The sequence below is a fragment of the Notothenia rossii genome (assembly GCF_949606895.1).
Source record: "Notothenia rossii genome assembly, chromosome: 9".
In the NCBI taxonomy this organism is placed as follows: Eukaryota; Metazoa; Chordata; class Actinopteri; order Perciformes; family Nototheniidae; genus Notothenia; species Notothenia rossii.
In genome coordinates this window covers 25,305,240-25,449,418 of record NC_136907.1, presented here as the reverse complement: position 1 = coordinate 25,449,418, position 144,179 = coordinate 25,305,240, and the positions used below count along the sequence as shown (strand labels likewise).

Below are 144,179 nucleotides of genomic sequence, written 5' to 3'. Positions count from 1 at the left end.
CTTTGAGCATCAGATCTGACGACGCTGATAGGCTGAAATTATGTTTCGGCGGCATAGTTTACACAGAGCCCTACAGAGACATCTCTCTATGACTCTGAGTTTACAGATAGCAACAGTCAGCTTGTTGGATGCTGCTGCTCTGGCTGAGGGCTCCTTTCTACCGCCCGGACGAGAGACGGTAATGATACACGCTGCGGCCAGGCAGGAAACATGTGACTTATCAGTAACTTTAGACATCGTAAAACAACGAGATTTTATTGTAGATTATACATTTTACTGATACCAACTATATAATATTTAGGTTGTTCTTTAAAAAAATAATAATAATGTTTTGAAATGTATTTTTTAATTTTTTTAATTTATTTAAATTTTGTAATGACAATCAAATATGTGGGAAGAGGGGGGCGGCGCCCCTATGGGCCTGCCGCCACTGATTAAATGTCTTGGAGCAATGTGCCCATTCTTTAGAATAACCAGGAAAAGGGTTAGGGTTATAATTTTACATTAAAGAATATGTATTAGTTATTATCTGGTAAAATATTTTATTAATAAAAGGCTAATGATCTCATTTGTTCACTACTGGAAGAATGACACAGTTTTTTATTTATAATTGGCACTAAATTATCCAGTTCCGAATTGTAATTTGTATATGTACATTTACCATTTATTTTGAAATATCATATATTCTTCCTAATTCTTTGCTCTGTTTTTGGTCTCCACCAATTTTGAGAGCAAATCTTCTTAATGCGTTATTATGATCCTCTGCTATCCACTCACTTTGTGTCCTTTTGAGTGTTTCATCAGAAGGCTCAACCGTTTTAGTTTTTTTTAAACCTACAGACAAAAATTATGCTACGAGTGCAGAAAGCAAAAAAAACTAAAAGCAAAGAAAATAATGTCTCCTTGTAATTTGCATAAGGTTAATTCCCCTGTTAGATCACACATAATTGAATCTGTTGTTTTTATGAAGATATTGACATTTATACCGTATTTTATTTCAAACCAGAGCCTTCTGAAATCTATACTGAATTGGTCTCTACACCCCCTATCAGTGAACTATCACAGAGCCACTGAGCCGGAGTGTCTTCCTCACTAGGGATTCTCTCTCAAATTGAGTCTAAATTGTTTCGAAGGAGCCCAATAGAAAGTGGTTAATGATTATAGAGTGAATGAATATTGTTCTTATCTCCATTGGAAACCGTTTTGGAATTTTTATGTGCTGAACCAATCGTTATCTGTAAATGAAACATTGAAATTTCCCCCCATAGTGATTTTAAAGCAGTATGTTTAATAAACCTGCCCACTAGAAGAGCAATATCTAGGTACAAGTTGATCAATATTTCTTTTCTTATGCTGGCGCAACACTCACCCCAAATGTATTTTCGAGGAGACTGCCAATTAGGAGAAACCTCCATCACTGATTAAGCAGTAGTTTGTATTCTTGGCAGAGTTTCAGAAAAGGCCTCAAGTTATTGCTGTCATATAGATTTCATATTTTTTTCACCAGAGACATCAACCAAATCTCGGGTCAATATGTAAGCTACTACTTACTTTTCTCTCTGCATTTACAAAGCTGACTCATCTTGCTACGACTCCACTCAGATCCCCTGGCTCCATTCAATATAGTGCATGAGGGTGTCTCTCACTCAACCTCATTTAAGACACACAACTAATTCACTGCAATAACACTTTTCTATATATATATTACTTTTCTAGATCTATTTTACAGTCTCTTCTGCGCAGGTAGTTCAAAGGTCTCTTTTGAGGGAGTACATAGACAGGCACAAACGGACTAGAATATCACCAAAATACATAGTACCAACATAGTTAGTGATTGTATCTTTCATACTTTGTGAAGTATTTGATTTTGTGGAATTTTCCCCACATTCAAATAAATACCATACCCACGGCGGTCAGCTTTTTAATTTAGAATTCACTCTTTTTTTTCATGAAAATATAGAAAGAATTGCCTTCTCTATAAACAATGCAACTATTTAAGTAAACAGACCTTGGCCCTGATCACACTGAGATGTGATGTGACGAAAGCATCTCCAGCAAAAACATTGTTTTAGAAGTGTGCATTTTTGGTTTAAAGGTAATATTTCCTGACCTTGAACCAATCTTTAATTGGCACTCTTGGACCAGACAGCCAATCAAATCAAGCACGTTGTTTGTGGTTGATGCTGGTCGATGTGCTAGGGTTAGCTAGGGGCTAGCTGGTCAGCTGTAAGAGAGCTACAATGTATGTGAGAGGAAAGAAAGAATGAAAAATAACATATTTTCGCAGATCTGTTTTTCCAAATGTTGTGACTCCCCAAAGACATATTCTACAGAAGCATGTTCAGCTCTCAACCACATTCCAAACAAAGGGGATAAGAGTAACAGTCTTTGAATAATAAGCTGGATTTTTTTAATAGTGCCTTTCTCCGTTAAATGAACAGTCTGACCCAGGAGTTACTCAGCACTTACCATCACCATGGAAACCTTTAATTGCAGTGGGAACAAACAGCTGATTGAGATTGTCTAATTAGACTGCCTCTGATCTCTGTGGCAATTACCAGTCACTCAACAACACAGTTACAGTCCAAACATTTTGTACTGGCACTATTATTTCAACTCATTTTAAACAATGCGTGTCATGTTAATCTCTATTGTATGACTGCAGTTATTGGATTCATTACTGACGTCACACACACGGACAAAGATACAAAAATCGGATCTTCCGATCAAAAGAGGTACTTCCATTTTCTTTGCCTAACCCTAACCCTAACCCTAGTACACACACGCACACACGCACGCACGCACGCACACACACACACACACACACACACAAAATCGACTTTCCAAACATATATGAAAGTGACATTTTTCTTTAAAGCGTCCTATGATATTTTTTGGGGGTTTTCCCTTTCCTGTAATGTGTTCTGCTTCGTTTACTTCCACAACATTATTACTCAACACCCGCGCTTCTATTAGCTAGCGCTCCAATACATTTAACTTAATAGGCTAAGGGGAGCGACATCAGAGCAGACTGGGCTCTGGTTTCAGACACAGGGTGAAAAGAAGTGCTGCAGCACAGGCAGTATGAGAAAAATCTAGACCTTTTTGAACATTGAAGAATAACCTGGTGGTGGTCTAATGGATAGTGAGGTGGGGTGAAGATTGGAAGGTTGTGAGTTCCAATCCACTTAGCCCTTAGTTACTCCACGGAGAATGTCCCTGTAATTGGTAATTGTAAGTCGCTTTGGATAAAAGCGTCAGCTAAATGAAATGTAATGTAATGTAAACATATCACAGCAGAGGCACAACATATCTTTATGAACCTGATAATGTGCATAGCGGGGCCTCTTTTAACAGTTACAGTAACCCTAACCATGTACACACAAAGACAACTTATCTAAAATAAACAGCTGTGCTTATAGACCTCATCCTTTCCAACTAGACTTTTATGACAACATGTTCTCTATTCCTTTAAGCCTATACAAGTCCTTCCACTATAGGTCTTATTACATCACCTTTCCTTCACAGAAAATGAAGCAAGCAATGTACTGTTGTTCAGCTCCTATACATTTTTCAAACAATGCTGTCCAGCTCCCAGCTATACATGAAGCAATAACCCAGCTTCTAGCTTTCTAAACAATGCTGCAATTTCCTCAGAAAGGGCATTCTATTGTCTCTCTATCCCTCCAGGATATATGACCAAAACACAATCTTTCCAGCACATTAAATAAGTGAGAAGCTAATTAATAAAATCAAGCAGAAAGTGGCTGCAGCCCTGCCCATCTATCGCAATGTCCTTGAAACCAGTCGTACAGCACTGACTGCAGCACCAGAAATACATTCCTGATCATAAGACCAGAAGTAAACAGTTGCCTACACAAGTGGAAACAAACAAGCAGCAATGAGACCAGAAATAAATGACTGACCCACGGAGCTGGAACTAAACTGGTGATCACAGGAGAGTAGATAGATGACCAATTATCAAGCGGTGAACAGGCAAAACTCCAAGGGTTTGACATCCGTGAGCCGCACTGGTATCCCCCTCAGCAAGCCGGTGCCCTTTTGGCTGCCTCTTAAAAGACTTGTTCGCTGTGAATTTGGTGTCTGTCTACACTGACTCTCCCTGAGGACATGGGCCAGTTCCTCCTAAAGGTTACATTCTGTCACTTCAGGGGAGATGGTCAGCCTTTTGTGAGGATTACATCCCACTAGTGATTACTGTGGAGTATAGGTGTGCTTGTGTGTGGGGATAGTGACAGTCAAATAAAAGGTTTTGATAGGGAGCAAAGTGGGAACAATAACAATGCATGTAACACGCGTAATGATTTGGAAATAACATCAATATGTTTCTGGTGCTGCGCTTTAGGGAGAAAGTGTACTGTAATAAAGAAGCAAATCACATCTTAAAGGTTCTGAATAAATTGATGATGTACACTTTGCTACTATTTAATATTGATCCCCGCTGAAAGCGCATCTCAGCAAAGATAGCACTTGTCGATAAATGTTGAACTGGATGAATGTTCAATAAGTGTTGAATGAAGAGGCTCTTGGAAATGTCATCCAGCTTAAAACAACAGTATTTAAATTAAATGTTAACATGTAGCACTTCCACAACATCACATGATTATGAGCAGTGTTTAAGTTATGAAACCGGTAAGCACTTGCAAATGTATCTCTGCAATAAAGGCCCTGTTGGAATAAAAGTTTGCTGCAACCAAATAACGTAAAGGCTCACAGAGATAATGTGGCGTTAAGGCCCAGATACACCGGCCAGTCACCTGAGAAGTCGCCGACGGCGACACCGACTGTTGCGTCGCCGGACTCTCCTGCGTATTTGCCGACTTCGCGCACTGGAACACACCGCAAATCCGAGCCGAGCACGTATGAACTGCGCATGCGTGAGTGGCAATAACTCTCCTTACCAGCAGGCGGCGGTAGTGTGTATTCATCATTCAAAAGAGGCAACAACCGGAACAACCGGAAGACAGAGAAGAAGAACAGACTCCGTGATGTAAACAAACAACAAATAGCGTTTTTCTTTCCATTTTCACTCTCGTCCATTGAAAACATGAACGAACAGGAGCTCTATAAACCGATGAGGTGAAATAGCCGTCCGTGTTTGTTCCATCTTCCATTTTAAATAATTTGTTTACCTCCCTCACTTCCGTTAACGCTTCTCATGCACTGATTCGCTAGCTGAACAGCCAATCAGTGTTATCCCTTTGTCCGACTTCCGGTGGTGTTCCCGACACCGATTCAACATGTTGAATCGGCAAGAAAAGGCGTCAGGTCGGCAGAAAAGACCTGACGGTGCGGCGCACACCACTCCGAATAGGGCGTGCCCACGCTCATGTTCGGCCCGACTCCCATTTACTGCCGATTTCGGGCCGGTGTATCTGGGCCTTTAGGATAATGAGCCAATCAATTACTTGGATCTGCTCAAGTGACAGTTGGCTCTGAACCATTCAGCAAAGTCAGCCTGTTAAAATGTCTCCGGGTGTTTCTATTTTGCTCGAGATTCCGCAGCCACCTTTAACTAAATAACCTCAGAGAGAAGAAGACACATAAAACAAAAAAAAAGGGAAGTACAACAGCTCCCTCCCGGAAGAAAGTGAACCAGAACCAATTATTCTCTCACCTAGAGGCCCTCTATAAAAGGTTGACGGATTGTATAAGACAGGTGATTAGTTTTGAGTGTCAGATGATTGGGCTGTGAACTCTGCACTTAAATAACTATTACAAGGACTAATGGAAGGAAAGCTAATATTCCACCGAAAAACTCCCTAACAAGCTTTCTTACTCTTCCGTTAAACACAATGAAAGAACCTCAAATGTTGAAACAGCTACCTCTGTCAAATACCTCCGAGCGCTTCTTCATTGGAGCCAACTTTAAACCAATACAGTATTTTATTTAAAAAATAAATATGAGATTTGTTACATTGTATCAATAAAACATGCGTTTCAAGGAAAGGTTGATCTCATGCTATTTGAAACTCACCAAAAAAGATTCCGCTAATTAGACATAATATTTCATTACAAATCACGGCCCGTAAATTATACAGTAATAGGCCAAGACTATCTTACAACAACGGCGTGTAATGCCCTCAAGCAATACAGTGTTCTACACATAGCTCTTGTTTAACATTTCATTTGCTCTGAGATTTATTCTGTTCTTACGGATGACTTTGGATGTGTCATGTCATTTCACTTGATGGTAAATCCTGAATGTTAATGAGTGAACACGCTCCGATACTGTGACCTATTTATGTTCTTTCTTTTGTCCTGCTTTTTTTTGAGCGATGAGCAATAACTCTTTGAAATCTATAGCATATTTTATGGATAGTATTTATTTATTTACCTATGTTGTTTTTATTTGTATCTTGTTTGTATCTTTTTTTATATCTCTTCTACCTCAGGACAGACATGCATATTTCATAGCCCCTGTCTACCCTTGTCTTCGTTCACCCACTGCTTTTGTGAGCAGCTTTTCTCTGGAGCCTGTTTTTGTGGTCCTTTACAGCCGCTCGTATTACTGAGAGGAATAAGTGCCACACACCTCTTCCAATCCATCCTCCAATCATTGACGTTTTCTCTCCATTCCAATCTCTACCTGGTTCAAACTGGGTAACATCAGTCTCAAAAATGTTTGTTTTTTTCTCTCCTGTAATTGCACTTGACAAACAACCCACTGGCCCAAGTAACTGCTTATTGACTTGTCTCTCTATGGAGGGCTGCTGCTTCTCATGGTGCAGAGCCACTGTAGCCGTTTGAGAGGCATAAGGTGCCAGCATGCACCCTCCCCCACCCAGGTGCTACAGTGTGAAAATGTAGTGATCGATTTCAATGTTTTGGGAAAGTTGCAGGGAATGCTGGTGGTCACACAAACTGTCGCATAACTGAATAATCCAAAAGTATCTCCCTGTAGCTTTTAAAAGGGCAATATACAATTTACTCTGTCATATCTCACATCGTTTATGTCTGAGCAGGAGTTTAGACAATACCTAAAAAAGGGTATTTGTGTTTGCAACCAGTACAATATGTACTCTTCTGTTAGATTAGTCCAAAATCATGTTATTTATATGCCTATTATTGTTTTTTGGATGGACTTCACTTAAGCTTAAATGGGAAAAATCAGGTCCTAATGGAACCCCATGCATTTAAAAAAAAAACATGTGTGTGTGTTTGTAATGGAGTTGCCTCGAGTTTTAAGAGTATATCTAACTAAAATTCAAGTGGGCACTTGAGAGAAATAGAAAAATCCCATTATGACCTCCAATGTCGAGAGCCTTTATTAGTTATTGCACGGAGAAGTAGATTTTGAACATGCACGGCTTAAGCTGTTAATGGAAATGAGTATGAGAGGGAAGGCAGAAACTGCTAATGTACTTTAGACATCTGAAGACATCTATGTATATGCTGAATGCATCTTAGGCGGATGCTAACTGTGTTAATTCCATTTGGACCTGTAGTGGTGGTTTATTAGATTACTGCTTAAATGTCATGTTTGTCTGGTTTAGAGATGTAAATGGGAAGTATTAAATGTATCCTTTAAGACTACAAAGAGGTACTGAGTGAGCTCTTCCTGGCTAGCAGAGTTTTGAAGAGAATTGCGGCTGATTTAATCTAATACACATCGCTACTGGCCCACATGCCTTTGAGTGTGTAGGTGGTTTACATTAAACTAAGTAAATATTGGCGCTACAGCCAGCGTAGAAATGATTTGGACAATGAAATAATGTTTGATATTGTGGCTTCACATATTCAACGAGATGATGCTAATGAGGTTAGTTGGTTTTAATTTCAGAGTATCTTCAGATTCAAATTAATATTCAATGAAAGGCTCATTCTCTTTTTTTATAATGCTATTATGTGTGTGTGGTGCCTGGAGATACAAGTGCCTCTCCATGAACAAGAGGCTTGTTGTGAATAGAGGCCAGCAGCATGGAAGCCCCGCTCACCTGTTCAGCCTGACAGCCAGATTTTGCCCTGCCAAGCTACACTACAAGCAGCTGGTGGCAATTTTCAATTACAACACCTGATCCGCATTACCTCGTCAGCCGCGACCCTGAAAGCCAGCAGGTGCATGGGGGAGAGTTGCTGGCTGGTATACCTGTGGACAAGGCTTGGCTCGTGTCAAAGAAAATATAAGTTGTTTTGTTAATTAACTGCAGTGTGGCTTTTGTTACCTTTATGTGGTGAAATGTGCAGATTTCTTGTGAGCAATTGAACTAAACCTACAGTTGAATGACTGAATAAAGGATACAACATAATTGAGCTTTGGCCATCATTACAGCCTGAAAAAAGGTTCTGAGAGTAACCACTAAGCGTTCCAAAATGCTATTGTTGTAGTTGAATAGACCCAATGGATAATTTTCCTAAGATCTACCAAAAATGCAGCATACACTGTATTTCATTCCAAAGTGGAGACATTGATAGCATATTATCTGTAACAAGAGGATAAATATACAACACTCTTAGCAACATGGCTACCGCTAGCAAAAGCATTACCGTCCAAAGCAAAGACTCCCAAAGAATCCCAACCAACTTGAAACCGTGATCTTAGAGATATGACACGATCTGTATTATAAGGAGGCTGGATTTGTTATTTAACAACCCGGCCTCACCCTTCCTTTTGTTTTTTTTGCCCAATCGGTCAACAGGGCTTTTTTACCAAGTAGTTGTCATAGTTCGCATTACTGCAGTTTTTCCACTACCTGAGGATACTCTTAACAGTTTTGTTGAATTGCCTATTAACAAACGATCTCTGGTAAGCATTATGTAGGATGTATGTCCATAAGGTTTTACTGTAAAAGGGAGATTGCAACCCCAAGGCAGATAAAAGGACACTGTAAAAGTGAGGCTTACAAACCAGGGGTCATTATTCTACAGCCATTACATTGGCCATCATTTACTTCATAATGAGGTTAATATTATCTATTGCCACGTTAAAGAAAGCCGTGTTCTTTGGTGCAGAAGAAACTGTTGATATTGCAGCAAGTCTGTCATTTTGCACTATTTGGTTTCTGACAGGACAAGAGACAATTTTCTTTGATGGCTCTCAAGACAGGCCTATTTGAAACACAAAAATAAATATATAACTCAACATGAAGTCTCCAACGCCCCCATTTTTAAGGATGTGGTTTAGCAAAAGGTTTTTTACTGCTTAGATGTAACAGGTTTGATTTAGCAAAGGGAATTCCAGAAACCATTTAACTGAATGTGTGGAAGCCGTTTTTTCAGATTAGTCAGTAAAACCAAGTTTTATAACTCATAATCCTTGCTGCAATGTTATATCTTTACTCTTTATTGTACCTTATCATTTTTTTTTTATTGAACTTTAATTTTTTTTTACGTTTACGTAGAAAATGGCGTCTCCTCTTTTGACAATATTGTAGTCATCAGGCAGTTTTGGGACTGTTCTTGGTATTGCTAGAAATGTATTACCATTATTTATTTTTAATTGTTTTGTATAATGGTAATGGACGATGTGTGTATTTTGTCGGTGATGATGTTTAATTTCCCACTACACCTTTCATATAATCGAATATTGCAAGCTATGTAATAATAATTTGGTATTCCACTTTAGAATAAGACTACCCTAATAAAGGATTCATAAAGGGTTTATAATGAGGTTATGAATGAGGTTGTAAACACTTTATTTATTTATTATGTATCATAAACCAGCTCTAACATAGTTTTCATACATCAATGCAGGGTCACTATTTGGCAAGAGGACTAAGCCTTATATTGGCTACCTAGCTTACTTTGTCTTCTTCATCAGCCAGCATCCTTGGTATCTGTTGTTCACTGAAATGATTCCCCCCCTTCCATCTTGATGTTTCTTGGCATCTCTTTATGACCATTTATCTATGAGTTACTAACATTTATAACTGCCAGAAGGGAGCCTTGTAAAGTGTAAAACACATTCTCATTTATTAATGAGTTACAACCATGCATACTTTTTATTGTAAAGCAGGGGTATTCAACAAAAATTCAACGAGGTCTAGTTAGAGAAAATCTCCCCATGCAAAGGTCCGGAACATCAAAATGTCTAAGTTGCTTCATGAATTAGTGTGTATATATTGAAGTAGCCTGTAGCTTTATCAACGTCTGCATGTAATCAACAGCTGACTGCCATTCAAATAAAGAAAGTACAATTCATAAACAACAATATTTATTGTCAATTAACATTGAACTATACTGATATACAGTAAAATACTGTGGATATGTGTAATGTTCCTCTCGGGCTGCATTTAAAAATAAAATAGAGAAAATAAATAAAATAGCTTTTGAAAATATGTGCATCTCCGTCAAAAGTGCTTAAATTTAGATAAATAAAATAAAGCGGAGCAGCAGCTTGAGTTCCCCTTTTTCTTTGTTAACCGTTTCACATCATGACTTAACAGTTTCAGCCGATTATAGTTTACAGTTTTAAAGTTTCTCTTTCTTTCCATCTTATATTGCAGTCCCTCACTCACTTTGTTCTGTTCAGTGCGAGAATTGCGCTCGAGCTTGTCCTGCCAGGAGTTTATATCTGGGCTGAAATGGTGTCAGGGCAATTCTCATACACAAATGCAGTGCCAGGTGCTCATTGGTTAGCCTCGGTTAGCCTGCCCTGGAAAGATATTTAGTTTTAATGTTGATCCTGGTGGACTGATCATATTGGGCTCTGAGACTGCTTATTTTTTGTGACCTCAGTTCTGACTTGAGAGGGAATGTTTGGTCAAACACTTTGTGTTTAGTCTCACAGTGGCGTTATGGCACTTTTAATGAGCGCCACGGTCTCTGAATGAGACACACTGGTTCTGTGCTCCCAGTGGGCAGGATGAACATGAATGAGTCCACTCAGGGTTAAAAGCTCTGTTCTCACTGTCCACTTTCCTCTTCTTGGAGAGCACCATGTGTAATTATTTGTCTCTCCCTGTCTGCCGCTAACACGCCTGTTCACCTTCCTCTCCGCTTCTCTCCCTGTATCGCTAACTATTCTCTTCACTTACTTTCCTCTCCGCTTCTCTCTGCCGCCGCGCTCTCGTCTCTTCTTCTGTGTGTCTCTACCTGTATCGCGCTCTCGTCTCTTATTCTGTGTTTCTCTTCTTCTGTGTTTCTCTCCCTGTATCGCTCACTCGTCTCTTTCGCCCCCTGTCGGTGGCGGTTAAAATAGAATCGCCCCGTCAAAATTGAAATCCCCCATTAATATATTGATTATAGGTAAGGGTCCGTATAGGTCGGCGTCTGGGTCCGGATCCGGACCGCGGTCCGCCTGTTGCCGACCCCTGTTGTAAAGTGTTAAACAAATCACCATTTATTAAGGAGTTACTACCATTTATAATTTGTTTAAGTTATATGAATCCTTAAAGTTATGCATAAATTAGGGCGTGGTCACATTGAGTGACAGGCCATTACAGTTACTGCTGTTGTTAGCTTCCTGTCTCTCTGCTAGCAGCACCGTGATGCTTCAGGGACTCAGCCTGCTCAACTTATCCGGGGAACATTACTTGAACTCGGCCGTGTTTGTTGTGCTTGTGCCTTGTGGACTATACTCTAGGGCTGTGCGATTAGGGCAAAAATCCCCCAAAAGCGCGCCGGCAGCCTCCAGGAATGCTTCTTTCACAACTTCGCCGTCTTTGAAAGACTTCATGGTTTTCGCAAGAACGTGACTGACACGATAAGATGCTCTGGTAGCAGCCTTGCTCTTGTTGTTGGGCCTGGTGAAAATGTACTCTTGTGCATTTAGCTGTCCTTTCAGGTCCCTCCCCTTTTGGGAGCGTAGGGCAGAATTAGGAGGGAATTCCGTCTCGTAGCGTTTGTGCACTGTTTTGAAATGCCACTCCTAAATTGCCCTTCTTCGATAAAGCCACACTCGCATTGCAGATGACACAGATGGACTTTGAGTTGGAATAGATACAAACAAATAATCATCCTCCCACTCTGAGTGAAAATTATATATTTTGGGATTTTTTGCTTCTGCCATAATTGCGGTCTTGTGTGTGTGCGGACTGTCACTCCTGTTGCCACGGACAATGTCAGCGAACTAGTGCCCATTGCCCACCAGCCATGCCCCGACACATGGGGTCACGCCGGCCAATCGCAAAGCTTTGATGCGTTCAAGTGCATTATTCTGGCACAAGAAGATTATGTTACAGTAAATTAACGATAAAACAGAATATTTTTGCTCTATTTTTAGACACATCTCGGGATCGACTGGGAATCTCCCCGTGACCCTTCTTTTTAACGAGTTGCTCCTCTTGTTCTGACATCTTCGCTCGCGCTGAACACTCACAACAAATGTCACTCCCACGTGGCCGAGTGGGCTTTCAGGGAGGGGCGAAAGCGCACCCAGCAAAATAATCGTATTTTGTCAATTATGCTGTTTTCATAATCGTCGCAAGCCATAATCGTAATCGCGATTAAAATATGATTAATTGCACAGCCCTTCTATACTCCATGCTATATTGTACTATTGTGACTCACTCTGCATTTAAAACAGACGGTGCATGAATGCAGTTTTACGGTAAGTGAAATTCGATTACTTTATTTATGTATTGCTTATGTTTTTAGTCAGCTAACGTTAATGAATGTTAAGGCTTGGGTTAGCATGTAAGCAAGTGGTACAGTAGCTACATCTGTGCTATTGATGCTAATCGTAGCCTCCAAGTTAAGACGTAATAGAGAAGTGTTAAGCATTAAGTGGGATAATACTGTAGAATAACTGGCTTCTGTTTGAGGTTGGTAAAATAAGGTCATCTTTGTAAGTTAGAGAGATATTTTATTTGGTAGGTAACTTGATGCATTGATAAGGTTAATTTAAAGGTGACCTATTATGCAAAATGCACTTTTGTACGTCTTGTATACATGAATATGTGTCCCCGGTGTTCCAGGGAACTCACCAAGTGTCAGAAAACACAACCCTCTCTGTTTTCCTCCATACCCAAATCTCTTAAAAGGGGGCTGCAACGGATCTGATACAGACTGATCCAGATTTGAACAACTCTGTCACGTCACAGAACGGGCGCTACGGCTATTGGGCCAACTCCACCAATCAGGAGGAGACAGCCACGGACATTGCCGTTCGAAAGCGCTGGAGACGCTGTAGTACATATGCCAGGCCTGTAGATGGTGCTATTCTCACAGAATCAGCCCATGCAAAGACAGTGTTAAATTGAGCGAAATGAGGAATGGCTAAAATGCATGGTCTGTTTGGTATTTTGAAAAATAAAAAGTATAAATATACCTTATATAGGTATGGTCCTACACTATATTATTCAAATATAGCATGATAGGTCCACTTTAAATTTGCTATACTTGAGTATGTAGACAAGCTAATGTCAAAGTAGTGTTGAAGAGCGGCATAGAGTATGTGAAATTAACCTCACAATAAGATGTGTGTATATTACAATTATTAATGTCATATTTCAAGATGAATACTTAGATATTACAATATGGTTGGTTGAGCTGCAGTTCATTATTGAGCTTACACGTTAACGTCACAGTCATATCTAAAGAACAAACCCAAACCTTGTTCTTTTTATTCATTGTGTTGCCAAATTGCTATCTAATAAATAGTAAACATTGGTAACACCAATGCTGATAAAGTAAACTATTTTATTTGAGTATTTGTGTCTGGGAGAAGGTACTGTACCCAGTTCCTATGTTCGGCAGTTATAAACTGGGCATTCTTGTACAAGAGAATAAAAAAGTATATCAATATGGACCATTACTGTATAATTATCCTTAAATTATGTTATACAATGCACCTAATAAACAAGTATGGCATTTTGAAACATGATGTGCAACAATTGTTACTTTAATTTGTGTGCATTTTGTTGTTAACTAAGATGATGTTATGATTTATTTTTTGTTAGTATGCACGTGGACGCTTTGAACATACCTGGAGAAGGAAGAAATAGGTCTTCAGAATGATGGGACTTAAAGACAAAAGGTGGAGACTAGTGTTGAAACTAGTGGAGAAACGATCAAGATGCCACCTTGTCCCTCTGATTAGAAGGCGTGTTAAGTCAGGAAGTAGCATTATTAGTGATGAGTGAACTCAGTGAACAACAGATACCAAGAATGCTGGCTGATGAAGAAGACAAAGTAAGCTAAGTAGCCAATATAAGGCTTAGCAGTAGAGATAAATGTGGGCTCACTATTTGGCAAGCAACCGGTCACAGGTGCCCTGTTTATCTCATGTCTTATAAAAGCTTTTTAATGATTTATAAAGTGCTCACAACCTAATTAATAAATGAATTACAAACTATTCGTAAACCTTTTATAAGGGTAGTCTTATTGTAAAGTGGTAACAACAATTCTAACATAATACAGTCCCCATTACTGTAAAATATGTTACAATCATATACATAACATCTTTCCTCCAGTAACACATATCACATTATTAGAGTTTATGTATACAATATACTGTATATAGCAATAGGAGTACATTAAAAGGTTGACAGTTCTTTATGCAACAAAAATAAATTATGTTTTAAAAACAAACAATTGCAAACCTCTCCTACATTATTTATTTGATTTCAAATTAAAACGGTTTATGTTATCTGAAAGCATCAGCCCCGTGGGAAGTTTTCATGTTTCTTTTATGTCTCTAATGTTGACAGGATTACTGTGTAAGGAGAAAATCTTCCACATGAGCAGCCACATATTACATTCCACCTTCAAGTAACAGAGCAAAAGTCAAATATGAATTCCCATTAGAGTTCTTAGAAAAGCAACACGCTTGGGGTTTCACAGCCCAGTAATTGCACAAGCAGATTTCTGGCTTGTTATCTGACCAATTACTTTTGACATAATTAAATGTAGCCACTATGCACACTAAAGAGACGTTATTTTCTTTTATCATATTGATACTTTTGATTAAAGTAAACCTTGTGTCCTTTCACCTCACAGTCATTCTGTCTCTTCCTCGTGCAACAAATCGTTAAAGCAAACTAAAATTCAATCTCACTCAGTGCCGTCGCTTCACAACAAGCTCTTGATCTTGGTGGCGGTGTGACTCATTGTTTGAATTAATTTGGAAACACTCTCAGCCACTGTCTCTATTTAGACATATAATTACTCAAGTCAAGCTATTAGCTCTGAGATTTGTTTTTTGGGTATTTTCATAAAATAACAAATAGTCAATCAAATGTGAGGACCTTGAAATGGTTTATAGGGGTGTATATGGCATGAAATACATCTGTACTCTAGGTAATGATAGCCCACTTGAGGCACAACATAGATATATAAACATGAAAATCAGCGTAATATGGCCTCTTTAAACTATTGTTGGGTTAGGGTTAGGGTTATTAGTGTAGTTGGTCAAAGTCAACATAAGTTTAACAAAAGATGGATTGAAATAATTATCTTTTAAATTGACGTTGTGATACTGTTGATTGTATCATCAATTTCGGTGACCTCATGTGCCTTAAATTGTTAAATCAGCAGTCACGTTTCATTTTACCGTTCGAGGGCTTGTCGTTGATTACAAAAGGTCTGTCAATGCAAATGGATAGCTTGTAGGTAATTCAGTAATGACTGAGAGCGTGCTCAGGTGGGAGGTAATAGAGTGTTAAATGAGTGATGCAAAGCTTCACAGACTCAGCTGAGTAGGAAGAGGTTGCTCTGACTGCTTTTCGGTGCCTGCTGTTAAACATACAGTACGTCCTCTTTTCCCACTTTTTAGTATGTGTGAGAGCAACTGACAGGCAAGATTAAATTAATGATGATGTTGCATACGAAACATACCAAGTGCACTCCTCAAGAGTACTTATTCACTTAACGCAAACGTCCTGTAATGATGATTCACTTAAATTTACTTCATCAATTTTAATGCTGTAATAACATCGTCAGTTAATCAAAGTAAAAATGCCAAGCAGTAATATAAATGGGAGTGATACGGCTTAAAGACTTGTAGCCGTCATTCATTCCACTTTATATTTCTGATATCAATCATTTATATAGAAATGGCCTTGAATGGATGAGCAAAAAAGTGTGTGTTTCTCTCTCCAGTACTTGAAATTGTAGTGCACACACAAGGATGCAGATTTGGATTGATCACTCAGGCATTTTCCTCCTCCTGTGAAATAACCGTGACAATGGCTGGAACATTGTTTTGCCTTTTTGAGCGCAGTGCAAGCTTCAGAGTAACAAGGCAATGTCTGATCCTTGTTACATTTGGTACTAAAAGACATGTATTTTGCAGTCAATCATTTGCATGGTAACCATAGTGCAGGCTTTTAGAAGCATGGCTCCCAGGTGCATGGTTTATTATATAGAGAACAGATGTAGTTTGAAGAAACATTGCTATTTCAAAGTGTTTAATTGGAGACTGCATTTCCAGACAGGCAACCCTGCCGCTGGTTTTATTCTAATTGCCAGCAGCAGCGCACTTAATGAAGCGAGTGGTGAAGAGTGTGGGTAAAAGAGTGAGAGTGACCAGGTTTCCACGGCAACAGCAGCGGTAGCCGAGTAGTGTTTTCATCTTGATGAAAAGGCTACAGGAGAGCAGTGTTTCCCTGCAGTGCTTCCTGCAGCTCTATAATGAACATATATACGGTAATGGATATATCCGTGGAAATGTTGCAGGGCTGGAAAATGTATGCAAACCTGTAAGAGTAAGGCCTCTGCAATCCACCACAGGAAACAATTGTTCTCCAATCCTCAGGATTAGACATGTGTAGGCCAAATCTGAAGCACAATAGTGCAGTATCTTAAAAGTGAATCTGCAGCTGTTAAAGCTTTCTTCCTTAAGATCTGAACAAATAATTGTGCTAGTCATTTTTGCCCTGCTTGTCGTCCAGATTTATATCATGGCAAGTTCTTTGGAATCCAGAGGGTTTTCATTTGCACAACTTTGACCACAGTTACCCTCAATGGATCCTCATTAAAGCTGCAGTACAGTTCTGCAAATTAACCCGATGGCCCCATGAAGGTATCGGGTCTGGGGTTTTTAATTGCCCGCCAGCCTCATGTTGCGTTCAGGTTTGGTTATTTTCAACTATATAACTAAATTCTTCCCTCTTTCTTTTTGACAATGCATCTATGTGTATCATGAGTTCCAAGTAGGACACACTATGCCCAGCAGGAAAAGAGAAAGAGAGGCAGAGCGTAGCCAATGTGTTGCATTAGCCTAACGGTCAGTAATGGATGAAACAAAGCAACAACTTGCTAAAGGGTGAGTCTCAAAATCCCCAATGATTAATGGAAGGATTCTTCACTGTAGGAATGTGATGACCTTGGATGATCCGAGATAATGACTATGAAGAGAACTGCCGAGACTGGCTGGTAAAGACGCTCAAAGTTTATCCAAGAATCTAGACAAAATTGGGGGAAAGCAATATCTACTAGACCAGGGGTCTGCAACCTTTTTGACCAAAAGAGCAATTTTGCCCCCTTTTCCACCAATTGTTTTTGTCTGGAGCCGCAAAACATATTTGACAGCTTGATAGCCTATAAAGTTGTATATATTGTTACATCATAGACAAAAATGACAGTTTTTTTGCATTTATTATTTATTACATTATAGAAAACTGTTTACCTCTAATAATAAACAAATAACTGTTATAAGGAGAATTAAAAACATACACAGGCCTACTTTAAAATAAATCAACAAAGCACTTGGAGAGTCCTCGTCACATTTGAAGAAAATTAATATAATTCAAATGGGCCCACTTTGAAATAAATAAAACATATAGCTGCACCCTAAAAAGAGTTAACTTATTGAACTATGACTGAATATCATCAGCTGTCTTCCACTTCCGTGTTGTTCCTCGATACGTAAAGCTACAGCACCTTTAACAACTTCTCTCCACATATCAAACATACCGGTAAGCCAGCATTGTTTGCTGTGGAAGCAGATAACTCTAACCACGCAGAATTAAACCCTCTGTGTTCCTCCGATACTTTTAATTTCTCTGATTTATCCATAGTTCGCTCATCAAGCCGGGGGTCAGGTACACACCTGCAGGAAAAGGCGCTGGCGTGGGACCGTAGCAGGATGTGACGCATATTTTAGTTGACATAATTAAAACCGTTTAGTTTTTTATTTATGTGTCACAGTATCACCTCAAAATACAAGATACGAAACATTTTCAACCGTGCAACAACATTTAAATAGTCCTACAAATACTTTTATTTTATTTCCTTCTTATTTTTCTCCAAGCTCAAGGGAGCCAGAGCAGATGGCTTAAAGGGCCGCATGCGGCTCGAGAGCCGCGGGTTGCCGACCCCTGTACTAGACGGTTAGGGTTAGGAAGATGGAGTTCTTAAACCTGCCTCATAATTGGTCTATTTGTTCAAAATTAAAGCTCGGAGAATTATGATACAGCTACAGTATATTACAAGCGCATCACTCATTCACCAATGGGTAATGTTTAGATGGATTTTAGGAACTTCCCTTCCATTCTATTGGCTCTAACGGTTAAAAAGAGATGTCAATCATCACAATCGAACGAGGGGGGCCAGAAATATGGAAAATCCACCCAAATGACCCCAGAAGTGGTTTTTTTTTTCTAAATATCTCTAAAAAGGTCAACATTTCACTTGTTTTGCATCAATCTTGATACAGGCTACTTATTATATATTATAGTTTGAATTCCTAATGCGTTTAGTCTACCATCCCATCATTCAAGGGTGGTTTTCACTATAAGTAATTTTCTTTTTTTGGATTATTAATTATTATTAATTAAAAAATTTTTACTATGTTCAATCTGAATTTACTTTAAAATAAAAAAAACACCTACATCCAACTCACAGGTTTATCATTGCTTTGAGACAAAATATTATTAATTTACCCCTTTTAGAAGTGAAGTTATTGTCACTTGTTCTGGGAAAGTCATTTTTGAGCCTGAGACCTGAAAAACAGGCTCAGGGCTTAACAGGTTAAGTTGACAAAAAGATCAAGTACACACTTTTTGCAGATGTTAGCCTAATATTCCATACATCTGTTGACAAAATGTGACTGAGATTAGGGGGCTGGTTGTAAATGGTAGTGCAACAGGCAAGTGGCTTTCAACTTGTGAATACATTATTCCACTGATGCATGCAGGTAATTAAACAAGAGCATTAATCAAGTATTTAGGGCCATTCAAACAGTAATTAGTTAACTTGTTAATGTGTCAATCTTTCGCAATATATTTAAGTTTGAATTCACACCAAACAATTATTTTCATTGTTATTGAGTTGTTTTTTCCCCCGAAAATGACGCTCTGTACTTGTTTGCTTTTAAAACTTTCTCTATGCTTATGCCAACTATTGCTGCATACTGAGTCCACCATGCACTGGTGGTTTCAGGTTTCTCTGAATTAATTAGCATATTAGATAGTGATTGGCTTTCAAATTTCTGACCAACTGCTCGGGATACATTTGAATCACAGATCACATCTGCCGCTTTGAATGTGAAAACACCCCTTTAGTGACAGTCTTTGCACAGGTACTGTATGAATCAGTTTGGTCAAGGTCAGACAATTTAATGTACATAAACATAAGAAAAACACATTTCTGAGTGGAGGCAATCTTTAGGGTTTAGGGGATGATGAATGAAACCATTTGTACACTTAACCACCGCCCTGACATCTAGATCAGCACTTTTCTCTGTGTTACAAGCAGAGCTTCTTCCTGCTTTTCCATAGAACATAAACATTTGCCCTTAGTGGAGCTTAGATAAGGCATATTGTTGTTATAATGATATACCACACTTTAATGTGCTGTCATGTTTCCCAGCTGACTGCTATATGTGTTACGTTCACTATACCTTACATTTTACAAATCGTTTTTTTACTATATAAAACACTTCCTGCATATTTAACGTCTCAAATTTGGTTGGTAGATATATTGAAATGCCTCAATTTGATATTCCCCCTCACAGTTACTTACTCGACTGTAGGAGGAATATTATCTGTAAAAGTGAATTATAAGTCAAGCTGCTCATGAGATATGTATAGAGTTATTGATTCGATTTAGCATCTTCAATTTATCCTCTTCCTCGCCTCTTCTTTTATGCGTTGTCAATTACCACATGGTCTCAGGTCTCTCTCACCCAATTCCAGGTGACTCCCCTGAATAGCAAAACACTTCCATGAGTCAAAAAGCAGATAATAACCATAATACTGAGACAGCACATCCCTCAAGTAAGAGGGTCTCCAGCAGAACATAGACACATTAATAATTGATAGATATAGAGCCAGCCCTACATGGCAATTCTGAGAAGCCCTGCGCCTGCCACAGGAGAAATTTCCAGCAGCAAATAGGTCTTGAAGGTGCCAGTTATGTCATCTTTCACTACAACAGGGAAGTGAAATGCGGAGCAAATCTAATAAATTAGAAAATACAGCCCCTTAACTTGAGTATAAATTCAGTTGAGAGTAAAAATCCTGTTATTCCTGAGTAACAATTTAACAAATGATACTGAAATTACAAAATATCTGTGAATAATAATAAAAGAAAACTTCCCTTCTGAAAAAAAGTCTCTAAAACATGTGGCAGTTAAGAATTCAGTCCAACAAATACGAGCATACTAGAGTACTTTTATCTTTACCTCTTGTCACTTCAACACTGTGTACACCGGGGGTTTGTATTAAATATAGAACAGCATCCGCAGTTTACCAGTCACTGTGCTGTAGTTCAGCATGCAGTCTCTATCACTGGAGTAAATGATGCTCTATGCACAGCAAGCTAGTAGCCACATGTCCAGCGTTAAGGTTTTGTGCTATTGATGATATTGGCTTTCTCTCATTCCCCAGGAAGCACGGTAGGCTAAAATTAGCCGCGAGTTAAGCATGGCATCAGAGCTGATAAACTCAGCAAAGCTACTCATGCAAGTTGCATAGAGCACATTAAAAGAGGTTAGAGAGACAAATGTGTTCCTTCGAGCCCTTGACACTCTTGCACCTCAACTCAGCTGCTATGAGTGTGAGAGAAAGAAAATATATATTTTTTTATTTTCTTTATAATAAGACGTAGAAAGAGTCTAGACTATTGTAATCAATTTAAAGTGCAGTAACTTTAACATATAATGCTAATTTGCAAGTTCATATTTGTATTGTGTTCCTCTACTGTGGCATGTCTCCATGCAAAGCTCTTTATTTTTCTCATACTGCCTGTGCTGCAGCACCTCTTTTCACCCTCTGTCTGAAACCAGAGCCCAGTCTGCTCTGATTGGTTAGCTGGCTGGCTCTGTTGTGATTGGACAAACGTTTACAGATGTCCAGCCCCTAAGCCTATCACGTACAATGTATTGGAGCGCTAATCCAATAGAAGCGCCAGTGTTACATAGTGATGCCACTATGTTACGGAAGTAAACAATCACGTACATTCGAGGTGTTTCAGGCTGGGGGGAGTGTGTGAGAGAGAACATTTCTCATGAGGGAACTTTGGAATTTAGCCTTTGTAGGCCATTTAAATGCACACAAACCTATTTAACACACTACAGGAAAGGGAAAACCCCAAAAGCAAAATCAGGTCACAGTCAAACAGAACGAGCAAAGTTCTCCATACAACACCACAGTGGGTGCAACAGTCCTTATTGTGCCACTTACATTAAATAGCCTGACTCTTAAAGAAGGTATATAATCTACTGGAAATCAACCTGAGCAATAACAGTTTATGGCGAGTACGGCAAATGAAAGTTGTAACAAGCAGTAGCTAGTTCTAGTAGTGACTATAACGCAACCTTATTAACACACACTTATTGAAAAAAACACACTTTATAAAGTCAGGCAACACTAACCAGGCTTAGTGTGATTCTGTTTATTTGTAACTTGCTTTGACCACCTGTTCGCTGTCATTGATCATTGTGGAGAGCAGACAGACGTTTTGTTTTGTATTATTATAAAATGTGTCGGCTTATGCCACAATGGGATAGCAACAAGTAGTCAAGATAGTCAGTTTAGCTTCGGTTGCTATGCTAACATCACCCATTTTATACCAAGGCAAGGCAAGTTTATTTATATAGCACCTTTCAACACAAGGCAATTCAAGGTGCTTTACAAAAATGAAAGACATTCAAACAAAGGTATTTAAAAACAGTAATTAAAAAGAAAAGATAATAAAAGAAACATTAAAAGACTGTCAAAGTTTTCCCCAAAACTGAGAAAATACCCATAGTCGTAACTAGTAACCCACTATAAAATAGTCGTACCTTGTATCCTACTATAAAGCTCACAATAGTTTTAGTAAAACTAAGAAAAATTATCATATAGTCCACCCTCGAATTATAAGATCCTTTATTTTTTTCCGAAACTAATAAAACTGGCCTCTAGTTTGACCCACAAACCATTTAAAAGTACTTTAGCTAACCTGTTTCTAGGACTTTTTTGGTATCCTTCTGCGAACCAGGGGTTTGAAACTAAAACGGTGCCTGTGTGACAGACAAGAATAGTCAATTCTGAGAGATAGATGTATCCTGCTGTATGGGTTGATTGTGCGTTAATCTGTTGCTAATGCCTTGGAGTTCCAGTGGGAGGGATCACTGCGCTCTTTCTCGCTCGATTCAGACGAGTGAAGGCGGGAGCTGCGTATTTGTATTTCTTCACTTTTCTCAGTCAGTATTTCCCTTTTTAAGGTAATTTCAGTAAACAAAGCACTATAAATATATCAACCCATGTTATATATAATCTGTATTACATCACCGTGGTTCGTTGTGAGAGGAAAGTGTGTATTTTGTAATTTGTTGTATTATTTGAAGGTTCTTGCTAATTCTGGCTAACTTTGTGGGCATTGAAGCTAGCTGCTGTATACTTCGTGGTGCCGCTGAATCTGACCGTTTGTCATGTTGTCAGCAGCTAAGCTAGGCACTGTTACATTCACATTCCCATACAGATGTTGTGTTATCACTGTTAAAGAGCTAAGGATAAAGGAGAATTTAGTCATTATTATTAGTCCTGAAACTTGAGTGTATTCATTGTAAATATACAAGCTTCATTATAAAGATGGCTCGATTCAGACGAGTGAAGGCGGGAGCTGCGTAGTTGTATTTCTTCACATTTCTCATTCATTATTTCCCTTTTTAAGGGTACAACATTTGGAGGTGCTGCTGGGAGAAAGTGAACATGGCGTACACCGATGAAAAAGAGAGACAGGACAAAAATAAACTTGCTGCCCCATCACGAGTAACACATGTGAATACAGTCAAGTCCACTGAAGTTCCGGTGGAAATGGAAAGCACCAGCAAGCAAAACACTGTTACTCTGCCCCCTGATCTGCTGTCAGAAATCAAAGGAATGCGCTCTGACATGGTGCTGTTGCAAGCCCTGGGAGCTGAGGTCTCACAAATCAGAGAAACGATCCAAACGGCCACATCTGCACCCCCACAGCATCCCTCACCAAGCAGAGAACCAGCTGATATGTCCGCCCCTTATCCTGTGTTTTCACCCCAACAACCCTCTCCCTATAGGGCTGAATTCAATGCCAACGACGTGTACCACCAGCAGCCACCAGCAGCAGTGCAGGAGTACTGACCGGCATTCCACCCTGCACGAGTGAGAGAAACGGCTCAGTTCCAACAAGGGTATGCACCGCAGCGATACTACCCAGCACCAAGCCCCCGACCTAGGTGTGTTTCCTGTACTCATGCAGGTGAAGAGTAATGTCAGCATTGCTTTAGGTGTGGAAGCAGTGAACATTTCAAAGTAGGTTGAGCCCTTTAAACTTGGAGGGGTTGCTCCCAGGGGACATGCAGCAACCGGCCACACAGATAAGTCCCAATCTTGTGCAAATTGTAATGAAGAGAAAAAGAGTGAGGAACTACAATACTGTTCAACTTGCAAAATAACACTGTATTGTTCTAAAGAATGTCAGGAGAACCATTGGCCTGCACACAAAAGGCATTGTAAGACATACACATGTTCAGGTATTAAAGGCCATGTAATGCATCTAACACAGGTGTTTTTTAACATGTAGTTTAGATATCACCAGAATAAAAATAAATAAAAATGTTTAAAGTTTCGTCATAATTAAATGACATATACGTTAAAAACCGATGTTGGTTCCGAAGTTTGCCGAGTACGCCCCCGATCACTCCCGAACGAGCGGTGACGTCACACGTGGCAAACATTGCCATTTGATCAAATCAGTCCAAATGGCAAGCAACGCGATAACTTCAGACAGTGACAGCGACAGCGATCATTCAAGCTCAGATTCGGTGGGTTATCTGGATTCAGTCACAGAAGTAGAGAGTGAACCAGCTAGCCTTTCACTTCAAGGCATCTTGCCTTATAAGTACGAGCCTCCTGCCCAGCAATCGAACAACGAGGCAGAAACTTTTGAAAGAGAAGCGGATTCCGCAGCCGGCGAGACTCGAGTCGGCAATACTGAATGGTAAATTCTGTTTTATTTAATTTGACCTGCACTAAATGTCGATCTTAATTTGTCATCTGTTCCTCACACGTCCGGCAGATATTGTTTTGTTTTTTAATGTTATGTACAATATTCAGGTGTACATGTCAATGCTGTGAAAGCATGCCCACTGCAGATGAATGTGTATGCTGCAGAGAGATCTGGCAGGTGATGGAACAAATAGACAGTTTGCAACCTACTGACCAGATAGCAGAGTCCTGCATCGGGTCGGGTATCCGCGGGTACCCGACGGGTGACCCGCAAAAAAGGTGATTTGCGGGTGGTATTTTTTCAAACGCTTTTTTCCGGGTTCGCTTCTGGGTAAAACAAAGATGATGCGGGTCCGGTTGCGGGTGTTGCATAATAAATATATTTAAACAATAATAATTTAGTTTAATGTTTAAATCCTCAGACCTCTCCTCCGCGGTACCGAGCATAATCATAACCTCTGCAGTGCATCTATCTGCTGCTGAGCGCACCACATTCTGAATGGCTGAGGTGAAGCTCTCTATAGCGGAGAATACAGCATTTTCAATAACTCTTCCTCAAGAGCGAAATCCAACGTCTGGGAGGCTTTTGGTGTCATCCTAGATGGAGAAAATAACCAACATCCCAGGCTTTTTGAGCCAAATATGCAACTGCGTGTGTTAATAATTGCACGTTGTCACTGCTTATATATGCGGGTTCGGGTCGGGTTGCGGATCATGTGCCGGCGGGTCGGGTCGGGTTGCGGAACTAATTGGCAATATGTGCGGGTAGCGGGGCGGGTTCGGTACTGCACGTCACGAGTGCGGGGTGGGAGCGGGTCTTGAAAATCAGACCCGTGCAGGACTCTGCCAGATAGAAGACACCGACGAGAACCCAAGGTGCATTATTAGCCACCCAGGCTTTAGAGAAGGCTGTCTCAGTGTTTGGACACTGAAAATAGCGTATCTTCAATACAAACAACAACGCAGAGCAGTTGATGGCCCACTACACCAGTAAGTAAATATTGATTGACCCAACTGCCTATTGCAGCTTTGCTTTCATATAATACTTTTAGTCGCTACAGATATGGTACACTTTTAAAGATACCATTAAACTCTTTCAAGCAGTCAAAAACAGCTTGGCTTTTATTTTTTCTGTGTATGCAAGTTCAATGTATGCTTGGGAAAAGAAACAACTACACATGTGAGGAAATATATAAGAGGTCTATGATTCTGTCAAGCAGTCATGTATAACCTCATATTTATTTTGTACAAGTAAAATACAAATATCATGTTATAAGCCAATTTGTAACCATTGCTACATAATAGTACTACATAACATTTTATTTTTCTCCAAATATATTTATAATCTGTATACTTTTTTTTCATTAGGAAGTATCGATATACAGCTTATCGACAGTTTGTACGTTGGTGCTGGGGTGTACTCGGCCCAAAAATCAGAGTCCCGCTGCCTGCATGTGCTGTAACCGAGATACGGAAGACTTTCCCTGAACCGGGAGGCCGCTATAATGGATTTCAATGGCCAAATCTGTAATTTGACATAAGTCATGCAGCTGAACTGGTTAAAATGGTTTCGCATGATGTAAATAATTTACAAAGTACATCATTTACAATATTATTTTTCCAAAGAAACATGTAAATATAACAACATTTTCCAAATCGCAAATTTGTAAGATTGTATTAATTTACTGTTTGATAAATAAAAAAGGGTTCTTTTGTTAATTTTTCACTTGTAACATTTTATCTTTATTGCAGTGTACATTAGTCTATTTTGGTATATGTGCGAGCCCACAAATAATTAAAAGTGGTACAAATAATAAAGATATTCAGACGTAATTCATTTTTGGCCTTACTTATTTCACTTCAACTTTTATATATTTCAGTCACTAGGCAAGTTCACTGTACTCTGGTGACATTTAGCTCAAGCTGGCATAACACCTGTAGTAACTTAATTCTGACCCGAGTTTTGTGCACAATCTTCCAGCACCCATGATCAATGTTTATAGCAATCAGGAAACATTCACAGCTCACAACTACACATCGCTTCCCCATCATGAATTGTTAGATAAAAAAAGTTTAGCGAGGTCCGGTTACACATATGTTGAGCGAAAATAGCGGAAGGATACAAAACAAACAATCCAGACGAGGCTGGTGTTTGCCACGTGTGACGTCACACAGCTGGGTTAATGGCTGGCAAGCTTTTCGCTACCGGAGCGGAATAACACGGGAAAGTGGCACACATTTCATGTTATTTGGGGGGTATTTATGGAAAGAATCATTGATGTTGATATGTCAAATGAAACAGTGGAAAGTGATGAAGCGATTTATTAACACAGAATAACATTTATTTTGGACATTACATGGACTTTAAGAAAGCGACACAGTCACATGACAAATCCAAGCACAAACAAAATAATGCTAAAGAAAAAACTAGGGATGTCCTGATCACCTTTTTTTGCTCCTGATCCGATTCCGATCATTTGATTTTGGCAATTTGCCGATACAGATTTTTCCCGATCCGATCTTTATGCAATGCATTAAGAGGAAAAAAAGCATTCAAGTTGTCCCTTAAGGTTATTTTTTTATTTAAATTGGATATTCTATCCAACATAGATATAGCTTCTTTTTTTCACAGCAGCATTGGATCAGTTCAGTTGTGCAGAATTGGATCAAAACAAAATAAAGCTTATCAGTACTTGTTAGCTTACTGCTACTATTAGACACTACGCCCTGCCCACTCTGTTGCCAGATTTGAGAGAAATAAGCAACCAGGTCTATGAAAACAAGCCCCAAAGAAGCAACACATACATGATGTTGTGTAATTTGAAACCAAAACTAAGGCCTCAGGATGACTTTAAGACTTGAACATGGTCATTTTTGTTTGGTAACATTGACATTTAAAAAAAAAAAAGTATTTAAAAAAAAAATAAAATAAAAAAAAAGATCCCGATCCCCGATTTTTTTCTCCCGATTCCGATCTTTTGAAAATCACGTGATCGGCTCCGATCCCCGATCACGTGATCGGATCGGGACATCTCTAGAAAAAACAGCTACTGTGAGGGAGTTAGTAGGAAAAAAGTGCCTCATCAGGTGTTTCCTACACGAACAGAAAACTCAGGCCCTCTGGGATACAGGCTCACAAATTTGTGCTATAGATGAGGTATGGAAAGAAAGCCATTTAACTGATGTACCGCTAAGAGATGTAGCAGAGCTAATTGACCCTATAGACTCTTTACAAATTGAAGCGCCCAATGGCATAGAAATGCCATGTGTTGGTTGGCTTGAAGTGTCCTTTAAACTTACTGCAAGTGATACTGAGTTGCTAATACCCATGCTAGTGCTAAAAGGTAACCAACAGCAGTGTCCCATTATTGGCTTTAATGTCATTGAGCACCTTGTTATAGCCAGTCAGCCAGGCCAGGAAAGACATGGGGATAAAGAGAAGCTTGTGCAGGCAGTAAAAATTGCCTTTCCTCATCTTCAAAAAAACAAAGCAAAAGCCTTTATTAATGCCGTGAGTGTAAGACAGACATGTGACTATAACGTAATAACAGCAAATGAGAGAGTTAGTGTGCCTAAACGTAGCTCCATTCAACTTGAGTGTCGAGTACAGGCTCCACTCTTCAAAGAGGATAAAACTCTGGTTTTTGAGCCAAATGAGAACCCACAATGGCCTGAAGGATTCAAGTTTTGTGATACTTTTGTGTCCGTGAAGGCAGATACAGTCCCAATAATTATTGTTAGTGTGCAAAACACTACAAGTCATGACATTACGATGGCAGCAAGAACTATTATTGGAACTGTACAGTCAGTCAGATCAGTATATCCTGCAAACATATTTAAAACAGTCCAAAAACCTGCTGCATCCATCCACCATGTCAACGCCCAGATCTCCAGTGAAAGCCCCCCTGTGCATGAGCAGTGGGATCCCCCTGTGGATTTGACTCACCTTGATGAACACCAGAGACAAATAGTCAGTCAGATGCTAAGAGAAGAATCAGAGTCATTTTCCAAGGCTGATGACGACATAGGCTGTGTGGAAAACTTGCAAATGAAGATTTCACTACAGGATGCTGAGCCAGTGTCAAGAGCCTCCCACTCTGTTCCAAAACCCTTATACAAAGAGATGAAAGATTACTTGCTGGACTTGATAACGCAAGGGTGGGTTGAAAAGTCCATGTCTTCCTACTCCTCTCCAATCGTCTGCGTAAGAAAAAAGGACGGAACTCTACGTTTATGTATTGACTACAGGGAGCTCAACAGGAAAACCCACTCAGATCACCATCCCATCCCCAGAGTACAGGACATTATGGATAACCTGGGAGGATACACACTCTTTTCACTGCTGGACCAGGGTAAGGCATACCACCAGGGTTTCATGGCCAAAGACAGTAGACACCTAACAGCCTTTGTGACCCCCTGGGGCCTTTATGAGTGGGTACGAATCCCGTTTGGCCTCATGAATGCCCCTGCAGCATTCCAGCGCTGCATGGAAGAGTGCTTGGAGGGCTTAAGGGATGAAATATGTGTGCCATATCTTGATGATGTGCTTGTGTTTAGCAGGTCATTTGAGGATCATATCAATGCTGTCAGAAGGGTGCTACAACGGCTGAGGGAGCATGGGATAAAACTAAAGCCCAGAAAGTGTGACCTGTTTAAAAAAACACAAGTACGTTACCTTGGAAGAATTGTGTCTGCTGAGGGAAGTAGAGTGGACCCTGCCGATACTGTTGCAGTAACGGCCCTGAGAAACAAGCACCCAGGAACTGTCGGTGAGTTAAGAGCAATAATGTGACTATTAAGTTATTACAAGCAGTATATCAAAGATTTTTCACGTATTGCCTGTCCCTTGTATGACCGGCTTAAAGCACCTACAGAAACTGAAACGCTGAAAAACTAAAATAAGTGGAAAACAAAAAGAAACAGGAGAGGAGTTTCATCCAACGCACCCATCAAGTGGACTGACATGCATCAGTTAATATTGGAACAGTTGATAGACTGTCTCTCGCAGCCTCCTGTTCTAGGTTTCCCAGAGTTTTCACAGCCATTTGTCCTCCATACCGATGCATCCAACCAGGGATTGGGGGCAGTATTGTACCAAAAGCAAAATGGAAAGCTTCGTGTGATTGCTTATGGTTCCCGTACTTTAACTACAGCAGAGAAAAATTACAATCTACACTCAGGCAAATTACAGTTTCTTGCCCTCAAATGGGCAATCACAGAAAAATTCCATGATTACCTATATTATGCACCATTCTCCACCGTCTACAGTGACAATAACCCACTTACATATGTACTGTCCACTGCCAAACTGAATGCAACAGGTTGTCGATGGGTAGCAGAACTAGCAGACTTCCATTTCACAATTAAATACCGTCCTGGTAAGGAAAACATTGATGCCGACAGTCTGTCCAGAATGCCTTTGGACGTGGAAGTATTCATGGATGAGTGTACAGAGGAAATGTCATATGATGTGATTGGAGCAGCTAAACAAGCAGTGGAGAACCAGGATGAATCCAGTGTGTCATAGTCCATGGGTGTCTCATTAAGTTGTGCAGCAATATCTGTAGACGCCTCCATCATTCCATTAACAATAGGACAGATCAAACATGACCAAAGAAATGATCCCAATGTTGGAGCAGTGATTCAGTACAAGCTGGCAGAAAATAAGCCATCAGGCCCAGAACTCAAACAACTCAGTTCACAAATCTTATGTCTGCTAAGAGAGTGGGACAAGTTGGAGATTAATGAGAGTGGAGTGTTGTACAGGAAAACTGCAAACAGAACACAGCTTGTGCTTCCAGAAAAGCACAAAAGTACAGTATTAAAGGGGGTCCACGATGAAATGGGCCATCAAGGTGCAGACAGGACTACATCTTTGGTACGGGACCAGTTTTACTGGCCCTACATGCAACGAGAAATCGAAGATTATGTCATGAGGAGATGTGTGTGCCTCAAGCACAAGAAGCCAAGCCGTCAGACAAGAGTGCCACTGACGAACATTGTCACCACTCAACCGTTTGAGCTTGTCTCAATTGATTTCTTGCACCTTGACAAATGTAAGGGTGGTTATGAATATATTCTTGTAATTGTTGACCACTTTACACGTTTTGCCCAGGCCTACGCCACGACTTCCAAATCAGGAAAAACAGTTGCAGAAAAAAATCTTTAACGACTATGTGCTGAGATTTGGCTTTCCGACAAGAATACACCATGATCAGGGTGGTGAATTTGAAAGCCAATTTTTCACACAATTGAGAAAGTACTGTGGAGTTGCTGGGTTGAGAACCACTCCCTACCACCCACAAGGAAATGGACAGGTCGAGCGGTTTAACCGAACATTACTCCAGATGTTAAAGACCCTCACAGAGAGACAAAAGACTAACTGGAAAGACTCACTAAATAAACTGATTTACTCCTACAACTGTACTCGTAGTGATGTAACAGGTTTCTCACCCTTCAACCTGTTGTACGGACGCTCTCCACGGTTGCCAGTTGATATGCTGTTCGACTTAACCATAGAGCAAGGGGATAGTAATCATCATCGTTACATGGAAAAGTGGAAGCAGGGCATGGAGGAGGCATACGAGATCACAAGAGAAAATGCTCACAAAGCTGCTATGAGAAGCAAGAGGCATTATGACAGTAAGGTGAGAAGCCTAGTATTACAGCCTGGTGATCGTGTATTAATCAGGAACATGACACCTCGCGGTGGTCCTGGCAAACTGAGAAATCACTGGGAAGATGCTGTTCACACAGTTGTGTGTCAAGTGGGTCAAGATATCCCTGTTTATGAACTCAGACCTGAGAGAGGGACAGGGAGATCAAGGGTTTTACATCGTAATCTTCTCCTCCCATGTGACAACCTGCCGCTGGAAACTCAAGTACAGCCACGTGCAAAGAGAAAGAGTGTGGAGAGAAATGAGGAAGCGGAGCAAACAGGGGAGGAGGAAGAGGATGATGAGTATTATCTAGCACCACTTAAGCAGCAATCAAATCCATGCCCACCTGAGACAGTGAATCCTGCGTGCACTAGTACACCTGTGGAGCTCGAATGCATACACTCTGAGGAAAACCTGTCAGCTGAGCCAGAGAAAGAACAAGAAATGGCACACGAAGTTGGGTACTTGCCGGAGGGAGAGGACAACTACGTTGAGAACAGCTACGTTGAGGACAGCTACGTTGAGGATCTACCTGTGGGGAATGCTGTCCCATCACCTGCTCAAAGTGACACCAGTAGTAAGGAGCTTCAGGGGCATGGACGACAATGCAGACGGCCAAAGGTCTTCACATATGATAGGCTTGGCTCCCCAGCCTACAACATAGGCTACAACAGCTACAACATAAAAGCACCACCTCTGCATACAAACTTAAAGGTGCCATGGACACACACTGTACCGCCATACCACTTTCAGCAGTACTATGGATATGAGGGTAGTGACATTGCACACCATTGAACTGAGTAAATGCACATACATTACACTCAAAGAACACATAAAAAGGAAAATGGACGGCAGAGTTCACATTAAAAGTGACTGTTGACATGAGATACATTTATGGGCTGTGTTTTCACACAATAATACCATTTACATGACACTGTTGCAGTCAATCATATCTCACTCAACTGTTTTAAAGGAGTGTAGTTCACTTGGACATGCTGCACAAGCAGAACTGTTAACAAGGTAGCAACGGACTATGTTGAAACTATATGTGATAAAGTAGCTATATGTGATAAAGTAGGTCAAAACATATGTATGAAAAGAGTTCCAGACTGTAACATTGCACTTTACAGGTAAATGTAGCAAAAATGTTTAGCCTGAAATAATACATATTATGTTTATTGATGGTATACAGTTTAACCTTTAATTGCACTAAAGGCCGCTAGAGGTAAACGTTTTAGGATGTTAGGGACAACATCTATTTTGAAGGGGAGTATGTGACAGACAAGAATAGTCAATTCTGAGAGATAGATGTATCCTGCTGTATGGGTTGATTGTGAGTTAATCTGTTGCTAATGCCTTGGGGTTCCAGTGGGAGGGATCACTGCGCTCTTCCTCGCTCGATTCAGACGAGTGAAGGCGGGACCTGCGTAGTTGTATTTCTTCACTTTTGACATTCATTATTTCCCTTTTTAAGGTAATTACAGTAAACAAAGCACTATAAATGTATCAACCCATGTTATATATAATCTGTATTACATTACCGTGGTTCGTTGTGAGAGGAAAGTGTGTATTTTTTAATTTGTTGTATAGTTTGAAGGTTCTTGCTAATTCTGGCTAACTTTGTGGGCATTGAAGCTAGCTGCTGTATACTTCGTGGTGCCGCTGAATCTGACCGTTTGTCATGTTGTCAGCAGCTAAGCTAGGCACTGTTACATTCACATTCCCATACAGATGTTGTGTTATCACTGTTAAAGAGCTAAGGATAAAGGAGAATTTAGTCATTATTATTAGTCCTGAAACTTGAGTGTATTCATTGTAAATGTACAAGCTTCGTTATAAAGATGGCTCGATTCAGACGAGTGAAGGCGGGAGCTGCGTAGTTTTATTTATTCACTTTTCTCATTCATTATTTCCCTTTTTAAGGGTACAACACCTGTATTGACATTCTCTCCTGTGTCGGTGAAATATCACTTGACACCAGGTTGAGAATCAATGATCAGGTAATAAAAAGTACATGAATAAAAAAAGTACATGAATAAAAATGTACAGTGCAGTTTAAGATATGAATAGTTCATTCAGAAACACAACGGCTCAGTTTCAATTAAAAGCAGCGACAAAAAGATAAGTCTTCAGCCTGGATTTAAAATTAGCAAGAATTGCAGCAGACCTGCAGGTTTCTGGGAGTTTATTCCAGATATTTGGAGCATAATAACTGAACGCTGCTTTACCATGTTTAGTTCTAACTCTGGGGACAGAAAGTTGACCAGTCCCTGAAGACCTGAGAGATCTGGATGGTTCATCATTTAGCAGGAGGTCAGAAATGCATTTTGGGCCTAAACCATTCGGTGCTTTGTAAACCAGCAGCAGTATTTTCAAATATATTCTTTGAAACACAGGAAGCCAGTGTAAAATCTTCAGAACAGGAGTGATGTGATCCACTTTCTTAGTGTCCGTGAGGACCTGAGCAGCGGCGTTCTGAATCAGCTGCAGCTTTCTAATAGATTTTTTAGTGAGACCTGTTCAGACGCCGTTACAGTAGTCCAGTCTACTGAAGATAAAAAAATGGAAAAGTTTTTCCAAAACTGCTGTGACATTAGTCTTTTAATCCTAGATATGTTCTTTAAGTGATAGTAGGCTGATTTAGTAACTGTTTTAATGTGACTGTTGAAACTCAGGTCAGAGTCCATGACTACACCTAGATTTCTGGCTTTATCTGTTGTTTTGAACATTGTAGGCTGAAGCTCAGCGCTAACTTTTATACATTCTACCTTGGCTCCAAAAACCATTACCTCAGTTTTATCTTTGTTTAATTGGAGAAAGTTCTGACACATCCAGTCATTGATTTGTTCAATGCACTTACTCAGTGTTTGAATTGGAGCATAGTCTCCTGGTGAAATTGTTAGGTAAATTTGTGTGTCATCTGCATAGCTATGGTAACTTATTTTGTTGTTCTTCATTATCTGAGCCAGTGGTAGTATGTAGACGTTAAAGAGAAGAGGCCCCAAGATGGAGCCTTGAAGTACCCAACATGTCATATTTGTCAACTCAGATGTGTACCTATAGAAACAAAGTTGTTTCTGTCCTTTAAGTAGGATTCAAACCAATTTAGAACTGTTTCCGAAAGTCCCACCCAGTTTTCTAGTCGGTCTAGTAATATGTTGTGGTCAACAGTGTCAAACGCAGCACTGAGATCTAATAATACTAACACTGAAGTTCTGCCACTGTCTGTGTTTAAGTGGATGTCATTGAAGACCTTTACAAGAGCAGTCTCAGTGCTGTGGTTTGTACGAAAGCCTGACTGGAATACATCGAAACAGTTATTTAAATGCAAGAAGTTACTCAACTGTTGAAAAACTACTTTTTCAATGACTACCTAGAAATGGGAGGTTTGTTATGGGCCTGTAATTGTTCATTACTGAAGCATCTAGAGTGTTTTTTTAAGTGCGGTTTAATGACTGCCGTTTTTAGGGCCTTTGGAAAAATACCTGAGTGAAGAGATTTGTTTACTATATGAAGTAGATCTGAGGCCATGCAAGGAAATACATCTTTGAAAAATCCTGTTGGAATAATATCAAGGCAGCAGGAGGAGGATTTCAGAAGTTGAATAATGTCCCCAAGGTTTTTATCATTAATTTGATGGAATTGTGTCATTATGTCTGAATTGATATTAGGTGGACATAGGGACAACACATTTGCTGTACCTGATACAGAGGCACTGACTGCTTGTCTGATTTTCTGAATTCTGTCAGTGAAGAAGGAGGCAAAATCATTGCACGCCCTGGTGGATAGAAATTCAGAGGCTACTGACACTGTGGGGGCTAGTTAGTCTATTGACGGTAGCAAACAAGGCATGTGTATTGTTTTTGTTTTTGGTAATGATGTCAGAGAAGAAAGACTGTCGTGCCTTTTTCAATTCCAAATTATAAAGGCCAAGTCTCTCTATAGATTTCAAAGTGAACCTTGAGATTTGCTTTTCGACATTCTCTTTTTTCTGTTTTCACGATCATGGCCTTTCTGGATATATTTTCTTGCCAGACACTTCCTTTACCTTAGTTGGAGCAATGGCATCTATAACATTTTTTATTTTTGAATTAAAATGATCTACTAGCTCATTTACTAAGATGTTAGCAGGGGCAAGTGTGGAAGAAAAATTCTGAGTAAACATTTCCCTAGTATTTTCAGTTAAATATCGCTTTGTGGTTACCTCTTTTTGAACATTTTTGTGAACAGAAATAGAGCTCTCAAAGAAAACACAGGAATGATCAGAGAGTGCAACATCAGTCACCACAACCTTAGAGATATTCAGACCTTTTGAAATGATTAAGTCCAGAGTGTGCCCCTTATTGTGCATGGGCTCGATCACATGCTGAGTCAGTCCATACCAGAGGAACTTTCATAACAGCGTTGTGATGCCAAACAGCGGGTAGCACTGAAGCGGTCGGTAAATGCCGCTGAACCACATTAATAAACAATTAACCATGGCACTCTGGAGAAAAGTACAAGGGTTGAGAAGTAGTTATTTTATTTAATCTGGCTTCGTATGATTAAAAGCAACACGATCATCGACCCGACGCCGTTGGGGAGAAAATCAGCGACGTAAACGGTGACGTCATGACGCAGCAGCGGCATCACCAGTCGGGCTCTGGGCGGCGTGAACAAAACGGGGGCTGAAAATAAAAACCGGTTCCGAACCAGAAAAGCTCTAGCACGGAGCTAGAACGGGAACTGCGTTGGTGTGAAAGGTGCATCAGACAGTCATGCAGTGAAATGAAAGGCCAACTTCATCACTAAGGACCCTTCAAACCCCCTTCGTCACTCCTTTCAACTACTCCCATCAGACAACCGCTTTAGAACACCCAGGAAAATAACTAACAAAAACTCTTTCATTCCCACTCCACTTCATTTCAAACAAGGCCAAATAGACTTTTACTACTTTTTAATTCAGCTTTGAATCTCTGCTTTTATATATTTTAGGGGCCATTTTGTTGTCATTGTAATATAAAGTGGTTCTTTTATGGGTATTTTGATTCTGTGATATAACTCCTAAGTTAGGAACATTTGTATTATGTGATATAATAACATTTTCTGAATCTTTAATCTTCCACCCAAGCATTTTACTTTGATCATTTTGAAAATTGGGATGATGTGTTTCGCCAAAAACTCTAAGTCTGCAGTGAGTCTTTCAACTCTTGCTGATATAGTGTTCTCTCTTTGCTTTTGTTCATCTGTTTTGTCTTTTTTTTATTTCAGTCAATTTTGATTTATATCACCTTAGTTTAGCTTTTCCTTTATGGGAGTTTTTGCGCAAGTACTTTTTGGCTGTTGATCTATTTTTCCTGTTCTAGGTTCATATTATTTTTTTACTTCTTGTGAGATTTTTCTGAGATTATTTTCCCCCTACATTGCTGTTTTTCAGAGCAATGTTGGTGAGCTGTTAGAGGATGTTATTTGTGTTGATGAAGGATGCCCGCTCTCCTGAAGAAATTGTCAGACTAGATCTCTGAGGAGTGAAATATTAAAGCACCATATGGCTGTTAGTAAAACTGCTTACAGTGGAGAACTTAGAAGATATGGGCATGGTCACTTAATACAATCAAAGGGATTGATGTATCAGTAATGTCTTGTATAACTGAGTTACGAGTGAGGGAAAAGTCAATGCTGGAGTATGTGTGAAATGGCAGTGAAAAGTATGAATATTCATTCACTGTTGCATTATTTATACACCAACTGCTACATCCTAACTCCTCCATTTATTGCTTTATTGTCTCAGTGATTGCCATTTCCTGCCACTTATTGTTGATTGGTCTATTGTTGGGTGTTATATTATCCCTTCCAATATTGGTTTAAGAATATGTGAAACCATTTAAGGCAAATACGTGAGAAAAATGTGATATAAATATTAACAATTATAAAATCTATGTTGTTATTTGCTGTTATTGATGAGGAATCTACCTTCTGGGTCAGTAATGTTTGATGAGTTAATGGGACCTTCTTGTGAATTAGTATGGAAAGTCCTATTTGCAATATTTGCAGTGAGCAAAGACAATTGACTGAATACTGATGACTGTAATGTTGAAGCTTATGAATTTAGGTTAGGGAAGGATTGAAGGTTTTTCAGATAATGCGTCCTTGTAAAGCACAAGGACCGAGTGTAGGTGAATTAATATGTGCTTGTGTGTTGCTTCAGTTTTTAGTTTAAATTAAGTTAAAATTATTAATACAAACAATTGAAAAACAAAACAAATACCTACTGTCTTATGATGTTCTTATGTTAAGATGACGCCAACCACTCCATGTACATTTGTTGGTGCTGAGAATGTAAAAGTAGCATTTAAATCCCTGATGCTGTCCCGCAGTTTAATTGATCTAGATAGTAACTTTGATCCCAGCCAAAATATACAAATTAATGAGAAAAAAATGTGATGTGATATTGGTAGATATTGGATGGGCCCCATTATGGGGGGAAAAGTGCGGGCCTCACAAGTAGAGAACACAAGTATGTGTGTCTGTGGCACTTCAAATAAAGTACACTTTGATTTGAGCATGCTGTCAACATGCCCCTCATTTACACTTAATTCATGCTCAAAATATATATATAATAAAATATTTCACTTTTTCCAAAAATGTTCGTCCAAAACCTGCTGATATCCAAATATAAAAAAACATCTGTAGATCTGTATTATAAATGCACAGATCTACAGACATGAGGTACCAGTTGTTGCTTTTGCTGCATCTGTGATAATGTAAAATTATAAAGCCTTGTTTCAGTATTTATAATTTTCTTTGTTACAATTAAATCACATAACTGCGGGAAGATAGAATGTACTTCTCGTGTTGGGATTCAATTTCGTATTGTTCATTTAAATGAAATCGACCAAAGACCATTAGACAGTCCCTTGTAACAAGATTAAAGAGTAAGCAACCATTGATTTACCAAAGGTTAAGAGAACGTTTTTTGACGCAATGACCTTACACAATGATAAGATATAATGATGAGTTTGCAACCCATGCCTTAATCTAATCAGTATGTCATTGCTTCAAACTTGTCAAAGGCTTTGTGAATTACATTTGTTGTACTCTTATAGGCCTTTTCCACAACACAACACAACCTGGTAAATTGAGATATATGTTCTGAATACTTTGTCAGAGAGTTTTTGCTTTTACCATATTCTAGGCATCAGTGACATTACACTCAACCTGCTTAATGGCTCCATAATTGAACATGGAATTATTTGATGGTGTATAGAAATGCCATATTTTGCAATGGCTGTTGTCTATCACATGGCTACTGCAAGCTTCAAAATCAGTTAAGAGGGTGAGAGACCTTTGCTCTTTTTGTTCACCCATGTCACAAACCCATCAGATTTGACCCGGAAAAAATGAGGCAGAACCCATCCTTCGTTCTTAAAAGCATTGGGAGTTATCACTTGGATGCCTCTCATCCCTAATCTTACAGGGAGAATAACATGCATCACAACAATGCCCTGTGCATGTTACTTGAAATGAACAGGCACACAACGACGAGGAGCAACTCTTTGTCCGTTATGCCGTCAAAAGGGTCTAGGCGTTGGCATTACAAAGGGATAATGATGTCACCATTATGGCTCTTCCTGCTCTATTTACATATTCCTTGCATTTAATCAAAACTGTATCTTATTCTGAGCTGATATTGTTATTGGAATATCTTCCTTTTTATGTAGAAAAACAGTGATCCAACTGCAGGAGCCATTTAACTGTGATGAGCTATTTTTCTATAACCGTTTTGAACACAAGAACGCTATTAGCCACTGCGCTAAAGCCTGAAAAGCACAACTATTGGCTAGACATAAACCTTTATGTAACAATGCTTTACAGTTACTGGTCTCAGCCATAATGCCTCATGTCAGTTATTACTGATGATGTTGTAATGATGATGAGAGATTTCTGCCTTCATCTACCTTCAGAAGAATGAATACACTTTTTTCAAACAGTTCTGTTGGCCAGTGTAGTTGCCCAGCAGTACATGGGGGCCTGTAGCATATGTTTGATCTTTGAAGCAAATATATAATGTAGGTATCCGCTGATCCAACTTAAAGGGCATTGAAAGGCAATTTCATGGCCTCTTAGGGCTGAGTATCCTACACTTTTGAATAGTTGAATGCATTAGATAGCAATGTGGGTTGGTCTATCCACCATTTTTTTATCCAAATCAGGTTTATTGCCAAGTTGGTTTACACATACAAGTAATTATTTCTATTACCATTCACTTTTTTGGGGATGATTCCGAGACTTCTATCCTCTAGCGCCAACAGCAGGTTGACATTTGTCTTTCAGAGATAGATATTGGACAAATTATCTTGCCATTTGGATATTCAAGGTCTTTGCAAACACTCGTGATCCCCTGATATTTGATCAACCACCTTCATCAAGTCGATGGTTTATTGGTGCACGACACATTCATGAACAGCTGATATTTTTAAATACATAAAGTACATAAAGTACAACCCGTAGCATGAATTGTAAAAGGACTTGAGATGTATTAAGTACATTTCTATAGCTCAATGTTCACATCTTTGCTGACTTGACACTTGCTTTGAAATAATAGAATGAATCTCTTAAGTGGCTTAATGTTTCTGCTTACATTACCCTTTGTTATTTGGCGATAGAATTTGGAAATTACCATGATATTAGTTACTCAATGTTCTGTCCAGCCCTGACTTTAACCTTGACTAATACAGTTTGCAGTGTTAAGAAAATATATGCATCGTTTTCTATTTTAACAATTTTGTTATAAAGAAGACGGCTTTTTCCTGCCATTTTTATACCCCCAGTGAATATAAAACATGTGCTGTCTTAAAATTCCTTGAGCACAGAAACTGGGGGCAGTGAGGAGTAAAAAGCATATATGTGAGAGAGGACTACATTATGAAGGAATGACTCAAGACTTGGTCCTGGCGACCGATTGTGAAGGAAGCCTTGAAAAAATGGCTTAACCACTCATGTTACATTACTGTAGTTCACACATTATTAAATAATATGGTATCTGTGCAACAATGATTAAGTCAATTAAGCATATGTGCTAATGATCAAACACAGCAGAAGTGCGCTGAGCGTGAACATCTCGCATAGAAAGAGTTTCCCGCTCTCTGAATGCTTTCAACCCTGGATCATTGTCCATTAAAACTATTATATTCTCCCTTTAAAACAGACACATAGACAGTTCAAAATTAACATCACAAGACAGCGGTCTTGTAAGCCTTGCACTGAATGTGTAGCGAGCTCATCAATGCTTTAAAGATATGTTCTATGTGGAGCTAAGTGCATGATGGGGGCTGTGTATTTCTGGCACATTTTTCTCGTTGAAGTAGAGAACACAGGTCCCGGGACCTCCTACTTCAAGCTCTGGAATGCTTCCCTCTCAACATTATTGGGCTTCCTGACTTAGAAATGAGGCGCTGGGCCCCACATGACCGGAATACTAGTTCCTCCTAATGAGCCTGAGTCCTAGAGTGAGAGACATTTTACACAATGTAGCTCCGAGGCTGCAAAGGCTCTTATAAAAATGCAACAGCCAAGTACTTGTTTAACAGTCAAAAGCGATGAATAATAACAGAAAAACAGGGAAAACACTGACAGCATTCATTTTTTCCCTGAAGTGATTTTATTACAAAGTTCATGAGGACTTACAGTATTACAAGAAAATTTGTCAACATGCGAAAACAGAACGAAGCAGAACACAGGAGTTTAACAAACTGGTAAGATAAGACGATCCACTGTTCACGATAAACATAAAAACTGATTAAGTCCTCAGGAGGTGGGAGCCGGTGAATGACTACAGTGCAGGCATAGAACGGCCACATTCACACTGACTCAGCAAAGGTCAATCAAACCAAGGCAAGATTTGCACATCTCAGGAAAACATGTTACAATTTTTATATGCCATCGGCTTTTCTCAGAACTTTTAGAAAGCTTCACTTGTATGTACATAAAACTGTACAAAAACATGGCATCACAAGCATTTTATCCTATATAAATATACCAACAATTAGGATAACAACTAGATTCTCTTTTGCAAAGACATATTTTCAAGGCAATTGTCTTGTGTGAAAAAAGATGAAATGTTCAGTTAATTTCAGTTCGTTTTGGGAGAGGGCCTTTTGAATATGAACCAGCACTGACATTTCAGAAAGGAAAAAGAAAAAGAGTAAACAGTTTCTACCAATTATCTTTGGAATTCATGCTAAAATCGCTGTCTGTTCAACAGCAGACGCAGGGTGGTGGAGATCTATGTACACTATACCACCAAAAGATGTCATTATTTTTTTCACACAACCAGTTTTTCTAAGAGTCTTTGATCAGTAAGGAAACAAAATTCCATCTTGCCAATTTCAGTTCAGTAATTTCTCCATCTTTCTAAAGAAATGATCACCATACGATACACACCACAGAGAGGCAAAAATATACTCAAGTGAACATTAAATCAATGTTAAGTACAAATTAAACATTATTCAGTGTATTTAGGTGCTTCATGATGTCCTCCTACTTTAATCAAGAGGAACTGTCTGTGTTTGCGAGAGAGGGAAACACAGTTCATTCAGCATGAGTTCAAAAGAAAGGTCAAACCTGGTGATATATCGTTCCAGGGGTGAGTAGCAGGAGGTCATTACCGACTCGAGAGAAAGAATCCAACTCATTAAGCCAGGGCTTGTTTTTTATTTTGCTGAGCACCTAAATCAAACTCCCGTCATTCCGTTCAGAGTCACAACCGCTGATTACGACTTATCTGCTAAAAGCCACGCCATTTATTTCATGTATTAGCGATCAAAGAGGCAAATCTGAAGATACCAGATTTCCAAAAGCGATAAGTGTACTTTGGCTGGAATCAGGTTAACCCCCGGAGATAAATCTGGATATGAAGCATAATAGGAATTGAGTCAACGCATTCAAATAGAAATAGTTGTGATGGAGGCTATGTGACATTGGTTTTATCACTCACAGCTATCTTTCTCACTTATCATCAATTCCAGGTCAGCGATCTTACCCACTGCTTTGAGTTTGTGAAGCGGCTATCCGCAGCTCCGAGAGGGGTGCTGGGGGAAGCCGTGGGGGTTTAATCACAGTGTATCATGGCTGTTGTTTGAATTTTATTTCAGTTGCTAAATGGCTTTGAAAACGGCATAATGTGCTTTCTCCCCCTCAAGGCAGGATAATCGCCCACCTTATTTAATCATGGCCATGTCCAGTAATTTCCATATGTTTCCAGTTTAATTATTCTAAACGCAGCTTTCAATGGCAGTGTGATGAGGTAAGTGCTGATAAAAATACCCCTTTTAACTGATTGTAGCTCTGCGGGTGGATTTGCATTATCTGGTGGGTGCCTTGTCCTGGGGGTGTGCTCACGCATGCCCTAGCTCAGGACTCATTACTCACCCTAATTAGGAAATGTCCATTCACCCTTACTCAGAGACACAATCTCACGATGGAAATACTCTGCAGAGGTGAAAGGTATCTACAAATCTAATCAAATCAAATCAATGTTTAAATCAAAGACACCGGCCGGCCCTACAATGCTGTAAGACAGGCTAGTGTTGTCATCATTAACATCCAATTACTGACTAATACACAGTGTCCTTCAGACATATCCTTCAGATTAACTTGGAAAATCTTTGTAGAGATAAATGAAGCCCACGGGCATGCTCTATTTTTTATTCTCTGTTCGATAGCCAGAGGAGGAAAAAATGCCTAATAATTTATTAAGCATGTTGTCCTCAATAGAGGGGAACTCATAATTAACAGGAGTTGAAGTGATTCCAGTTTGACTGTATTCTCTGTTTAAGCTCAACAATATTCTGCGTTTGCAATCAAATATTTGTTTCCCTCATTTTAGTAACAATAACTTCAAAGATGTATTTTCATTCAATATCCTTTTATTCCCTCATTTCATTGTGTGCTCTGTATTGTTTCCACCTTTGAAGAAGTACATATCTATTGACAACTGATACTCTAAAAAACAAAGAAAGTATTCTCAACATCAAGCACTCGTGTAGTGATATTAGCTTCCATAAGTGCTCAATGTTTTGCAGTGTTTCTCTAAGCTCAAGTGCCTTTTTATGTGAATACCTCCTTATGCATTCAATAGATCTAGAGAAGTTCTTATGGGTCTTGAGGGGTAAAGGACTATGAGCGTAAAGGGGGGACGGGATTGCGAGAGCTCGTCTGATTGTCACGACAGATATGAGCTTTTCGGACTGAAACATTTTCATCAACAGAGTGCGTCACATGGTTTAATATGAAAAGCCAATCAGAATATGTCCAGTGAGTACTCTGCGGTCATTTTGACTCCGGGGTACTGTGGCCAAGTCAACCGTTTTCATGATGAACGATAGGTCACAGTGCCGAGAGTCAGTGGAACATAATGTCAGTTTAAATGTTGCCACACAGCTTTCTTCACCAGTGGCAGAGCTCTGTAGGGAGCAGAGGTAAAGGCCATTCTACTATGATTAGGGGTCTGAAATGTGTGTGTGTGGGTGTGTGTGTGTGTGTGTGTGTGTGTGTGTGTGTGTGTGTGTGTGTGTGTGTGTGTGCGCGTGTGTGTGTGTGTGTGTGTGTGTCTGTCTGTCTGTCTGTCTGTCTGTCTGTCTGTCTGTCTGTCTGTCTGTCTGTCTGTCTGTCTGTCTGTCTGTCTGTCTGTCTGTCTGTCTGTCTGTCTGTCTGTCTGTCTGTCTGTCTGTCTGTCTGTCTGTGTGTGTGTGTGTGTGTGTGTGTGTGTGTGTGTGTGTGTGTGTGTGTGTGTGTGTGTGTCTGTCTGTGTGTGATTTTGTGGAGCGGATAAATGCCCACCACAATATCGAGCTCCACTTCAGGAGATTGTTTCAATCAAGTTTAAACAGCAGCAGCAAAGAAAAGCTTAAATATGCAAAACATTCTGAGGCAATTTCTTTTTTCAGCGTATGCCAGACAAAAATATATGTAAAACACACCATTGAAATGTATTTACAGCACTGTACATTAATATAGACTGTTTCATTTGATGTTAGTCAAAAGTGTAATGCCTTCTGATAGGGCCTGACTGTCTGTCTATTGAATGATATCTAATAATGGCACAAGAGCACTGACCACAACTTTCAAATTCAAGAGATCACTTCACAGAATGGTACTTGGCTAACTACAACAATAATTAGTTACTACTAAAGTAGCATTTGCCATCTGCACTTCCTTTTGATTTGTTAGAATCAAATCCATCCGGATTTTGTATAAATTAATGAGTGAGTGCATCAATCGACTTTGTGGAATTCTTAATAAATATGCTAATAAATTAATAATTTAAGGAGGAACTGACAGAAAACAAGTGTTCATGCCAGTGATTGAATGCGTCACAGCCTATTGTTACCTACAAAACGGGCATTGGCTTTAGCATGTGTACAGCCTGTTTCTCCTTCTGACGTGGGTGTAGCTTTTTCCTCATTTGTGCACCAATCGGATGACGGCATTCCTCACAGGTAAATTTCCCTTTTTGGAGTGTGGGCCGAGGGGGGGGTGAGCGGGAACTCAGAGGCCACGCTCAGGGGCATCTCCTCTAAGGGGCAGTCCTGACTGGCATCGTTACCGCTGTTGGAGTAGGCACTGCGGGAGGGCGGGAGGCGCGACCGGGGCTCCTCCCCCCCCAGCCTGGCGCTCCCGTTGGCTAGGCGTCCCAGGCTCCCTCTCTCCTGGTAAGGCACGAAGGTGGAGAGTTTCGGGGGGTTCCTGGCCTTGCGAACGGGGGAGGGATGCCCAGGCATCCAGCAGGCGTCTGAGTGGCCCAGCTCGCTGCACTCGTTTGTACAGTTTCCGGTCATCGCCACATCAGGGAGCGAGCGGATATCTGTGGGCGGAAGAGAGAAAAACTATAAGAGACAGCTTCACAGTGGTACAAGAAAGTTGTAAAAAGGCATTTGTGAACATAAATGGTGTCATCTGAAACACCCCATGAAGCCCACCATACCCCCTCCTCTGCGTCTTTGCAGCTGTTGCTAAGCAGTCAGCAGCAGTTGCTATGTAGCTGTTGCTATGCACTGTGTAATGAGCACTTCGGTGTGTGTAGTCCACTAGCTGATGTGATGCATTCAGGAGATGGGGTGCTGTGTCTCTGTCATTTAGAAGTGTCCAACAGCAGTTTGTCTGAAATGTTTGGAATATATCACTGCATTGTTAACAAGTTCAATACAGCGAACATTGACTTCTATCACATGATATGTGTGGACTTTAAATGGTGCTCCATATACATTTCCACATAGAAAGACAGCAAGAAAAAGATAACATACCACGGAAATACCGACACACATACTGTAAAGAGGCAGTGTTTGGCTACAATAGCTGGAGGCGAAAGCACTGAATGAGTTATTGATTGACAGTGCTAAAATGAGTTCCCTGCCCTTGATTTCGATCCATTTTTTATTCAACTGCTCCTAATTAAATAAATGGGTCTATGACCTAGTGACCTCATTTAAATGTACAAGCTGTAAAAGCTCCAAAAAAGTTTGCCTCAAACATCACTCCAGAGTATAACACACTTTCTGAACTCACTGTAGAGCTGCCATGAAGAAGAACCCATGTACTTGTTTACCAGAAATGTGCAGCTGGCACCTAATAGACTTGTTAAGCAGCCCACCTGTTGACAAGCTAAACACACAGAGCCCAGATGTAATGGAAATACCGCTCAATTTGTCTTTGTTATGCCGTCAGACTCAGACTAGGACAGCCCAATCGATGTCTCTGAAGAAAAAGAGCAGACAACTAAGATCTGTGAGAGTGCGATGTCACCCTCCATGTAAACTTTTGATTGCCGTGATAAATGCATTACTGTAATGCCTTGGCGCTGTCCACACCATGAAAGCACCCGTCCATCACGGGACATCTTGTTTTGTGGATCCAGCACAGTGTGTAAAAGAGAGTCAATGTATATGTGGATAATGTGGAGGGTGCTTCACACAAAGAGAAGATGTTGCTGCATGAGAATGATGCAACCACAAGAGATGACGTATTAGAGGCAGGAGTGAGGGTTCACAGCTAATAGAGCAAATGCTATCTTCGCAGTGTGCCTTTGAGACGTTCCATCAGTTTTGTACTCATGACCAGTGGCTATAGATAATTATCTCCACAAAATGTCAGACCTCTAAGGCCCGGAAAAAACAGCATCCGGCCCACCGAGGCTTCAATCAATCAGATCCCAGACAGAAACAGCTTTGGTAATGGCAAGGCATGCTTTAATATTTTAAAATGCTTAATGAAAAGTAGTGGAGTGTATTTGTTCTCATTTCGTTTTCCTTATTTGTGTCTAAAGATTCATTTCTCATGGTTAATCCATATACAATTCAATTGTTTATAATGAATGCATAGCGCAATCTATTGTTGCCGTTAATCTCATTGTTCCAATAATCCTAAATTGCTAGATGTTCAGGCTATTTAATACGTTTACTTTACAATTGAGCAATGTTCTGCCTTATCCATGCTTAATTATATTATTGTGCTTAAGTGGCAAATTCTTCTCCCTGTTTACAAGGCCGATGTCAATGATTCTTTTTGCAAATGAATGAGCAGCACTATGCCTGATTAAAAAAGAAGAAGACTGAATGTGGTGCTCCAAAAAAAGGACAAGGCGAGAGCGTGCCTGACTGCATCATGCATGATGATTGGGAGTTTCATTTTTCTGAGCGCAGCTAAGAGCGTTGTCTGTATGCATCACTGCTGCGAAATGGACTCTTGATACAAAAGATGTTCATGGGAAGAGAGTTTGGGGAGAGGGTTGAGGAGTACGCTTCTAAGCACAAGCACAGTCGTGTAGGCATCTACTCCGAAAGGATTTCACACTTGATTAAAACCTCTCCACAGCTTCCAGGAGGTTTATGCCACACCAAGCGGCCTTGTGTATAAAAGTCTGCAGAGCTGCACAACCGAAAAATCTGTTTGTGGAGCGAAAAAAGGTACATTTACACCGGTCTTCTAAAACACCTCCCATTTTACAATGGGCAATGTTTCTTCTTAATGGATTTGAGTTTATATTTGCATTTACAAATCCTTAACTTAATCATACATGCACATAGAACTTACATTTTGTCCGATATGTTTCATATTTCATATGTATTATATAATCTCTCTTTTAAATCATTCACGGAAATAAAATTACTGATGCCACATCTTTACTGATTGTCAGGTTGCTAGGTTCAGAAAATATCATTTGCTCTTAATGATGCTAAAAGAAAACATGTAAGGGGAAAATGATGCCATGCACCGTTGACAGGAATTAAAGCGCATTATGAAGCATGCTCATCATCATCCAGGGCCAGAAAATCAGCAATGACAGCTAAAGCTTGCCAAAGTCTGCCATTTTCTTCCAAGAATGCCAAAGCACACATCGCACGCCATCGACAGAGAACACAGATGCTCTAACGCCAGCTATTTTAGTAGGCCATTACCTTGTCTGTTGGTGTTTCATCAAAATTATATATGGTTTTATTTATAAAGTATGACATAATTGTCTGTTTTCCATACAAATAGATACAATGGGAGGCCTATATTTAACAGGGAGCTGTGAGGTTGGAGTGACTGTGCTTCTGCATGCTGCCACTAGCCTTCCATAATGCGTGTTATTTCCCTTCAAGTATTTCAACATGTAGTAATAATAATAAACCGAGTACAGTACTTATGTGTTATGATGGGGTGTATCATTTGTGAAAGCACATATTTTTACACTTGCTCGTGCTGACCTTTCTCTCGCACTCAAATCTATCTCTACAAAAATCAATACGGATAATTATACTTTTGTGTCTGCCTTCCGCTGTGGCCACACTAGCCATCTGTAAGCGGCTCACAGCGTGGCAGAATTCCATCTGCTCCGCACATCTAAAAACACACTCCCACACTCGACCATTGTCTGAATATTTTAGTGGACGCGATGAAATGAGATGAGTCAACCATTAGGGCGACCGGAGCAGCCAAAGGGGGTGAGAAACTACAAATGTCCCTGCCCACTCAGGCCTGTCTCCTTCCGTATGTCTGCTGTACCTCTGAAATACATTTGCAGTCTAGAACAAACCCCTCTCAAGTCTTGTATGTCATGTATGGACTGTCCATGTACATTGGTGGGCAAAGCACAGCACTGGTATGCCAGTGGCAACAGGCTGACTGGATTTAGAGAGCTTTTGATTTGGTTTTTGAAGAGCGGTGACTCAATGACATTTCTGACTCCCCGCGCAGCAGAGTTCCTTTCCTCCAGACTGGGAGATAGATTGCACCTGTAGAGCTCTTTTATATTAGGTTAGCCCCATCTGCTTGCTTAAAGCAATAGCATGAACAAAACGAAAGAAAAACAGTCATTTCCACTTCCAACCTTCACTACCACACTCGCAGTTAACCTTAGCAAAAATCTTTCTTAAAAGCACCTTCACTGCAGTAGCATAACATGCACAGTGCAGTTCCAGAGTAAGGGTACACACATAGCTTAGCCCCCCCTCCCTTTCCCTAGGCTGACAGATACATGTGAGGGGTGGGTTTGCATGCGGCTTGCATCAGGGTGCCAGTGGGAGGTGTTGAGTGTCTGAGGCAGGCTTCCACATCGTCTGATCCCCTGCCCACGGGCATGGGGGAAGCTGCCTCTTCCTGAGATTTCACACCGCTCCTCTCTGTTTGATTGCAAATGCTGCCTCTCCCCACCGGCTGCTATCCACCGTGTGCGCCACACCGCTATGATCGATGGCGAACAAATATAAGAGGCCCACAGCTCATGGAGGGATAACGGGGGAAAACAGCTACTATTGTGTGCGCGAGTGTTATTAATGGTATATTTGTGGTCCCTGCAAACAGTTTACAGTGGTAAATGACCAAGATTCAGGGAAGAAAAAATAAGAAATATCCCACATTGGAGCAGACATTAGTGTCTGGTGCGGGCTATCAGTGTAATAACTGGGTGTGAAGGCATTCTGTGCTTGTCATACTTTGTGAAGAAAAACAACAAGATACCAGGGTTTTGTGTTTCTTTAGCTGTGACATGTCAAGTCTTGTTATTCAAGTGTTCACAACAGTTTTTCGCAGTAAGCAGAAGCCACCAAAAAACAGTCTTTTTTAAATGTATTTTTCTCCAGAGGGGAGCATTTTGAACAGGAGGGGAAAGTTGCTACAAGCAAGCAACCATAGTGTTGACGCACACATTTTCCTTGCTCATTGTAATGGAATACAAAAGAACAATGGTGGAACTTGTACCCTCAGACGTGCACTTTTGCAAAAATTTGAATGTGTAGTCTTGAAGGCTTTGTCACCTTGCCTGTACAGAAAGTAAAATTAGGCTAGAGCTAACCATTTAAGTCACAATACTGTGCTGATTTCCTGTAGATAATTGCTGTGCATTCATTTTTTACAGCATGTGGTTTACATACCTGCATTGTTGGAAAAGTTTTATTTTCTAACTATTTTGAAAACAAGCCAATGCATCCCTTTATGCAGCCATGGAAGGCATTCGTTCCATTCTGTTTCGTTTCTAAAGCTCTGTTTGCACTGAAACCTGAGGGGGACCTCTAGTAATTTGTGATAATTGCAGTTGTCGCAAATTACCTCATAATTCACCAAACATGGAGGTCATGGGATAAAAGTAGTCCTTTGCTTTCGGCATATGTCATTTGGGATTGATTTTGAGATTTTTCGCTACGTTATTTGTTTTCTGAAAGGGAAAATAAGCATTTTAGGAAGATCACTCTCAGTGGTTTAAAGTAAATGAGTGCACTCTTAGTTTATTGAGTTCGCTCAAGTACTATACTTAAATCCAATTTTCAGATTACATGAGTATCTCCATTTCCTGCACTCCACTACAATTGAAAGGTAAATCATCAACTTTTTCTCCATTAAATGCATTTAATACCTCAGTTACTTTGCAGTTATGGATTTATGATACAACATATAACCAACACTTACTTAAGATATTAGTTACACTTAGATTTCATTTACAAGATACCCAGCAGCAAATAAAGTAAAAAAATCAGTTCCACCTTTTCCAGCTATGATAAACACATTAATACATCAATAATTATAATCAATCGATACAATATATATTATTCTGAAATGTGCTTATCTGCATAGTACTTTAATTTATGTTACTTTAAGTATATTTAGATGTTAATAATTATGTACTTTAATTAAAAACACAAAAAACAATTTGAATGAAGAACTTTTTAATTGTTACAGACTATTACTACACTGTTATTTCTACTTTTACTTAGCTACAAGATCTATGTGCTTCTTCCGCCTCTGCTAAATATACATCATCTAGATCAGGGGTGTCAAACTTATTGAATGAACTTATTGCACATATTAAACCTGGAACTAACAAAGCTTAATTTATTGCCTCTAAAAACAACATTAAACATTAAATAATCAGTTGCATTTGTTTCTTATGGCTCTATCTGCAGCTCATTTCTTATGATTACATTTATCCACAGGCCAACAACAGCTTCAAAAAAACTATTTCCCTCGAAGAAAAAAACAAACATGCCCTGTTGTCTCAAGAAAAAAAGTGCAAAAGGAAACATCCATGTAAACTCAGTTTGCTGCTCTGTGATGCTAGTTCAAGCAGATACTTGGCATCTCATCTTGGGTGCAAGTTCATCAACGTTTGGGGTCAGGCTCTGAGCTGAGGAGACCCTCAGGATGGAGTGAAGGTGTGCGTGCAATATACCGGCGGGCCAGATCTAATAGGAATTAAAAATTATCCTGCGGGCCGAAATTAAATCCACCACGGGCCGGATTTGGCCCCCGGGCCTTGAGCTTGAATGTGATCTAGATCCATTCCAAAAGGTCGCTTTTTATTTTAATAAATGTTATGCTAATGTTATATAAACATAAATAGGCCCATTTCATATAATAATAAACCTTATAATTATAAAATAAATAATATATAGTTTAATAATGTGTATATAAGTGTTTGTTACGCCAAGCTTTGACATCATATTTAGGGTATATTATCAATCATTTTGAGTAAAATATAGAATTATTTTTCAGTGTTGATTCACAAAACACACACGTGGAGTGTTATAACTTCATGAGGTCTGCTGGGAGTACTAGTCCCATGTGAAAATGACTTATGCTTAAATGGTTAATCAATCATTGGTCAAGTTGCCCACAGAAGGTAAAGCCAAGATGAGAATCGGTATTGAAGTTTGAGGCACATTTCCCCCACTCCGGGTAAGGTAGGCGAGCCTCTTGCTGACAGAGTGTGATGAGTGGACGTGTTGTCCAGAGGCACGTCAGCAGAAGCCCTCAATGGTTCAGTGGGCGATGGTGCACTTCCTGTCAGCCCACTCACCATCCACCATTTTGTTCCTTTATTTTAAGACTTCCTTTTGTTTCCGCGCATTTGACAAAGCCTTAGCACCTGCTGACAGATCACACCATGCACCGGCTCTTCCAATTGAGAAGTTGATATGCGGTGTGATATGTCAACCAATACCAAGGCTTTTATTAAACTGTGACAAGCGCAAGGCATCACTGAATAGAAGAGATTTCACACATCGGTTTGAGAAGAGGGAGGAAGCGGTTCTAAATGATGATGTAGTTGCTGTTGCAAGTAACATAATCGTTCCTCTGTTGGTGCACAGAGGTGTTAGTGAAATGGTTGCATGGAGAACAGCTTCATGCCCCTGCCCACAACAATATGTTTGGCTTGCTGGCCAATTACAGACTGGAAATTGCATTCTGAACCTTGACAACACTATATTGATCTGCAGCAGCTGCCAATGCAAAATAAAACAGAACAAATTATTCATCAGGGAGATCTGAGATGCAGGTTTATGATTATCATACGGCTCTAGTTTCCAGTTGTATGACCTCTTCGACTGTCGAGCGTGACCAGTTCTGTTCAGAAAAGTTAACAAATAAAAAAGTAGGTCTCCAGAGAATATCTTACACAACCTACAGCAAATTATATTTTGACCATAAATCTACGGGTACTCAAGTTTGCATACAGAAGTAAGGATGCCTACATCGTTTTGCTTAAATGTTTTATCAGTGGAGTCAGCCTGGATAATAAACAGCAGGCCTCTATATGCTGTATTCAATCTCATATTCATGCACAGAGGGCTTCAGGGAGAGCAGAATGTGCATGTTGAGTTTGAAAGGCATTAGTAAGACTTCAATGCCTACATTTAGACATTTGCATTTGTTCTTTAGGCCAATACAGGTATTTTATTAATGCTGCTCATTAGGGCCCGAGCACGGAGCTCTAGGACCCAACGGCGTCCTAGCACGAAGTGCGAGGAACCTATTGTTCTCCGTGGTATTATTATTATTATTATTATAAGGAATCATATTTCCTGTTTTTGAGGGCTTTAGGATGCTGAGAAAGTTGTATAATTTTGCACGGGCGCCAGGACCGGTAAAAATTGCAACATTCTTGAGTCAATGGGTTAAAATATTACAACGTGCTCGCTAGCGCCACCTATCAAAATCCCATTTCGGAATAAATTAACAAAGTCGCACCGTAACTCCGAATGACCTGACATTTTGCACACATATCCGGGTGGACCTGCTCTACAAATAATCTTCTTGAAACCCTAAGCTCCGCCTGCATTTTTTTTAATTTAAATTAGCATAATGTTCAAAACAGTTAAATATTCACTTAAATTTCAATTTTCAGTTTTTCTACACCAAACTTCGTATACAGCATCGGTGGAGGGTCAGACGCATTAGCGTAGAAAATGAGCATGTTAGGATGATAAATATTGTCGCCGTCAATCAAAACGTACTCGCAAAAAGGCGGGGCTTAGAAAGAAATGCTCATAACTCATCAACCATGTATCCAAACATCATAGATTTTGGTAAATAGGTTTAGTCTGTCTTGGGGAATAGGCACACCAAAGCATTTTCATTTTGGACAATAGGGGGCGCCAAAAACACCACCAATTTATAACTCAAGAGCGGACGGACTAATCTTTTTTTCTTTTTTTTACACATACTCTCGGGGTGACTATGAACTCAGATTTAAAGTGTCGCAACAAATTCAGAATGTGGGCGTGGCCTATAACTTTTTTTTTTATTGCAATAGCATAAAATGAGCTTCGGACGCAAAACTTGGCACACACGTTAGAGCCCACGACCTTTTCGAGAATGTAAAAAAAAAACGTAATTTTTAAAAACTGCTCACTAGCGCCCCCTATTGTGTGGTAGTCACATATAGTTTCTCAGAACTTCACGAATTTTGGAACAGACATTCCTCATAGAATTGCGGACATATTTGTAAATAGAATTCACGAAACGCTGTATACAAATTTCTCTTATGATTGCGGACATATTTCAAATTGGCTTTTATAAGCGAACGGAGAATGTTCAATATTTTACGATTTACATGTAACAAATTACTACAAACTACTCGCATATATTTTTTCCGATATTCACGAAACGCTGTATAAACATTGCTATTATAATTGCATACATATTTCAAATGGCTTTTCATTAGCCACGCCCCCCAGAAAGTCGGCCATTTGGAAAAATGCTAAATTGCGAAGAAAATAGTTGCTAGCTCAAACGGGGAGCTCGTAAGCTAACGGAGAATGTACCATTTTTTACAATTTATATGTCAGATAACCTACTGACACCTGCCTGTGTGCCTGCAACATCAACTCACACACACACACACACACACACACACACACACACACACACACACACACACACACACACACACACACACACACACACACACACACACACACACACACACACACACACACACACACACACACACTGTTAGTCCAACAACGCCCTTTGCTGGGGGCATATTCATTACAACAGACACCTATACACTCCCTAACCCTAACCCTAACCCTACTGTGTATTTGTAGATATCTCCTAAAGCCTACAAATAAAGTGTGAAATGTGGGCCGCCTGTTACATATATTATTGAGCGATATATATTACACACACTGTTCTGTTTCTGCACTGACCTCAGCAGCTGTTCTCACTGTAAATATCGCGTCACAATGAAAGCAGTTGTATTAAAAAAAGAAATAGCCTAACATCTTGGGGAGATGTAATTAGTGAGTAAACAAATGGTAAAGGGCAGAAAGTCTGATGCATATTTCATCATCTCAAATAACTTATAATCACAACAGGAACAGTTTGCAGAGCTGTGCTTCGTTGACATAAGTCCTGCCATGCGTCACGCCTCTTTTAAACATCACTGTTGGCTGAAATCTACACCGGAGGATACATCCCTCGGTTATAGCTCCTCCAGAGAGACACCTCTCTCCTCTCTCCTCTACATCGTTGTACCCTCGGTTATAGCTCCTCCAGAGACACTCCTCTCTCCTCTAAATCAGTGTATCCTTGGTTACGGCACCTCCAGACAGCCTCCTCGAATATCGATCCTCGACGAGCCTTTAGAGAAATTTGTTTTCCTTCGAGATGGCGCGCCAACATCCGTTTCCGGGTCGATGCCGGAGGACCTGGGACGCGAAAATTTGAGAAATGACAAACGACTCATTTCCGAGGACTCGCGCGCGTCTGCTTGACGCCGGGACGACCGGCTGCCCTCCCCGACAGGCGCACGGACGCGAGGGCCCGCTCATCACTGCGCGCACAAGTGCGGCCGCAGTTTTAATTTAAATTGTTATTGCTGATTTGGACTGCAGTTGGTGTAGGGTGTAATAACAAACACAGGTATGCTGATTAGGCATTCAAATATAGACTTCACATGTTCAGTATGTAAAGAAACACAACATGTTGGCGTGCAAATGTAATAATCGTTTTTACACTGTATGCACGACTGAATAATGAAGCCCATTACTGCATAGACATTTTGGATGCCATGGGTTTATTGGAAGAAAGGGTCAGCAAATGTTTATAATCTTATCATATTTGATAACCTGCTTGAATAATTACATTGAGCTCCACTCTGCTGCTCCGTCTCCCTCTTTCTCTCCAACCCTGAAATAGGATACCTCACATTTCCCATTCAGTTTTCTGTGCAATTTAATTAGAAAAGCTCAAAGAAATGTAGACTAAATCCCTGTGGTGTGGGGTTGTGACTGGACGCTCAATATGCTGAGGCTTTTTCCTTTTTTTTTCCTTTTTTTGTGCTACAAAGTTTAACTCCATTACAAAGTCTGCACAGGTCAAAAAAGCTTTAACCAAACTTGGTTAGAAAAATGTCAAGATTAGATTTCTGTCTGAACAACTTGATTGACTCTTTGCTCTTTCCTGCTGCTAAGGGATGTGCGTGTTGAAAAAAGCACCAGAAGTCTGACTTCTAGTGCAAATTAGTTGGAAAAAGAAACATGCAAGACTTGCTTAATAATTGTTGACAGCTTTGAGGTTGAAATAAAAATACATTATTGTGAAGTTGTAGGGCTTTTAATGAAAACTATTGTCATTGCAATTAGACAGGCTGTTTTATTGCCCAACCCTTCTCTGACATTTACTTTAAGAGTCACTTGTCTATTCCTGTCTCCTACCCAAAACGTTCTTTCTTCTTCTTGTCTGAATGTCTCTTTCTTGGCCCGGACCTTTGAAGCTTTCTTCATGCTTTCAGCTTTCACATTTGCACTCGATGGCCCTTTATACCCGGGCGTAAGCGCCTAATGGCCTCATACTAGCAGGTAGGAGATAATTTTGCAACAGCAGAGAAAGAAACATTCAGTCTTGCTGTAAAAACGTATTTTGCATTTAGGCTGTTTATTTCCTTGGAGCACATTTTCAGAGAAAACACTTACTGTAATGGGTTTTTCTTTTCAGGCCCCAATATGTTATGTCGCGCTTTTATCTTTGTTTGCCACCCACGCACTAACCTGTCTCTAAGAGCCTCCATTCAACCCATTAAAGATTCTTTGATTTTAGCAGAAGAAATATTTTTTTTTATACCAAGAGAGGTTAAAAAAGGTTCCAATACACACCCAGCATGTTGACTGGATTTACTGTTTTAATGATTAAATTAATCCAAATAATTTCGGCCTCAGTCAGTATTTTTTCTTTTTTTTTTATCAATAAGAAATTCAAAGGTTTCGTGTGATCTACAGCCCCAATTATCAAAGGGGGAATTACTTCCCTCCCTGGACACGTGGAGTTAATTCCTGTGCCTCTCTCACTATCTTTCACTCATTGATCTCATTGACATATTAAACGGATGGTGTCCAGTACCCATTTGCTGTTTTCCTTCCCGTTCCCAACAAGATGTTATCTCTCCACTAATTCTGCCTTTGATTTCCACAGTCTGCAATGTGAGACATGGTAAACCAGGGAGAGATAACAGAGAAGCTGCCAACAGAAAGTAGAAATAAAGTGGTATAAATTGAACACAGAGTTATTTTTGCACTCTTTATTGACGTTGTTCAATGTCTTGTGGGCTTCCTTAGCCTTGCCAATGGCCATGGTTGTTGCAGAACAACTTTTTATCATTTGATCAAACATTATATTCTTTAACCGAGTGGTCATGCTCTGGGTTACTATCAGAGAGTCTTGGATACATTCCAGGCACATCAGCCCACGTGATATGAAGAGATAACTGCATTAGTTAAATCTGTGTTTATTATCGACACAGTCACAGGATGTACACCAGTTAAATGCCAAGTATGGACTAACACCAACATAATCTCACAAAATCCCATCTTTAGAATCATGTAAGCAGTTCATGCCGCGGCTAAATAACAACCCCATAGAGGCAGTGCTTTATTTGACCGTTTACTGTAGATACTGAGTTGCTGCATGACTGACAAATCTCTGGGAAAACAAAATACTCACTCAGATGGAAAGCTCTGCTCCCACATTGAAAAACACAGCTACAGTATGTGTTCCGAGGAGAACAATTCAAATGTATTACTTGATGAAACATAAATATTGCCTTTTGTGTTGCATAGAGGCAAAAGGAAAATAACTGCATCAATCTCCCAAAGCTGCTCTATGCCCATCTTTACCCGGTGCAAGGCAATCGCCTCTACAATTAAGCCTTTGATTAAGGCGAGCGGGAGAAAGATCACATGATATTAAGAATGTGATCGAATAAACAGCATAGTTATTAAAGGAAACAGCACATTTATGTCTTTAAATCTGGAGTTCAAGAGAAAACGCAAAACACAGAAGGCAGCAGGGGGTGATCATATCGACTTTAAAGGCCAGCGTGATTTCACCCCCCCTGTTGTTCCTTCCTGATCCTTTGTATTCAGCTGCTTGTGTTTGATTGACTTTTACAAGCTTCGACATAGTGAAGAGGGTCAATGTTCGTGTCCTTTGATGTTACTGAATCTCACACCGAAAATAACAATCTAAAGCAACAACACATGGTGACCTCATTGCTCAGTATATGTGCAGGGGGGAAGCTGGAAACAATATGTGGGAGGCTAAGTATTTTGGGTTAATTGAATGAAGACCACACCTGCACTTTAGTGCTGCCTTGTGTATTAGAGAGGCATTAAAAAGCAATATAAATGTTTTATCACATTATTGTATAAATGGACAGGACATCCACTACATTATGAGACAATAAGATTAACATTTAATGAGCCGGTGGGTGAAGTGGGTCATGTACTGTAGTCAGTGCAGTTGCCTTAGACTGGCTGTGACCCCGGGTGCACGACTAAACCTCCGTATGTGGCTGAAACGTGGAAGGCGTTTTTTAATAATGTTGAGCTAGCCACTATACCTTTGTGTCTTATGAATGTGGCTTCAGATGAGCTAGGGAGCCATTGCAATAACTACAATAATCCAGGAAGAAAAGGAATAAAAATACATACAGCAAATGCACAACAACAGTAAACATCGCTGTCCCTTTTTTTATTAAAGTGGCTGCCCTCGCCATCTGTTTTTTTCCGAGCCTGTGGTGGCTGCATGTTTGATGGGTACCTCATCTCCAGGCTAGATACTGGACAGCTCATCAAGATGAGTGACAAGTGTTGGGACCTTTCAACATGACCGTCTGAGAGGGAGCTAGCCAAAGGGAACAAGATGGAAAAATTGCTTTGAGTAAAATGGACCTTTGTTTCGGAGACCAAAGGATCACATGGAAATATACGTCTGTGTTACAGCTTGGCAGTTTGGAACTAGCGAAAATCTCTGATAATTTACAGCAAAGTTAAGTATTCTCAGTAATTACAGCACCAATCCAGTTGAAGTGATAGAAACAAGCTATATTATCATGCAAAAAAATTAAGAATTACTCTACTTTGTGCAAGGGCTCTTTAGGGATGGCATGGTAGTGGGTTTTTGGAGCCAGAAAATCTATAAAAAAATACGGATGATTCAGTGTAATAGGCCTGTAAAATGTTAGTTACATCGCAATGAATGCATAGCAATGTGATATGCTTGGCCTACGAGGTAAAGCAATACAAATTCAAGTAATTTCTATTTAGCTTAAGGCATGTAGAATATTGACTGTATAATAAACCATGTTAACACAGGACTGCAAATTAAGAATTGATCCTTCCACCAGTAGGATGTTAACATTTGTGAAAGAAATCAAAAAAAGAAATTGCACTACTGCTTTCTGTTTTCCGTTCCACTTGATGCAGCCCTCATTGTAAGGTCCCGCTGCATTCTGAGATATCTTCAACAGACTGTGCCCTAAAGCGAAGGCGACTTCATTCCCCTGCAACTCACTGGAAATAAGGAAATACATGTCGAACCTCTACAGTACAACTCCAGTCCCTCAAGTTCCATCTATCAATGAAGGGCAGAACACTAGTTAGAGGGGGGTTCAGCGGCTCTCGGTCCCCATCACACTATGATGGAGAGATGACCCCCGGGGCTTCTCTCTGATGGCGGCTTGAGCTGCTCGACCAGCTGAGGTTGAAGTGGATCTGGCCCCTAGCCAGCATCCCCTCTTCTACTCACAGCTCTACCTGCTCTATGAATAACATCTGGGGTTGGTCTAGGTAAGACCCACTGAGACCCAACACCCCTTTTTATCTCTGCCTCCATAATTATCCTTCAGTTCAAACTCAGGGTCTCCAGGAACTGCCAGTGGACACGGACATCTCTTATAGCCGCGAGCCACTAATTAAGAAATCTTTCTCCATGTGTTTTTTATTAACCTGTACTTTCAAACCAGTGTTTACACACATTTTGCCACCTCCAGACCTGCTGCTTCAGCATGCTGTTGCCCAGACTCACTGTTAAGCCATAGCGGGCAGCGTGCTATCCAATTTTTGCCTAAGTATACAGAGAGCCATCCACTTTTGTTAGAGTAATACATGAGCACATCTAAAGCTTAGGGATACTGGCTTAGGCAAACTGGCTCACACATTTTACAAGCTTAGTGCTAAAACCACACATATTCAGCAGCAGCATGGTGTTAAAAGCATCATTCATGTGGACCTAATGTGTGCTTATATGTGTGGAGTTTTTTTTATTTTCTGAGGATAATTCAGAACACCCATCTGAGTTTTCATCCATATTGAGTTGCTTGTGTGGATCTGAAAATGTTCCACAAAATCCCTTTTGATTTCTTTTAGTTTTATTAATCTTATTTAGACGAGATTTTGACATATTCTTGTGCTATTTTAAAAGCTATTTCTTAGTTTTTCTGTATTATTTTGTAGAACGTACTCAATACCCAAAATAAAAAAAAGTGTATATCTGTTTTTTCTTATACAAATGTATGACACATATTGCAACTCTAAGAACCACAGTTCATGAGAGTTTAAGGTTGTGAAAAAAAACATGATATTAAGAAAAAGTCGTCCAGTCATTTGAACACAATGACACAATGATGAAACCACATGAAATCTGATTTTTTGTTTAATAGAAGGTGAATGCAAGGGCTAGATGTATTGGAATAATGGCAATTCTATTCTGGTTCCATCTAGATTTCTCATGTGGCTGTGATCTCTGCCACAAAATTATATGTCAGTTCTCTCTGAAAGTTACCAAGCCAATTACACAATTTGCTTCAGTTAATGATCTGCGCTGTGATACCATGTCCTTCCTCTAACATGGACATTTTTCAAAGGTCCAGCCTGTCTGCAGTCATTTGACAAACACTGCAATGTGTGCTGTGGCCAACGTTTGTGGAGTGTCTCATTGTGAGCGATCACACAAGCGGAAGCACATTTTAAATTTCCAATTGGGCGAAGGGACATATTCAAAACTGTGACGTGTTGACACATAATCTGTTCCATTTTGGATTCAGATGCATTCTCCCATGAAGTCATTTGTAAAAAGGGCCATAGTTAACCATTGTCCATGGTGTCGGTGCTTAATGCAGGTTGGAGAGTTTACTTCTGCTCCAGTTAGGCTCTTCCAGTGACCTATTTGCTCCGAAATAAAATTACAAACAATCAGGGGGTAACAAACAGTTGCAGATGATGTGAGCAGAGCATAATGCGTGTGCAAGGATGATTTTGGGATTATAAGCGTATTACTCATGACAACTTGCCTCAGGGGAGCACTTGTAAGGAATGTTTTTCCTCAGAAGCTTCCACAAAAGTGCCAGTCCCATGACCTGTCCCTGCTCTGGTGGTGCTACTTCCAACAGTGGCTGGCGTAAGCTAATGCACTTGTACAGGCTACTCAATGGCATCTGTCTGAGGAAACACACACCCCTGCATCAGCACTTTATACTGGCACCCGGGCAGGAGCCCAATATGGCACTCATAGGACAAACGAGCCCCATCAGGCTGACAGTCTGCTTCTCTGACTGCTCAACGTCTTCTTCCACATCTTTCTTTGTTTTAAATATTTCTCATGCTTTGTGCAATAACAAGCCACTAACCAGATATCCACAGGGGGCTTATGAAAATAAGTAATGGCTAAAACTGTGGCACCCCCTGTATGATACTGATATGGCAAGCAATGAAAGCAGAGGAAAATCCCTGACAGGAGTTCAAAAGGAACAAATATATACAACGCTACAAGCATCATCCGAGAGATCTAAGGCGGGTAGAAATCAGACAGCATTACTAAAGCACCTCATTATCATGCAAATGCCATTTATTCCATTTTATCTCACCCTGCTCAATCGCCCATATGGCAGCGAGTCTGCACAGAGGAAGACACGGGGAGACCCCACGCTGGGCAAGCGGCCACATCAAAATTCCTCCATCTGTGGTCAATTGGGTGTGTGTGCTCGTGTGTGTGTACCTGCATGCTGGGACCAGTCTTCACTCCACCTGTGTCATATTGGTGCTAGCCCTCATATCACAGCAAAGACGCCTGACCACCGATCCCCGGAAGAGTGATTCCTTTCTGGGTTGGACAGGACATGATGGGATTGCCATTCAAACCTGTGTCCCAAGAAGAGAAGGAGGCCTGTAACGGGCCCCAGATGACTCATGTCCAGTGTTCCTGGGCAACAGGAGGTTAAATCATTTCTGTTAAGGGACTCCAGTTTTGCACTGGGGCTCAGAATAAGCTCAAAGACTGAAGATAACAAACGTTTTTTTTGGCTTTTTGACACTTTTCCTTTTTTGTGGATTCAGATTATTTGCGTTAATCACTCGGTAATAATGTCATGCTTTGTCACACCGGTTTCCTGTTTTATTTTGAAAGCCTTCACCCCCTGAGTTATGTCTGTTTTAACTTCCTGTCTCTGTGTTTTCACTCCTGTTTGATTATCTGATTGTGTTCACCCGGTGCCTTTGTGTGTTTTCTTCCCTCCCCAGCTGTGTCTTGTTTTTTGTGTTGGAGAGCTTTGTTATTTTGTGTTTTGACTTGCCCTGATTTGCCTGTTAAAACCTTGAATTAAAGGTATTTTTGTTGTTCACGACTTTTTGTCCTGCCTTTGGGTCAACCCTGCTCTGCTCCAAAACATGACAAATAAAAACAGCAACTGGGCAATAATTCAATATCATTATTTAAGCATTTCAACCGAATGATATTGTGACTAAATCCTATATTGGCAAAAATGACTCAAATTTCTCAGAGAATCTGATATTCATAGTGAGAATTAAGGGAATATTTTTGGTTATGGCTAAAATAACCACACCACATAATTATGCTTATGGGTAAACCCCAGTTTTGTTCAATCAAACTATTTTCTTAATCTCATTACTACGTGTGCATGCCTGAAAACATAGTATGGCTGGAATGTCAATGTATTCTTCTCTAAGGTTTCACTTGAAAAGTTAATGTTTCATGCTATATATCCTGGTGAAAATAAGATTCCTTATATCTTGATAACATATTTTGTCCATATTTCCGAGCACCTTCAATCTCTTTGATTCCACCACTCTGAACAGCAGCGTATAGGAGATAGATGGACGGACATATTTGAAATACAGAAACCATTCCTCTGTCTTCCTTTGATTTCATTGTGGAGGACAAATCATGTATCTTGACAGCAACCAGACATACAAGATAAGCAGTTTCCATTTTGTCTGAAGCAATCAATTTAAGAAGAATTAAAGGGCTAAGTGAATATGGTGAGAGTCGGTTAAAGTAAAATGCCACAGCAATCAAACTGATTTAGAGATGCAAGGTGTGATGCACTACCTCCAATGCAAACACATAAGCTCATACATGCAGGTGCGAACACACAGACAAACCGATAAACAATTTTGCCGAGATTAACCAACAGAGTGAATAATGTGCACTCCACATGCATGAACATAAGAGTGGAAAATACACACAGGGAAATTAAATGCAGTGCACTCTAACACAGCCCGGAGACAAGAATTAGAAAAAAAATGGGAGGAGGAAGCAGCTGCTCAGGCATAAGAAAAAAAGGAACTCCAGAAATGAATTGCTGCAGATCGGGCAGCATACATGTCATACATCAGAAATGTTATTACTGTAGTTTGAATCTACTCTTAATTCCAACGCCAAGAGCCATGAGGGAATATGTTGCTGTCTACTCTAGTGAACCAGAGACTATTACGGACCACACACTCTCCTTCCTCTCTGCCACCCAGCCCAATGAACCAAGGTCGTATTACTTTAGTCTGCACGACTCTTCAAAAGGCAGCACACTTAGACTGCCCTTACACCTTGCATTACAATTCCTCTCATATCCAGATTGTCTCCTGATATGATTTAACCTGATTGCATTCACACCTGGTATTAATATGTGTCTCCAGTGTCCACATTGAGACCTAATTGAGATCCGATTGCTCAGTCTGAAAGGGCTGAGCGGAAGCCTCTGAAGGCTGCATTACGCACGGCTAGCAGGCACCGCTGTTGAGGGTGAGAGGGCCCCCAAACGTGGACATGCTACTTTATCGTATATTCTACACTAAATGGGTACATCATTTACAAAATGAACATTGTGATGTATAGAAGAAGACTGGAATTCAGCAAATAAGACCAAAACAATGTCTGCGGAGGAAATACATAAGCTAAAATGTTTACGCAATTTGTCATAGACTTCTACATATACATTCTTCTCCCCTGCTGCCTATTTGGGAGAATGCAATAAGGCAATTCCTCATCGGCTTCAGTTTTCAATCACGGTAGTTGCCACCTGATTAACTATCGTGTTTAATGATGTCACAATGCATCACTGAAGGTGATTTAGCCAATCGGTTCAAAGTCTGTTTGAGTGCATTTAAGCCTAACTATGCTTTTTATGTCATCACTATCCACCTGCACCCCACAAATATTTTATTTCAAGGAGTAAAGGTGGTAATAGATAGAAGATTAAACACAACATTGACCAACTAATGCAAACCAACTCATAACAATCATGTATTATTTGCTATTGACCTATCTTCGGAATATGTATCCTGACAGGGACGAGCATTTAATAAAGATATTGCATGGCCTTAGATCGCTTCACACTGGAATACCCACCAAGTGCAGGCTAATGTCAGTAAAGGTCTGACCTGACACCATCACTTTTCCAAATGTGAATCTAAAATAGAACATGAACCACATCATTCTCTGCTGTAGACCACTGACACTCTCTCACAATGTAGATTCTCCACTGTCAAAGTTCAACTTGTTATACAAAACACATCCATGTCGATATTTCTGGGGCCCAGTGATGCAAAGTCTGACAGTCTGGAGTTCATATATCGCGTTTTATCCAACTTAAATGGAGTGACACATCATGCTCACCTCCCCATTTTTTGCCTGTCACTCATCACTCCTGCAATGAATAAAGCTCTGCACCAGTACAAGCTGTCACTCTGTCACTCAAATGCAAAAAAAAAAGGGATTTCACGTCACAATTCAGGTGGAAGCTGGGGAGAAACTCCTCAGTCTTGTTTGATTTTTCTGTCTAATCCTTCATTTTATGTCGGCTCTAAGTTATCTCCCTGAAGTGGGAATCACATTTTAATTAGGTCTATCCTCGGTGAGCCGTTCATCTTTGCATCTCCCTGTCCTATGTGCTCATCCTATGGGCTTTGCTTCCTCGTCAGAGACTCTAACTCACCGCTTCCTGTCACAATCTAACATCTCCACCATCTTGTGCCATCTTTTCATTCTTTAACTGCTCCATCTCCACTCACAATCTTGCTCTCCTGCTGCTGACAACAAAGACCGCCCTGTCTGACAAAAGCTGTTTTCCGCAGATGGGAGAAACACAATAATCAGTTACAACAACTAAAATAAAAGACAAAAAAATTAAATGAAATGCATATATTACATCTCCTAAGTGCAAACAGCAAATGGAAATGGTCCACTGTTGCCCTGTAAACACCAAGCCTGCATACTGTATATAGGGTGATTACATCTATCTATTAAATGGGATGTTAAGCAATCTCTGACCTCTATAGGGCCTGAGGGAACTGCAGTATTGGCTGGATTCATCCTCCACTGCACATCCACCACCCCCTCCCTATACCCTCGAATAATGGTGTCACTAATTCACATAAATAAATAAACAATAAATATTTGCAATACAGATGAATACACTAGCTAATGAGAGCCAACACAGTTGTCTGGCGATGCATCACAACGCAAGCTACTATGCTAATAATAGAAGTTTGTCATCTGCTGTTATGGTGTGACGGTGACACTTTTTAGCCTTTGATCCTGCTGTTTTGCAACTGAGAGCGCTTGAGGTTGAAACTGTTTCTTTCCCTCATTAAAAACAAACGTAGATATATATATATATATATATGTTCCACACTCAGAGCCAGTCCCGTAGACAAAAGGTATATTTGTGCATTTTTCTCTGACACTGTGACAAACTGACTGTCAATGCTGATCAACAGCTCCACCATGTCTCACTTTGTATGGGGGCAGTACAAATACATCCTTATACATTAGCATGAAACAATAACCATGCATGCTCTTGATATAGAACCATACATTAACACAGCAAAGTAGTTATATAAAAACATAAGAAGCAAGGTGATTTGTTATTGTGAGTGGCGAACATCCACCGTGTAAGACCGGCTAGCAACAGTGCAATGCAAAACACTATAATGAGTGGAAATGCACCATGTGAATCACTTATCATAGTATGTTACAAGACAGGTAATGGATTATGTTTGGCAGCTTAATGCGGCACAATTATTATTATGATGCACAGTTCACAGAATAGCAGTTACAGCTTTGGTTATTTTTTCTTTTTATATGGACCTATGCTGAGACCATCGCTGCTCAGCCTGTGGATTGATTGCAGTCCTTAGGAATTATGCACACCTAAACTGCGTTGTAACTTGCGGGAAGGAAACGCTGCGAGTAAATACAGTGTTGTCTGCACAGATGCCATGGTTCAGATTTATTTAGAGGGCAAATGCTCCATTAGTTGGGCTTTTTAATTAGCACACTTGTGAGAGAGGGTCATTAAGGATGTCTGACAGAGGACCTGCTGATGAGGAGGATGGAGACACTGCTAACTCCAGCCTTGATCCCCCCCCCCTCACTATATACAGATCTGCTTAAAAACCAATAACATCTTCACAGTCATCGGCAAACACAGCAAGTCACAACATTTCCACTGAAAAAACAACAACAAATCTTCCACAAATGCCTCCCCATCACCAACACACACAAAGAGCTTATTAGAGTCATTTACATGCTAATACATATTCATGGGGCACACGACTGAGTGGAAGGGATTGTCAAGGTACCGTTTTCAGGGTGCTCGGTCTCTCCGATGCTGCCATCTGGAGTGGTTCTCTCATAGTGATCCTCGGGCAGGGTCAGGGGTCCGATGCGGGGACCAGACGACGACTTGCTGCTGGGAGTCTCCGATTCCTCCAAGCCGCTGTCATAGTAGCTGTGCTGAGAGGCGTCCTGCAGGTCCTGCACAGGGTTGGTGGTGGAGAAGGTCACTCGTCGATGGGTATGCTAAGAAAAAACGAAAAAAAGGGACAATAATTAATAACTTCTTCAACACAAGGGAAAGTATTTTTCAACAACACTTTTTCCTTTTTTTCTGAGGGCTTCCATGTAGACACCCAGTAGGTGGTACAGTACAGTACAAGTTGCAGCTCTAAAATCCACGAATGATCAGAATACTGTCTGAATTGTGCTGGCCTTATAAAGTTCACTCTTCAAAAGTCAGAAAATGGCATTAAATATTTAACACTCCTAAAACATTAAGCAGCCCTTTTGCACTGTTACTGTTATGCAGTCTATATAAGGTGGACTTATATGAACAGAGGAAGAACTTTAAAGGGGACCAATTATGCCTGTTGGGGTTTTCCCTTTCCTGTAGTCTGTTAGATTGTTTTTTGTGCAATGAGATCATTGATCTCTTTTTCAAGGGAGACCTGCAGAATGATAGTGACATCACAACGTACCACTCTTGCTTCTATTGGCTAGGGCTCCAACACATTGCATGTTGTAGGCTAAGGGGCGGGACATATATAAGCGGGTGAGCGATCACAACAGAGCCGACCAGCTAACCAATCAGAGCAGACTGGGCTCTGGTTTCAGACAGAGGGTGAAAAGAGGTGCTGCAGAACAGGCAGTATGAGAAAAAAGAAAGATATTTTCGAACATTAAAGAATGTAAACATGTCACATGTCAATAAATCTATGCAAAGGTAAAAGCAATTGATGAAAAAAACACATTATTTATTCTGTTATTAACTTTATTTGTCAGACAAAAGTTTATTTTCCAAATTTTCCTCTGACAAATTAATTATGCTGACAATTATTGGTTCACTTTGCATTATCCCCAGTGAGCGACTTCCTATCTCAATATTTAAATATTTCCACATCTTTTGATGTCCAACCAAATGGAAAGCTAGACGATATTTCGCAGTGAAAAGGGAATCCCAAGAAGATCTAAATAATGCTATCAAAAAAGAGCAAAACAGTTTTGGAAACACAGTTACAGTAACTATTTTAGCAGCATCAAAATAAATCATCAGATCTGCCTTCACTGTTAGATTTGATGAAAGAATAAATAAAAATACTGATGAAACACTGAATTTGATACTGTGAAGAGGAGCCGAGCGGCAACAAAATTAATCATTCAACATCACACCCTTTATCAAATTGAATGGCTTGTAAATACAGTTAGGAGACCATTACATTTCCTCTTCCGAAGATCAGTTTACTAATGGCTCTACTTTCCACCAGTCCAAAACAGAAAGATGACTCCTTACGGTGCATGTGCAATCACACTCTTCCCCCAGCCCACCCATCCCCCGCCCCCGCCCCCACCCCCACACATGAGCGCCTCTCGTAAAAGTCAGGAAAGCACTGATACAGCAGAACAGGGCTGCCTCTGCTGCACGAGTCAGCCCAGATCAATACCGCGGGTCTTTGCTTTCTACCATTCGACTGCTTTTTTGGCAAACAAATCCATGCCAGAAATCATTCGAACCATCAGCCTTTTAGTCCACGCACACCTGATACTGAGAAATGCTTTTAGAGCTTAGGTAAGTGCTATCAACACTGTGTCCTTTATACCTTTAGCAGGCTTCAAAATGTTTCCAGAAACCCATGGGCGCGGGAAGGGGGGTGCTGAGGGCGCTGCAGCACCCCCTAGCGGCAGGCAGGGGGTGCGGAGCTCCCCTATCTGAATTATTATTTGACGGTTATTGCTGCTCCCGCTGTGCATAATCTGTGTAATATGTAGCCAATAAATTCCACATTGTTGGTAAAATAATATTTTGGCCTGCCCCAAATGTTTTTTCTGTAGCCCCGGACAATTCTACCTCAATAATATAATACATTAACCGTGCTTTACGTGAACCTCATCAAGACACTAGAAAGGACGGCAGGACTGTAATTTCCCGTGTTCAGTGAATGCAACAGAGGCAAGACACCAGACCAATCAGAGAGTTGCATGGAAATAAAAGTGTGCTTGTGTCATTCAAGCTCGCGGCTCTGTGTGTGTGCGGAAATAGCGCATTTAGTGTGTGTGAGAGAGGGAGAGAGAGAGAGGGACCGGTGCCAGCAGCAGGGACCGTGTTGTTAGCATCTGGTTAGCTAGCTGCACTAACGGACATACGGAGCTGTTTGTTCCACAACAAGCTGGAGGAGAGCTCTCCTCTCAGACTGAGAGGCTCAGGTGAGCTAAAGGACTCTCTGAGTGTTTAGATAGTTAACTTTAGTCTAAGTTATCTAAGTGGGTCTCAAACGGTTTGGTCAAAAATTATTCAAAAGATTATTTCCGCGGCACACCCTCACATGATCATTATAGTTATAAAAAAAATAAGAGAATAAAGGAAAAACAGTTATGAAATACTATATGGCAGTAAAACAAGAATACAGTTTGAAAGGGGAGTGATTTGTAAAATATCCATAAAGAAAAAGAACATCTGCTTACAGTTGTGTTTCATCTGGGTGTTGAGAGATGTATCCATAGATCTCTTAATGTTGCTCTCAAAGTGCACCAGATTGATGCTTTTAACTTCAATATTTTAAAAAAATCTTCCCGGGGGAGCATCCCCCCGGATCCCCCTAGAGAAGGTGAGGTCCGCTCCCCACTCGTAAAAAATATCACTTTACCCCTGCCTATATGCCGTGAGCTGATTATCGAGCCTTCATTGTAACAGTCGCGGGTTTACTGTGTGTTTGCGTGTGGGGAGTTTTTTTGTGCGTGCTCTATGGTGCCCGTAATACTGTTCACTGGAGTCCAGCACCTCAGCACCCCCACTCAAAATACCTTCCCGCGCCTAACCTGTTCATCCCCCAATCATATCCAACCGTCACTTTTTTTTCTCACGGCAGATGTAGCTCTCGGCCATTTATCTAAATAGTAGTGGTGCACGATAATTATCGGTCCGATATTAGGAATTATGACGTCATCCCGATAAACCCGATAAAAGTATTAATAGCCCCGATAATATACAATATATTTTTTTGGGGGAAAAAAAGAAAAAAATACTGCGGTGTGGGTGGATTAGGATGAGGGGCGCTTGTTTTTCACTCGGCTCCTCCCGTTTTGCCAGTACTGTGGTATTAGTGGTTTAGGAAGAGGGGAGTTTTTCACAAATCCAGCGCTCCCTAACTCATGCCTGGCTGTGACGTAAATGGTGTGCGGCCGTGAAGCCAGGACAGTAAACAAACATGTCGTCGGTAGTATGGGACTATTTAATAGTTTCAGAGTTAGATAGTTCGCTTGCTATTTGTATTAACAAATGCAATGCAGAAGTTCCACGAGGAGGGAAAAAGGCAACGAGCTATAATACTTCCAACCTGATTAGTCACCTGAAACATCGCCATCGCTACGATGGTGTGTTAAAAGCGTACGAAGACGCCTGCGCTGCTAAACTAGCGGCAAATCCAAAGCCAGCTGCAAAGGCACCGGGGCTTTTACCTATCGACGAGGCTTTTGAAAAAGGCAAGAAGTTTGCCAGAGACGACCCCAGGGCTAAAACGAGGAAAAAACTACAGGTACATTTTATATATATATATATATATATATAATATTATTATCGGTTATCGGTATCGGTATCGGTCTTGAGAAGCAGGAAGTTATCGGTATCGGTATCGGTTTCAAAAAACCAATATCGTGCATCCCTACTAAATAGTGATTATTTGAATTGTGGGGTGAAACATTTTATTCGCCCTCCAGCAGTGCTGCTACATTATTATGTCAATATATCACGGTAAGCAGTAAGAAATTGGTCTTTCCTGTTATTGAATGAACATCTACTATTTTTTATAACAAAATGTTGCACACTTTTATAATGTATCCTATGTTTATATGTTATATTATAGTTCCAATTGGTCTATTATATTGTAATATTTTTTTAACTCATGTGCAATACTTTACCAACATGCTCCAGTGATGTGTTTTCTTCCAATTTTGGATCATTAAAGACTATCTGATCTAATCTAATATTCTAAAATCATAAAGACTTTGTTATGGTATAGTGATTTGTATTCTTGATGCACAAATGGTAAAAAAAAAAAGAAACTGCATCTCGAAGGAACGTTTGGATTTTAGCCTTTGCAGACCATTTACATGCACAAAAACCTATATAACACACTACAGGAAAGGGAAAACCCCATGAAGCATAATAGGGCCTTTTTCAAAATGCTTGTTGATTGGTGCATCCAACATGCAGTTTTTTCATAACCCATAAAGAAAGAAAAGTACATTATTTGATCTAATATACATCACACGTGTGAAAACAGACCATATTTAGGAAGTCTCAATAAAAGAACAAGAAACCATTGTTTCTGCAGTACTTCAATAAAATTGCTATTGATTCGTGAGGCTGGACCAGACATGATATACATCAATGATGCTTGAAATATGATTGGAGGTCGCTGAGGCCCCATGACTGTTTAAATGTTAGGGGGGCATTCAGTTGTTTAAATATGGATTCTTGCTTAAACTTCTCCTCGAGCCATCACTCCAGAGAGTCAGCATGTTCCCTATGATAACTAGCTAAGGCTGCAGAGATGGGAAATAGATTCCTCCTTTTAGTCAGAGCACAAATCCTTTGCCAGGCCTTGGGGGGCTGCTGGGATGCGGCAAGACGGAAGGATGGAAGAGGGGGCTGGGCAGGAGAGGGGAGTTGGTCAGGCAGACACGGACGGCGCTTTGGCTGGAGGGGACAAGCAGAAGGATTAGATTCTGGGAGACTGGGGGCGGAAGAAGGGGATTGTTTGGGCATTTTGGTAGGAGTAAGAAGCTGTGAGGCTGAGAATGAAAAAGAGGGGACATTTACGATGACATCTGTATTCACAACCCCCTAGATTGGGCTAAAATGGCCTCATTTATACGCCTAATATTACAATCCCAATGCAGATGAAACGATAGTGCAGGATTCAGACTTTACAAGGGAACCAAGGCACATTTTAAAGTAGCAATTAACAGCACTCATCCAATCCCTTCCTGGAGCTCCTGTAGCCCTTTCGACACACTTTTTTTTCCTGTCAGACTGCAAGACATATTATATACAACCTACTGCCTCGGAATAACTCCAAGCTACACACGGACACAGCCGAAAAGTTCCACCGATACACTCTTATGCCAAGAAACCAGAAAGGGAATCTGCTATTTACACACAAATGTAGTTATTTCTGCAATGCATTACACTTTGCATGATGTATCAAGGGTGGTCAAGTGTAAAATGAAAAGTGATCAAGTACAGTGTTTCATTACGTACAAAACGGAATTCTGCCTTCTCCCTTCTGACTACATAAAAGTAGAACATGTGCAAACAAACACTTGGCCAACTGTACATGCCAATTTTTACAAAGCTGGAGTCGAAAGAGTGATGAAAACGTTGCTGGTTGCTATAGCATTGCTTGGCGCAGCTAAAAATGTATAAATGGCAACTGCTGTTTGTCCACCGATTTTTCTTTCAAGTTATTCAGTGACATAGGTCTTATATTTATAATCACTCAAACTACTTCATTACCCTCGAGCTGAAACTACATGGCTTTAATGTCTTAAACATAATGCTGAGACAAAGAGTGTACTACACCGTACATCTACTCTATACTGAATGGTAACATGAGCCTTCATTTTCCAACATATTGAAACCTCAGCTGAAGTATTTAGGAAAAATAATAGGATCATCACCTGCTAATAAGCTTTTTATGACAATGTTTACCATATGCATCAAGTTCATGAGCAATTTCAACACCAGCATCTGATGCAACAGATTGAAACATATTTGTAATTGCTATTTATGTTTTTTATTAATTAATTTAAAAAAAGTTAAATATATACGTGCTTTATTTATTACTTTGAGGTATTTCCATTTGAAATTGCATACTTGCAATTGTTTCAATTTTTCAGCTTTGTTTGTTGTTTTTGTTTCTGTTTTTTTTTTTTAAGGTGCCAACAAAATTAATCATTTTTATTACTTATCATTAACATTTTTGCACTAAAACTTGACTGTATGTTTACAATGCTGCATGTAATGGCATAACTATTGCCCTGCAAACATGTTTAAATGTCATATTAAAAAGCCTTGTCACATCAAGGAGAAAAAGGTACATTAAAAGCCGTTTGATGTGCTTGTATTTCTATCAGTTATGTAAGCTGAGGGTCCTCAATGTTAATTACCATAACTATTGAAGAAATATGTAAAAACCTTTACAAGAAAAGACATTTGACTTCATAAGCACTACGCCTTCTTTCCCTTTCATCCTTCAATTTGCAAATACATTTAGTAAGGTTAATTGTAAGGACCACACGTCAGTTATTGGTGGATTTTACAAATTCAAAGACAACTTCTTATTATATATTAAAGCAGCTGAATACCAAAACAGAAGGTGACATAAAGCTTAGCTTAAGCAAGTCACATTTTCTAAGGGAAGATATTTTTGAGTTTAATCATGAACTTATGGCTAAATAACTTACTAAAGTAATAATCGAGACCAGAAGCTGATATCTGATTCATCAAACTTAATTATTTAATGTATTTAATCTGATTCAAACAGCATTTATTGATGGTTTAAATTCCCTTTACCATCTGCAATTTGACACACAACAGTGACGTCCCTTTCGGAGAGCTAGTAGGCCGGTTAGCTGGTTTGCTACTTCTGCGAAAAAACATATATCAAGCACCTCTGTCGCTAATATTGTCTGGTATGATGGAAGACTTCTGCACCGAGTCTAGATATTGCTATGGTGTGAAGAGTGAGGGGATACGTCTCCATTATTCACCCAGCCTCCAGCTTGCTGTTATGTGTCTGTATTGCGGAAAAAAAACGCATCACCAGTTTGCAAATGTACCCCTTGCCTATGTCGTTTCCACAGCAACTGACACAGATGGGTTATTGTTAATGGTTATATCTAATCACTCGCAAATAACAGTCAGGAAAGTCTGTCCTAACGATTGGATTTGCCTGCAGCCTTGAATGAAGGAATAGAAAGGGCTTCCTGAGGCCAATGGCTGTGGCTAAGGCACCAGGATAGCATTTTGGTGACTTTGGAGCATCAATAATGCCATTGCTGATTTGCACCACTGATCCCTGATAGGACAGCAGATCCCTCTGTTGTTGTTCTCTCCCATAGCACCAAGTCCACTGTGAATACCCGGGAGCTACCTGACACCACTCCCATGTCAGGTCCCCTGTCATCCGGCCAAGCCTCGCTGACTGCCAGTGAACAGGATGCCGGTGCTCATGCAGATGGGGAAGCTTTTCCATCGCCACTTTTTTCGTGCAGATTTCCAAAAGAGTCGCAGGTGAGTTCGCTTTAGTGAATGACTCTCCTGCGTCCAAGTTTACGTTTGACTGATCTGCATGTGAACATTTGGGGATCAAGCGTTAGCACTGTAGGTACTCTAACTACCTTGTAGAACTGGTTCTGCATGCTGCAAGTGGCGGCTTAATGATTGTTACATTTGATAGGACTACAATCCATAAAGTGCACTGGAAGCAGGATGTAACATATAATAATGATAATAATCTTCCAGCATATTTTATAGAAACAACTCAAACAAGGATTTATTGTAGAATAGTACTCTAGTGGTTCTTTGACAAAGGTACCTTAATTTGAATACTACAGTACTGTACCTCATGTAACATCTAACCTGATATTTAAAGGGGACATATTATGTTTATTTTCAGGTTCATATTAGTCTTTTGTGTTAACAGAAGAACATGATTGCATTATTTTTTCATGTGTTGTTTTAGGTTGACTTACAAAATCTGTCCAGGAACTACGGGTGAAAAATAGCCTCTTGGCTAACTCTGGCACATTTACAGAAATGTTCAAGTGGACCTATCGTGTTATATTTGAAAAATATATTGTAGGGCCATACCTATACAAAACATGTCTGTGAAGTTTTTTTTTCAAAATACCAAAGAGTTCACCCATTGTAGCCATGCCTCATACTGCTCAAACCCCTCTTTTGCAGCCCTGTTAGAGAAACGCGGATCTTGGGTCCTTAGCTTGAAAAAAAAGAAAGAAGAGGAGGCCAAGCTAATACCTGATCAGAATTCTACCGGAGATAAAGTTAAATTCGTTGTGATAAAATGCCATCCTGTTTAAACCACGTCAAGGATTATTTCTGAAATACACTGAACAAAAATATAAATGCAACACTTTTGTTTTTGCTCCCATTTTTCAGGAGATGAACTCAAAGATCTAAAACATTTTCTAAATACACAAAATAACAATTTCTCTCAAATATTGTTCACAAATCTGAAAAAATCTATGATAGTGAGCACTTCTCCTTTGCCGAGATAATCCATCCCACCTCACAGGTGTGGCATATCAAGATGCTGATTAGACAGCATGATTATTGCACAGGTGTCCCTTAGGCTGACCACAATAAAAGGCCACTCAGTTTTGCTTTATTGGGGGGGTCTGGGGGGGTCCGAAAACCAGTCAGGTTTAACCCTAACCCTAACCCTAACTCTTACATGTCACCCTCTGACATGTTAGGGTTTAAAAGCCACTCCCAAAAAAGCTAAGCCTGCTGTGAGTAGTTCTCACAGTTGGTTGGTTGATGGGCACTCCAGATACTGAAATAATATGTGTTTTTTTATGATACTGTATGTTCCCTTAAAAGCTTTAGAAAACCTCTAATCTCTGGGATTATGTTAAATTAAGTGGTTGATACCCCATAGGTCTTTGATTACATCTCCATACAGCATATTTTACTGCATGTGAAATATCCAAATCCAATCAAATATCGCAATATTTATTTTGAATTATTCACAAAAAACCTAAATGTTTAATCAATACAGTTATCTATTATATTCCAGGGATAAATACAACAATATGCTAAATGTGTGTAGAGCAATTACAAATAATAAATACTTTCAGCAATCTAGATTTGCTTTATTCAATCCTTTAAAGAGAAAAATCATATTTTCCCAAAAGCTGAAAGAAAACAACATAGCAACACTGTATTTAAATAAAATATGTTTGTGTTCAAGTCCAATGGGTAACTGTGTATTTGTCACAGCTAGTTTGTTGCCAAATGTTTTTGTTGCATTTTTTATTACACAGAGGTATTGCTAAGGATGTGTCACTGTGACCTTTGAAACATGCAAATTACAACAGTTGCACGTTTCATACCTTTGGAGAAAACACATGAATGGGTGTAGTAAGCAACTTGGATGCAATTTGCTGGAAAAAAATGACTGGGAAAAAGACAGGAATGCAATTAAACTGGTAAACTAGGCAGCTCCAGAAGATAAATAATGTATATGTTTCACACAGAGGAAGGTAGAGAGAATGGAATCTGTGAGGGTATGGATCATTTCATTGGGTGCGCAATGGAGTGCTTTCAACCGGGTTGTTAAGCCAAACAGTGATAGTATACTCAACTGGAATACACTCAACTTTTCAAGCTGCTGGAAACCTATGTGGCCCTGTTTATCAATCCTGAGCTGAAGTATATCATGTGTGTGCTGGAAGCCAAACTTTTCCCATTGACTCACAGCCATGTGTCTCTCAGATATTACGGAATGGGTTTTCTGCCCATGTTAAAGGAAACGGCTGATGTCTCGGTGCCCCTGTGATATGAAAAATTCAATTTAAAAGGATGAGAGAAAGAATGGTGCACGGCCTATTTTCATTCCCCCACATTGAGAGATATGAGAATGATGTTCTGTTGTGTGGAGGAAATGATGCCAATCGTACTGCAGAGAAATTCCTTCATAATTCAATTCAATTTCGTCTAAATCCCAATGGCAAGCTCCTCTGCCAAAGCGAGGCAGTCTGACAGAGACAAAAAGGTAGGGCCGGAGACAAAGATGGAAGAAGACGGACTAAAGATTGAGACTAAAACAATGGAGGGATAGAGATGGAGTCGCAGGGAGCAGCCACACTCGCTGAAAGGTAAGAGGAGGAGACAGCAATACAAAGCCAAGTGGGAGAAAAATGTTTTAGTAATGACTCATTTTGATCACTCTGGCATTTTAAGGAGAGACAACTAATTGTCTCTAATTGCCTCTCTGCTGTGTCTGACAGAAAAAGAGAAAACAATTATTGCTGAGATTTAACAGTAACAACTAGTGTTCAGATTGACTGCCTGACTATTGTGGAGTGAAATTGGATATTATACTAATTTTCTGTTATTTTAACCATATAATTAGTTACAAAATGTGCATCTAAACTCTGATAACTTGCACAAGTTTCCCTAGTTTGGTTTTCCATTTAGAAACAATCTTTGTGAGTACATCCTGGCTCTGGCATTTTGGGCGTGTATGCAGGAATCAATGAGCTGCTGCCTCTGAAGGCAGAGAAAAAATGAGCTGCACCAACAAATATGACAATGAAGAAGTGCACCTCTCAATGTATGCAGCACGCATGAAACCATAAAGACTGGAGCAGTTGCAAAGGAAATGCATATGGAACTGTTTTTATTTTCCACTCTACTATTATGTCTTCCATTCTCATCCTATCCACTGCTTTCTCTCTCTTTGCTCTCCTTCTTTCTCTACAGGCACACACACAAACACACATGCACATTGTTTTTGTAGGTGCAATAGCTCCAAGGCAAGCAGCGTGGAATTGGAGTCTTCAAAGAGTCTTGGATTATCAAAGAGACACAGCTACCAGAAAACTAGGGGACACGCTAGAGAGGGGGAGGGAGGAACATAAGCGGGAGGCGGGGAGGGGGAAAGAGTGCAGAGGAGTCAGCATGGGTTTGGGTGGAGGATGAAGTGATCAGACAGGGGAGGGGTGGGGGGCGATAGAAGGATAAAGACCAGAAGCCCCTTTGTTCGCATACTGTAAATGGAGAGAGAAAAAGGTCGAAGTGAATGCATTAAAAAACAATCATATAGACCTTAATGGTCTTGATAAGCAAGACTGAATTCACATTCTTCACTGTCTGTGTCGCCGCCTATTCTGGACTTTTTCCTTTTTCCGTGTATTTCATTTTCAATGGGCGCACTGGCCTTGAAATACCATAATGTTGTCACAGTCAAACCAAGTATTACTGCAGCTCGAGACACCATGTGTGAATATTGCTGCCACATCTAATGACAAATCTGACTGTTCACGCCATTCCATATGACATGATGTGGGGGGTGCGGGGGTGAATGCATCAGCCTTCGACAAAAACCTCTCCGTCAGCCCCTCTGTCCCGCAATGAGCTATGGATGTCTCTTTTTCCACTCCATTACAGGAACACCTCTCACTGTAGAACACATTTCAAGTCAGTGTATGAAACTGATTCTGGTGGGTTCACTGCTGTCAGCTGCAGGGCATCACTCAGCAATGATCCTGTCCCACTGGTGAACGAGAACCTCCCACCATCACTGACCCGTTTCCAACTAAACGCCTCACGATGAGAGCGTATAAATACTCCTTACACACAATGTCGAAAACAAATCAGAATCCAAAAAGTAATCTTCCTCTCACTGTGCAACTCTTCTCGAGAAAAAAGGTGGTTATTGTGAAAGATGGGTACTTGTGTGAACAAAAGTGTTCCCCGCTGCCTGCATCCGTTAGGCAATTTTGGGGAATGCCGTGACATCTTTTGTTCTGACAGAGGAGTGTGAGAATATGAGAGTAGTGTGTATGCGGTACGAAGTGTTCAACTCTCCTCTGTTAATACGGTTAAGGGAGGCACAACACAATCGCATAAATATAGTCAAAAAAGTTTAATTTGTGCAACTGTTTTCAAGCCACAGTGAGGAGCAAAGTGTTGGAATGCAAAATAATTAAAACATATCTGTCATTCTTAATATAGGATCTGTGCGACAGACTTTTATTTCACATTTACAAAACCATCTTATGTTCAACTGTTAATATAAAAATGTAACGGTTAATTAATAACAGACAATATATTTTCCTTGATTATCATTTTTTTTTGGCATAATGAAATACAATGGTGGCTGGGGAAACACAAATGTAATATTCTTTGGTGTCAAGAGAGATTTTCGAAGGGAGGGATCAGCTCCGGGGAAGCTGAGGAAGGATCAGTGGTTAAACTTAATTGGGAATGGCACAGGATTAAACATTTGATTGGTTTAGGGTTTAGATGGTGATGTCTTTCTACCGACACTTTCATTGTCTTAAACTGTGGGGACTAACTATGCTAATATGAGCTCAAAGGGTCAGAAGAAAACTTATAGAATGAGCACATTTTTGAAGAGTTGGGGGTTTGCAAGTGATGTGCTACTAGACATTGTGGGAAGGAGCTCCCAATAGAGAAGTGAGAAGTACATAGGAGAAATGGAGAACAGAGTATAGAGAAAAAAGAGGAATGGGAGTCAAAGGAAAATACAGTTTAGATGGAAAGGAACTGCAGAAGCTATTATCTGCCACAATTGTTTCCAATACAGACAGACTTACTGTACAAGTGAAAACAGGTGAGTGAAATTACACAAAAATAACACAATCCTAACCCTAACACAAGAAAGCAAGCTTCATGGTCCTTTCTGGGCCATTCAACTGACCAAGATTTGTCCACTTTAAAAATCGGACCTTTGACATATTTACTGTAACTGACCTTTGATACAATAACATCATTGGTTTTAAAGACTGGCTGTTAAATGTTATGTTTCCATGACTCATCAGGTGTACCACTAAGAACGCTGCAATATGGTCTGTCAGTGTCTATAACGGTTGTTCATAATGATGTTTTTATTTTTTTAAATGCCTAATATATCTAAAATATGTACAACCTAAGCTAACACATATGGAAGTCAAAACCTTGTTATTGATTTTTTTTTAGAGAAAGAAGAACAAATAAAATATGATCATCACATTTTACTAAATAAACACTTAAGACAAAGTGAATATCCAATATATTTTAAAATGTATAAACATGATAAGTCTTACTAGAAGATAAATAATTATAACTATGTAAATTCTTTAAGTTTTTGATGCCAAGGCTTTGTCATGCGGTTTGACTTTGACTTTGAGTTAATCGCCATCATACTATATGACAGATCCAAAGAAAGTACAAGAAAATATGAATTCTCCAACAATTTTTTCCAAATGTTAAATTGATTTAAGCAAGCAACAACCCCCCTTGAGATATACTTCATAGGGTTAAACATCATCGACATAATTTACATTTGGTTGCATTCTTATTTTTTATTTAAAAAATACATTAGAATGATGAGCAATGAGATAAGGAGCTCAAATTGAGATTCCTCATTCTCACAGTTTGTGTTTTTATTATCACATATACTGAATAAAGGATTATATAAGACGTGTATTGCTTTATTTTCCCAATGTAAAAAGTTCAAATTCATGTCGACCAATCAGGTTTAAAGTTATATAAAACTTATTTTCAGTTGCTCCTAAAACCCAGACATTAACATTCCCTTGGAGGCAAAAGGATATTTGCAGGTTAAATTCCAGCAGCAATACCAACAGTTGCATTTAAAGGAGAACTTTTATAAATGAGACTATTTTGGATCCTGGAATCCTTCCAGCAAGATGCAGGGAAATTGAGGAGCAAGAAAGATTTGAGGTAGACAGATGAATAAATTCCAGCTCAGTAGACGAACAGTCTATGACCGTGTTATGAGTACTGAGCTGTGGTTCTCCATCTTGGATATGTTTTCCTGTTTCACTATTATATACATTCATAATAATGTGTTGTTTTATTGTAGATACAGAATACTTTATTGTCCAATAGATTAGCACAAAAAGGAAATGTGTCTTTGAAACTGGCATTTAAGACAACACACACAATGCATAACGACACATGACAAGACAAAGCAATACTGCATCTTAAAATATTAGTGACAAAGTGGCGGTAATAAAAGTGACAAGTGTATTTTTCTTCCACCAGCATGTGAGTCAATCCACATCACACAAGCAATGATTTTTAAACAATACATAAATAAATGTGCATTATAATATATTATGGCTGAAAGATAAATAAATATATAAATTATTATCTCAGTGTGTCTCACACTTGAACTCTGGATTCCCATCTGTCATGGATCTTATTATCTCAGCTCACAAATGTAATTTTCACTTGGTTCATGTATTTCGGCCCACACATGTTAACGCTGTGGGACTTTAATTCCGGGAACTGCTTTGGACTTCAACAAAGAGTTTTCTTCCCCTTTAGGATGTATGTGTGGGTAATTGGAATTGTATTAAAATGTTGGTGTATACCGAAAAAAAATAGGTATGCGCAGTTGTTTATAAACCGACAATAATTGAAGTTTTTTTTGTGACTTTTTAGAGGGCACATTTGATTCACTTATTTTGCGCAAATGGGTGCTAATTAGCTTGAAATGAGAGATTGATACCACCTGGATTAAAATGGCTGAAATTCCAGAGCTCCTCCCTGATTGGCTACAGATAACAGGTGATAGGGTATAAACATTTTTGGAGGACAGCAAACTGTCTGTGCTAAAGGAGGAAGGCCACTGTTTTGTGTTCTGGAAGTTTCTTTTTAAATAAGTGTCTGCAAAAGGAGCCTTAGCAAAAAGACTAATTAAATGTTTTGTTTCTCCTTTTTTTTGCTGATCTTCAGAAACGGCTGCAAGCTATTCCATTCTTCCCACTCACACTTCAAACCATGCTCAATAACACCATTATCACAACACAAGAAAATCATGGTGACAGTGATGTTAATACTTCCAGAGATGTGGTTTCAACTTAAAATCCAGCACAGTCTGACCTCGGCAGGATATGTTAGGTGGCATATATTTTCACTGTGCGCTCAGTGCCTCTGATACAGGAACATCACAAGCTCCTCCGGTGATAAACAGCCAGTGGCACACTGGTGTAGAGATCACTGCTTTTTATGGGAGTAAAAAGGATCTGATATAATTGGCTCTGAAACTGTGGCAGCCGGTTTTTACTACAAATATGATATGTAATTTATCCTAATCTGGCACCTATTACTGCACTGCAGGTAAAACACATTTTGTTCAAGCTCAAACGATATCACACACAGTAACTTGAGCCAGCATCTGGGCCTGGGAAAGTGAAGTCCATGATATTTCTGTGCCAATGCGAGAGACATCAAATTTTACATTAATGTCTGGAATTGGCCCTTACGTTTGTCAGATCACATCTGGTCATGCTCTATAATGCTGCTGAGCAGACGCCTTGGCAACTTTGCAAATTGCGATATCTGAGCTCTCCAATGGTCAATTGCAACTATATTTTCCATCTAAATAATGTCCCTGGGGCAAGTTTCCAATCCAATATCCAACAGCTGCGCTCCTAAACAGAACTGAATTAAAGGCAAGTAGAACTTTGAGGCTATATTTTAACAAAACGAAGGAGTAAACTCAATAGAGCGACTTCCCACCATGTTGATGGAAGGTCGAAAGCTGGCTCATTTAGACTTTTTATATATTCAATTAAAGTAGAAAAGTAGGGATTTTTTTAATATCAATTCACAGCCTTGGCTGAAATGTATCGTGGCCAATCTCTACAAACATTTTGTATTTGTTTAGCCTGCAAGCAGTTGCTCAGAGTACTCTTAAACAATCAATATTTACTGTTCTTAAGCCAATGAAGAAGTTGCACAGTCACCACACCTTAATAGCTTTCTGTGGGCTAGTATACACACTGTGTCAGTGTATCCATGTCAGCACGAGGCGGTAGGCTCAACTGAACAAGGTTTACATCACATTCCAACTTAAATGTTCTTATACTTCTTGAATCCCATAGAATAATGTAGATGTTCAAGTTGATTTTATTTCCTTGATCCATTCCTGTTGAAATAAGCATAGAACCAAGTGTCTCTCAGAAAGAGGCATGAGGATTTAATAACACCAGAAGAGGAAGACTGAATAGGGAAGAAGATGGGCTGATGGTAGGAAGTAAAGAAAAAAATAATCCCCAATATCCACTCCCTGCTGGTTACCTTATTGCCTCTCAAACTTCCCATCTTCAGAGTTAATATCTCTATTGCTGTAGCATCTGGTTGAGAAGCATGCATATACTTCCGTTTGTTTGAACTGCAACATAATTGGATTGGGGAGAAGGATGAAAAAGCCTTCAACCATACTTAAAACGTCCCTTTTTTTCCCTTTTCTGGCTGTCCTCTCATATGTGCGTTGCGAGTATGTGCATGTGCATTCACACGTATGCGTATCTCTCATGGTCTCGCTTGTCTTGATTTGTTACCCTGCATCTGAGATGTCCCGATTGGCAATATATTCCAGAGAGCTGGATGATTTGGGAAGTGTGTCTGCATCTTGTTCTGGCACTTAAAGTAATCCTTTGGATGGAACTGGATTGGGAGCCCTCATGTTCAACCATCTTTTCAAGGAACAGAAAAATCATGCTTAATTAGATTCATAGTGACCTTTTTCATCTCAGGCTACAAGCCCAGTCACTGCCGAAGCAAGATGTGTTCTCAACATTGATCTTTCTGCAGACCCGGAGATTGAGACGAGCCCGGCGCAGTGAAACGAGGCAGAAAAAAACAACATATCAAAAATCATCAGATGAAGAAATTACTTTGTTTGAGTGAGAAGCTCCGTGTGTGGAGGCATTTAGGAGCTAGCGTGTTTCTGTGGGAAGCGCTTCTGTAATCCACCTACTGCTTCTCCATCATAGTGCAAACAAACTCACACACAAGTATCTAGTCCCTGCCCTGTCTCAACGCTCATTCGCCAGACATGCACATGTCTAACTGCCTTTCTTGTTGCTTCTTAGATCCTACCTCCACTAGCTTCCTCCCTTTTTGCATCCCACCATGCTGCTTTTTCTCTTCCTGAAACAGCAGTCTGCCACTGAGCAATGATCTCCCTGCAGGCTGTAGACAAAAGATGGCTTACAAGTTCCATCCGGGTGAAAAAGATAGATGCTTTGCTGATGAAGACGAGGCATAGTGATCCGGTATTTCCAGGGGAGTGATTGCTCACAGATTTGAAAACTGCATACGTGCATACGTACATCAATTTCACATTTACAAAACACAATAAGAGTAGGGGTGTGAATCTTTTGGTATCTCATGATTCAATGTTGATTTTTGAATGAGAATGAATATGATTATGTTAACACAAAGGCAATCTAATACAAAATGTACAAAAAAACTAATAATGCTTCCTGTTATATAAATAAAATTGGTAGGGTAAAATAAAAAAAAGTCTATATTTTGTGTTTTCTTTTTTGTGTGTAAGTTTACTGTCCATCGGTGGCAATATCTAGGTCCTTTTGTAGGAAGGAACATTTTATTAAATATTGATTTTATAAAGAATCTTTGAAGATAGAACCTCTTTTATTGCATTTAGATATGTTTCCCCCCCACAATTTCATTAGAGAGCTATTAAGACATCTAAACAAACTGCCTTGACTACAACAGCGTAGGGAATTCTCATTTTGAAATCTTGAAACTATGAGCATTTACTGTATGCTATGTTTGTGAGTGTCCCACTGCAGCTTCGGTATCACTGTGGGGGGATACACTAGACACAGTTGACGCAGATATGGTATGATATTGATGACAGATTTGATTAATCTACTGATGGAATTTTGGTGCGAGAGCTCCACAATGGGCTTTAGACAGAGCCCCAAAGCACAATATCCAGTATGAATTCTCTTATATCCTTTCAGAACTCATTTGAGTCATATCTGACATATTTATGGCTCATCATGTCATATCGTAGCCATCAGAGTACAAGCACCATGAACCATTTAAGTACTGTGGGCCATGCTGTCATCTCCTTTTAGCAACATATGTCTGATAGATGCATAAGAATAGGCACTCAACTGGATTCTTCCAAAGTGCTGAAGAAAAGCTTAAACCCAAGACTTGGTGCGTTTACTGGCTTGAAGAAAAAGGCTTTTTGAATTGAGTACATGCAGGTCACAGATGTGAAATGTAACAATGAGCCTTATCTGGATAAAAAGATATATACAATATATGTTTAAAGAAGTACACGTTAAACGTTTGCAACCGAGAAATCTATAATGATCCTTTGTGTGCACCTTAACTGAGTTGCCTGGCAACAGCACTTGAGCTCTGCAGTGAATTTAGGTGTCAAATGAGATACATTTGTAATCTAAAGGCAACATGGATTACATTTTGGACAGTAGGATTGCCTCTTGGACACAATTTCAATAGCTGAGGTGGGCCAAGTGAATTGGGAAAGGCAAATCATTTTCTGCACCTTAATAACTCTCTGAACGCCGGCTCGTGCCTGAAAAGGAAAGGTTGAACGAGCACAAAATAAGCACAACTAATTAACTGTGTCGTTTAAAAAAAAGAAAAAGTGATGTCCTTAATGGACACCGTTATTCATCCACCTTCCACAGGGGCCTGTGAAATATCAAGTGGGTGGACGTGATGCTGATAAATCCTGATCGCATATGGATCAGTATCATACCTTTTTTCCTCTGAATTATTGATTACCCATAGGCAGAGCTGCTGTTTGAAAACATTTCCTGCTCGAGCTTGACCACTAAAAGCCGCTTCATAAGTACCACATCAAAAAAGAGAAAATAATGCTTCCAATATGCTTTCAAAAAATCTGAGAAACACTCTTGCTATCTTCCCCCAAAGTCCCCTTCCGTCTCGCTGCACACACAAACAAACGCAAATGTTTCATGAGCAGAATGCTTATTTTCTGCTAAACAATGTTAAGCATTTACACAAAGGGACCCAAATGAGCGCCTGATTGAAGATAGAATCAGTGCCCAAGTGACCCATCACAGAGCCTCTCAATCCCAAATATGCATGATTAATACATCAAACAACATAAATTCTCCTTCCTTTTCCACTTGGCAATGAACACACACACTCTCTCACACACACACACACACACACACACACACACACACACACACACACACACACACACACACACACACACACCCACACAAACACACACACACACACACACACACACACACACACACACACACACACACACACACACACACACACACACACACACACACACACACACACACACACACACACACACACACACACACACACACACACACACTGACAGAATGTACCCAAATCCTTCAAGGACTGAGCATGAACACACAGGCCCTGCCCCCTCCATCATGGTTAATACATCAAACAGCATTAGCTTCCTGGATTTCTGAAGCTTAGACAGACACGGTTCTGACAGCCTATGATTCCTCACTGGCTTCCTTCCCCTCTAGCTTCCCCACTTTCTTTATTCCCTATGAAGTCTCTTTGGGTGGTTACAGAACATGCTGCCAAAATAGATTCACTTACATTACCTTTTGCTTTTTGTAAGCTTGTATAATGTCATGTTAGAAAGCCATCTCTACAATAAGATGACACTGCCGAGGAGCTTTAGAGACTTGGGAGACGTAACAATAATAACCGCAAGCCCTGATCAACAAACTCTTTATTTCGTAAGATTATTTTGACATAAGCAGGTATTTATAACCGCGTGTATCCACGGGTTGCTTTTGTTTCAACTGTTCGTGAACATAAAATGGAGTCCTAGATCAGAATAAATGTATTCAAATCTAACCTTTACAATATGTTCTGTTTTGTTGGCCAGTTGTAGAGTAACATCAATGAGCAGTTGGCGCATTGGGTCACGGTCTACTAAGACTAAGACACTTATCTTTAGCATTAAGTGCTCTGTAATTACATGAGAGGCCTGAGTCTTTATAATGCGGTCCTTCATATGATCTCCATTTGATTTTACGATGCTTTCAGAATGTTATTGATTTAAACTTGATTTTAAAGATCCAAGCAGTAGAGTCTCAAGTCTAACTGAATAAACAAGAATATTTACTGTAATGGTCCTTAACCACAAAGGGAGTATAGTATATCCTCCCCGATAGTATTAACAAAATGCCAGTTTTTGTGATGCGTGCAACGGCAAATGAATAAACATCCTGTTCCCTCAATGTGTTCATTCCACCCTACTGACTGCGTATTATCACAGAATGGCATAACATATTTGAAACCCTTTACCTTTTAACGAATATGAACCATGCCTTGCTGATATATGTAAAATTGTGGTTTTTACAAACAAGTGATTTACGCATGAGCTTCTTCAAAGACGGAAGCAGCTATGTCATTTTTCCGCAATAATTCAATTGGCCTAAATTAGTAACGTTAAGGCACTTAGCATATTGCTTCATAATTTTGAATGGTATCCAATGAGTACAGCTCTTTGATAAACACAAAAAGTAAATGAAAAGAGCTTGTGTGTTTTTATGGAAAGCCTACTGAGCTGATGATAGTGTAGCTTAAGTGCAGGGAGACTCACATGTGGCCCGCTATACTGCAAATCCTCAGAAAGAGGATAAAAAGGCTTTGGAATCACATTTACAGCACTGGAGCAGCATCCCGCAGATAAATACAGATCATGGTATTTGACCCTGTCCATCAGCACACACAAAAGGCCCTTGGCTTCTACTCTCTGGAATCACAAACCAGGCTTTGTTACTCACAGACATGGGGCAGCACTTGGATAACTCTAAATAACACAGGCAGATTGCAAGAATAACTGGGGGCAAGTCAACTATGACTCTTTTAGCTTTTTCTAGAACCCCGCTCAGTTCTTTGACCTTTGTATTTGATGCGTTAAATGAAAAACATTTTTTGATTTTAACCCTCAGATTGTTTTTTTTAAAAGCACGAGAAAGCAGAGCCTTTTGTGAAATATGTTGTATGTGCCATGGATCGATATTCTGCCTAAAAGCCAACGTACCATATTTTCTTCTCTCATAACACTCTACAACAACCTTAAATGTCAATACTGATCATCATCTGCTAGACATTTTCTGTACTACCTGAAAGGAATTAACTTCACAATACAACAGGAATCCAATGGCAGCAGGAGCTTGTTTCTCTGGTCATGGACGTTTTGTAAATGAAGAATCCAATATCCTAAACATGTGGTGTCCCGTCAAAAGTGCTGAGTTCAGTCATGTTTCATGTTTTTGTTTAATCATTTTTTGTCTTGTCTCCCACTTCCTGTTTTATTTTGGTACTAACCTTTTGTGTTTCATTCCAGGTCCCTTCACTCCCTATCTTTGGCCGTTTCTCAATGTCGAGTATACCTGCTGCAGAGCCACTATTTCAAGTACGTCATTGAGTGGCGCAGAATGCTGGGCATTTAACATGCATTTAAACAGTCCTTCGGCGCCACTCGATGACGTAGTACACTTGAAATAGTGGCTCTGCAGCAGGTTTACTCGGCATTGAGAAACGGCCCTTGTGTGTGTCTCCCACTCTCATCAGCCCCGCCCCTGATTGTTTCCACCTGTGCCAGTTACCTTTTGTTTAAGTTGCCCAGCCTTCCTTTGTCTTTTGTTAGTTCGTCTTGTCCTGTCTCCATGTCAGTAGTCTGCTTACCAGTGATCACGTATCTTACCTCAAGCCTGATTTATGCTCCTGAATTACTTTGTAAGTTGTGTTCCTCACTTAGTGAGCGATTTTCTTTGTGCCTTTTTTTAGCCTTTTTTCACCTCGTTAAGAGTGTCGATCATTTTTTGTAAACCTACTTTGGAAATAAAGTATTTTTAAAATAATAAAGTATTTTACTCATACTTTACCTCTGTCTCCCAGGTCGTGCATTTGAGTTCTTTACCTTGTGTTTCCAAGTTTGTGACAAAACCAATAGCAAGCCAAGACATTCCTACGGTAATAAGAAAACTGTGAGCTTTATTAGGCTAATGTGTCACACTAGATGTTAAAGTTAATATATCAAGAAACCAACTGTGTAATTTAGCTTCCTTTGCACAGAAAAAATAACTTGCAGATTAATAAAATGTTGTAGAATATATTGGTTTATATTTATAGATATTCATCCCTACAGAGGGCTAAATGTGTATGGCTGTTCATTAATGCATAGTTCTGTTTTCTTGGAAATAACACTCTCAAAGCTGTAATGAATATAATGAATGGCTGTGGACATTATCTTTTAAGGGTGGGTTTGGGTTTTATCAAGATTGGACTTTCATTTATTAGAAATATTTTATTATCCTATAGGGAATACAGATTGCAGGTTGGCTCCTAACTGTCTGTCTATCCATTCAAAATGCACATTATTGAATCTGCTTTGACTAAATAAGCATCTCATAACTTAGTATTTTGTAAATAAAATTATCTGGCATCATTTATAAATCCAACCAAAATGTTTCCATTGTCCCCATGACAAGATAAATACAAACTGAATCAGACATGATTCCATCCTCCCACCACAATTTGTATAAAGGACAAAAGAATACTAAGTATGAAAGAAAAAATATATTATTAAAGACTTGGAAATGAATGAAAAGAAACATTTGAACAGAATATCCCAAAACAATGATCCTAACGTCCTGTATCACCCAAACTGAAGGTTGCAGAGAGCACACACACCCTTCTCCCACCCCTCCCCCCCACACACACACACACAACTTCCCCAAACTCCAACACCAGAGACTCCTATCAACACAGATATTTCCATGTATATCTATACTGTATGCAAGGACACAGTGGCATCAGTACTTCTTATCATAGAGACCCACATTAGCTTGTCAGGGGGGAGTTAAATAATTCAATTGGATGGGAAAACATCTGACATGCCATGGTTCTTATTATTTTTATGTGACACATACAAAGCATAGAAAATTCCCCGTAAAGAGTACAGACAGACAGACACAAGTTTGTGACTATTGTCCCTAGATGACGACAAAAATACTGCGCAGAACTTTAAAGTTGTATAGAATATACAAATAACAATGAAAGTAACAAAAGTGTAAACAATCTTAGAATTGTTCCTGGGTTATGTATCAGAAGCAGTATCATATTAGCTTTAAAATAGTCCCTGCTACTAAAGAGTTTCACTTATTTACCCAATGCATACAAGAACATTCCTTTAATCACTAATCCAGATCCCTGATGCTGAGCACACACACGTTTTAGAAACATTTGGAGATACAGTGAGTTTAACATGCCAAAGTCAATATAGGTGTCGTGTTTAACATGTCTTGACAACATTCTAGTAATTAGGGTTTTTTTGTTGGATACCATCCAAAATATTTACAGTATGAGATGAGCAAACCTGTGACTGTCTTAAGAGTCTTGATTATTGTAGACTTTAAACAACCAAATGAAATGCAAAAAAAGGCTGGTGTTCTTTTTCTTGGGCACTTGAGGATTGAGTAATTGTACTCTGATGCGGAACATAACAAGTCTTTTTCGAGGGGTGGTTCCAAACAAACCCTAGTGCGTATACCATTGCAGTGAAAACACACGCAGGGGATTATAGGCTGACAGACAATGGTGAAAGATAGATACAGGGAGTGTAAGGAACAAGAATCACCAATACTGACAGAATCACAAAACATTTATCCTGCATGTTCTGCTATATATGTTCCTCAGTTACTGATTTATTTGTGCTCTTTATATTCAAATGGATTTGTGTACTGGGGAACCCAAACATACGAAATAGAAATAAAAAGATAAAATTTCACTCTGATCTATTAGTGATTTTTAGACATGTATCCAGTGGAAAGACATTTCTGATGCTGCCAACGACAACAAAACACTAACAACAAACACAGTACAGCTTGTCAAAGACGTGTTCACTACAGCATCCACATGCTCATTCTTTTTCAGTGTTTGTTTAGCAGTGCAATACTGTTAGGCACACATGATCTGTTAGCCCGGTTTGTTTTGAGAGATGGCCCCCTATATCGTGTGATCGTGTTTAAAGTTCCTATTGACTATTAGGGGAATCTAATACCTGTTTACAATCCATTGTCTCACCACTTGGTTTCTACATGTTTTGGACTGAGAATGTAACAACACAAAGATATTTGCTTAACGGAAACCAGTTTTCTAGATTGTCCTTTCACAGTCAATTTTTCATATTAGTTTCAGGCGAGGACCAGCCCATGTGTAAAAAAAAAAGCCTATCTTCAGTTTTCTTGGAGTTAAGTGTTAGATATGAGTTTTCAAATCATGCAGAGGCTGCCACAATGTTATGATACATCTCCTACTTAGAAAAATCTTCAGCTAGACACACAATAACGCTACATTTCCCTTTAAATCTAAACTGATGCACGGGAATTCAAACACTGTGGATCATCAGATAAGCCTGGGTTGATAAGCGTGTTATTTGATGGAGATAATGAACAACCACTCCAGAAATCTAGCTGTTTTTTTCTTCCTTTAGACATTAGAGGCACATGAGGGAAAAAATAGCTCTATTTCCCTGGTGGCATTTTACTGACATTTTGATGTGAAGCACCTCTGGTGAGTTGGAAAGAAATGTTGTATATAATGTTCATATAAAAAATTGTCTGTGTCTGATAAGCACCTTGTATCATCTATCAGATCGACCGCTGGAGCCAAAATCCAGATGACCACCCTGAATCAATAGGAGGAAATTAAATGTTTCCTCTTTATCTAATCTTCACAGCCCTTCTCATAACTTAAGTGTGTTTTTCACATATTGCTGGATCCTGTGCTGATGAAAGCAGGGGCAGGGAGGTTAAGTTCGAGAGCAAATACAGTCATGGCAGGCTTTCACGAGTGTTGGAGGTGGTTTGTCATGCTTTTCCCCTTTCCAAAACTGAATGAGAGCAGACCTGGATGACTCATTGGCAGTAGTAGGTTTCTGCTTTATTTATGAGAGCTGGTGCTTTTCTCCAGCGTGTCTCCTAGGCCCAGTGATTCATGAATGGACTAGACAGCCTGAGCCTGCAATTGTGGAGGTGCATTGGGAGCAGTGGATATTGAGGATTAATTTCTTTCATGTCAGACTGTTATTCCCAACCCCCATCAAATCCATCTCTCTCTTGCTCTCCATCTTCAATGACTTTCCCATTTCTTAGTTTAATAGAGTGAAGCGCAATTATTTGTCCACTGCCTGACAAATGGTCCGAATATTACGATTGAGCAACCCTATGATATACTGTGGTATATATATTATGTTGCTGTTGGTGGTAGTGATTTAGGCACCACCAGTCACATTTTTGCTTGTTTTCCAGGCGCATATAGGGTTTCATTACTTGCACTAAGGCAGAGAACGGTGGGCCTTTTATATATTCCGCTGCAATCGAAGGTTCAAAGACCGAATGAAAGAGAATATCTAAGGGGCTAATGCATCTAAGCTCAATTATTTCTTGGCTAAAGCAGGATCTGGGCATTTTCTTGCTCACTGTCTAAACTGCATTGTCTTGGCGACCAAATGGGGAATGCCCACCGGTTTGATTGGCCTTCATGACAAAAATACTGCCACTTCTTTTCAAAGTTAACTTGAAGTGTAGCCCCTCGTCTTTAATCTCAGTGACATAGTTGGTGTCCACGGGAATCTTCGAAAATAGATGAATATGTCCCGGTTTCAACAGTATGTGTCCCTAGATATTCAGTTTTTGGCAGAGTGTTAAATATTCCTCTCTATGTAATGTTTCTTCTGCATCCTGACCCACACAAATCAAACCATAAAACAAACAGCCATAACCCCATGTGGGCCTTCTTCTGCAGCTGTTGATGGCTGCTCAGCTGCTGACATGCCAGTCAATCACAACAGAAATAGTTTGAACCGTCCTACCTACATTGATTCTGAAGCAAATTCCTGCTGTCTGACGGGAGAGATTGCTGACATTTTGCATTTCACCTCACCAAAGAGGAATTGTTCAACAAAGACCTCCAGCTAGAATTATTTTAGCTTTAGTTCAAACTTAGGCTACTTATCCCTGGCCAGAAATAACAACGTCAAGGGTTATTTCCGTTCAGTAAGTGAATCTCTACAAACATTTGAAATAGAAATGTTAATCTTTTTCAGGTGCAGTACAACTTTGTTTACTTTCGCCTTCATTTTGACGCAGTTAAACGCGTATATACGGGCATCAAGAGTTTATTGTGTTGGACTCAACCAATGCAGGCTGTTCTCATGTACTGTTCATAGCTATAGCTACAAAACGTAGAAAGGGTGAATGTCCAATGAAATCCAGTCCTCTGTAATTTTGAACAAGGAAGTGTAAAACTTTTAAACAGGAAAGCATTGTTGGTGCCCCGTGTGAAGCCATAATTTATTTACTTCTTAAAGTTGAAGTTCTTGAAGTACTTAGGTCTCGCCATTACTTACACTTATTTACCCCACATATGGGCTTATTTGTGAAGAACTTTGATACTTTTAACTCATATCCAAGTATTTTCTGGAATCTAGCCAGGTTGTTTCCTTTGAAGATGACTTTGACGAAGCTGTAACAAGCTAAAGTTGACATGTTGTTTCGTACAATCGTATGAAAACATTTAAGAAATATCTTTTTGAAAGATGTATATCATTCTGTATGAGTTATGTGTTTACCAATGACATCTGGCATTTTTCAAATATATTTATTTTCTGTTTTTTTTGGCTTCATTGTATAGTTCCGAAAGACAGGAAAGGGGGAGAGAGAAGGGACAACATTCAGCTAATGCCTTATGGTCAAATTTTAACAGGAAACTGCATTAATGGCTCATCTTTAGTACATGGGCAACTGTTCTTCTTACTGAGCTACAGGGAAACCCATAAACAGGTTTCTAAAGGGCCACAAACCTATTTCCATTCACTATAAAAAACATGACTCCATTTTCTCCTGGCTCACTCAGTGTTGTTATTAGGCAGCTTCCTCACTGATCAATGTGTTAATTTGATTTATAAAGAACAAGATGTATTGAACCTGGCAATTACTAAGGGAGGCACAAAATGAATGCAGAGAAGCTCCATGCACACCTAGAAAAAAAACCATTCTGTGTTACAGCGTAGCTTTGATCTGTTAGAAAACAGGTGCCAAATTGGTGCAATCTTCACAACCTAATCCCATTTTGTGGGATGATCTGTTCTCTCATAGTCCTGTAATGGTTCAACAGTCATTGTCAAGTATTGCCATTACTCAAGAGCAGGAAATATCATAAGTAAATCCGAAATGTCAGCAGATCTAAGTTGTTCACATCTGCTTACTGTTGTCAGTTCGGACATGAAAAACTGAACAGTGATTTCCTAGAAAACATTAATATATTTCAAACTGCCAGGAATTGGAACTCAGTTATGAAAGAAAAATGTCATTTGAGTTTTTAGATACAGTACATCTCTCCTTCACTGATGAGCTACTGGCTTTCAAGAAGCTGGAACTAACAACCCTTCAAACATGACTTGTGTATATTTTGTTATGCTGTGAAAAGGAATAATATGAGATTTTTTTAAATAGGTATAACGGAAATATTAGAGAATACAATGCAACATACAAAACACCACCAGCAATAACTTTAAAAAGCAATTGTACTTCCACACTCATCACATTATTATTGTGGCTGCTGGTTTGTAGCAATGATGCAGCAGATAATGGCCAAAATTTCACTAAAATATCAGTATAAAAGTTGTCTAGTCTTGAGCACAATAAGTATTAAACTCAATGCTGCATTGCAGTGCTACTCAGATGCCCTTATTTGCCAAGGTCTGTAGTTAGTTTTCTGACTATATTGTGTTCCTGAGCTCAAGACTTTTAGTCAAAGGCGGTGGGTACTGTAGGCTAGGGAAGGCTAAGCCTTCCAAATATTTGTGTCACTGCATCCTGGTAAAATAAAAAATATAATGTATAATGTTTGTGCCTTTGACACCTGTGCCCCATACTACGAAGCCAGTTCAACAGACCCTGGATATATTTGAGTTATCTTAACTAACCCTAACAAACGAGATCTCGCTAAGCTAATCAACTTGGTAAATCAAGCCAGGGTTTCTCTCTCCAGCTGAGAGCGCCTTCACGTGAAATGTGCGGAGTTAGCAACATTTGACCAATCACAAACAGGGACAAGTGTACTAACAGCGCAGCGTCATACTTCATTAAAACCTCTTAAGCCCCACGGACCCGGTTCCGGGGCCAAAATCGCGTCATTTGCAGGAAACAACGTCTAAGGAACCTTAATATTTAATAAACTATGAATATGTTATATCCATATAACTAGGGGTGCACCGAATGGGAAATTCTTGGCCGAAACCGATACCGAAAATAGGAAACAGTTGGCCGAAAACCGAATGCCGAAAGGCCGAAAATGATTAATAGAAATATACCAATGTTGTTCAGCTACCTGATTATGGAAAAAGACATGATTATGTAACTTAAATAATAATCACTATTATGGGTCCATAAAACATTTATTCAGCACTTTTGAATGCATACAGTACATTAATTCCAAGTCAAGTGCATTTTCTTTTCTCTGTAGGATAACTACAACAAAGTGCATTCAGAACAAAGCCAAGGTGCTTTAAAACTACATAAACATCTAGGCCAGTAGGCCTACAACAAAATAGTGTAAATAAAGACTGTAACAGCCAGGCCTTCAACAACAACAAATGCACCTATAAGTTTGGTAAGCTAACGTGTTGTTGTGATGACGTGATCAAAACGCGGCAACAAGCACGGCGCGCGACCATGCTCGCGGCTGGCTCACAGCCAACATGTCTGCCGCTTGGAGATATTTCAAAATATCAGAGAGAGATGCGCGGATTGCGATTTGTAAAACGTGTTCAGCTGACATTTCTCAAAGGGGTGTAACTGCAAAGACTTTCACCACTTCGGGATTACTCCACCACTTGAAATCAAAACACCCGGACAAATATGCGGAGTATGATCAACGTAACCCTGTTCTCTGACATTCGGTGATATTTTTTCGGTGCTAAAACCCTTTCGGCCGAAAGCCGAAACGGCCTTTTTAAACATTTTCGGCCGATAATTTTCGGTGGCCGAATATTCGGTGCATACCTACATATAACGGGAAAAAACTCATTTAACTGATCTTTTTCATTTTTTTTCAAAAAAAACACACAATGCTAACAATGAGCCTCTGAATTATCCCAGAGCGAAAAATGCTAACCTATTACTGCACCGAAAATCACTCATAGCTCCCTTATTACTTATCCTAGTTGCACATCCAACACATCGTTTATGGTCGTAAAGACACAGAATCTAACAGTGCCCACCTCAACACTGAAAGATACACACTCGCGACATTATCAACAAAAATATACATCAAAACACGTGGCGCTAGGTAGCCCACAACGCTAACATGGCTTACCTTGGTTTTGTCTGGTCAAAACTGGTCTTCAATGGCATTAAAACGATAACAACCATGATGTAGTTAATCCATAGGTTAATATCCAATGTGGCTGTGTCCCCTTTGAAATGTTCTGATAATCTATAAGCAATAAAACTGCCATTCCGTTTTAAAATAGTAGAGCAGGCCATTCTTACGCTCTGTAGCAAGATGAAGACGCAATCTTTTTTTTTAACATGAGTGTGTGCGGGACGATTTCCCTTAGATTCTATTGGCTCTAAAGGCCCTGACACACCAGGCTGATTTCGGCCGTTTTCGTTAGTCGGACGACGAAGCGTGCCCTGTCGCCCAAACTCAATTTGGTGTGTCCCGCACCGTCGGCCGTGACACGCCTAATTTGGCCTTTCATGGCCGACGCACAGCCGATTCAACATGTTGAATCGGCCGTGCGTCGGCCACAGGCAGTCGGACAAATAAATCACTCTGATTGGCTGTTCAGCTAGCGAATCAGTGCATGAGAAGCGAAACGGTTGCTTGAGAATTTCTTCCACAAGCAACACTCCAATGGCTGATAGCTCCAGTACCGCACAAAACATATTTTCGATGGACGAGAGTGAAAATGGAACCATCCATCCATCTTCTCCCGCTTATCCGTGGTCGGGTCACGGAGGTAGCAGTTCCAGCAGAGAGCCCCAAACTTTCTTTTCCCTGGCCACATCAACCAGCTCTGACTGGGGGATCCCAAGGCGCTCCCAGGCCAGTGAAGAGATATAATCCCTCCACCTGGTCCAAGGTCTACCCCTTGGTCTCTTCCCAGCTGGACGTGCCTGGAACATCTCCCTAGGGAGGCGCCCAGGTGGCATCCTAACTAGGTGCCCGAACCACCTCAACTGGCTCCTTTCGACGCAAAGGAAGAGCGGTTCAACTCCGAGTCCCTCCCGGATGACCGAACTTCTCACCTTATCCCTAAGGGAGACACCAGCCACCCTGCGGAGAAAACCTATCTCGGCCGCTTGTACCCGCGATCTCGTTCTTTCGGTCATGACCCATCCTTCATGACCATAGGTGAGGGTAGGAACGAAAAGGGCGCGGTAGACAGAGAGCTTTGCCTTCTGGCTCAGCTCCCTTTTCGTCACAACGATACGGTAAAGCGGCTGCAGTACCGCTCCCGTGAAAATGGAAAGCACACGCTATTTGTTGTTTGTTTATATCACGTAGTCTGTTCTTCTTCTCTGTCTTCCGGTTGTTGCCTGTTTTTAATAACGAATACACACTACCGCCGCCTGCTGGTAAGGAGAGTTATTGCCACTCACGCATGCGCAGTTCGTACGTACTCGGCTGAAGTCTTTGCGGTGTGTTCCAGTGCGACATATGGCCAAGACGTAGGAGAACACGCCGACGCAACAGTCAGCGTCGGCATCGGCAAATTCTCTGGTGACTGCTTGGTGTGTCAGGGCCTTAACGGTCAGAAAGAGATGTCACATGTCAAAATCGAAGAAGGGGGGCCAGAGATAAGGAAAATCCACCCAAATGGCCCCAGAAGAGGTTTTATTTGCTAAATCTGTCTAAAAAGGTCAAATATCACTTGTTTTGCATCAATATTGATACAGGGTACTTATTATATGTTGTACTTTGTATTCCTAAAGCGTTTAGTCTACTAACCCATCATCCAAGGTTAGTTTTCACTATAAGTACAAAATATCTTTTGGACGGACGCTATCATTTACAGTTTTTTCTATGTTCAATCTGAATTTTCTTTAAAATAAAAAACATATATATTGATTCTGACTTTTCTACATCCAACTCACAGGTTTATCATTACTTTGAGAAAAAAGATTATTAATGTAACCCTTTTAGAAGGGAAGATATGGTCATTTGTTCTGGGAACGTCATTTTCGAGCCCGAAACCTGAAAAACAGGCTTGGGGCTTAAGAGGTAAAAGTAAATTAATATTAGACAATTATGAACTTTAAACATCCATGACTTAAACATATAATCCAGGATACAAGCCACATAGTTGCACCTGCAAGGTGAATATAGAACAACTGGTTAAAAAATAAATAAACTACAGTGTTTGAATGCGTACAACAGTTTTATGATATCACTGCCCCATCTAAGACACGAGTGGATCTGACTTTAATTACATTTGAGTCAACTTAATGTGTTGCTTAAAATAATACTTCTGCATAGCCTACAGTATATGGGACAATGTAAGTGTTGCACGGCCAGATACGGCTTGAGAAGCTGAAATGTTGTGATATTATATGATCGATGATCTGATTGATGATGTGATATGAATGATAAGTGCGACACGTCGGCATCTTCTCTGCATAGGCTACAGCAGTTTAAACTGTATTTCCTCTATCCTGTAATATGACTTGATATATTTAAACTCCGCACACTGAGCTCTGATCCTGATTGGTCAGCCGGCGGTGCTTTCACTGAGTTGATCTCTTTTCTATAGACGCCGGAGGCAGAAGCGTCAGGTAAAAAAAAGTTATTTAGCCTTCCCAAACCTGAGCCTCACGTGCCGCCTATGCTTTTAGAGTTGATGTCACGACTTGAGGGAGCAAGGAGCATTCACATGAATACTTTTTCATTATAAAATAATGTTTCAGATTACTCCGGCACCACAAGGATGTCTTGTCTTGAAGTGTTGATACTTGCCCCTCTGCACCCTGATTTGGATTTGCTCCAAAATTATGTGGGTTAGTTTTTGGTCCATGCTGCACTCTTCAAACAAGTTTCATGAAAATCGGGCAAGCTGACGGACAAACAAATGGGCAAATAGACAAAGCTTTTGTTTGTGAGTTACAGCACAACATCTCACTGCGTTCCAGTTCCCAAATTTCAGCCTCAGACATAGATTGACACGTAGCTACAGTTGCTTATTCTGAAAGAAAAAGTAGGATTAGTATCCCTAAAATAGGCTTGTGCAATGTTCATTTGAGAAAGATAACTCCCACTGGAAAGTGTCTTTCCTCAGTCTGCAGTCAGACCTAACTAAATAGCCAGGAGGGTTATGATGAGAACATAACCAGCAGAACTCAGATAGCCCTGGAGCTAACAGTGGGTTTAACAAAAGATAAATATTAGAGGAAAGAGATGGAATTATTCAATGGCAGCTGAACAACATGACCCAGACACTCTTTCTCCTCATGACATCTGATTTTAAAGCAAAGCAAATAATAAGACAGATTTTCCTTTCCTCTTCTTTCAATGTCTCACTCTCTGGCCCTGGTGCTCCGTCACTCAATGTCTGCGGTCTGCCGGGTGTAAGAGCATGTCTGACACATTTCCATTAGTGGGGAGACTATTCAATTACCATAGCTCAAGATATTTAAACCTTGCCAATTACTGAGCATCTCCCCTTTAAATTATGCATACACAGAGCTGATAAGGTTGTGTGTAGTGATTTCTCCTTTTGACACGTTGCAGTGTGTTCTGCTGTGTCAGACTTGCTTCTTCTGAGAGTTAGAGAAAGCTATAGACTTGCTTATCACACATCCATTCACTTTGGATTTCACACTCATATTGGACATGTAGCTTGTTTCGACAAGTGTGGGTGGCCTTTGTCACATTTGGAAGGATTTACAATAAAAGTCATATTTGTTTGGGTGGTAAACTGCTGATTTTGCATCAGTTTGTGTGAAATTGCAACGCTTGCTGGAAATCTTAAACAAGTAATCATCATTGGATTTAATTTTCCCCATGCCAGACCCAGTCGACAATTGTGTGTGCTCACCGAGAGCATCTGATCTCATCCCTGGTATCCTAGCAACCCCCCACCATTTCAAAGGATACAGTAGCGTTCACACATACTCCTACTCGGCACACCCACATTCCTCTGTTTCTGATCTTTTCACCTGACCCAATCCCCATGTGAGCAGCTACCTCCAATATCCTTCAAGAATTTTTCTTCAACTTTAACCCCAACCCACTCATTTGTGCGCCTTTTTCTGCACAGGCACATAAATAAGATAGTAAACTCAAACCTCAATGCCCCTCTGCTTTTCTCACAGTTCTCTAACTGTATTCTATACATCAGCTTCATAGTTCTGCATTCCACTTTGACACTAAAGTATCATGCCGGCAAGCTATGTACCATGCACTCCTCTCCCTTCCTGCTTTAAAAAAACCTCCCTTCCTTTCATACTTGAGAAGAAACGGCCACCCTGTCATTAAATTGGAGGATGAAGATGCATGAAAAATACTGGTTGACAGCCGAATCTGCCCACCCACTAATAAGAGTTCAAGGCTGTAAGTGCTGTGGAAATGAAAGACAAACTGAAAAGTTATACACAAAGGGTTGAAGGCATGGGTCAAAGTTATAGAGGATTTGCTTTAGAGTTAGACCCACGTTTCCATGGTAGCTGAGACTCTAAAGCTCTATGGTCAATGGGATGCAATTGCTATACCTTTCTACAAGTTTCTAAGCTATGTGTCTTGAAGAAAACACTCCCTCTGCCTGAAATGCCTCCATTTGACTCCTTTGGTTACCTATGTAACATTGTGACCTCACTATGTAACACTCAGGCTTCTATTTGCCAGTGCTCTGAACAAATTGTACATGATAGGCTAAGGGGCTTCACATGTGCAACACATCTCTTAGCGGTTAACCAATCACAACAGAACCGGCCCGCTAACCAATCAGAGCAGACTGGGCTCTGGTTTCAGACAGAGGGTGAAAAGAGGTGCTGCAGCACAGTATGAGAAAAATAAAGCCCTTTTTGAACATTATAGCATCTAAACATGTCACAGTAGAGGCACAAAATACATATAAACCTGGAAATTACCATTATATGTCATCTTTGACTAACAACAAATCATTTGAATGTGTACTGCTTGTTACTTATTGACTGTTTCCCCTCAATACCATGAATCCCTTTAGCTTTGAAACAAGGTATCACTACATAATTAAACTCTATAACTGATATGTTTCTTTCCTGTAGCCAGCCATGTATGTCCCTCCAAAAAATGTTGCTTCAAGAATTTAACATATTGAAATTGTTATAATGTCATCAACAGGTCTAATTTTACTAATTATAGAATTAACTGAGGAGATCTTAATCCAAAAAGCGCTTAGGAAGATTTGATCAATAATGCAAATATACAGTTAATTGGTACCCAGAGAAAAGCTTAGTAAGATGTTATCTCTCTGTCCCCACATAGAATGTTGATACAGCAGGCACTTTGTAGTCGGCAATGAGAAGACAGGGCATTAAATCCAAAACAGAGATTCAAGATCAAGATTTCTCAGATTCAGCACTGAAAAAATAAAACCAATCCTGCAGAGGATTCTGGTCTCAATTGTTCCATTTCAGGACTGATTCCAGTACTTCCTTGGGCGAGGCTTTTTCTCTGATAATTAAGGGTTTCTGTAATGTTTTAGCAGACAGGGTAAAGATCCTAATGCACCATGAGCTTCAGGAGATGCAAAAAACAAAAACAAATTAAAACAATGCAAAAATATTCTAAAGGTAATCTGCCTTATTCCTCCTGCAAAGGTCAGTGAATCATTAAGTACATTCAACTTTTTGGAAACTTGCCTGACTCAGTCAAGGCTAAATGTAGATTGGCAGTATGTTGCTGCTGCAACAATGTTTCTTATACACTTTATTGAAAGCATAGGCTTTAGCTTCTTTATGAGATATTCAACCAAATACCTAGGTCGTACATGTTAGTTGACACTGACATTTAGGTTGTAGAAATCAAGTCAAACTAAGTATCGACCTACGTTAGCTATCAAACATCTTCTGCTGAAAACAATGACGCACTTTGTATAATGTGTCGTTACGACTAACACCGAATTATAAAGATTCTGCCTGAATTTTTGACTTAACTTTAACTTGATTTAAAATAATGATCTAGTTTTTTGTTGACGGTTGCAATCTCCCTTCTGTGTATATGCTGCACTTAAGGCAAGTAAATCAAAGCAATTTGGTGTTGTAAAATGGCTCTGTTGTTAAGCCACAACTTAATTCTAGGAACAATAACTAATAATTTACAATTGAGGGCTGCTTGGACATATATGCATCCCTATTTCTTTTTGTTATGGTGGCACACTTAATAACAAAACTGCGAAAACTGGAGGGCATATCGACATCAGCCGAGCTCTGATCTTATCCTACAGAAAATGATTTACCAAAGGTCCATTTTGATAAGAAGAAGTGGCTGATTTAAGAAACAGTAAAGACAAAGCCGATGGTCTTTTTTGCAGAGTATTGTCACAAAGCCCTGAATTGCATTCTAAAACAGACTCTTGAAAAGATATTTAGGTGGTTTAGGATTCTTTATACAGCAGCAAATTTCATCCAAATGTAGATTGGAGATGTCAAGTTGTCTGCAATGGGGTTGTGGCATATTATTAAAAGGATGTCACATTGAAACTGAATGTGTGAGACGCTTTCTTTTCCCTAAACTATTCAATCATCACTACTGTGACTGGCAAGAGGAAAAGGCTTTCAAATATGGAGACAGGGGGAAAAGAAGAGAGGATTCAGATTCAGAGTATGCTCATTATGTCATCCAGCCCTTCATAGGATGTTTTGAAAAACAAAGTAAGGTCTCACTACAAACCCATAAATCATCTCAAATGAGTTGAGAAGATTAGGGACTTTCATGGAACCGCATGTCCAAGAAAGCAGAAAAACAGAAGCTGGCGGCAAATGGTATTCTCTTGTGAAAACCTTATGTCCTTCATAGGAACTGCGCTATGCGTTATTACTTGTGAAATGAAGGAAATTAATTGAATTATATTCAAGTCATAAGGGTAATTGTTTCTGAGTCAATGACTGTTTCCGACAGTGAGGCAGACAAGCTTAAAGACACAAACAAGCTCCCAGCTGGAGAGACGCATGCACACATTTAGAGTCAAGTAAATTGCAAATGGCTATAATCAAATGCATACCCTGATGGTATTAAACTCACGCTGAGCTCCAACTATCTCTGTGCTTTTATCAGATCATATTTTGGAATCCAAACCATAAACGCAATGAAATAATCCAGACCCTATTATCGCTTTCAGACATCTTGTACACCTGTGCAGCAAGTTGACATTTTGGCTTAACCAGATATAAATACAGGAGGAAAGGAAAAGGAACAGTTATTATCATAACCTTAGCTTTCCCCTTGAAGGAATAAAATATGCAGTTTACAGTGCTGAGACAAGGGCATGACTCACATGGGAAAACTTTCTTCAATTAGAGTTGGCTCGTCACACAGGCATTGCAGGTGACACACAGAGTACATAAGGGTGCATTATTTCCCTGCTTTAACAACTTTGGTCTGATTTGTTATGCCACAGGGAGGACAGGTTCAGGCTAGACAGCTGTGCAAGGTTCAACAATACTGTTTTTCTCCTAACCAATTAAGAAGGTCAGAAATGTTCCACTCATTGTCTTTTTTCCTAGAATTTCAATAGCCTCTGAAAGGTGCAAGAGACAGTCAGACAGAAGTTAAAGTGGACTTATTATGCTATATTTGAAAAAAAAGCAGATCTTGGGTCCTTAGCTTGAAAAAAAGAAAGAAGAGGAGGCGGAGCCAATGCCTGATCAGAATTATACCGGAGATAAAGTTACATTTGGTTGTGATAAAACGCCATCCTGTTTAAACCACGTCAAGGATTATTTCTGAAACAGTATGGAGCTCAAATGCTTTTTCTATAAAGGGTTTATCACAAGGTGAGTTCTTTTTTTATTTCCTGCTTTTTAAACACATGTGCTCTTCAGTACAGGTTAGCTCTGAGTGTTAGCGAGGCTTGCTAATGTAAACAAAGACGAGATTACGTCCAAAACACGTCAGGCATTGTTTCTGATAGCAACTTTCTGTGGGTCCACCGAGGTCACAGCGGATAGAAATATGTGACCCGCTCTATCGAAATCAGTCGGAAGTCGCAACGGCTCATTTCTAAATAAACGTGGATTTGCGTAAAAAACAATTTTTTCGGGGTTCGGGTTTTTTGTTTGATTTTAAACAAACAAAGTTTTGGCTTTCAGAATATGAAACTTTTATTTCCAAAATCTCACGATAAATACATTTTTGAAGCTTGTGAAGGGAAGAAGAGGCACCTCCCACTCGCAATCTGCTCTTCCGCAGCGCCGCTCCCCCTCCCTCCGGCTGAAATTATGAATGTAAGCGTATAGTAATCATAGATAACACGGCAGGATCCGTTACAGTTTGTTTTAATCTGATTTCAAATAAACAAAGTCTTGGCTTTCAGAATATTAAACTTGTTTCGGCAAATTCAGATGATAAATACAACTTTGAAGCTTGTAACGGTATAATTACAAGCGGAGAAAGGAGTAACTTAACGTCACAGCAGGCATAACAACAGCCGGTGTTTCTCGTGAGTGTTTTCCCCAGGAAACAAACACAATACACACAAACGCAAAATGACACAAACACACACAAACGTATACACACACACACTCGCGAGCTTCCCTCAGACCAGTAATCCAAACGAAAATATCTTCCCTCCGTAGTATTTGGATCATTTACTCCGCTAATAATCAATCAGATCGATGGATTCCAGAGAAGAGAAAACTTTGAAGGCCTTTTTCTCAAAATGATGACTCTGTAACAGTCATTATCTAATGTGACATATTTCGCTTAATATGTGGAGTACAAAAACAATCCTGATATAATTAGAAAGCTATGAATCTCCTCTTTCCAGCAGTGTATACAACTCAAAATGTGTCTTCGGGTCAATGCGACTGATTTCGATAGAGCAGGACACATATGTATCCGCTCGTTGTACACCCGTCTTTAAAAGATTTGGGTATGGGGGAAAAGAGAGAGGGTTTTATTTTCTGACGCTGTGTGAGTTCCCCAACGCACCGGGGATACATATTTATGTATAAAAGACATCACAAAGTGCATTTTGCATGATAGGTCCCCTTTAAGAGATAAAGGTTGAATTTGAAAAAGCAAGGAGGGCCAAAGGGGCCATCGCGACCCCCACAAACACCTTAAGACCCGGGCCCAATTAAGCGTACCCAAACTTTGCAGGTATGTAGATGAGACCAAAATGAGTTGGAAGATGGGTTTGGTCAAAGTAAGGACCCAAGAATTTAAGAGGCAATCGAAGCCGATATTAGCCACAATTTACGCACCTAGCATGATTTTGGCTTTGTGACCGGTATAATCCTATCACAAGAAGGTCCCTGGTTTTAATTTATTAGAAGCTTTTAAATCACATCAAAGTAAATGATCTGGGGTTTCACTAGATTTTGTATTAACGCCCAATTAGGGAATGCACATTTTCAACTCCACAGATGAGAAAGAAGCAAGCAAGTTGGCTAACTCCTTAGCTTCTTTCAACATCAGCTGCTGGTGTTTTTAAATATTTTTTTAGCAAATTAGTTGAATATCCCTCAAGACATTTTACTTGCACAGGGCATATGAGCATATCTCATTGCTGAGCCCTGCTATACTGTCTAAAATGCAACCATATCCCTCCTCAGTACAAAGCAAAGTCATTATACTGTGCTACAAACAATAATCCATCAGCTTAAAACCATTTACACAGAGTTAGGATCAAAAACATAGTGTTGAATGCACAGAGAACACGAGATCAAGAGCCGAGGCTTTACAGTGGGCTATAGTCAAATGTAAGGCTTATCACACAATTGCAGCACATTGATTTTAAGACGTATGCTTATCAAGCACATACAGAAACACTATTAAATGCCCGGACTCCAACATATTCTTGGGTTCTGACTTTCTCAAACAGACCCTGAAATGTTCAGGCTTCTGATATATTGTATTGGAGCTTATCCATCTCTGCAGGCTGTCTGCTACACAGTTAACAAGGTGGAAATAGTCAAAAAGCACATAACGGAGGGAGGATATAAGGAGCTTCTGTCAGATAACAAATATGCTTTGGTGAGAGTGTATTCTTGATACAGATTATATCAACTCTGCAATTCAAGTAATGATTGATCTGTTTTTTTTTTATTCACCACAAGCCCAAAAGCAGATTATTTTCTTCATTTCAAATATTTGGGGCTTCAAAAGGCCGCATGGGGAGAACAGCAATACCTGCTTATGTGGGAACCTTTCAATAAGGTTTGGTAGTCATCAAAAGGCTGATTGAAACGGCCCCTTGTGGGGTAACATAACACCTGATGACTGGTGATACCTTCAAGCATTCAGTAAAACAGACAGTTCAGTCTGAGTGCAGTCAGCATGAATGGCCACACAACTGTAATTGGTGAAATGAGGTTCTAACAATTTTTCTTATTTTCCCTACATGACATGTTATTTTTGGCAACATTGAAAAGGGCAACTAAGGAAATGAATTCAAAGCACACTATGCTATTGTTCTCTTTGTCTAAGAAACATACGCAATATAACATACCAACATAGGCTATATCACAACTTACTGAGAGAAACGAGGCAATTATATCAGACATTGTGTACATAGATATAATTATGCATGTCATGTGTTATTTTCTATTTTTGAGATGGAAACTATAATTAAATTATGTACCCAGTGCTTTTCATGCAATGGTGCCAGGTGTTGGCCTGCTCCACCACCTGAGCTGACTGTCACCCCACATACTATTGCATCATTACTCATGTAAAAAAACGGAATACCAGCATTCGGTATTTCCACAAATGCAAACGTAAAGAGACCCATTATCTGCCCGTGCCAGCATATTCAGAGCGCAGCGTGTGTGCCCCTTTAAGAGAACAATAGGGAGGTTGCTTCCGACTCTGCACTCTGTCAATGCGTCACGGTGGGAGGGCACTACTTTTAAAGGGGATAAAGGAGCAAATGTGATTGGCCACAGTTGTTAAGGCCACTAAACAAACCTTGCACACACACCTATTATGTATTAAAATCTATTTACCAAAATCGAACTCTTCTTCCGTGTGCACTGCATGCCCCGAGCAGCAATAAATAACAAAATGATGTCCCCACTATTACTTCAAACTGCTTTATTTGACTTGACTGGTTTTCTGGCAGGTTGAGTCACACAATTAGTGGCCATAATTGATAGAAGAAATTTAGAATGAAGTTAAAATAAGCTAAATAATCATATAAGGCTTTTGTATTTTCACTGTGACCCATGCAAAATATTTTCTGGGGGAGTGTGTGTGTGAGGAGCTTTGGGATTGTAGCCTCTGCATTCACAAAAACCAATATAAAACCCTACAGGAAATGGAAAACACCAACAAAACACAATCGGGCCTCTTTAAGGATTAACAGCATATGTATTTATTTGGTCAGACAAAATGAATGGCTGACGCATATAAAGTCCATCAAGTCTATATTCATCCCACCTGAAATACTGTATGTTCTACCTTAAGAGCACTGGGGCTACTTTAATGGAAAGGGATTGCTCTGAAGCACTACTTGAACCCCCTATGAGCACATGGTGTGCAAAACGGAAGGTTAGCAATGCCTGAGAGACTGAGTTCAGGGTGAAGTATGATAAAAACACTTGACAATTACATTTAACATAATGATATACTCTTTTAACTTCATTAAATGTATCAGTGAATGCATTGTGCCAAAGGTATTGTCTCAATGCTAAGGGTTTTTACAAATTGATCCTTGATGAGGTGACGTTTTTGGCTTATGGATTTTAAACACAACTACTACAACCAACTAAAATGTGGATAGCTCTTTAGTGCCCTTTTTTTAATCACGCTACAAAAGAAGCAGAAAACTGCAGATGAAGCAAGCTGTTTCGTGGTAAGGATCTCTTTCTCCTGGTGAGTCTTTTAACTACAATTTGGATTTGAACTTAAGATGAATAAATGAAGATGCAGTTCTGAAGTCAAAAGACAGGAATAGTAAGCGTTTATCATGTTAACCACTTGCCACACACATACAAAAAAAGAACACATAGGCTTGAAATGTGATTAGAATCTCTATTTGACAATACAAGATGCATATTTATAGGATGACAACAGTATTGTTCACAAATGTATATTTCATTCCGCCACAGTGACTGCAGCTGCATATTGTTTAGTGGAAGCCGGACAATCGCCCTACTGTGGGATGCCCTGGAGCTCAAACTGTGCAACCATGGAAATACCAATGTGCTCGGCAAAATAAGACTTAGAGACAAAGTCACTCCAGCTGTGCCACCCAACCTCTCCCCAGATGTAACCCAAACACAGCAGCCTTAGCTGGCCTCCTTTATTATGATTTGCTATATAGAGGCATTGTGGTTTGTGAGCACTTGCAGCAGAAAGATATGGTACAGTGCAAACTATTGATCTTTGGTCCATGAACCATGGAGAGAATGCTATTGATGCGTTTATCAAAGACATTTGAGTAATGCTTAGATCTGATCAGGACACTGTGATCAGGGCTCAACCTCAAATGGAAAGCGCAACTGTGAGCAAGACTTCAAAGGCGGAAAAAAAAAGGAATATTTAACTATTCTGGTTGTTAGCCAGCTCTAATTAGATTGAACTACTGTAGCTAACCTGCAGTAACAAAGGGGGTGATATAAAGTTAGAAATATAAATGGACAAGTGAAAGCTGCTGATCCTTTTTCTGTTTTAAAGGGGGCTGGAAAACTAACTCCAAAGTACAGAATGTAGCAAAAGTTTAGGGTCTTTTTACTCTACTTTGTGTTTTGTTTCTGTTTCTCCGGAGTGCCTAAGGGGAGTGAACAGAAAGAAAAGAGGACACGTCCAAGCCAGATGTGTGCAAATAAATAAAAACATGTGCAGAGATCTTGGGAGAAGCGTATGTAAGTGTCTGTAAGTGGAAAAAAGTTTCATGCTGACACTTTTATTTGTTAAAGGGGCCCTTTAAGTTCTCTCCCAAGGGAGTTTATTCACCACACACCCCAGCCTGAAATACCTCCATTGGACTGCTTTGTTTACTTCCATAACATAGTGACATCACTACTTACCACTCATGCTTCAATTGGCTAGCGCTCCAACACATTGTACGTGATACGCTAAGGGGCGGGACATCTCTATGCGGTTGACGAATCACAACAGAGCCGACCAGCTAACCAATCAGAGCAGACTGGGCTCTGGTTTCAGACAGAGGGTGAAAAGAGGTGCTGCAGCACAGGCAGTTTGAGACAAATAAAGAGCTTTTTGAAAATTAAAGCAGGGAAACATGTCATAGCAGAGCCCCTCTAAATAATGCTTTGAAATTAGATTTATTTAGCTTTCTTGCTAACAAGATATTATAATTTGGTTAGTTGTCGTTGGCACACATGAGAGAAGAAATACAGAAGCATAAAATAGTTTTTCATCATATTAAACAACGAAAATATTGAGCTGAAATTAAAACATGAATAAAAGTATAGCGCTTGCTTGCCTTTATTTCATCAGCAGTGCAAATTCTTGGCCATTAAAATAGCATAATAATTTTAATAGTTTAAGAACGCTGCAGTTATTGTGACCCCGAGAAAGCAGAGCCCACAGTAATTCTTGTGGCAAATAATTTGTTTTATCACACATTGACACGGGTCACCCGTAAGGGCTTGATTATAACAGGAGAACAATTTAAGAAAAAGTGCGGTTCAGTGGAGGCCTCAGAGGGAATGCTTCTTCATATCTTGTCAAATTCCAGATGACATTTCGTATGACTGCAATCCAGAAACAGCCCTTCTCTCTATGAGCTGCCGCAGCCTCCGAGAGTCATTATGTTGAGAGCTGAAATTCCACACTGCCATGCTTTAGTCCTCAGTCTAAGTGCTGTGTTTGTACTGGCACTTAGCGGAGAGGAAGAGAAGACAGAAATAAGATTTTTTCAATCAATGTTTGCCAGATTTTCTCCAGTAAAATGTGTTGCAATTGTATAAATATGTAAACACAATATGGACATTTTATAAAGGCATTAAGGCTGGCGGTGTCAGCGATTAATCTTTACCTTCAACTGATTGACAGTATTTATTTGAGATTGTATAATTCATCACCTTTTCCATTACCCATGGCGAACTGTTCTCTTAATGGCGCTGCATATTGTGCCTGCCCAAAGGAAACTCCGCGGTGAACGTGCACATTTTGCTTTTATTTCACTCCCGACTCCAATCTGTACAGTATTGACCATATGTTGAATAATACAGCCTACTATTTGTTATTCCAATTACATTCGGTGCACAGTATTTTTTAGCTCTGCCTGATGGATTTGCACTCATCTACTGTGCGCAGTGTACTGCTGCTTTACAGACTGAGAATTTGCATTATAATGATTTAGAACACCAATGCATTTTTAATGCTCAAAAAGAAGAGTGTGCACTGTGGCTTTCTTTTTTCACGGAATATGTTTACTCCACCATTTAACAGTGTATATGTTTGTGCAATTTTGTAGCAACTCCTCGGTGTAAAATTGCTCTTAGCTCTTTTGTGTGATGAAAATGTGTCTTAGCTGAAACACAAAGACATTTAATGAGAATGTGAGTTGAGATGCAGCGTTAAAACTACTCCGACTTTGTTCATAGCCGTGAATGTAAGCTTGCCTTTAAGAGAAACTCCTAATTAATTATGTGTCTCTTGTACTTTCGGAGACCAGATGTTTCGTTATGGATCAGCTTTTGACTACACTTGAGGGTATTTGTTTTTGTATTTTTATTTTAAACTGATAAGCTCAAGGGGGGCAGTGCACCGTAATTCAGATAGCACCAATTTATTTGTTTTTTTTACAAAACTGAGCGAAATGATGCACTTAAACACTTAATTTGAGCCGTTTTTGAGGGAAATTAAGATAAATAGGTCCAAAGTGTTTGCTTTGCCTGCCATTTGGTGACAACATGTTGACAACCTTCCAATGAAATATCTAAATATTGCACAAGGAAAGCAAGATACATTCCTCTTCTACTTCCTACATGTATATTCAGAACGAACTATGTCAGGGACTGAAGGGAAAAGCAGCAAAAACACAAAACCAACCAGTCATATTATATCATATCATAAAGCTATATATTTGTATTATATTAGCAAATTGGGCTTAAGCAAATAACATCTTAGACATGCTTAGACTCTGCTTGTTATCAATGAAAAGAAGGCTACACCTGAAAAACCAACGCAAGGCAACTTAACAATGCGACCACAATGAAAGCATGATCACAATAGTCTCTTAAGGTATTAGGGTGGCCCTAAGCCTTTATCTTATCAGGTTTCAGTCCAATACACAGGGGAATGGGGGCGGGGACAAAAGGAAGCCGAGCAATTAATTGTCTTCTCTGCTTGGCATCTCATTCCAACACCCCAGAAGGTCTATTACAGGAGCAAGACAGTCATTAAACTTCAACAATAATCACTGCTGAGCTATCCTTCGTGCTACTTCAGTGTCTCCTGCTTAATGGCATCCGGCTATGACAATTTCCCCCTCAAAAGCAAGAAAATGTTGATACATGCAAGGCAATTTATAGCATTTAAATGCCATGTTAGTCGCATCAGTGACATGAAACAGAAGCGGGGACGTAATTATTGTCTGCTGGAATATATTAACGTCTAAATAATCCACTAAAAACAGCGATATGATACAATGCAGCAGGACCTCTTCAGAAGCAACAGAGAGAATAGTGGAAGGTGAAAGTGGGAAGAAGTGAAGGAGCATCACAGGGAAAATAAAAGGAGAGCGAAAAATGTAGGACAGGAGAAAAAAGAGGTTGGTGGGTGAGAACAAAGACGATAGGGTTTGAGGGCACTGGGAGAGTTAATGGTGGGAGGGAATGGGGAAGAGTCGGAGGACGAGAAAGGAGTTTGAGAAACAAAACTGGCAGTTGGGGAAGAGGAGACGGTTCATTTGTCACTGTCGGATCAGTTTGTTTCTCCTTCATCACTGCAAGGACGAGATCTGGCCCGCAACCCAGCCCCCGATCCTCCCCATTCTCCAGCCAACCCCCCATCAGCATCTATCCTCCAACCTCCGCCAGCACCTGCCCCCGCTTCAGTCGCTGGAGATGAGGAGGCAACCCATGCCACGCTGCGCTCCACACACACACCATTGTGTCTGCCTGCGTGGACATGCTCAGTGAGCCTAATCAAATGTATGTCCCAGTAACAGTAGCAACCTATAGCCTGGAGTAAAATCCTCTATCCAAAGGCATGTCTCCACGGTATTAGTGTTTCCTTTGGAAGCTAAATGAATAACCCGCACAATCGTCTTTTCCAAAGCTCACATTCTTAATAGAAGATTAATGTTGATTTTGAATTACACAGAAATACAGAACAGCTGCTCATAGCTCAGTTTGACCATGGCCCTTCTTTCTTCTCTACATGTACCTCCTGCAATGAAGCGGAGTCGGCATGCTGATATTGCACTCCTGGATGCATCACAGGCAGAATTGGACAAACTTTTATGGGCTGAGCCCCGTAATGAGCGCTATGGCAGTGCTTTCACTGTAAAAAATCTCTCAGCTGGAGGTTAAAAAACACTTTCATTGCCTCTGGAAGCGCGGCGCGTTTGGCAATCATATCGCATGTTCAGCCCCCGGTAGGTAATGCGCAGATGCATCCGTCACCAGGTGTAATTAACCTGAATTGTCTGCACTTTGTAGGTAAGTCTGCAAAAATACGAGATGTTGTTGCTGCTCATGCAGTTACCTGACAAGCAATTCAGTTTCCAAACAAAGAGAATGGTCATAGGGATATCATTCTTTACTTTGGAGTCTAACTTTTTACCAGAGCTGTTTCCCTCTTGGCCTTATAGCATACAAGCTAAACATTCCCTCATTTTTTGTCGACTTTTTTTTCGTAAAAACTACTATCGATACTATGTGTTAAAATTAACACATCAATGTCAATGAGAACAAATTAATAATAAAGGAATATGAACGTTTCAGGATTGTCTATAGAAAATATATATAGTTGTATTTTTTGTCTACACTGAATTCTGCTTACAATCCCACAATGCAACGCGTGGGTTGATAAATAGTTCCAAAGTAAACTTGAACAACTTTTCTAGATGGGAAAAATCTGTGGGTGGCTTCCAAAAATTATGCTAAGCTAAGGTAACACATTAAAGAGCTTCCTTTGTTAGAAACACATGGAAGTCACACTTATCTGTTCACAGGTGGGACGCTGTAGTGTGAGAATCTGCACAGGTAAGTTAAGTTCGTAAAGTTGTATCTGCAACCAAAATAAGAGTTATTGCTTAAAGCGTCAAGTGTCCAAACCTTGTGCCCTAAATGTGAATTAGAAATGTAAATGAGAATTGTGGCTGTTCAACTAATAAAGTAAAATCTTTTTTGCAGTCTTTTGAATCACATTCAAAATGTTAAGCACATCAAATGTAATAAGATGATTTATTTTTCCACAATTTTTCTTTTCTTACTGTGTCTTTTCTCTCTGCTGTTAAAAGGCAGAAGTTCTTAAAATCAGAAATGTTAATGGTGTTAGCACCAGTCAAGGGGCTTTCACTAACTAACAATACATGTCAAAGTCTTATTCATAACACTAATTACTCTGCTTTTTGAATTAGATGTTAGAAAAAAGTAAAAAAGTAAAACCTGTCATCACACTTTTCTCTGAGCCATTCCTCTTTATTATGACTTCTTACTTTAATTCTCATGGCAAACACACTGGGGCTCAGAGCAGATCATTGGCCAAAGAACTCTGTGGTACGAAATGTAAGATAGATACTGTGAAATAAATATCATATTGCATTAAATATCATATTGCAGATTCATAATACTTTGTATGTATAGAAATATTCATGGGTTAAAAAGGTTGAAGAGCTGTAAAATAAAACGTGACACTTAAAGATACATTGTGGGTATGAAAAGGAGAATAAAAAGAAAGAATGCAAAATAATGAGAGCATATCCACTTGGAATGTGAAAAGAGGAATGGGTACCTACCTGCCACACTTCAGTCAATGGCCGCGTTCACACCGCAGTACTTTTCCCACTTTAGTTCCGATATAGTTCCGAAATGTTGCGTTCGCACCAAAGAGAGCCGGAACTAAAATTAGTTCATCAGAACCTTTTTTACCTCCTTTTCCGTCCCTGCTAGAGAGCAGAGACTTTCGTGGAAGAAAAAGGTTCCTATGTCTGATTGGCTGGGCGAAATGCAAACCACGCCCAAAAGTTTTGTGAAGCCGCCATTTTATTATCCTCGCATTAGCATTATTAGCATTAGCCCAGCGCACAAACACTGAGAGACTAACTTATGGCAACACAAAATAAAACATGGGAGTGGTGGAGATGAGGAGGTGTCGGCGTTCTGGCGATTTACTCAGAAGGCTTCAGTAGAGGCTGCTGGGAGTCCCAGCAGCTTCTACTGAAGCCAGTCCCCAACTCCGGGGACTTCCGGCCGGGGACTTCGGGTGGCAGTATACGCCGTGAAGTTGTGTGCGACCTGCCAGTAAGCCCAAAGCAGAAGAGCTAAAAAAAGAAAGAACTAAAGAGTTCTCATGAACTAAGTTCTCATGAACCTTTGTGGGAAAAGTACTGTGGTGTGAATGCGCCCAGTGTGTTTCAAGAGCTTTCTTTTCTTGGGAAATGTATCCTAGTTTTTATTAAAAGAACGTTTTCTTCAGTTGAAATAAATACACTTAGCATATCTTTAAATATAGTTTTAGGCCGACTTTATAAAATGTATAACATCTTGTCCTCAGTATCTAGCTTAATACTACATAACAAATATCTCAATTGTTCAGAGGCACTGTCAAAAAATGCAAAAGCAAAGCAATAGAAGTGCCAATTGGCAACAAAAAAACCGTTATAGTCCAGTCATCTATAATGTGTTTAAACTACATACATATAATTCAAAAGAATGCATTTAATCAAGTAGTTTTCTTAAAGCAATACAACAACAACATGCACTTGTGAGTGATATTTTAAAAAGGAACATTTGAGATCCCCACTCGATGCTGTTAACTTGTCAAAATAAAGGGCATGGAACACATAAATTAACAAACAAATGAACAACAGTTTGTCACAAGGAGAAATGCCTCCCCACAGCTAATTAAAAACCTCTTATTAGGCAGTGCCCCCAAAAATCCTGTGTGGCAAGCTCTTGCTTTGACGGGGGCGTGTTGCTTGACACCTTGTGTTACTTTCGTAAACATGTCAACCACTAAAAATGTGTCGCCCCGGTTTTAAACATCAGGAAAATGTCCCGGAAAATGGAAGGAACAGCCGAACATCAATGCACCGCAATTATGGACAAGTCAAGGATTCACCTCTGACTTGATCTAGGATTTAGAATTTCAAACCTTCGCTGTGAGAAATGGGTCTGCCACTGGAAGATTTGGGTCAGGCTCATCAAATGTAATAGGCAGTTCTCTGATCACATGAGAGGCAGAACGCTGAGACCTCTCAGCTGTATGCAATTGTTCCAATCGAAGGAGCGTGAAAGAGCTGCCATTTGCTGAAGAGCCTGTTCAGGCAGCCACAAAACACTGAGGGGAAAATCTCAGCTGGAATCTGTTTGAGCTAAATAACGCTTATGTCAATTTATGTTTTTAGTGCTCATGTTGCATTGTGAGCTGGTTTTCTAACAATAGATATTATACAAAAACCAGGAAAAATGTTACCAGTCATCAGTATATTTGGGAAAAATGTGTAGTTTCATTTAAAACCAGCTTATTACGACCCATATTTTGTCTGTTCCTCAACAGCAACCTTAAGCTGTTGTAGTACTGATGAAAGGACCAAGGGACTTTCTGAGAACCTAAATAACGCTTATGTCAATCCATGTTTATTGTGCTGATGTTACAATATGGGCTGGTTTTTCAGTACTATGCGAGCATGTAACTACACTATACAGTAAGTCACAAGTGTTATTTTGTCCCGTTCTTATTAACCAAACCACAAAAATGTCCTTAAGTTAACCAAGTAAGTTTGCTGCCTAAACCTACCCAATTGATGCTACATGGAACGGCCAAAGGAATAACATTTGCATGTATAAACTGCGTGCAACCTTTTATAATGCTAATTAGAAGGATTATTTATTTGTATTTCTTGGCCTTTACTGGCAATCCATTCATGCCGTTGTTCTGTTATGAGGCCGTGTTGGAATTTGTAGATAATTGACACTGACATATGACTTTTGCAATTACATTAATTTTGCAACCACGTAGCAAACATGCTTGACACCCAGACCGATGCTTCTTGTGGTGCATTATGTTGACACATGGCTCTGAATGACAAATCAAATAAGTTTTACACCATCTGTAACTGTGCACCTTTGTGGCCAACCGGCCTTAAAGGTGTCTGAGGGCCAGAGCACTTCCCTAATGGACCTTAATGGCTTTTATGGGGCTCTGCAGGCTTCTAATGGGGTAGTATGTCTGATGGGGATGCTGCACTCTGGTCCTCCTGGGCCCTGTCTAGGTTCCTAATGTGACCTGAAGAGAAGAATACATTATGGATCACTGTCTCTCGTAGTCAGAGGTTAATACCCAGACTTAAAGAAAGTGGAGAGTTTTTGGGGGGTGAAAACAGTGAAATGTGCAGGAGCAAAAGACAGGGGAAGAGAAGCCCTGGAGTTAAAGCAGCAGGAGAAAAAATAGCATGGCATATTATTGAGGGACACTTTGGTGCTAAGCTGCTTATTGATAAAAAGCACTAATCTGCCTGGCAGAAGGTAAGGAGGATGGGGTGTGTGGTGATATAATATCTCAGCTAAAGGCAATGCCATCAGGGAGCTGAGCCTCCACACAGCTTTACCTAAAGGAGTTACTGGTTTTATTTAATTTTTTTACATAAAAGACGGAATCTGTCCATGTGCCACTCGCAGAATGCATATGTGCCGGAGGAAAATTGAGAACACATCATTGTGAACCACAGGCTTTTCATCAGAATGTCATCTGGTCGTGATCGATAGGGAGAGACCATCACTTTTTAATACGTATATAGATCACCAGCATCCCTTTAATTATTTTCCCTCTACATCAAAGAGCAAGTCAGCATTGCCGGGCATATTGATGATATCACGAGGGCTCATAGCTGGCAGTTAGGGCGAGCTACACAGAAAGTTCAGGTACAGTCCATTCATCGGGACATTTTGTTAAGGGTTATTTGCCATTAAATCAATAGATTGTTTAATTATTAAAAAATTATATTGAGGGTCTTTGGCTATGGTTAAAATGTTCTTTTCACTACTATTCAGAATGATTGTGTGTTGGAGACTGTGGCCTTTGTTTAGAATATGTCAAGCTCTGACTCTAACAAATCTCTATACCTTTTATCTCTCCTCGTTATTTTTTATTGGCAGCCACCAATGTTCAATGCGTGTTAGGTAATGATTTAATGCAAAAAGAACATTACTCTGGAATCACACCATCGTTGAATGAAAGGTCTTTTTTTATAGTGGTGACTATTCTCTTGAGTTAGCTCAGTGAGTTAACATGAAGTAACAACTATTCAAAGACAGGCACCTATTTGGATAAACTACAGTAGTTTGTCAGAACAATCCCAGTCAATATCAATCAACATTTTATTGTAGATTCAAGTTGTGGAAATATTGTAAATTAGGCTAGTTTATTTGTTTTAAATGTTGATTATTGTACAAGCCAAAGCTAAAAACTTGCACATTTCTAGCTACCAGTCCAAAAATACTGAACATGAGAGTTCAAGCTTATGATTTAAGTTACTTGCAAATAATCAAAGCGAAACTGCATGACTGAAGAACTTGTATTTGTTAGTGCATTTGAGTCCGATAAAGAAAAATACTTTACTGGAGACACTCTTTATCCTTATGTTGAAACGTTAATCAACATGCAATTTCACACCACAGTGCAAATTAAATCTGTTCCAAACAACAAGCGGACCAAAATTAACAAGTTTGATACTATATCTGTTCTTGAGCACTGAAATCTTCAGCATAAGCCCAGTGGTATCACACTTTGCTGACACATTCTCCGAGTTTTGTTGTTTTTTTAAGTCGGAAAATAACATCTTTTCACAGATAGGTCCCCGGGTGTAAAGACTCTCCAGATAGCAACAGACGTGTATGCTAATTATGCTCCATATACTGAAGGGTAGAACACTCCCTCCTGTGCATGGTCTTAGCCTGTTATCTACGCCTGTCAGTCCTGCCACACTGAAGCTGGGCCGAGCAATCTCTGAGGGCCAATCCTAATTATTCAAGAGTGAGGTGCAACTGGAATCAATCCTTATGTCCGAGTTCAAAGGATGGTTCTCTCATTAGGGCAAGGCAGTTAATTGAAGTCATTTGCCTCTCTGCTGTCTCTCTTGCCCTCACCATGTTGATCATCCCGTCTAGTTAGAGGTTTTATTTTATTGGGAGCATTTTGGATCAATACTTCCTCTGTTACAGAGAGTGGTTGGAAAACTCTTAGTATTATCTGCTGTGTTTGCAAGTATTGTCTCCTACAGTATATCCGACTTCTAATGATAAAATGGGTTTTCTTATTCATGTTTTAATGGGATTTCAGTTCACAATGGTAGAAAAATAGCAGGAACTTACAATAAATAGGAGATGGTTTTTGATACAATTACTGAAGGAACTATTCTACTGCTCTGCTACAAATGTTACTTGGAGTCTATTCACAACATGGTTTAAAGGGGCCCTATTATACAAATGTGTAGGTTCATATTTGTTTTTTGTGCTTCTTCTGTGACATGTTTACAGGTTTTAATGGGGCCCTGTTATACTATTTTTAATGTTCATATTTGTTTTTTGTGCTTTAATGTTCAAAACGTGCTTTACTCTTCTCATACTGCCTGTGCTGCAGCATAGCTGACTGTTGTGATTGGTCAACCACTTAGAAAATGTCCCACCCATTAGCCTATCATGTACAATGTGTTGGAGCGCTAGCCAATAGAAGCACAATATCTAAGTTATTTGTTTTTTCTTATTTTAATCCTTATGATAAATAGCCTTCTGCTGGATATACACATCATTTCCTGAATATGTAAACCCAGGCGTGTCTAACTTCATGATCCATGGACACTGACTTAATGTTAATTCACGTTTTAATATAACTACCTGTAACCCTTCACTAGTCTTGCTCCCCAATTGGTTTAATGGTGTAAAACCAGACATCTGCATGCCAATGAGCATCACAAGCCTTAAATAAACTTTGACTTGTTTAGTCACAAGAACTTCAAGAAAATGTTTCCCCTGCCAAGTTTAGACAGCTGATTGGCCTCTGAATAATTAGGATGTATCTTTATATTTAGGCGCTCCAGTCTTTAAGTGAACATGAATCAAGGCAGCATCAGAGGGGTATTCGGAAGGTGCCAAGAAATTGTAAATGTGCTGAGTACAGCAGGCGGCCTGTGCACCCAGCGTTTCCGCATAAGCCTTGATTATTGAGCCGTGCCATCTTTTATAACGTGCAGAGCCAGATCGCACTGCTGACATCCGTCTCCGTCTACTGTAACTCAAGGTAACGTGCACCCTCTCTACCCTGGCAAGATACTTCAAAGGATGTCTGGGGATGTTATGTGAATGTTTTTGGCCCCAATCTCCACCTGCCTACCGCAGTTTTTAATAGCAATGAGCAGCAACACCAAAGAAGATATGAAGGGGTGGAGTTTGAGGATTTGAGACTCTAGCCCACTCGACTTATGCAGTGGAATTACTAGAGCCTTAAAATGAAAGTAATATTCAAGGCAGATCCGTTTGTTGTGGCTGTATTATTTTTATTTACGGGCTTAGACATTGGACCTTTGATGTCTGTTGACTTGTTTGTATATTACGCAGAACCAAAGGAGGACATCATTTGGTATTGTACACTTGGGGGCCCCTATTATGCAGTTTCATGTTCTTTAAGTACTTGCAAAAAGAAGTTTGGGCAGTGGCATTGAAGCTGCAGGGTTGGCAGCATTGAACAGTGTTTTCCTGCTATTTAAAGATGAATGTACAATCTATGTGTAACACAGACACAGGGATGCACAACATGGCTCATCCCCCTCAGTTAAATAAGTAATTGATCAGGAGTCCACAATTCTGACCGTGCGAAATACTGCTCGCTTCTACATTTGCCAAATTTTCAATGTACATAGTCTTGCTTTTAATGGGACTGGGAAATGACATTGCTTTTTTTTTGTTTAATCTATTTTACGTCCAAAACTCTGCTGTGATTGATTAAGAGACTAAAGACAACCTTTTTACCCCTTGTTTCCTTTGCGCCCGGATTATGCACGATTTAATTAGCAAAAGTGGAGTCGGACACGCCCGGAATACACTTGAGCAATTCACTTTGGACCATGCACTATAGATCGTTTAAATCAGGCTCCAAGTCTATCCCAGGCTTCTGCTAATCCAAATACAACCCCACTGTGTTTCCCTTATTACATTTAGGTGACAGTTTATTTTCCCGAGGTATTTGTATGTTTATGCGAAAAATGAATACGTGTAGATTTTGGATGTAATTTGCTCATAGTGTTGCTTCTGGTGTTGTTACTGTATGTTAAGTAGTCAATGAGCTAAATGTCCATAATGCTGCCTGTCTGTAATGCAATTTGATAAGCTTGGCTGCTGGAGGTATGGCACCAGTTCCAACAGGCAGGTCAGCGACAAACCCTGTGAATATCAACAAGACTAATTTGTTGGACAATCCAAATGTAAGGGGTTGTGGATTAATGCAAACTAATCTCTACAAACAAACTAATGAGCAATAGGAGATTAAAGGATATTTCAAAGACAACTGTGCAACTAACCAAAAGCATAATCTACAGACCAATGCCAAAAAGATTTAGCAAAGGCACTTTCTCTTATTATTGATATTGTAACAAAAAACATTACTTAAACTCCACTCTGATTGATGTCTGCTCAGGTGAATTCAAATTGTTATTGAGCCAACTAGGTACATGTCAGCCAAAGTGGTTCCATCTTAATCCGGCCTGCAGAATTAACTACAATTGAATGCAGTCAATTCACAAACAGAGTTTAATCTGGCGTTTAAATAAAACAGTGCTTATGGTTACAGAATATTTTATTTTCAAGATTAGCAAGATTTTCAAGCCAATTATTTTTGAAGCTTTGCTTGCATCTGGCCTTTTTTCTGAATATTAACTTGGTGTAGATATGGTAATAGGGAATGCTTTCTTTTTTTTCTAAGTGCCCAAAATGTATATACTTGCCACAAAGACCAACATCGAAACACTTTTAAAAGTTTTCAAATCAATTACTTTATCTTCGTTTTAGGTAATATTTTCATGTTCATATTAGCCCACATGATTAACGTATGGGTAAGAAATATTTTATTAAGCTTTTACTTTATTTGTCCCAAGGGAAAGTTTCCAGTTTGGTCTTCGTGTTCAGCCATCCTAAACTGATGAAATGGAAGGCACCCTGTGTTTAAAGATGATGCTTCAATGGAAAATAATGAAAAGTCTCTGGAGTGGACGGCTTCATTTTCTACTGTGAAAGAAAGTGTGGAGGGCAGCAGCTGAAACACTAACAAACCAGAAGTGTACACAAAACAGTATGATGGAACAGTTCAATGCGAGGCCGTTCTTTTTTACCTTTTCAGTGGATGAGAATAAAAGCACCACGGTCTTGTTCAGTCAAACGTACGTTATGTTCTAACTTGTATCTGCCTCTTGTGTGACCTGTAGCAGAGCCCTTCACAGGCAACTCAACACAAATGATCTCTGATTCACAAACAATCGTATTGCTTATATTTAATTTTAAAAGGATAAATGAAATTTCAGCTCAGCACGTACACACACACATGTAGCCAAAGTCCTTGTGCCTTTATCATCTCTCTTCCATTTCAGGTTCACATTCAGACAAAGCCATAAGAGCGACTCTCTATTGTCAAAGCCTATATGGGATTTGTATTCACTGCCTGGTAACGCTACCTCTCCTACCAGCCATTTCTCTTGTTACCCGAATGCCTGACATCCAGTTGTTGATATCCTGTCTTACTCGCCAATTTTCTTGCAGCTAGTAAATTGCCTTATAACAACTCTGCTGTACATTGTTGTCTACTTTTGAGTCAAACTTTATGTGTCAGTTACCTGAACGATGACAGCACGGTGGTGGATGTGAAGCACATTAACAAGTCCAGTAATTATGTTCTGCCCTTGCATTATTTTCCCATCATTCAAGGTTCCCAATTACGTACGCAAGCCAAGAAACCTTCCATCTGCTCTTGTCATCTTCATAACTTTGTTTGATCTAGCTATGCCTTGGCTGCATCATGTAGGGATCAAAGTACCATACATTCATTACTATTTCCTGCTCTTAAAGCAGCCTTTCAGGGTCGGTTCCATGTCAAAATACTCCCTCAACAGAAGCTAAAATAATATCTTCTTTTTACTTTTCTTGTAGAAAAATAAATAATGGCACTGTTAAAGGTGGGGTATGTAATTTATTTCAGAAACACTTTTTGTTATATTCCATGGAATGCTCTTAACATCCCGATAGCAATGAATACATTAAATGCTTTGACAATAAATACATTCAAAAATGTCATCTGTGGAAGCCGTAGTATACTGTAAAAAGCACGAACAATCATTTTAGCCGGCCCGACTAAAATCACTGGATGGCCTACCTGCCTGTCAGCCTTCCCTCTGTGCACCAACTTATCTCGTGCCCTCATTGGTCATGTGCGCGTTCGTGTGTGTTGGAGGAGGGGCTTTGTAAGGAAGTCTGAAGGAAGAGGCAGTATTTTCAAATTCTAGCACACTCAAGCTGGTTTCTCCAAGATTACATTTAACATACTGATGTAACCTATAATATACACTTGCTTCAATTTTTTTTTGATGAAATAGATATTTACTTTTCAAATAAATTCAAATATATAATTGCAGCTGAAAAACATTCTGAAATAGACTGTACTGCATCATGAACCAACCATTGGATGCAGATTCATCAGCTGATAGTATGTTGTTTACTCGTTGGCTAGTATTTCTAATAATTTGTTTGTGTTTTTTTCTGATTTATGTTAGCTTTGTTTCCTTTTTTTCTTCTTTTGTTATAGTTTTGTTCTGTTGGATAAGCCTGGGGCTTTTGACCTATCCTGCAACATTTCTTGTTTTATTATCTGGACTTTATGCTGTCTTATGTTGGTGCAAAAGGTGAAGAAAAGAAAAACCTATAAATATTTGCACTGTTTTCTAGGATGTTAGGTTATATAACTATAACTAAGCATTTCTTACAGTTAATATGTTGTAATAATAAAAATGTGTTGCATATTATGTACTCTTTTATGAACTAAGGTCACTATTCTTTGGAACAAAACCAAAACATACATAATGGGCAAGCCTTTGAAAGGGTTTTGTTAAGATATATAATGGCAACAACAATGGGGACTTTAACGATATACTTAGTACGTTCACACAATGTATTGAATCACGCTTGTATGCTATAAAACAGCAGGAAAAACATACAGTACAGGCAGGGTGAATTATTCCAGCTTCTACAATGCTTTTCACCTCAATTTCCTTCTAGACCCTCTTTTTCTGTGTAATAAGCTAGGGCAAATATGTGGTGTGCGGAGAGCCGTGTGTGTGTGTTTGTCTGTATATATTTGTGTGTCGTGCCTGTTTGAGAAATACTGGAAGGCAGATTGGAAACCAAGATAGGAAAACATGGGGAAAATAAGTCATCTGCACTCCTTGTTTGGCTAACTATTCACTGAAATACAGATGACATATTTTCGAAGATTTCAAGGTTTCACTGGTCTTGAGTGCAGGCTAGAGAGAATAATGTGTCACAGTCTTGGAGAACAATTAATGTTGCCTCCGGCCTCGTCTGTAATGCACCTCTGCTGAGTTCAAACAGCAGCATTGGGCTAAATTGGGCTAATCCCAGCTCAAAGGGATGCCTAAAGTTCACAAAGTGTGGGCCCTGCTTAACAAAGAAGCAGGTTAATTAAGACTCGCAGTGACTCATTCTATCCCCTTTCCTGCTTAAAGAATGGCTTTAGGTTACATGCACACAGGAAGGGAGATGAACGAAAAGCCCTCAGGGGGACAACACTCATCTATTTGTGATAAATAATGTATATTAACTGTGTGCGTGTGTATAAAGGGTGCATTTACAGCTTTTCAGAAAGTCATGATTGCCAGTTTACACAGAATATCCACATGTCATACCCCTTGCATTTTGTTTTGTTCAATAGCAGGATTCTCATTAAGTAAAGTGTGAAAAAAGGTGCCAGCTCTTGTACCCAAAAGGGCTAATTATCAGCTCTAATGGACTATGTGAGGCTCTGGTTTCTCCAGCAACCGTCATGCAATATATCACACATTCAAAGGTGATGAAATGAGTGCCAAAACCTTCAGCAATCCTGTTATAAAAAGGTGAAGCTTATCATGTTATTTCTAGATAAGATTTTAAAGCAGCAGTGTGGAAACTTTGCTGGTTGATTATACTTTTTTAAACAGCAATTTAGTGCATGTTTGTGTGACCATACTGTTCATATGTATATATTATATTGTGAATGGTGTTACATTTAAAACACAACTATTACCTGCAATTTCTACTGGAATTGATACACTACACAAGCGTGCAGTATCCATGTAAACATATATTCCCGTATTAATGAATATTCCTTTGAAATATCCCTACTTTCCTGTATGTGAAAGCCTAACAGGCTATATAACAAAAGTGTGACATGAGAGTGGTTTAACTTGCCAAGACCCTGAGGAAAATTCCCAATGTCCCCACTTTAATTATACTATTACCCAGGTGCAAGCGGAGTGAAAGCAATTGTAAGGAGCCTTGTTTGTGCACAGGGAAGCTACAGCATTCATGCAGAGAGCTCATCATGTGTGTTCAAACCTAGAATAAAAAAGGTTTGGGTTTGTTTATTGGAACATTTGCACTTCTTATGTTGTTTTTTCTTGCCAAGAAGAAATTGTTTTTCCTATAAGACAGAGAAACTGGCTCAGGTATTTATTTTCTATGTGTTGGTGGGCTTTATCCACCTAAATCTAGAATTGTAAACATTTAGTGTTGCTAGTGGTTGTGAACGGAGTCTTAAACAGGCCGTCTTACTCTCTGCTCATCATGAAATTGTACCCCATCTGCACTGAAGAAATCTCTTGTTTTGAATTTCATTGGATTTAGACACAGACAGTACATGAAAACCATTGGTTACAGTTGTGGTTACTGTTTTTGGATGCATGTCTCTATTCTAGGCATTTGACTGGTTTGTTTTTAGAACAAGTAATTTAGGAAGAAGAAGATTCATGTCAGATTTCTTGTGAGGCAATGTTTATTTTCGTGCACAACTATGTTTAGAGGCTGTTGTAATACACTATACGCAGGAAACTGCATTTCAAGAATTCTTTTTGAAAGTGGGTTAATCTAAATCAATTAGAGGGCTGAAAAATCTCTCTGGGGGAGGGCGATCAAAATGTTTCTGAATTGATAGCAGTATTAGCCCATACAGTAGGAAACAAAACAACTATAGCTGACACAGACTTATACAAATAATGTTGGGATATAAATAGGACATTTGAAACATCTATTTGGGTTTGGCACTCTCAGCAAACCATTCTTTAGTTTACAGTGTCACATTGTGGATTTACATCCATAGTTCCTCAGACTTTTTGATGATACTTGTTGTTCTTTTTCTGTATTCTCCCTCCTTTTCCCATCTAAACACCTGCTTTGGTTTAGTTCAATGCTGTTCAGTTGTGCTGTGCCTTCACCAAACCTTTATTTTAAAGTAATGTCTGCAGCGTCCTGCATTTGGGTGCACCTGCTCCACTCTTCATGACATACATCATACAATATTTATATGTTCTGCTGTTCAGCCAGTCTGGTATCAAGGCTACCATTTAGAGGTGTGGATGTTCCTCTAATAAGAAAAGGTCCTCCGATGAATTCATGAATTAATTGGATGTTTTTAGACTGAAAAAGACCAAAGCAGAGTGAGTCAATACCTTGAAAAGATCATGCATGACAAACTTACAATCAATAGGGAACATGCAAACCAAATCAAATTGACCTGATCAAATAACCAATATTCTCCAAAAAGCACCCAAAACAAATATTAATTATTGCTATTAATACATTCAGTATGTATATAGGTATGAGTGTACCTCGCAACATTACAAGTAAAAAATGTTTACTTAAATGTAAGTAAAATAATCAAAAGGTATTGCAAAGGGGTTGGTGCAGGTGTAATTTTTCATTTTCTACAAGCAAACAAATACTAACAAGCCCTAAGAAGCAAAAGTATACTTAACTATTTTTCCTCAACACTCCTTTTCTATGTTTTACCACCCACTTAAAACAATGCTATTTTCTGTATTGTGGTGTGTGTTAGGGGGGGGGGGGGGGAGTGCTGACAGCCGATAACAGTAACCACATTTTAAAATGATAAATTAGTCAAGTAATTGGTATGAAGCAAAGTTTTTCATCCAATCACATGGTGTTAACATATAAATCAATGCAAAGGCAATTTAGGAATATCCCAGCTAAAAGAGGTTCTCCAGACCAAGCCGGATCTTAAATACTACAACCCTGCAAAGAGGGTCCTTTTTGTAAAGTGTGTTGCACTAGTCCGTCCGATCCTAACCCTGGACATATTTTCAGTTGAACCTACACCCATACAGTAGGTGCATCATTGTGCAAAACATCCCCATCTTTAATAATGTACAACATATAAGTGTCTTAATTTAAACTTCTTTCCACCCATTTATGGATTTCTATTTAGGGAGTTGGAGTAAAGCCAAGGCTGCAGATAGTTACAAAGCTAAACTGTAAAGTACAAAAAAGTTTGACTAGAAAGGCTATTTATATTCCATGTGAACATAATCTATAAACATTCTGGCTGATACATTTAGACATGAAGCGGTTTAGCAGAAACACAGACACCTGACCAAATTCCCAATGAAAAGCCATTGTCAAGTGTAGCACAGTTAATTAAAGCAAGGGCACCACTCTACATCTGTCACATCACTTGGCAGAAACTTTAATTATATATTTTGGTCAATCTGTTCTTCCTGATGTAAGAGGGGATGCCATACATGAGACAGCATCTGCTGAGGTGTGTCACATGAGCTTCAACATCTGTCCATGTTTTTACACAGCCTGTCAATCACTTGAGATCTGTCTCATACGCATTAATGTTATCATATTGAGAAACCACAAACACTGTCAAGAGCTGCGAGCGTACATCTGTGCCACAGTTACAATTAACAGTCATTTACCGAGCGGTGAATCTACACACAAACACAGAGATTGGCACTACACACAAATACCCAGACAAACCCTGTGGCTTGCAGTCATTTTGGTCCCTTATGTTGTCCATCAAGGAGACAGTGGTGACTGTTCTCTAAACTGACTCCACCCACAAAGGCTTGTGATCACCTAAGCTGTCAGCAAGCATCTGTTGAAACCACCAACCAGCCAACTGTGATAGTGGCTCTGAAGATATCTCCAAAAAAAAAAGTGTCACCTACACATGTTCAGCACTCGGTTGCATATTTTCCACTTCTATTTTTGCTAATTTTTTTCCATGTGTCAAACTTTATCTGCAAAGCCCTAGGAGAATGTCAAACAGTTTTGTATGCATGACACTGTGATTTGATATATGAAAGCATCTTGAAAGCCGATGTCAACTTGTCTTGGATGAAAATGAATTGTTTACATCACTGTCAAATATTTTTTTCCATAAAATGTGCCCCTCTAGCAACAAGAATATTGCACTGTTAGAGCTTGTCATTATTGTGTGATTCACAAATAATTCAGTTTTCACTCAGAGGTGGCGAGGACTATCAGTCACATTAGGTTACTGATTGTGGATGCAGCATGTTTGTTTGAGAATGAATGCCTTTGAAGTAGGCAGTCTTTGGATTTGGGTGTTCTTTGAAGTTGTTTTAAACTACCCCCTTTTTACCTACTGGATTATTTTCTTAAGTAGAATGGAAGTTTAAAACAGTAATTACGGGAAAAAGGGAGCTAAATGTCAATAGTATAGCTATCTGAAAAAACTGATGGAATAACAATATTTATTATTTAAAGATAATAGTATGACGGCAGTCTGCTTTGAGAAACACACACCAATTGAAATCTACACGTGTCTAATCCAAGACGCACATGCACACACTTGCAGATGACACAGAAACCTAGAGACACAATAGCTTTGTATCCCTAGACTCCACCATTTTTTCTCTCGTAATCCCCTCTGAGTCTATTAATATGTTTCCATGGCAATTCAGGTCTTGCCAAATATTGTCCAGATAAGAGGAGATAAGAGCATAAGGAGCAGAGAGATAAGTGTAGCAAGTGACCCGCTGAGATCAGAGCACCAGGGGTCAGGCAGAAGAGCCGAAGCAAGCTACTGAGAAATGGACCATCCCTGCTCAACTGCACTGACAACCCCATGCAAAAAAATATGGAGGGCCATCAAAGTTTTCTGTATTAGAAGTGCAACATTTGACCACAAACTTGAAGTTAATATGTGCAGCAACTTACTCTTTCCAGTGTATCAAATTTCACCCTCCAGAGATGTTAAATTGGAGCAAAAACAGTAAAAACTATTATGGCAGCCTTTCACTGCACTTAATATAAGAGAACAAATGGATTATTATATCTATAACTGGATCATAATACAAATGTTCCCTAAAGAATACTATGGTCGTCCATGCGACCATAGCCACATTTCTCTGCCAACTCGAAAGGGAAGTATTTAATTAATTTTTAACAAGTTGTATATTTTTTTAATGGGAGTATATATGTTCCTTAATCTGCCATGAGACACAGTACTGCTCTGCAGAGAACACATTTTTAATTAGGATGAAAGGACAGTAACACATTTCATGTATGAGATCATGTTATTGTCTTTTCAACTAGATCTTGACATGTTACTCTATACGTAGCATTTAATATAGTAAAAGTTGTTCATTCTATCAGATGTATTACAATTTTTGCAACAGGATGATTAATGTTTGTGATTTCTTAAAGTTAATTATCTCTCCTCAAATCCTAACACAATAACACACTTTCTAACACCTACACAGCAGCTTGTGTGAGTCATGTTCTTACCTGTTTGTTGCTGTACTTCATCTGGCTGGTCTTGTAGCTGTAGTCTGAGTACTGGTCTGAGCCGGTAGAGTTGTCGTCTCCTCCGGTCCCTACAAAGGTGTTGGCGGCAGGAAGGTCCTGGACAGCCTGGTGCTTCTGTGAGGCCGAAGGGGATTGGGCCTGCAGCTGGATGGAGGGTAAGGGGGAGTTGGAGCGGTAGTGCCTGCCTATATCAGGGCTTCCTGGAGAATATGTTAAGGGCAGGTGTATCCTGGGGCTATCATTCACTCCATCGAGGTTGAACTTGAGACTCTTTTGAAGGCTGACTTCTTCATCTTCCCCGAGTGGTTTTGGGGACTTTTGGGGCTTTCCTTTCCTTCCTCGTTTGCCTTTCGCATTTTTTGGTGCTTGTTTGGGCGCATATAAGTCTTTTGTTTCCTTCTTGCCAGCCTGATACCCACTCTTAGTTTCTCTCTGGATCCGGTGTCGGATAAATACCACCACAAGGATCAACATGACAACACCTGCCACTCCGGCAAGGCTTCCAAACAAAATGTTACTACGCTGTGCAGCGAAACCATAGTCAGGATCACCAGCAATGTCCCTTTCCAGTGGAGTGTAAAGACTGTGTCCTACTAGAGCCTCCACTAAGCTGACATTTGAGATGGTGTCATTGACATAAATGTGGACCAGGGCAGTGGCATGACGTGCAGGCTTCCCCCTGTCACTCACTCGCACTACTAGGCGATGTAGGCCGCCATGTTTTCGGGTCATCTCTTTTGCTAGAGTGATCTCCCCACTGGACGGTGAAATGCGGAATAACTGGTAAGGGTTTCCGCCAGAAATACTGAACATCAGCTCGGCATTGGGCCCACTATCCAGGTCTTCGGCTTCCACTATCTCAACGTGGCTATCTGGGGAAGCTAGAGGTGACAAACGCCTGAAGGAGGAATTGGAGGGTTTGGTAACCACAGGGTTGTTGTCATTTTCATCCAGTACATTGATCGTGACGGCCACATATGAAGACCGAGGGGGCTCTCCTCCATCCACTGCTTTAAGACGGAAAGTATAGCTGCTTTCTTTCTCCCTATCAAACGAGATGCTTGAAAGAATGGTGCCTGTTCCATTTTGAACGACAAACTTTCCTCCATCAGGCTCTACAGACAGTTCAATTAGGGCGTTCTCCCCTTTGTCCACATCCAGGACTGTCACCATGCCAACTGGACTGAGAGGAGGCATGTTCTCCAAAACTGAAAAGCTGTAGCCACTCAGCATGAACTTGGGGTCATTGTCGTTGCGGTCAAGGACGTTTATTACAACAGTTGCTGTCCCTTTATGAACAGGTGAGCCTTTATCTGCTGCCGTGACCCGGAACTCGTAGCGTTCTTTATGCTCACGATCAAGGGGGCTTCGGGCTCTTACTGTGCCCGTATTTGGATCAATCTCAAACAGACCTTTGATGGATGAGTCTGCCACAATACTATAAAGGAGTTCAGCGTTAGTGCCACTGTCAGCATCTGAAGCTATAACATCCAAAACCTTCTCCCCTGGTTGGTTTTCTTCGGCAAAATCTACCTCAAACAATGTTGGGGAGAATATGGGAGAGTTGTCGTTCACATCAGTCACCTGCACCTTCAGAGAATTTTGGCTGGAGAGGGCCGGATTTCCAGAATCAACAGCGACAATCTCGACTCGGTAATCCCTAATCCTCTCGTAGTCGAGGGGAGTGGTTGTCTGTAGGAAATACTTCCTCTTACTGTCAATGGATGAGTCGCTGGCAGGGCGAAGCTGGAACGGCACATCTCCTGCGACTACACAAGTGACCATAGCGTTTTCTCCCTCATCCTTGTCAGACACTTGCACTAAAGCAACAGCGGTTCCAACTGGCATGTCCTCTGAAATGTTGGCCACTCCTTCGCTGTGTGTCACAAGACCAATTCCACGAATCTCCACAACTGGGGCGTTGTCATTTTGGTCAGCCACCTCAATTGTAACAAATGTCTTTGAGCTTTTAGGTTGTGGACCCTTATCCCTCGCCACCACATAGAAAGACAAGCTGCTGATTTCTTCCCTGTCAAGGGATCCTTTAACGTAGATAATGCCGGTGGAGCGGTCAATTCGTAAGAGTGTCGACACTGGGTCTACTGCTTGGTGAAGGGTATACTCAATTTCTCCATTAGAGCCCATGTCAGAGTCATTTGCTTTGACCTGAAATGAAAGGAATTCTGTGGTTAAAGGCGTGATTTATGTGCAGCGCTGTGTGGTTGAATTAAAGGAAGTCAGTGTAGGATTTTCTCTACTAATCATTGGTCAATGAATGAATGAATAAATTAATCAACGGGTGCCTGATCACTTCAAAGCACAGCAAGTGAACAGCTTTATTTAGGCATGTTTTATTATTGCCCTTCCTCTGTGCTTTTGATGGGTCTTCCCCCCCCCCCACCCTTCCCTTTATTACAGAAATAAGGAATAGAAAAGATTCATATTAAACCAAATGGCAAAATATAAGGACTGCTTTTTCTTCCGTTGGTACAAGTTTCCAGTGGTAAGCAGAACAAATCATACAATCTTTGAATACAGTCATTGTGTATCTCTAATTATGTCCATGTAAGTATAATAGCACAAAAAACAATATGCAGCTTGATTACCTGTATATACATAATTGTATATTGTGTTGTACAAATATCAAAATGCACATAAGAGTAATGGGATTAAAACAACTTATAAATACAATATTTTTTAAATGTGAATATGATTATCTGTGAGTTGACAAGAACTAAGCTTGGACCTTTGATTCCCAAGAATTCTGCATGTGAGGTTACATTTTGAACATTCAGAGTTGTAGGGCTACTTTTAAGTATTTTAAAGCACAATGGCAGAATAAAACATCTATCTTTGAATTGAATTTTCAATAGAGTTCTGTATCTGAGGAATAAGCACTGCAGAAACATGACTCATTTTTCAAAAACATCTAGATAAATGGTGTATTTCATTATGTGTTATTGAGCGTTTCTTTCTTTGAGTCTGTGTTTCTTAGTTGCTGAATATAGTTCATCAAGCAGCAAAAACTATTTTCTTTGCAATTTCAATTTCCTATTTGAAAGAAAATAAGTTCTTGAAGTCAAGTTTATTCGCTGCCAAATCTTACCTGCAACACAGAGTGCCCCGGTGGACTGTTTTCGGACACTTCCGCCTCATACGTGGACCTTTCAAACTTGGGAGAGTTGTCATTGGCATCAGTGACTACCACTCTCAGCAGAGCACTGCTGTAGCGCTGTGGATTTCCTCCATCCATTGCCTTGATGGTGAGGTCATAGGAATCCTTTAACTCGCGATCTAGGTTGCCCAGGACAATAAGCTGCGGGAGCTTCCCCCCCCTGTCGTCAGCCACCTGTAAGCCAAATAGGGTTGCTGCATCTGGCCCTGCAGTCAGAGCATAATCCGCCACCCCATTCCTGTCTGAGTCCCTGTCAGTAGCCAGAGGTATGGAGAATAGCGCCCCCATGATTGTGTTTTCAGGGACTGAGATGGTGAGGACAGAAGAGGGAAATTGTGGAGTGTTGTCATTTATGTCCTGTACCTCAATGCGTCCTTCAATCAGTCGTGGGCTCTGGTTTTGTATCAGGTCCGTCACCGATACTTCAAATTCAAGGTAGCAAGGCTTACCCTTAACCAGGGTTCGACAGTCCCTCAGGGTCTCTCTGTCTATGGGTATCTCGGTGGTGAAAATGTCCCCCGTCTTCCCATCAACACGTAGGTAGGGTGCCCCGACCTCCAGCTTGTAGAGATGGCCTGAGTCTGGTAGGCCCTGGTCTGCTGCCAGGCTACCAATCAGAGTGTTGGGGGGCTGCTCCTCCTGGACCCTGTACAGGATGCTGCCCTCAGCAGAACCACAGTGCAGCACCAGGACCCAGAACAGCACTTGTCGTACATTTGGTTCCATTAGGTCATCAGAAGATCTGCCTGTAAAATGACAAAGAGTATTTCTGTCAAAATGTTGTCTCTTTTGGTTCGGATTAAGCTATTAAATACCTGGCGAAACATTTGCTGAACTTTTATATTTACATAAAGGCAAGGAACTCACATCAACAGGTTATTAAAACCAGACAGATACATGCGGTCGGTAAAGAAGAAATGTTTTTGGTGTATTTTCTTTATTATAACAGAAAAATCTGCAACAGGCCTCGGAGCAAAATATAATAATTAGACAATAATAACAAGAAAGGGAAAAGAGGCATGATGACTATTTCCCAGCTTGGTTTCATTTCTGTCCCAGAGCTTCAATAACTTCAATGAATGTCTCAGCCTTACAAATTCCCCGTGTAAATTACAGCAGGAACAAGAAATGGTATCTTGTGAGCTTACACACACACACACACACAACAAACTCGAGGGCCGGTGTGGATCGCATTGTTTCAGCTGCGTAATCAAATAAAAGTATACTACAAAATCAAATTGCCTAAGAGACTCATTATTTTGGTATTACACTCCTAGACATTGAGCGGGGAAGCAATGTTGCTTAAAAGGAACCTATGGTAAAAAAACAAACCCTCACACATGAAACCTTACAAACGTGCCAATATAGTGTCCATTGATGAAGGTGATTGATCGTTTTCATTACAGGAGGCCTCTAACAACGAGACCTTGCCTTCTAAGAGAGGTAAAGAGAACAGGTATATTTGTGTAGATTAAGCAACTACTATCACATGCAGGTTGAAACAATGCACAATGCAGAATTCTCCATCTGCGCTCTATTGCTACTGGCTAACTCAAACATTGTATCATTATGTTTGATTTTGAACCTTTCAACTCCGTAATTACAACCCATTATTTTAGCGTCTTCTTTGATCTGTATTCCCTCAAGCTAAAGAATACTGGGTTTGTTCATGCTACGTCGATTTTAGAATACAATTATTTTTGTCTCCCTGTGTGTAGAGTTCTATTGGTAATTGAAAAGAGAGCAGACGTTTGGGTTAAAAATAAAGGCCCGGTTCTCAGGAAAGCGTAGTAATAGCTACCAGTTTATAGTGTGTGTTTGGGCACGTTTGTGAGCGTCTACATCACCATGTAGATAGAAATACATGTGTGTTGCAGTTCGCATAGAATAATTTAAAGAGAATAAAAAGGAGTACAGGTTCTGGATCTAATATCAGCCAGTTCCCTGAGGGACCCTTGGGGAAAGATAAGCGAAGATCAGTGCAGCCTTAGTTTGTGTGCTTTTGAGAAAGATAGAAATACACATGGTCAGATGGTGTTATTGTGAGCTCAAATACATTCTGCATCTCCTCACATGAAACAATGTTGCAGAGAGGAGCAAAGCAAATGTGTACTAAGCGAGACAGCAGAAAACAAATATACAGAAAACCAATGAGAAATCCAATTCCTTTTGAATACATTAAAATTGGAAGTGCAGGTTATTGATGCACTAATTGCCCAGTTATCGATGTGTCCCTTTTTACATTTGCAGGGGGAGTCTCGAGTCAATGTGCCGTGAACGGTGAGTGTGCATTCTGTGTGTTCAAGTGTAGACGGGAAAAAAAGGCAGGCAGGAGTAAAAACATAATCAGGGGATACATCCAAGTGCTACTAAAAAACTGAAAGTCAACATTGGACAATGATCACTTGTGATATATTTTCCCTGTCTCTTTTTGTATACTGATCTCAAGATTGCAAAATGTTTCACCCATAAAACGACCATTTCAATATGAAAACTGTAATAAAGGTTGTAACGTTTATTTTGCTGTAACTGTCCCCCTACCATTACAGCCACTTCTAGAATGAATAGGCGTGCTTTGATGGTGACATGATTGTTATGGTTGATGACACTTATGACTTAATGTCTTCCAGTTGGCCTCATGCCTGTCTTCCAGATGGCACCGTGCCTGGCAGCCACGGCGAAATGGTGTTCTTTTTTCTTTGTTTACATTGACATTAAAATGAATGTTATCTGTGAAATACGCATTTTGCCCAGTGAGCATCTCTTATCGGGTGAATAATACTGACACCGTGCACGTGGGCTTATATCTCACAAATATTTTATCAAAAGCTTGACAGCATGTTTTCCTTCATCTCAAAGCATGGCGGTGTCGAAGGGGAACATATGATGTGCTGAGATTTCTCAACATTGACTACTGCAAGTCTTGCAAGAGTCCCCTACCTGAGCAGCAAAATGGATGAATGAAAGCAGCTGAATACAACAAGGAATGTCATTTCCTGCATCTCAGCGTTTTATCCTCTAAAAAAGTTGGTTATCATCTGCCATCCCAGATGGTGTGGTAGACCCACAAGACTACTAGCTGATTCAGGCAAATCACAAAACATAACTCAGCATAAAATTAGTTAGTTTTTCCAGTGTGTTCAATGTGTCTTTGGTATATCAGTTCTGCTTAACCACTCCAAGCACTCCTTTTGTAAGGACTTACAGTAACTGTACAACTATACTCCTTTTCGACCAAAATGTGCGCGTGTGCATAAAAATTGAAAACCTGCTTAAATTAGGCAGTAAACTCCTTTCCCATTGCCAGTAGATGAGTATGCCAGTTGCAACATTCTCTTAGCGTTTCCTTAACAGCTGTAAGACTAACAATGAACGTTTAGATTAGTTTATGAGTTACAGTATGTATTGTTCTGTTTTACGATAAACAGTGAGTTAAAAATACTGTTTCCAACAATGGATTCTGGTGGCTTTCAGGAAAGCATGCTTTCTGTAGTTTTTGTATTCAACTATATTATAAGGATTGCCTTAAGTTTGTTCTATTATATATTAATTTAAAAGTGCATCATTTTATTGAGCGGGAAAAAGTGTGAAAATCCATCACTGTCGATTGTAGCTAGAGCCGATACATACCAGTGACTACTGGGATAGGATGTCGATTACAACCTTTCCCACTGAACATATGTTAGTGGGTGTTAGAGAGCTTTTTTATCTAATGGGAAAGAGGCTTTAGAATACCAGTGTGGTGCAGATACTTGCACTGGATCAGGCATCTCAACACTGAAATCCTCAGGAATTGCTAAGTAAAATCCCCTTGTCTATTATAAACGTACTCTGCTGACTTGAAAGTTCTCTGTTCGTAAACTGAATTATAAATAATAAACACAATATAATTATAACAAAAAGTTCCAGCTAATGTACTTTGTGGTAGCTACACCACAGGACAATCTACTTGGCTAATTCTAGGATGACCCCTGCTGCACTACTAGTTGAATGAGTGCAGCACAGTTTCCTTTACGCAGAGCTATTAGGGCTCTGCACGGCCTAAAGGGCTCATACTGTAATTCCTATAAGCTCTGTGCACTGCAAAAAACTACCTGCACAAACACACTGAGCTGCACAGAAAAGAGCAACAGATATTCTGAGGAAAATTCGATCTAAATAAAATCATCGCATCCACTCGTACTGAGTAGAACACTTTAACTCTACCAGTGAAGCAGCATTCACACATTGCCTCACGCTGTGATCATGCAATGGTCCAGATGGTTCCAACCTAGAGGAAACTAAAGGCAGCCTGTACCACAGTATGGAGGTGGACTTTCAAAGGCTCAAACTGTCTGATGGGTCCTCCATTTGCTGTATCTTCTCTGAAAACTTTGAAACAAAGAATGCAGTCAAAGTGAAACTACTCAACAATGAAGTTTACGACCCCTTCCCTTGCCAAAACCAAGCCTCTAAAGACCATCTGGGGATACAGGTCTAATGCAAGACTAGACCAAAGAGTCTGTGGGTCATGGCCCCTTCTCAGCATGGCCATCATCCTGTGGGAGAAATGTACCCGAGCATACCCCTTCACCTGCTATCGACCTCTATAGATAAGCACGGCTGTAAGAGAGTGGGGGAAATTATTCCCACTCCTGCATCCTGTGCCTGGAAGATTGCTGTCACTGTCAAATTTCACTGAAATATAGTGATGTGATTGACAACAACTGTTCAACTGTTTTATTTAAGGGAAAACAATATGTTTACTGGCCGGGTTTACCATTAAAACCAGAAATTACAGATTTATACTACACCCTTATCGAGGCTAATAGAATTCATGGTGAAAATATTACCGGGATATGTAAAAATACACAGCTCAGTCAAATTCATCTTAATCTTGGCTTATTATGCACTTTTTCATTTTTTTATCTTGATTATTTACATGAAATTATCATGTTTATTATTTAAATTACATCATAATGTAATGTGTATAAGACCAATATCATAATAATAAAGGTATATTGCAACATCCCAATTATTCAGAAGTTCTGAAATTAATCCTAACAGAGCCTTTTCCACCTTTACCAACATTACTTGCTGGGATTAATGTTGTTTATATAGGTTTTTCTTTTCTTTTTTTGGACAAAATAAGAATTCACAATCAGAACATTTGGGAATTTCACCGGCGGAAGCAGAAAAATAAGGACGTCACCTCATATCTATTAATTTCCTCCACTGCCATTTTGAATGACATTGATCTCCCAAATTCCTGCTAGCAACCGCCTGCTATCCTCTATCCCCCCAGCTCTCCCCGAAGGCTTAGTGCCAGTGCTGCGTTCCTCACAGAGGAGATGGTGAAAGACTTCTCTGGCAGCTAAACATCAGTCAAACGGCAAGGTCTGATTGACTCTCACCTGGAGCCCACACACAGTACACCACCCAGCTGACCCCACGGTGGAAAGGAACATTTCAATTTATACAAGTCTACAATCACTGACCCTACACATTTGGCCATTCCCAAGAGAGAAACGTTTTCTGACTTAATGAAGCAAGGGGGGCTGAACCCAGCCATAAGAATGACCTCTGAAAAACTAGTTCCGTCTTGGCTTACAAACACACTCCTCCACCATCTGTTTGCATGTTGGTTAGTGTACGACTCAGAAATATCTGCACCTACAGGGTCATTTTCATTCACTCTAAATTTCAAAACTTACCTCCAAAACTGCTCCATATGTTTTTTGCAAAAAATCGTTTTGCACCACCGGCAGTTTTCAAACATTATTTGGGTATGTTGACTTTTAATTAGAAGGAACAAGAAAAATTAGGTTTACGTTGCATTATAATCATTTAATGCTATGATTGATGAAGTTGTTGTATACATGAATTCATTGAATCTTTATAGCAGTTTGGTTATCATGTCTTGCTACTTACTAGTATTGACCAGATACAGTTTTTATGGTATCAATTATTAATGTTAATAATTAAGACAGGGTGTGCACAATATGGCCAAAATATTACGATATAGGTAAATTATTTTCTCTTTTCATTAGCAACTTGAACATAAACATAACAGTTTAAAGTGACATGAAATATATATGAAAATGATAAATATTTACAGCTATAAACAAATATGCAGTTTGTTTTATATTCCTTGGCTGCATTCTTGGATGCAGGGACTCGGGCGTTGTCAAAAACGAAAGCACAATTTTAACATGATATTTGCTCAGTTATGAAAAGTTGAAAACTGATTATTTATTTAAAAGTAATGTTGTGTGTCTAAGTTGGCAAGCATCCTGTATTTATACAGTTATTTTACTGCCACAACATTGCATATTTATTTATTTTTTATTTTTGTTAAGCTAAATGATTTGCAATCCATATGTGTAGCTGAAGGGGATAAAATAATGATAATAAGATCCATCAGATATTTAGAATAGTTAATAAGTAACTCAATATTTGTGTGTGGCTGCATACATGTTAGTATACTGTCATAATTTAAGGTATGTACAATTAAGTATAATTGTGTTGCAGAGCATGTGCGCCCATCCTGGTTACCATAGAGACAGACTATCTACTGACTGAGTCAACTCAGTGACTGGCTGGGTGACACTTGCTCTTTAAGTTGGCCGCTCCACAGGTACATCGGAAATGACTCACGGGTAGAATCAACTGAGGTATAATTGCAAATTAATAATAATGTCAAAGAAAATGATTAGAGTGCGGCAGCGGCCTTTTGTTCCTCTGGAGAATCTGAACTGTCACCTGTTACTTGGTCACAGATCAAGCTCATGAATGTCTGTAAGATCTGCTCTTCCAAGCTGTGGTAGTGTGCGAAAAGATAACGGATGATTTAATGATTTTCTCAACTGAGGTGATTTGATGTATTGGCTGACTCTGCGCCTTTAGCTAGTATAACAGGTAAAACCCATTACCCTCCCACCAGCATGATTTATGATGGCTAGTATCACAGCTTAGGTCCCCTTACAGCTGATCTTCCAAAATAATTTACTGCACAATGTTACACTGTGCACTCCTCGAGACAGTAAGCCCTGGCTGTTGGTAATGAGAAAGGAATAGCCTTTGGGTGGAAACACCTGCTAAGGGCAGGAGCATTTAGCTATTCATGTGGGCTGCTCCACAAAGAATGCCAATACATGCACTTAGATCAAGGAGGCTGCATTCAGACATTACTATATAAGAGGGAAATGTATAGACCTGCAACAGTTGACTCAATTTACTGCAGACTCATTATTTTCTAGATTAATCTATAAATTGTCAGAAAGTGCAAGTCCAAGTTTATTGACATGTCTTGTTGTGGAACCAGAAGATAATCCGTTTGGTATGATAGAGAAATTCAAAAATATCCACATTAGACAGGCTGTAACCAGGATTTTCTGCCATGTTAAATGTGTAGTAACGACTTGTCATTTAAATGCCCGCTGATCAACTATTGTCTTATTGTTACAACTATAGATGCATAATCATAGGTCCTATACTTTGTATTCCTTTTCAGGCTGTGTATTTCATTATAACCTGATTCAGTATTTCTCTGCTTTTGAATGATTTGTAACAGGTCTACACTCTCAAGTTCAAATAACAGTTTGATCAGTCATGTCAGAAAACCCTGCTGGTGACCTTTCGATGAATTGTTTACCAAACAGATGGGCTTACACGACACAATGCATGTAATTGAACCATGTTCCTTTACTAGAGGAAAGGACATGTGTAAAGTTCACCATTGATCAACTATGGCAAGGGAAACAAAATTAGAAAAAGGGGGAAAATAGAGGAAATGGAACTGACAGCCATAGATAGATAGATAGATAGATAGATAGATAGATAGATAGATAGATAGATAGATAGATAGATAGATAGATAGATAGATAGATAGATGGATAGATAAGATATTTTTCATGAAAAATTGCAGAAAATGCTGGTTTCTGCCTCTCACATATGGATGTTTCTGAATTTCTCTGTTTTATATCATATTAAAATGATTATCTTTTGGTTCCACAACAGGATATTTAAACGCATAATCTTGCACTTTTTTATATAGATAGAAGGCTACTTGCCCGTAAGAATTATTGGCAGAACTAACAATTAAGTCTGTCTTTTTCCAAACTCCCATCTCCCACGACTGCTTCATAATCGACCGACTTCCACCCTCACATTCATCAGTTTTATGTCTCATAGTCATAGGCAGGCTGTAAGATACGGGGCACAATTGGGTAATTTAGGCCTATGTTGATGCTCTGTTTTACCGGCACCTTAGCCTCCAGTGTGTGGGGGAACTTAGACCGACATAAGTACGCGGAGCAGACTATTACAAATGTGCCTGGTGGTCGATGGAGTGGCGAGAAACAACACCCCAGACTCTCAGCGGATGTGGAGGGGTGGGGGGGGAGAGAGATTACCCGTGCGGATGCGCTGATCAAAGATTTCTTTTTTCACCCCCCACTTCAATTATATGCGCGAGTATCTCCATACCGAAAATACGGGCGATTAGTTGCCTGTGCGTCAGAATGGAAAACAAAATCCGTCAAATAAAGAAGATAATTAGTGATGTTTGCGAAGAAGGAATGATGCGAATGGACCAGATTTTTCAAGGAATCATGATATGAGTTGCAATTAGACGATCGCCAGGACACATCATGTTAAAGCGTGGGTGAAGTGCAATGATATATGATAATGACTTAATGCCATTACGCAAGGAGGCTAGAACTCTACTCGATTTATATGCATTTTTAATCACGCAGGGCATCGTTAGTGGCTGATATCTGTCCATCAACCTGTAACACAGAGCTCGCCTGTGACAACTTGTTGTAGGAAAAAAACAGTCCGTTTGGCATAATGGGCTACGTTGTATTAGGAGTCTTTTCAGAAGGGAACTTCCCTGGTGCAAAAATTCATGACAAAATCGACTAATCGCGACAACTTTCTCCGTGAATTCGCAGTCATTACCTGAGTCCGAGACTTATCTATGAGCGCTTCGCCGATCTGTCCGCAGTTGATGTGTCCGCCGGTGATCCCAGAGGCAGGTGTCTCACCCTCAAACCTCCGTCACATCAGAATAACTTCAGCATCATCAAAATCCACTCAGAGCAATTTGCAACTTCCCAAAAAATCACCGGATTCCGTGTCGTCCCGGTAGAAATCTGTCCGTGGAAAATATTAGAAGTTATGAGCTGATCGATATATTTTTTAATATTAAGATAGAGCTGGAAAACGCGGAGTCAATCGTTCCACAGGGATAGCCCGCTGTGTGCTATTTCCCAATCCTTAAGAACTGATTCCTGCCAAGATACGCACCCGGTGGCGCATCGCTTTGCTCCAAGTTTCCAGAGCGCTTCCTCTGATGTGAGAACTAAGGACGCACTGGATGTCTGAAAGACTGTTATTTGTATTTATTTTCTTGTGCAACGGAATAAGCTTACCGACCCTAAAACAAGAAGCCAATCTGAAGCATTTCCAGAGAGCAAGTGTGGAGATGCTGTGGCTCCGTTAGTTTCTCTCCTCTCTCCCTATCTCTCTTCCTACTCATCAGAGCGTGGGAGGAGGTGGGGCTCTCATCCACCGCAGCACACAGCAACTTCACACTCAACATCACATTATGCCCGGGCTGCCTACCAGGAAATTGTGTGATTTCCAACAGTTTAAGATCTCATCAAACTGGGTCACCTCAAATGGGGCGAATTCAATGCAACCTTGGAGAATATTCCTGCAGTCTGTGTGCATGTTACACTGCTGCTGCAAAAACCAACCCCTGCTACAAAAAATACACAAAAGTGTCCAAACGTGATGTAACAGGTAGCATTGACAGTTTACTTGTTGATATGCATTCCATGTAGCAAAATGATTGGCCCTAAAATGGAAGCTGGTGCTGCCACTATTTATTCATTTGGCGCCACCCTCAGGCGGTTATAATAAGGAGGGGAAATAACACTGTTTAGCTGAGGGAATTAGGAGGGAAATTGAATGATAACATTGAAGTCTGAGGAAAGCACATTATAGGCCTATTGTTGCTTCTTCCTTTTTTCTGCGATTGGAGACAATGGAAATGCTGTTGGTGTACATTTGGATTAACTAACATCATCTGTTTAAAAACTGAAACAGCGTAATTACAAAAAAACAAAAAAACAATGGTTTTGCTTTGGGCTATAAATCAGCATGGCTCAGCAGGGAGCAAACCCATCCCACGCCACAGTTATTCTCCTCCTTTCTTCCACAACGATGATGCCAGTGATCATAACTGCTTAAAACACAAGCAATGGACCGGGAGCAATGAGTCAAACGCGGGTTTTGTAACAAAGGAAAGCCTTGAGCAACGTCCCCTCCGGAGAAAACTTGATTTCCTATCTTCCCCAGCCATTCTGAGGCAAGAGTTTATCACAGTGTTTCCAGTCTGTGATCCTTTACTCCTCCCCCATCTCTCATTAACTGCAAACACACAGCTGTTGGGTTACCTCTCCAGGGCTCCCATTAAGAGCTGCCACTCAGGCTTACAGTGTCCCTCAGCCAATCATATTAGAGCTCCCGCCCACGCACTGCCACTGCTATGTAGCTCTTCTGCAGCCATACTAATAACGATTTAAGTGTATTCTTTTACAGGTGGCTCATGAGTCGCCTAGAAAGAGAGAATAACACAATGTGAGAGTAACAAAGTTGTATTAGTATACTATACTCGAAAACTATTATTTGGTCAAAACCATAAAGCAAGTCAATGTTACAACAAATTATTTGCAGCAAGATCATTTTGATTTGTTTACATGTTATAAGAATTTTTGTTGCTCTAGGTCTAGAACAACATTTGACAATATTTTTCTTCTGAATACATTTGCTTTCATAGGTGTTTGCTTATTAATATTATGTTAATGCAGTTGTTGAAATATAGGTCAAAGGTTTTGCTACAGGGGATTATGAAAATATATCTCTGTATCACTTCATAAATCTGAAAATATTGTTAGCAGGCAATTGTTGTCATGTTTGAGGAATAAACAACTCTGTTAATCAGGCTATAAATGATGTATGAGCAATTATTATCGGAAAACAGCCTTCCGAGATGTGTATTGTAAAATTCAATAGATTTTGCAAAACATTACAGAAAAATGTGGTAAAATAACTTGACTAATAAATACCAGGATTAAACATTCCCAGTTTAGTTTGGCATTTTTCTAAAATGTGATGTTTATAAATGTCCATGTGTAAATGTTTTATGGGATATTTGGAACATGTTATAGTTGCAAAATGCCCAAACTGTCAACATTGGCCAGTGCATGAAAACAAAAAAGTGTTATGCCTTGAGTATCTCTTTTTAATCATGTAAATTAATACAAAATGAGAATTTAAAGCAGTTTTAACAACACTTACTGACTTACAAGCAGGGGCGTACTGGGACTACCAATCAGCCCGGGACTCTCGACCGGCCGACTCTGGTACCGCCGGCCCACCTCGGTACCGCAAGTAAATACCGCAAGTAAATTGACGACGACAGGGGGTTGACTTATCCGACCGGCCCACATCGTCCGACCGTCCCATCGGGATTCGTCCCGCACGTCCCTGCTTACAAGTATTGTCATCGGTTTTTGGCTCTCGTAGAATGAATTCATTGAAATGTGCGCTTGTCCTGAACGAAACAGCACATACAGTCTGGGTCAATGTTCAGTGTGTTGTCATTTAATCTTTTGATGTAATAGTTTATTTGAATAGGGACAATGCACAATAATGAACACTTAAGACAAATAATGCTTCAAGTGTAAATATATGCTGGGTTTTAGCTTTGAGCTCATTTCCATCCGTAGTCCCTGACATACAACATATAAGAACATGACATTTATAAACATAGCAAAAAATAAATACATGATATGCAAAAAGAGCAAGAGCAGCATACACAAGTATTTACCACATGGCAGTACACTATAGCAGCAACGTCAGTTTCTGTCTGATATGACTGAGTGGGCAGAAATACTGCTTCATTTGATCTCTTTATTCAGTTTAAAGATTACAGGCCTGTTTGATTCCCACTCACCTTTTCCTGTTGGCCATATTTGAAAATGAGAGTGGTAAAATGAGGACAAGGCAAGGGTAACCGGTGCATCAGAACAACGGCAGAAAATGCCCTCAAACCCTCCAAATTCCCCAAAAGCCTCTTCCCACCATGCGGTATCTATCCAGCACATTTTCTGTGGCCAGCGCCCTGAATATTACAGCCTCGTATTTACAGATGTCCTTTTCCAAATTCCTAATTTAGTTGTATAATCACAGTCAAGAGCATCAATTAAGCAAGTTTTCTTAAATAAAAAATATGTTTGAGATCCATCTCTATTTTCATCAATTGACGCTGAAGACTTTAAAGCTGCCTGAATACTCTGTAGGCAGACAGGCTGTTTTAATTCTAAGCTCATGGTTTGTTTACTGTTGCGGCAACACGGCTTGTGAATGTGATCTGTATACATTTACATCTATTCTCTTATCACATACCACACCTGGAGAAGGTCTCCCCCTCGACAAACAGACACACTTTCACAGGAGGCGTACAGACTCTACCACATACAGACGCGCACACATACAAATCAGAAATGGGGAAACATCTAAGGAGAGGGAAATGAGGGAATATAGAAAAAGCTGCAGCAATATTCGACACTTTGAAGAGCAACTCCACACTGAATGGAAAATAGGAAAGATTCCTGCTGCTGCACTGCTCTCTATAGGATGAAATGTTAACAAAGGCTCTACTCAAAGGCTCTATTCACATCCCTGTCACTGATGTCACAGCTGGTGATTTGCCTTTGACACACGGAAGTGGATGTAAAGAAGAAGCATTTATCCTTTTTATATTTTTAATTGGATTTTTATGAAGTGCATTTATCTCTTTTTAGGTGTTTAATTGTCCTCATTTATGTAATTATTTATATATTTACTTATTTTGTTGAGCTGGTGACTATCTGCAATTTTGTACAAGCATACAGAAGAATAGTATTGGATGTAGTCACCACGAGTCACCCATTGGTGTGTGGGCAACATTTTGAAAATCTCAATTTAGTTGATGCTATTTTG

General features: G+C 39.9%; 1 protein-coding gene across 2 annotated transcripts; it reads right to left on the bottom strand.

Annotated features, from left to right (window-relative positions):
• Nucleotides 1–40,606: 40,606 nt before the first annotated feature.
• pcdh1a (protocadherin 1a) lies at nucleotides 40,607–140,608 on the bottom strand. 2 transcript variants are annotated; one of them, XM_079651629.1, is made up of 5 exons: nucleotides 140,088–140,608; nucleotides 131,079–131,893; nucleotides 127,952–130,138; nucleotides 65,920–66,139; nucleotides 40,607–44,816 (listed from the first exon to the last, which is right to left on the bottom strand). In XM_079651629.1, the coding sequence occupies exons 2-5, from the start codon at nucleotides 131,871–131,873 to the stop codon at nucleotides 44,446–44,448; spliced, it is 3,573 nt and encodes a 1,190-aa protein (XP_079507755.1). In that variant the 5' UTR covers nucleotides 131,874–131,893; nucleotides 140,088–140,608; the 3' UTR covers nucleotides 40,607–44,445. The 2 variants fall into 2 exon arrangements, with proteins under 2 accessions (XP_079507755.1, XP_079507756.1); XM_079651630.1 differs by lacking the exons at nucleotides 40,607–44,816; nucleotides 65,920–66,139 and adding an exon at nucleotides 81,790–81,825.
• Nucleotides 140,609–144,179: the final 3,571 nt, after the last annotated feature.

Bases quoted from the DNA above. Each gene is read 5' to 3' on its own strand.
- pcdh1a (XM_079651629.1), bottom strand. From the start codon at position 131,873: ATGGAACCAAATGTACGACAAGTGCTGTTCTGGGTCCTGGTGCTGCAC. The intron at 130,139-131,078 runs GTAAGATTTGGC...CTTTCATTTCAG, and splicing joins CGGGGCACTCTGTGTTGCAG to GTCAAAGCAAATGACTCTGA. The intron at 66,140-127,951 runs GTAAGAACATGA...GTTTTTTCTTAG, and splicing joins TGAAGTACAGCAACAAACAG to CATACCCATCGACGAGTGAC.